This window comes from Carettochelys insculpta, chromosome 3, assembly GCF_033958435.1.
Source record: "Carettochelys insculpta isolate YL-2023 chromosome 3, ASM3395843v1, whole genome shotgun sequence".
In the NCBI taxonomy this organism is placed as follows: domain Eukaryota; kingdom Metazoa; phylum Chordata; order Testudines; family Carettochelyidae; genus Carettochelys; species Carettochelys insculpta.
Window position 1 is genome coordinate 162,672,506 of NC_134139.1, and position 144,179 is coordinate 162,816,684.

General features: G+C 42.9%; 1 protein-coding gene across 1 annotated transcript; it reads left to right on the forward strand.

Annotated features, from left to right (window-relative positions):
• The first annotated feature begins 2,587 nt into the window (after positions 1–2,587).
• BMP5 (bone morphogenetic protein 5) lies at positions 2,588–95,030 on the forward strand. The gene is made up of 7 exons (XM_074991139.1): positions 2,588–3,749; positions 34,005–34,197; positions 46,108–46,256; positions 72,368–72,565; positions 81,134–81,210; positions 84,748–84,858; positions 92,589–95,030. The coding sequence occupies exons 1-7, from the start codon at positions 3,266–3,268 to the stop codon at positions 92,736–92,738; spliced, it is 1,362 nt and encodes a 453-aa protein (XP_074847240.1). The 5' UTR covers positions 2,588–3,265; the 3' UTR covers positions 92,739–95,030.
• Positions 95,031–144,179: the final 49,149 nt, after the last annotated feature.

A 144,179-nucleotide genomic window follows, 5' to 3' on the forward strand; every position in this document is an offset into this window, starting at 1 on the left:
TGGAAGAAGATCAAACTGTGCATCTTTAAATTTCAGTATGTGGATTGTTGGTTTTAGAGAGAGCCAAAACTGGAACCTCAAATTCAAAGTAATCTGAATTTCAGTTTCAAACACACTATTGCAGCTTTGGCTTTGGATCAAAAACCACAAGGGGCCCATGAATGCAAAACCACAAAGGGCCATGAATAAAACTAAAATCTTATGAAAGTAGTTGGTTTCAAACAGTTTCCATTACCTTTTAAACTGAAATCTCATGCAAATAGCTTGCAAGATTATGTTGTCATAAAATCTGAATCCTAGCTCCAATTTGATGTTGAATCTGAGTCCTCACCTAAAGTCAGCCCAGATACAAATATTGCTTCTTGTTTTATCACTAGTCAATAATTGTGTGGTGAGGCAAGGATCAGCATACATGACCCACCTTCCACCCAGGCAAGCTAATGATCCAGCAACGGACCATATTTGCGGATGAATCCTGATTATGTGCCACATTGGACGCATTGCCCATACACTAAGAAGACTTGCCAATAAAAGACACCACTGTACCAGGTTTGTTTGTAATGTCTCCCTTTGCTAGCCAGTGCATCTGCAAAAGGACCTAATCTATCCTCATGTATCTAAACAGCTACAGGAGATCTCCTTTCACTCAACTAGTAGAACCTGTGATTTTTGGAGTTGAAGGGCTTTGACACCCTATGTGTGAGAGATGTGGTAAATGTCTGTTGTCTGTAGCACATGAACTCATTACAGAAGGATGCTATGTTTGTTCTAATACAAATGAATTAAAGGCTTCTTAAAGGTTCTAGTGAAGTGGACTTTGCTCAGAATAGGTAACTTTTCATACCTAGGTCAAGTGTTTGGTTCTGGCTTAGTTTGAGAGTGAGTGAATTTGTCAGCCTCAGCTCTACAGACAGTGATTTGCTTGCTTATTCTGATAGCTGTTTACATAATTAAAAAGCACCTCACCATAGAGAGCATTAGTTGGTACTCTCAGAAGGGGAACCGAACGTTGACTGGCCAGGTTTGTGCTGAGGCATTTTAGCTCTCGTGTCATCCAAGGGACAGCAAGCAGGAACTTTCTGCTTTGCCTCACTGAAGTCTCGAGGGCGATCAGTCCAAGGCCTTAGAGAAAAAAAATGTAGTGATGTACAGACACACTGTTGGGCGTACGTAGAAGAAGAGCTTTAAATGACTGCTGAGGGAAAATAAATGGAAAAAGAAAACACAGTAGGGTACTGATCACTCTTGCATAAAGGAGGAAGAGCATTGCCATCAATTTCGGTGTTAATTACGGCAACCCTACTATGGGATAAATCCTTTCCTTGGCAATACCCATGAACCCTACTGATCTCTTGGGGGTTGACTGGCTGTCATCAGTGTGCCTTGAATGTGTTCTCAATTTAATGGAAAGCATTCAGTATGCTTGAATGAGAGCTGGACTGGGCTCTAAGGGCAGAAATTGTTCACGAGTGGATCCTTAGGATAAGAATATAATTTCTGCAGTGTGCAAATTTCGCTAAGAATTATGGTCAGCTGATGAGGAAATACTGGCCATGTGAGTAAAAGCTGCCTGAAGGCAATTTAGAGGTATTTGTTTTTTTCTTAGATGTCCGGCATTTCAGTATCTTTTTGCCCCATGTTTTCCTATTTCTTTCTCTTTCTGTATCATTCCCTCACCTCACCCCACTGGTGTCTTCCCCAGGGTATATTTCTCTAAGGCTTAAACCATATGTTAAGAAGCAGGTAACTGGCTGCAAAGAATTTTGAGCAATAGTGACACAGAATACTATGTTTTTGTGTAAATTCTACGAAAATCAAAGGTTAATAAAATTGAGAAGAGAACCATACTTTCAAGTAAAGCATTTGTGAGTAGGTGTTTAGCTATCTACCCGTTATACTAAATTGGAGAAATAGTTCATTAATAGTAGGCTATTAGTTTAAATCTCAGTTTTGTACTTCTGCTTGGACATGCAGTATAGTCTTTTAAGACACAAAATGCATTTTAAACAAATGATTATTGCTAACTATAAATTGTAACCTATGTAATGTATAATTATACTATTAACTATATGTGCATTTTGAATATGTTGGTTGCTGATTTCATTTGTTTTCATTTAGATAGCCTGTCTTCTGTTAATTTTCAGCTAGGCAGAGAAGTAAATTGAGCTTTAATTGATAAATTATCCTACAGGGCTTTTTAAATAGCTAATCTTTATTTACTCAAGTGTCTTAAAATATATGAGATCATAGTTTAACATGTCATGTGACTGAGTGTGTCATATTTATTTACTAATTTGCAGACTCAAAGATCCATATTATAAGCATGAACAAATTTAGGACATACAGTTACAGTAAAATTAAATTAAAGAGCTGAGGTTTTCCAGAAGCTGTATGCAAATGTTAAATTCTGTAGCCAATTTACAAATATTAGTGTACATTGGGGTTCTGGGGGGGGGCCTGAAGCTTTGTCTGGCAGCAGAAGGGTTAACAAATTTTTTGCTTTGCCGGGTTCAAATTACAATGAGAAGCCTCTTCTTTCCCAGCAGGGTTGTGCTTACATTAGTCTTTAGATCTCTGCTGAAGAGAGCTGTTATATTTGTGCCTGCTAGAGTTGGAAATAACAGTTAAGAAGCTGACAGGGGTTGAATGGATTTACAGAAGTTTTTTTCAAGTAAATTCAGGAAAACATATGAATTAGATTAGTACATGCTTTAGAATTAGTTTACACTAAGGTGATTCAAAAGATGTTAAAATTATCAGCAGGCTGCTGGACAAATATAAATTATACTACCAAGGTAAAGATCAAGACAAATCTGTGACTCAGGACTTTATCTTGGAAAGAGCGCAAGGTGTGAGAAGAACTCAGAATAATGAGTGAAGATAACTCTGGGAACTACAGTGTATCAGAAGATCAGCTCTTGCTAGCACAACCCTGAACTAAAGACCTGGTTATCTAAGGGTTTTATAGGAATGCCTAGATCAGCTGACAAAATACAGGTCTTCTGCTCCATAAATGCAGAAAAAACGATAACAACAGTGGAAAATTGGAAGTCTGAATTTCAGCTTTCCTAGAAATAACTGCAACCTGACACATTGCATAATATTTAAACGGAGGGCGGGGAAGAATCACCAAAGATGTTATGTTTAGAGATGACATTGACATGAAGAATAGGTAAATTTTGTTTTTTCTGCCACTGTGAAAGCAGAACTCACAGGAGCTCAGAATAAGCAGGAGAAATATTTTTGTTCTTTTTTCTTTTCAAAGATGAACCTAACAGCGCTCAAAGCTTTCCTGGGCTTGCTCTGGAATTGTTGGGTTCTGGCAAGTCATGCACAGGGGGGCATAGGAGACAATCATGTCCATTCAAGTTTTATCTACAGGAGGCTCCGGAACCATGAGAGAAGGGAGATACAGAGAGAGATTCTCTCTATCTTAGGTTTACCTCACAGACCCAGACCATTTTCACCTGGGAAGCAGGCTTCATCTGCACCTCTCTTTATGCTGGACCTCTACAATGCCATGACAAATGAAGAGGATACTGATGAACTGGAGTATTCACTGAGGGAATCAATGGGAGGAGAGAACAGAGGGATAAGAAAAGGATATTCCACATCTCCAAATGCATTCTCCCGGAGAATACAATTATCTCGCACGACTGCCCTGACCACACAAAGTCCTCCCTTGGCCAGCCTGCGTGACACCAACTTTCTGAATGATGCCGACATGGTCATGAGCTTTGTCAATTTAGGTATGTTGAAACATTTTTTTCTTCTTCTCTGTTTTACAAACTATCGCTCTGATCCTGTAGTTAGTACAGAGGTAAATCTCCCAGAAGGAGCTCAGTTTGTGTAAACAAAGCAGGATTGGGCCCTGGAAGTTGTACTACTCATAAAAGAGAGGTTGCACTAATGGTAAAGTAGCTACATAGTAGGTGGTCATGGAAAAAGGTTTCTCACACTGTTTATGTAAAGTCAGTTTCTATAACTCCCCTCTGCAGGCTTCTGTTTTCTTTCTTTCATTGATGTAATGAAAGTGCTAGCCTTAGGCCAGCTCCATTAAAAAGGAAAAAAAAATCAAACACGTATGTGTATTGATGACTTATGTTCCCCACCCTTTTATGTACAGCTCAGACATCAGATGTTAGTATTTTAAAGCCAAGAACGTTAAGAGGGTGGGGGAATCAAGCCGTTTCTGACAGGAGAGGGCTTTTTTGTTATTTATTTTTTTCTGTTGGGAAATGTCAGACTTTTGTTATCTTTTCAGCTGGATGGCTGAATTTTGTGGCATCTGCTGCTGTTTTTTTTGTTGTTTTGATTTCATAATCAAGGTTATATTTTTAGTGTCTTATCAGGATGCCTGGAACCTGGGTTAGGTCTTAACTTGTATGTTTATTTATAACAGAAGTAATAGATGTAATATTTCATACCAGAAACACTCCTGGACTTTTGAAAATGTATGTTAATTAAAGTATATAGTGAAAGCTAGTTATATTGGATTTTGAGTAGCAACCTGTTTACAGGTTATGAAACATTACATAATTCACTGAAAGTATCAGTTGCACATATCTTGACTAGCACAGGCAAAATAAATTTCATTAAGAATGTTGCAAACAATTCATTTAATTTACTCACTATTTTTACAGTGTACAAATGAAAAAGGCATTTTCTGCAAGTCTGACCACACTATTTATAAAAGTTCTTATTTGACTTTAGTAGGAAAAGAGTTTAAATGAAAACCTGAAGGTTTTCTAGGAGTGCTGTAAAAGATGTGATAAACTTTTGCTTTCCAGAGTAATTGCTGTTATGGTAATGTTTTAAATATTAGCCCATATTCTGAAATACGTGTTATCACACACATTTTGGGCTTTTTTAGTTTTCCAGGTGCCTTAAAGTTGCAGCAGGATTAGACAAGTCTCTAATCACTCATCTTCTTAGCTTCCAGAATTTGTAGGAAAATAACATTCTAGAATTTAATTACCATAACAATAAAACTATATTTCACTAATTAGTTGGCAGGTTAGCATGCTTAATTTTCAGACCTATTTTTTTTTACAAAAACAGCAACATGCAACTCCAAATACAATTAATACATTTTATTTTGGGCTCCAGATGTCAAAAAGTTGAACAGAATAAAATGTATTTTTAAAGATAAGTTCATTTTGGAATTTTTTTTCTAAACATTACACTTCTATATTATCTTAAATTAGTTTAAAAATTATTTGATACAACTCACCAAAAGTACAGCATTTGAAGTTAAAACACCAACATGAAAAAAAACCCAACAACATTGTGGTCTCAGAAATGATCAAGTATCAAGTCCTACAAACATTTCCATATGTATATGATCCAGTATGGTCACATCCTCAGCTAGTATAAGTTGCTGCAGTTGTATTAAAGTCAGTGGGCTACAGTTGAAGATCTGCCCATGGAGTAATTTTGATTATTTAATGAGGCTTCTTAAAGAATGAAAATGTTAAACACATACATAAGTCTTTGCAGGACTGGGATCAAGAATGGACTGCTCAGATTCTGCAGCATATACACAAGCAAAACTCCCATTCAGGTGGCTGCAAATCTTGTCTACGTGTCTTAGTGCATTTCTGCCTCTCATTCTAGCCTGAGATCCATGTTCATTTAGCAATACCTTTAAAAGTAACATATGCTTTGTCTTACATTTTAACTGAAAACTTGGAGTGAGAGTTTTCTGGTGGTTACAGTTATTGCACATGATTAAAATCTCAAGAATACTTTATAAATTCCAGGTTTTGTTTGGTATCCATAAGCCATTAATGTGTATTTTAAACATAAATTAGGCTTAATCCTAAATCAGTTTGAATGCCCTTCCACAAAGTTCATTCTGTGTAATTGTGGTTTATAGCATGCTTCTCTATGTAACATTCATAATAAATATTGATGACTAATATAGATTAGCTTTAACATTTTTATTAAATGAGCCTCTGTTTTAGCATAAGAACATATGACTAAGTTTGTCACTGAAGCAGGTAACCATTTGGTATGATTTAAGATCTTGACAGACGAGAGCAAGCTATGTTAACATATAATGGGGAAAATAAGCATTGATAAATTAATACTAGCACTATACCTTAAAATCAATAAAAATGAAGTATTGTTAGTAAAAGAACCTATGTTATTTTAGATTTGAAGCACTGAAATTTTTTATCAAATTAATAATCTTTGTAATCCCAGACTGCATTGATAAAATTCATTTAATTCATTATAGGCCAGTGTTAATATGGTCAATAATGCTTCTAAAGAAGATAAATTGTCCTGGTTAATTTAAACCATTGTTTTGCCAATTATAATTGCTTAAAGAACAGATGATTAAAAAAAGCAAATGTGCCAGTTCTCATGCTGAAGAAACCTTATTAGGAAGGAGCCACAAAAATAAAATCTTCCCTATGGGGAACATTGTAAATTACAAAAGAAACTGTGGGAAATTAAAAATCAGCAAAGGGCAAATCCCTTTCTGCTGAAGAATAAAACTTGCATTTATGTGACAATTTCAATAAGCTGTCAGAATGCAGTTCTAAACTCCTCACTTTTTAAAATACCTTTTGAAAATACAGCCAAAGCTATTGCAATTGTAAGTTTCTTCAGGGAGCCAGGAGCAAAAAATGAATATATTTATCTTGTCAAAAATTGAAACTGTAAGTAAATGTTGCTTATACCAGAATTACGGACCCTTCTTTCTCCAAAGATATTGACAAGGCATGGACCACGTAGTTCCCTAAATTTTGTATAATACTAAGCATATTGGCAGCTCACCATAAATATTGACGTTAATTGAGTTGGTCCAGAAACCAAAGAATAAATCCTCACTAAAATAAACCACAGCATTCTTAATAATCTGATCAAATAACCTACAACTTCAGAGATTCTTTGTTTTGTTCATGGGTATTTTTTTCCTGTTACATTTTGACCCAGACTGTTGCAAGTGAGTGACTGCAGCTCCGAGTTCTGGCATCTTCTTTTTGGCCAATCTCCAAAATTACATCTATGACACTATATTCACCAGGGAAGAGCTAAATCCTATAATAATTATACAATCCTTGTTTATTGTATACAGTGGGAACTATGTTAAAGGAAGGACTCAGGAGAAAAAAGCCTTCTAGGTTTGCCCATCCTGCACCTTAAAAATGAATTAAAGAAAAAAAATTGTTATAAGATTGCCCCCCCAAAAAAGAAAAGAACCAGAAAGAAAGGATTTTAATCGATTTGTTCAAATATTTCCAGCAGAAGGATTAAGTTTTCTATATATCATCACAATGACAACTGCATCCGCTATGCTGAAGGGTTTCTCTGCATTTATATTAATAAACAATATTTATGTATTTTCTTTTATTTACAAGATGTCAGTAAACTTGTTGTAAACAGATATTTGCCTTTAGTACGCAATTCTGTTTTCTGTCTTCCTATATTTGGCTTGAATACATTTGGCCACGGTTACATTATGGAATACAAAAATAATAAAACCTTTGGTTTTCAATTACTTTCTTGCCTCACATGAGAGTGTTTTTAATTTTTGACAATGCAGATGGGAAGGTCATCATTAAATTTGTAAGCTGAAACTTTGCATGTTGTTTAAAAGAAGGAACTGACTGTGATAGTCACTTTAAAAAGCAGCTAATATTCAAAAATAAAAACTATTTTGTTCGTATGGCATTTTGGGCTATATCATGTACTCCTAATTCAGAGTGTTTCCCCAACAGACCTTTTGCAGTCAGCTATTGAATCAACCATTGAAAGGAAAGTGAGTTTGCTTGTTTAAGGCATATTTATTCTTTTCTTCCAAACATGAAATTGTAGTATACATAAATAATAAAATTATGGAAACATTGCAGCCTGTTATTTATGATAGAAAACAACTTAACTTTTCTGAGTCATTTTAAGGTATGCTGTGTTTTAGTCCATACTTCAAATACTTACAAATCCATATATTACTGTTTGAGTTATATAAAAAAGAGGGGCTCCTATCCATGTTTAGTCACTGTGCCTGTTCAGTAGCTAGTTTCCTAAACCAAAATAATTGACTTGTTATAACCTCCCACACTAAAGCAACCAATCATTAGGGAAGGATATGGAGAGCTAGGCTAGGAAATATCAAGAGTAGCAGAAACTAATCTAGTTTTATGTATGAACTCAAAGAACGTGAGAAACTATTATCTTCTATATTCATTTAGCACTTGTGAATGGCCAAATATTTTAATAAAAAATTGTGGGTCAGTTTCTGATCTTGCAGGCTTCACTTTGGATGTCATACAGTTCTTATGTCACAAAAAACATAAGTTTCTAATGGAAACATTGGAAGGTGAAACAACCTTAATGAAAGTGTTGCAAGGGCTCTTGTTATTTTGTGTTAAACGGACAGGCGCTATTATAGAAATCAATGAATAAAGGTAAAATAAAATGCCCCACAGAGCTTAATTAGCTGGGCAAAATACTGCAAGAAAGTGTTCATGAAGATGTTGAATGGAAACTATAAAAATTAGTGTTTTTCTTTGTTGACTGTGAATTTTCATGTAAGAGAAAGTTTTGAAGAAACATTGCAGCAAGTGAGTCTTGCTATTACTATCCAAACAAGAATCACACTGGTAACTTGAAATCTCTTTTTGATTTCCTTTCACAATAAAATTTTGAGTCATCCAGGCAGCCAACAGAAACAATCCAATGTAACTCAGCAATTCAAACAAACATCACAAACCGTGAATACCGAGTGAATAATTTTATATGTTCACATAAAGTGCTAAACCGCTTTGAATAATGAATAATTGTAGAAATGTGTTACAGGAACAGAAAGACAATAAATTAATAGAATAACGTATTCACTACCAATAGTTTACCCATCTCCAACCATTTGTTAGGCAGTGCTAACCAGTTTTTACAATGTTAAAAAGCAGGCTGTTAGGACAACAAAAGAAAAATAGTTGTTCGTTCTTCCATCCAGGAACTCTGTCACTTTATCACTTCACAGTTATATATTTCCCTAAGAAATTTCTCATGTTACCTGAATTTTGTGTTATATGGACATACCTCTAGATAGTTTTGTGTGTTTGCATGAATATCTTCTAACAAAGTAATATTTTGTTAACTGTCAGTTAATTCTTTTGCCAAAGTTAACACTTTAAATTCAAGTAAATTGTTGTAGCAACTCAGCCAAAAATATGTCAAACTCTCCATTAACTGGAGCATAAAACTGTCTGACTTCCTTTGCCCACAGATTTGAAAGAAATTGCAGATAACTGAAAAGAAACTGATTTAGCAGATGGTCAGAAGTGTATGGTGAAGAGATATCTATAATCTCTCTCTATAAAATTATACAGAAACATATATTTAATATATTAATATTTTCCCATTGGAAGGAAGGCTGATCCAGTTATGCTTCTTTTCTTTAATGTGTGTTACTTTGCCAGACTAAATACGGCTTGGAGTGGGGACATAGGGATTGTGTGTGTGGTACAGTACATACTTTTTTCTGAAAACACCAATTTGTAGTCACTATCTACAAAAGAGGAAGCGAGAAGCTGGTGAGGATTCGGTCTCTGAGAAGGATCTTTGGGGAGTAATAAGTCTCCAGTGGGATATGAAGATGCCTTCTTGATTTTTGTGCCCTGGCTCCTCTCCGAACCCCGACCCTTGCTGGAAACTCTCGGATGACAGGCAAACCTTGGTTAATAAGTGTTCTCTTACATTTACTGCTGCTATTATTACCTTCATTGAATGTGATATTCTGAGTTTTACCATTGCCACCTACCTACTGCCTAAGTAACTGGGATATCAGACACGAGCAGCCCTTTTCTAGATATGACATTTCCTTTGGGCTGGATTTCTTGGGCCTACAGGCTAACTAAGTTTTGCATAAAATAGATTATCATATGGTTATTTTAAGGTGAATTCTTGTGTTCCTACATAGCTGAGGAAAAACCATTTATGACATGCCAACTGCAGCCTCCCGGTAAAGAAAGACTTCAGGAAAACTCTGGCTGCTGCTCTCAGACTTGTAATTATTTCCGACATTGTTTCCATCTGCTTTTCCTTCTCCTCCCTATCTGTGAAGGTGGGTCACTTGACAATGAAAGGAGGAGAAGCATTAAGACAGCATTAAAGAACGGATTAAGAAAAATAAATGAGATGATGATGACAAGGGAGAAAATGAAAGAGGGCAGGTCAACAGTGTAGCCCAATGGAATAGCTGAGATGAAACATGATGCATTCCTTTTTTTGATGCTTGTATACCTTGTCATGCCAGTAATGTTCCTGAGATTGGACAAAAAGGTGAGACAGTGGTAGAGAGGAAGAATGTTGTTAAAAGAGAGGCTGGAGAGCGAAAGGGCACAAGATGCTGATGGATGGGGCATAAATAAGAGGGAGTGATGTGCTCTCTGAGTCATTCACATGGTGGTAGAGAATTGAAGTCTTCATCCTCCCATTCCTCCCCGTGGCAAAATAACTTCTCCAGTGTCCCCAAACCACTCATTCCAAATGCAAATCCTTTCTTCCTGGCAAAATAAAATAAGCCCCTCCCCCAGTATGTGTGTGTGTAGGGAACACAGAGGCTGGCTACTGACACTTACAGTCATAAATAACATAAGAGAGAGCTTTTTAAAACCACAGGTTAAAGGATGAGGGCTGCCATGATACATGCAGAGAGTCTGAGATCAGAGGATCCGCTAAAACATATCAGGAGGAACAATGAATCCTCTTGTTCTGAATTTCATTTAAGAGTGCTTCATAGCACCTTAAGTTCATACTTTACTGGCTAGGCCATGGGGTTTCCCCATTTGCTCTTCTCTTAAAATAACACCCCTAGCTAAAATTTCCTATAAAACACACAAGTTCTACAGCAGGCAGAACTTGTCAACCTCTGGAACAACTCATTTAGTTTGGGGGTGGGGTGCATGGGGGAAGGAGTTGGTTTGTATTTGTAGTTTGAGACTTGATTTATCTGCAAAAGTTACTATAAAATGAGTACAGTGGTCCTTTCCATTGGCCAGAAATTATAGTGTCACAACCTGATGCTTCAGTAGTCAAACCGAGCCAATAGTTGCCAAACAGTTGTGTCAGTATAATAGACTATGCTGATGGTATCAACCACACTCTGTACCCTCTTATTTAAAGAAGTGGGTTGTACCTACAGTGACAGAAGTAGAACCTGGAGTGACCCATCCTCTCTTAAAAGTTGGGACATGTACAGCCAGTAGGTAGAAATGGCACAGCAATTCTCCTGCACAAAGGCACATAACTGAAGTAATGAGTGGAAGCCCAAAAACTAGTAAACAAAATCTGAGGTATCAGTCCTAGAACATGGTATGCATCTATTGTTGGCAACAGACAAACCACGAATTCCTCCACTGCTCCCAATGTGGGATTTCTATATCTATGTCTATATCTATCTATCCTTCCTCTCTCTCTCTCTGCATGCAGTACAGTATTGCAGTAGTGTGTAGGAACCCTATTCATGGACTAGGAGCCCATTCTGCTAAGCTGTACAAACACAGAAGAAAAATGTAAGTATTCAGATGTAAAATACTCTTTCTTAAAATTATTTTATATTTCATTTTAAAATAATTTCAGTAACCATTGGTTAGTAATTTACTAATGGTATGATTTGCCTGGGGAGAAGGTTGAGCTGACTTTTATGTTGCAGTTGCATTAATTTTTGTGCTAACAATTTGATAAGGGAAGTCAAGGAACAGAGTGAGAAAATGTTGGCTTTGACAATAAGAGTTTTTAAAATATATTAGGAAAAAAGAATACAGGCAAGATTATTAGTCCATTATGAAATGGAAATAATAGAACAATAATGCAGAAGAGACAGAGGTATGCAGTCTATATTTGTGTCTGTATTTCTGGAGAATCGAATGATTCAATCGCATCGTATGGTAATAACATGCTTTCCATTCTACTAGCATCACTAGAGGATGTTGATCAGAAACTTACTAAAGTTAGACTTTTTAAAATCAGCAGTTCCAGATAACTTGTACGCAAGAGTTTTAGAAGCACTAGCTGGGGAGCTTGCTAGATCATTAATATTAATTTTTAAAAAGTATTGGAGAACTTTGGAAGTTCCAGGAGATTAACATAAGCCTAATGTGTCCACTTTAATATAAGGACAAATAGTACAATCTGGTACTTATAGGCCTGTCAGCTAGACATTGATGCTGGTCAAGAAAATGGAGTGGCTGATACAGGATTTGATTAATAATAAAAGTGGGTAAAGTAATGATTTCAGAACAGGAGTTTATGAACAATAGATCTGGTTACACTAAACTTGATATCATTTTTGATGAGATGACAGGTTCAGTTTATAAAGGTTTTAGCATAACATACTTTGCCCTCTGAAAGGCATTTGATTTGGTGTCACACATCATTTTGATTTAAAAAATTGCCTTATATTAACCTAACATACATTGCATGGATTAAAAATTGGCTTACATATAGGTCTGGAATGGTGACTTTGAACAGTGAGTTGTCATTGAACAGGTCTGTTTCTAGTGAGTCTTGCAGGGACTGATTCTTGGCCCTATACTATTTACAATCTTTACTAATGACCTGGAAGAAAACATAAAATCCTCATCGATAGTTTGCAAATGGCATGAAAACTAGAGGGAGCGGTAAACAGTGAAGAGGCCAGGTCACCAACTCAGAGCAATCTGGATCACTTGATAAACAGGATGTAAGCAAAGAGTGTGCATTTTAATATGGCTATACATTAATCTGTACATCAAGAAACAAAGAATATAGACCATCTACAGGATGAGGGACTTTATCCTGCAAAACAGTGACTTTGAAAACAAAATGGTGGTTGTGAAAACCACTGGAAGACGGATAGTGGTGACTCACATATGATGTAAGATGCCCTGGGATTCTTTGAACTCACTCAACAAAAGAGGCATGAAAGGTGAAAATTGTAGAAATCCTGGTAGCAATGATGCCATAGCAGATCAGGCATGCAGCCCACTAACAGAAAGTGGATTTGCTGTGGATCATGATGGAATATCGGGCTCAGGCAATGACCCATCAGTAAGACAGTTTTGGAGCAGATGTTCCAGAGGTTCTTAAACTCAGGGTATCTCCCAGCTTGCCAGAGAGAACTAGTCCTTCTCTGTTCTAAATGAAAGAGGCTGCCATTCGCCCTCTAACTGGCTACCCTGAGCTGCATGGCACTTGCAGTATGGAATGTGGAAAGCTATATGGATGCTGAACTGCTGGAGAGTCAATCACAGCCACAGTTGCAGCCTCAACTCAAAGGCCAGCAGCATGAGTGGCCCTGGATCTATTCCTGGCACCCTTTGGTGAGACCCCCCCAGGGGAGCATACATATGGTGGGGGGGCATGCTACCGTAGCTGTTGGGATGGACCCACCAGGCACCCATGTCCTGGGCTTGGCACCAGCACCATGCACCCACTGGGGCATCCCACCTGGACCCCACAGGTGGTAGACATGACCACCCACAGATCCAGGACAAGCTGCCTGACTCCCTAGAATCTTGGTGGAGGTAGCCACCCACCCCCACTATGCTTGAGAGCATGCCAGCCACCTGGGTGATGGGCCCTCCCCACACACACCACCTCTGGGTGCGACTCCCCACTATCAGGCATGGCTGCAGGTGTCATTCAGCATTCACCCCTCTGGACAGTGCTAGGGGCTGCAAGCATGTGGGGAAAGGCCCCCGCAAGGCGCTGGCTGCATCCAGCATGCCCTCCAGCCACAAGTGGGGACTGCTACATGGCCGCCTCTCCATGGGACACCTGGGGCTGGCCTGACGCAGGGCAGTGGTCCAGCTGATGTCCATGACACCACAGTGTACCCATCCAACATGGCCCACTGTCCAGGAACGTGGGCACACACACCCTGGATGGACCCATCCCATGGCCTGGGGGGGGCTGCTGCTTAGAGGAATGGGCCACAGGGACTGTGCAGCAGGATAACCCCAGTGTTCCCCCCCTTTCCCACCCTACAGCCGCTCCATCCAGGGGCCAGGTCAGTCCCGCCGCTCAACCAGGCAGCTCCAGTGAGGAGCCTGAGCCAGTGGAAGTGTCACCCAGGGAGGCCACATCACTGCCCCTGGTGTGCAACTGTGGCCCAAGAGTCAAGATGCTGGCTACTGGCTGTTGCCAACTGCAAGCTGGGAGCAGAATGCCATTTACCGGGAATGGTTGCAAGTGGAGTATGAGAGGCTGCAGGCAGAGTGGGAACAGCTGTAGGCCCAGGTGCAGTCCTCGAAAATGTGGCTGGCCTGGGTGGACAGTGCCCTCGACCTTGTAGAGGCATGGGTGGCCCACTGCTGCCCCCTTGCTCCCCACTGCCAAAGTCCCCCCTGCCAACCCTGAGCCCAAGCACCAGGTGCTCCTAGAGGCCTTGCGGTGGGCAGCGGTGGTAGCCCTTGCTCCTCCAGGTCCCCCAAGGACCCACCACCCACTCCCACCGGCTCCCCCACTGAGCCCAACCCCATGTCTGGCCGCCCCCACCTCTCCATACTCCTGGCTCTGACCCAGCCTCCAGACAGGCCAGGACTCAACGTGGACGGAAACCCATGGCCAGTGCAGCTTGAGGTCATCCAGCCCCTCTCTGGGCTAGTGCCCCCTGCCAGTTCAGAGCCTCCCCTCCCAGTTCACAGCCCCCCATAGTTATGTATATAGGTCATAAGTCCATATAGAATATTTTATTAATGTACAATTACTTAGTTTAGGCCTTTCACAGTTATCTATTTTTCGGCAAATGGTTTCAGTCTTTTGGTGTAAAGCTTTGGTTGTTTTAAGCCCATCCCCATGTATTTCCTTTTGGATGCAGTTAGGGGGGTGGTGTGGGGGGACAGGAGGGGCAACTGTGGGGGGTTTGAAGGGCTGTAGGCATGGGGTGGTTCCTGGAGGTGACTTGGGGAGTATTATTGGGGGCCAGGAGTGAGGTGCTCCCACTGTGCCTCCTAGATGTGGACCCCCTCAGCATGTGCCTGATGGTGAGGTGTGGCACCCAGCTGTTTGTAGGGGCCACCACCCCCTGGCTACTACCCGTGCAGGAAGTCCTCCCCTTTCCTCTCCACCAAGTTATGGAGGGTGCATCAGGCGGCCACAACATGGGGAATGTTCTGTTTCCCCATGTCCAGCTGGTTCAGGAGGCTCCGAAACCTTCTGTTTGGGCTCCTAAAGGTGAGCTCAGAGGGTTTCCATGCCCATGCTAGCCTCAGAAAGGAAGCGTTCCTGGGTGGGGTCCAGATGTCCCATGTATGACCTCATTAGCCATGGGAGGAGCGGATAGGAAGCATCCCCGATGAAGCACAGGGGCATCTGTGTGTCCCTGATGGCCAGCTCCCAGGAGAGGACACAGGTGCCTGCCTCCATCTGCCAGAACAGGCTGGAGTTCCAGAACACCCTCGTGTCGTGGCTACAGCTTGACCACCCAACATAGATGTCAAGCAGTTGCCCCTAGTGGTCCACCAAGGCCTGAGTCACCACGGAGTGGTAACCCATCCAATTCAGTTATTGGCTTGCGCTGTGTTCTGGGGCCCGGATGTGGATGTGGGTCCCATCCACTGTCCCAAAACAGCTGAGGAAGCCCATGTGGTTGAAACTGGCAGCAAGGGCTTCCATGCCGGCAAGCCACACCAACCTCTGCAGCAGGACAGCATTTATGGCTTGGACCACCTGTGGGTGGGGGAGACCAGACACCCCCATGAGGATCTGGGGAGATAGGGCCCCTGGGCTACAGTAAGCCCCACTTCTATTTGCCCCCTGTCCCTCTCTGCCCCATCCCCTTTAGCCCCCTGCCCCTATCCCCCTTTGCCCCCTGCCCCTTTCCTCTCTTTCCCTGTCCCTTTCGCCATCCCCCTCTGCCCCAGTCCCTGCTCTTTCCACTGCTCCCTCCCCCTCTTCAGTCCCCCCTCTCACTCTCCCTTGTTCCTTTCCACTTGTTCCCCCTCTCCCCTTGCTTCCATTGCTTTCCTAGTCCTGTCCCCACTCCTGCTCTGCACAGCCTGTGGCCAGATGGTTTCCTTACCTGCATCACAACAGCCCTGAAGGTGGGCCTTCTGATGTCCAATTGGTGACTCATGGAGTAGTAGCTGTTGGGGGTGGCCAGCTTCCAGGGGGTGATGCAACCCTCTTCTCCATGGGGATGGCCAGCAGTAGGTTGGTGTTGTGACATCTCAGGGCAGGGGCAAGCCAGTGGCACAGTTCCAGGAATGTGCCCTCGTGCATCCTGAAATTCCGTGTCCATTTCTGATCATCCCATTGCCCCAGGACCAGCCAGTACCACCAGTCAGAGCTTGTGGGATGCCACCAGATCCTCCTGGTCACCCAAGGGGGTGTCTGCAATGGTGGCACTATGACTTTGGGGGCCTGCTCTGCAGGCTGTCTCTCTGGGTCATCCCCCCATATGTGGCTGTATAGACCTATGATGGCCGGTAACAGGAGCTGGTCTGTGGTCCTGGGCAAGCCTGGGGACTGCTCTGCCATAGTTGCAGTCGGGAAGGGTGAGGGTGGGCAGGAAGGGGTGTTGTGTTCTGCCAACAGAGTGGGTGGTACGTGTAGATGCTCTGTCAACAGATCAGCTTGCTATTGCGTGCCGCTTTGTTGTGCGGACAGAATGTGTTGACAGCAGTATTGCGGTTTCTCTGTCAACAGTGACCTCAGTCGACAGAGGCTGCCTGTGTAGGAACAGCCTTAGTTTCAAATGAAGATACAGTGACTCAGTTTCTCCACCATATTTCTCCAAAATAAGGGTGCTCATCTGAGGTTTATTTGCTTTGTGAGCCCTAATTCCCCAGGACAAGGCTTGTATTCTCTCTCTAAACACAAAGAGCCAAAGATGTTTTGGAACTTGTCTAGCACTGTGTTTGCACCCAGTGGTGGCAGCAGAATTTGGGGAATGAATAAGAAGTCTGGGCCCCTTGTTCACGCTGTGTAGGTAGACACAGGGGATCTGCAAGCCCAGAAGTCCCATGGCCTCTATCTCCTGCATAGGTAGAGCAGCAGCTGTGGAAAGCTGCTGATATTTTTCTCTCTTATTTTTACCCTAGCTGTGCATTTTGGATAGGATTTAGCTCTTAAGAACTTTGTAGCCCCTATCATTTGTACTGTGCATTCTTCCTGGGGATTTCAGGGTATCATTGGTCTAAAAGGAAATGGCAATGGACGGCTGCAAATCATGACCTTTGAGACTTATTTATTGCCTAAGACAAACTGTCCTGTAGTTGAAACAAGGAATTAGTAAAACTACAGCAGTATAACACAGACTGGAGTTCTGGGGAAGCTACCTAACTCACTCTAGTATGGTGAGACTTGCCTCATTTACATCTGTGAGGTATAGAATTGTGCAATCTTGCTATAAAATGTCTCTGTATAATAAAGATAAAACAAAGAAAGCAGCTAAGTCTCTCTAGTTTAATACTTTGGGATTGTTATTTTGCTTTTTAAAAAGTCCTTAAATTATACTATTATTTTCTCCCCAACAGCATATTAACAGCACTGACCTTTCAAGGGTGCCTGTTTGGGCCAGTGTTTATCAGATGACCATTTGACCCCTTTGTTAATTGCTTAATTGCATCCGGTTGTAACATTTTGAAATAAGAATGAGAGAGTTTGTGGATCTGCTCCCAAGAATTGGAGACTAATAACATGTCAGCCTGGTTCTGTGAGAAGCTGAGTAACCTCCAGTTTAGGTCGGTGGGAGTTAAGGATTGCTTCTGTACGTGGCAGGATTAGTCCTTTAATCTCCTAATTTTCACAGGTAGGATCCCAGGTACTTGTAAAAAGAGCACGATCAAGCAGTGCTGATAAGTCTCTGGAGCTTTCCCAAAGACAGGAGGATCTTAGGTCGGTTGTATCAGCAGTGCCTGTAGTCTGAAGAAGACAGCCTGAGTTATGTACTTCTATTCCATGAGAGATTTGACTTTGTCTTTCCAGAATTTTTCCCTTTCACTTCTTTGTGCTTCTGTTTCTCCTGAGCTGATTGCGAATCTCATAGTTTGGTGGTCTTCCTGGAGTCCTGAGATTTATGTGGGAAACTCAGTTTTTGTTTGTTTTTAAATGACGTTGCTAGTCCTATGTTTGCAAAGAGAAATGTGACCCTTACATTTTCAAAAAACACAAGGCAAATAAAAAGGACTGAAACTTTTTTTTTTTAAAAGCATGATTTTCAAGCCAGTCTGATGATTTAGGTGTATCAGGGTGATTTGGCTACTGAATTTTGAACACAAGAGTTGAAGATACTGCTTTTGCACCCACTGGGGCTGGAGGGTGTATTTCCTGTGCCTTTCACTGTGCAGGAAAGATGGGCGATACACCAAACAAATAGTATTGCTGTTGTTTTGTTGTTCAAATCTCACAAGCAGTTCTCAGACTGCATTACAGTGGAAAATAAGGGAAGAAACAAAGCAATAAAATGAGAAACGAGACAGTCAGATCCTCACAGTTTAAAATAATTCACCTCTATTAACTACAGTTGAGCAATGTTAATTAGCACCAGCTGAGAAGCTGGCCCTGAGATTATATAATGATGCAATATGAAAATGGATGTCTTCAAATGATGACTAGAAACAGATAATTAATCACCTAAGTGTTTTCTGAAGAGTTAATGATGACTTTGGAGAATTATAGAAGAAGCCCAGTTACATGTTTGCCACGTAGTAGTTGGAATTTATGAATTGTTTGTTTGACCCTGGATTGTAACAGCCTAGCTGGATCTGGCACCCACTTTTAAACTTGGCTCTGAAAATACGTGTTCTTGAAAGATATTGAAATAAAATATTTAGTTTTAGAAGAAGCCCACGCAAAACCTGCATGTTAGGTTCATATGTTTGCATTTGCTTATGAAAAGGCTATCTTTCTTTCAAGTTGCCTAGTCATGATGCTGTTTGGTTTGAAAAAAATATCCCCAAAGAGCTGAATATGCATTAGTCTAATTAAGAAAAGATAAAGAATGAATGCACTTCTCACTCTTAGCCAAAAAAGGTGTAATTGAAATAATAGCGTGTGATATGCTGACTTGAAGAAAATACTGCCTGTATTCTGGTGAACTTTGTAAAGAATGTTTACTGTTAGACAAGATAGTAATGCTTTATCAGTTTTAAGTGGCTTGTCACAGTATAGCCATTTCCTTTTATAATGCCCAAAGTGAGCCACTTTAGAAATGTCCTAGCATAGATCTTCATGTGTGCTTGTGTTCCCTTAAAACCACATTAAAATCTTCAGCCAATATGTTTTCAATTCCTGTTTTACATTCTATAATTGTGTCCAGTGAGGCTTTCACATACACTGTCATGTGGATTGAGGGTGCTTTTTTTCTTTATTTAATCATACAAAAGCCAGAGTATTTCCTATTTTGCAGATGATAGGGATTTTTTGTTGCTTTTTCATGTCACAGATGGGGCATGTTTCCAAATGTCTGAAAATAATATTTTTCCTCTACCCTTCACCTTAAATTGTGAAGCTGAACACCTGATTTTTCAGATGGATATATACACCAAAGGGCTCGCCCACTTCTGCATGCTTGATACAGATTTGCAAATATCATAACGTGAACCTAAAAGAGGGAGTTGTGCACACATGCTAGACTAGACTGGTGTGTAAGCATTAGGTGATTTAAATTATGGACTCAATAATACAACTTTCTGTTTAAGGGGATTTCCAGCTCTATATATTTGTCCTGTGTTTAGATTGTCACTTGCTGCAGTATGTGAAAGAAGTGTGGTTTTGTTAAGATGAAGTACTTTGGGCTAATGGGATATATTATGGCCTGTTTCAACCATATTGTTCCAGATTGCTTCCAGGAGGAGTATGCTGTAACTAAACTACTTACTTGTTATTTTACAATAATCAATAAAATACACTGTTGCATAAATTACAGCATTAGGACATGGAAGACATAAAATATGTAGGGTGATTTAAATCTGCTATAAATCTGTGTAGCTTCACAGATTTCAGTGGATGTATACAGACTTATAGTAGGTCAAGGTCTGGCCAAAAATATATTAAATTATTTTGTTTTTGCAAGCTTCAATGTATTTACAAAAACTCATTAAGCAAATTTTTAATTTGTCAAAGTACTTTTATAGTAATTGTATGTAATACACTGTTTTTCTATTTTCTCTAAATTGTATATACTGTAAATTTTCAGTGTTATTTATTTATGTATGCAATTATTCATAATTGTTATTACAGCTGGCCTGATTTTGTTTAGTGTTTAATCAAAGTTAAAAGGCAGCGTTCTAAAATGAACGAGTTGCAAGTTCATCATTCAGTCCTGGTATTAGTAAACATAGTATATAGTTGCCTACTCAGTAATTAGTATTTGAAGAGTTAAATTTTAGTTATTGGTTTTCTTAACCTGAAATTGTTTCCCTGCTTTATTTTTTATTTTGTATAAAAAGTGGTTAACTGATAATTGTAGATCAATTCAGTAGCATAGGTAATGTTAAAAGCAGGCAGACTTTGTAACAGAAAAACGACTGATTCCCACCTAATTAAGGCAAGTTGATCCCAGCGTGAGAAGATGTACCTCACATGAAAGTCTCTCATCTGAATTCAGCAGTGACTTTGAAGGATGACATTAAATATTGCATAAAGTTGGTCAGAAAATACATAAGTTGTCAAATAACTTGCTCTGATTCAGTGGAATGGGGCAGTGAGTAAAGAGAAGTAACTAACAAGAGGAGCAAAGATAAAATGTGATTTAGCTTATGCACTCCCGACAGTTGCCTCATGGTTCTACATCTCCTTTCAGCCTTCTCACAAGCTACGCTCCATCTCCAAATTCTTTGACTGCTAAATCAGATATCACTTAAACACGTTTTCTGGCCAGCTTTTCCCCAATGTATAAGTTGAGTTACTGTTCATACTTTGCTGACCCAAAAAACAAGTGATTTGGATGAGATTGCATGAGGTGTCAGCTGGGGCAGAATTTGGTGCTGAAAGTTTTAAGAATAAGGAAAAAGAAATGCGGTGTGTATTCCTTCGATTCCTGCAGGTACTGTAGTCTCAGCTCAGGAATCTGGATTTGAAATATAACCTGACACATTGAATAGCAATAAAAGTTTCAGAGCTTTCATTGTATACAGCTAGTTTTCAAGCCGTTTTTTGCCTCTGTGGTTCACTAATCTGCAGACTGTGCTTGCCTGACATCCTGACCTTTAGGTTTGGAAAGAAACCTGGCTATAATTGTTACCTTTCATTGCCACCATTTTATATGGGAGAAAACTGGAGCTAAATATCATGAAAAATAATAGATTATTGACCGACCATATCAGTATGTACTTGTTAGTTTGTTTTTTCTAAACCATATGTGTTAGAAGGCTTAACTGAAAAAGCAGACAAATCAATATCCTTGCTCACAAGGTGTTAGGATGAATTGTGCTTATATTCCTTCATTAATCAAGGGCTGTAATGTAGAAACTGGTCTTGTAACAAGACATGAAATAAATATGGAAAAACTGACTTCCTGCTTGAAATGGGAGCTCAAATGTATTCTGATCTAGACTTACATGATCCTGTATTTGTTTCTGAATGACTTATTTCCCTAGTGAAATGATAATGCCAGCCCAATATCTAATGGGAATACTATTTTGAGTGAGGTTATTGGTGTCTAGCAAGCCCATGTAATAATAACATTTTTCATATAATTTAAAGTATTAGAGAGAATAAAGGGTCCTTATTTATTTTGCACAAGAAAAACTGTTGGTCCAGATTCTTTCCTCAGCCATGTCACTTTGCCACACATAAGTAGCACAGAGCAATCCTGAAAAAGTCACAATTGCCTAGGGGAGAATGATCCCACCAAAGCTAGAACTGCCACTGGTGGCATAGAGCCAGAGTCACAGATTTCCCCCGACCTCCACTGACTATAAGTGTCATGGCAGGGGAAAGAAAACATAACCTCAAACTTAGTGTGACCATCTGTCCCATATTAGGCAGAATGGTTCCATATTTTGGATGCCAAAAAGGTGCCCCAACTTATTTTTTAAAAGGGACTAATGGTGCCGTATTTGTGTCCTCCCCCCACTGGCTGGAGAGCATGTAAGTCACTTCCCTGAACCTCGGGGAAAGTTGGGGAGTGTGGGTGGCTGTTGTGTTCCTGCCATTTTCCTGGGGCTTGGGAGTGCCAATGGCTGCTGCTTCCTCAGGGCTCCTGGGGAGTGATGGGGGCAGCCACTCCCCCAGGGCTCAGGGAGGGCCAGAAGGTGCCACCTCCTTCCCAACTCCCTGGAGCTTGGTGGAGCTGAGAGGAGCCGCATCTCCCACCCATATCTCCCTGACCTGTGTTTGGGACAGGAAGATATGGTTGCGCTACTCAAACTGCTCTAATTTATGGCAGGGACAGGACAGATACTCAGCTGACCCAGGATTAGCGAAGTGCAAAGTTGGTTGTCATGTGTTACAACCAAATATCAGGGCTGGAGGATTCAGTGGCGGTTTCATCTCTTAAGGACCAAAGGTTCAAGCCCTAAATATAATGGAAACAAAAAAAAATGGAGATTACTTTCAGTTCTTCCTCATTTTTGTTATTGTGATAGTGATACTAATAGTATTTCACAGTACTTTTCGCTTCCAAATCTCTGTCCTGGTAGGAAGTAGACTCTATATTTTTCTAAGTTATCTATCCATACTTTTGCACTGGCAAGATTCATACTAGCATGGAAATGAAGAAGTGTTATTTTCCCACTCACAATGCCACTAATTGAAAACCATTCAGAATGTAATAATTTTGGGGGCAGGTGTAGTGTAATACTTGTTTTGCCTGGTAAAGCACGTGCATTTGTGACTTGGAAGGCATAAATGGAATGAATACCATTATTTTTCACCAAAACAGTTAATAAAGTAAGAATGGTGATTTCTTCAAAACTTATGCTTACTTCAGTGATATTTTAGCCTATATAAATAAAGTAACTGGAAGATGCTGCTGTTAGAATATACTGGTAGCTTACTTTGAATAAGATAAGATCCCATTGTGCCTCATTTCGCTGAAGTATGTTGGGGTCTGTGCAGGACAGGGGCACTGGCAGACACTGTGAGATTGTCCCTGAGAGCTTTTGGAAATACCGCAGAGAGAAGGAACTCTGGCGAAGGCAAGTCTGGGTGAATATTCTGATGACTTTAACTGCTCAGGCTTTGCTTCTGAAAAGAATTTAAAGAAAGAGGAAATAGATTTTTTACAAACCCCTCTATGCCTCACTTTATCTAACACACAATTTTCTTTTTCTCTTGGTTGCAGAATTGGTGTTTGCCATTTATTAAAGTTGATTATGTCACATGGATGTTTTGAGAGGAATGTCACAAAGGCCCAGCTAACCAATAGCTAGAACTTTGCAAATTCATATTTGGCTAACCCATAAAAACCCTTTTGTTCTCAAAATTAAAAAAGCCTCTGTGATATTACAGCAGTTCTTGGCAAAGATTTAAGAGCAAAGAGCTCGGGAGATATCCTTTAATAGTAGGATTTCCTGGCTTTCACAGGATATTGACTACTGCAGTACATTATTTACAAAAATTCTATGAGTGATAAATAATTAAAACCAATTTACCCTTTTAAGGAGTGAACAAAGTGAAGTTTTGTTGTCATACCCTTGATTAATTTAACGACGGTCATTTTCTTCCTCTAAGGTGTCGATCCAGAGTCTATTACTGTGAATGAAAGTCTTTCCATAAGCTCCACCATTGCTTTGGATCCAGACCTACTTTATATATTTTATTATTTCTGAATAATTATGAAAGAGATATTATCAAATGACTGGATTCAATAAACATTAATTACCTATTTTTGAAAAATTGAAACTGCCATGACCTGCACAGCTTTTTCTCAAATGGTTTGTAGAAAGTATCTTGTAGTTCAGTTAAGGACAACTGGGCAGATTCTGCTGAGCTGAGCTGGTAAACAACTAATCTCCTTCACTTCAGTGCAATGATTTTATACGTACATTAGTGCAACTTACAGCAGAATTTGACCCATCAAATTTCATGTTTTATAATTTAATAAAAATGACCATTTTATGTCAAATCTATTTATATTGCACTTTCAAAACCACATCTGGAGACCTACTATTAGCTTAAATGCAACCAGCACAGTAATAATAAATGCAGGATCATTTAAACATGTAGTACTTCAATAAAAGTTGGCTTCAGGGCCAAAAGTGCTGTAATGAAAATTTAGCTTAACGCGGACATACACTTCTTGCTTAAGGAAAATTCTCATTGATTTCACTAGCATTTTTTTCTGAGTAGGGAGTACAGACTTTGGCTCCTAGATTTCTACAGAGTAAACCTTATACAGTAAACTCTTTCATATCTGGCATGCTATTATCTGGAACTCTCAAATAATCAGCATTTTAATCATAAGTAAATTTTGGTTACATTTTTCATAGGTACAGTATAAGGAAAGTAAACACAAATAAGTACAGCAAATACAGTATAAGTTTACAGTGTACAATACTACTCTTGTTGGTAAATAAAGTATCCCACATACATTTTTGTTTGTTTCTTAATAGCCAATCTTGTTTTTCTTTAGTGTTATGTATTGCTAGGTATACTGCTCTTATCCAGAATATTTGAATCTCCAGCACCCTCCTGGTCTTGGGGCTGTTGGATAGAAAAGAGTTTACTGTAGCATCTAAACAGTAACTGTTATGCTGCAGTTTGAGTTCTTTGTTAAAAGATTTTTTTTTTATTATCACTGTAGTTGTTAAAGTATTTTTTTCACTGCAGTTCAATGCATAGATTCTATTAACCTAAAAAAAAGTCTCTGACTCCTCTTCTAGAACAGGGGTCTGCAACATGCAGCTCCAGAGCCACATGCAGCTCTTTAAGGACTTCATTGTGATCCCTGCTGCTATAATTGCAAAGTGGAAAAAAAAAACCCTCCTGATTATTTTCGATAAACAGTGAACGTCCTGTAGTAAACATGTATCACGTTACAAATCATTGTGTGTGTGCTGTTCTTAAATTAGGAGTTACAAAAAGTATGGTTTGACTGTATTTGTTAAGGACCATCTCATATTTATGTGCATTGCAGCTCTTGAATTATTGAGTTTTTACTCATTTAAAAAAAAAAAACGTCTCTACTTGCTATTTTGGTTGCTGACCCCTGTTTTAGAAGATTGCGGCCTTATCCAAAAGCCACAGAGGTCAATGAAAAGACTTTGGATCTGGTCCTGCATTTTTAGGGTTTTCAGAGTACAGAGAGAAGCATGTACTTTTTAAATTAGGCCTATTTCTAGCTTGTGAAATGTGGCTCTTTGCTTTCCACGCTCTGCAAGCCTGTACAAAGATGCACAGCTTTAAAAATGCAGTTTGTAGGTGTTAGCCTGGTCTCCTCACTGCATAACATGAATGGTGATCTGAATATGTTTTTTTTTATTTTTATTTTTCTTCAATGCAGTCTGTTAAAATATTTGCATATAGGAAAACAAAGGCTTTATTTTTCACCCTGGTTTAGATGAGATCACTTCTGCTATCTATGCACCTGCGGGGCGTTTCTTGAGCTTGTCCTTTGTGTGTGTGTGTGTGTGTGTGTGTGTGTGTGTGTGTGTGTGTGTGTGTGTGTGAGAAATATAGTTTTATATGAAGTGTAATAGATTGCAACTGATTGAATTTTTGAAGAGAAGAGTAAGTCTGCTGTAAATACCTGTGTGATGTCTGTCTTTTCACAGTAGCACAATAGCTAATTCCTAGGGCCTCTGACCTTTTAGTGTCCTGTAACAGAGTATTTGCATTAATCTGTTGCTTATCTGTCACCTACCACATTTGATATTTCCAGCCTCTGCTTTCAATTATCAGTCATTAGAGGCAGGACTGAGTAACTTCAGGAGAAAACTCCTGAACCCTTTGGCCTCTTTTCTCAGATAACCACAAATATTTACTGTAGATAAACTATCATTTCATTGTATTCAAGATATAAACGAGGGTAGTTTGTAGTATATGGGCATACTGTAACCTCTCTCACCTTGAGGTAGTTAATACTAGCTAGATTATTTTAATGCTTGCCCAAAGAATTCAAATAGTGAAATTTTATGCGATTGAGCTAAGTGACTTGTTACCATCACATGAGCTATACACCTCCCAAGTTCTGCCCACCCTTTGCAGGTACATTTTAGGAGTGACACAATGGAAATAAGCTAAAGAATGAAATATTACAGCTTTAATGTGTACAAGTATTATGTGTAGGAAGAACCTTTGCAATCATGCAGGACTTCAGTTTCTGTGCTGTATGTTGGAGATCTCATGGTCCCAGTGCTAAATCCCCCTCAGAATTTCTCAACATTATAGATAACAATTTTTTAACTCAAAAAGTGTTGCTGCCAACATGGAGGAATTCTCTGTTGGATCTTGTCTTTTACAGTAAGAAAGGAAGTGATCAGAGAACAAAAAATTAATGACAGCTTAGGCAGAAAGTGATCATGACTTGATCGCTTTTATAATGTGCAGCCAGAGCAAAGTCCCGGCTAACTGCACTCTGTGCTTGGTGATTTGATTGAGCCAGTTTCACAAAGCTAGAAATAATTTTGAGGCAAATGACCTGGGAGGAAGAATTTAATCTGAACAATGTGAATGATAATTACAAACCATTTTAAGACAATCTTATTAAATGTCATAAACCACAATCCCCATTTGAGAGAGGCTGTACTGGTTAAGAAATTAATCTGGTTTATAGGGGAACTGAAGGTAGCTAGTAAAGCTAAGTTAATATGTAAAATAAATGCAAGAAAGGGGAAGCTGACACTAATAAATACAAATCAGAAGTTATAGATTTTCTACAACTCCTAATGGAAGCAAAGGGACAAAAGAAGAAATCTGTGGCCAGCACAGCTAAGGACTATAAAGGGGAGTTTTTTAAAAAAGAGGTTTGGGATCAAAAAGCATCCTGAAAATGGTATTGATCTATTACTAAATGGAAATGGTAGATTTGTTAATAATAAGGCAGAAAAAGCAGAAGTGTACAGTAAACACTTATGTTCCCTATTTGGGGAAGAAACACACAATATAATCAGCTCATATGGTAGTAACAGTCCTTCCATTCCTTTACTATGCCTGGAGGATGTTAAACAGAAGCCACTAAAGTTAGACATTGTTAAATCAGCAGGTCCAGACAGCTTACACACAAGAAGTTTGAAGAGCTACCTTTGGAGCTCACTAGACATTTAATGTGGACATTCAATAAATCTTGGAAGCCTAAAGTTTCAGAAGAGTGGAACAGACTTAATTTGGTGTCAACTTTTTAAAAGAATAAATTTCATGACCTAGGTAGCTATAGGTCTGTGATCCTGACGTAGAACCTGGGCAAGATAATGAAGCAGCTGATATGGGAACCTGATTAATAAAAAATTAAAGGTGGGTAATAAAATGAATGCAAATCAACATGGATTTCTGGAAAATAAATCCTCTCAGACAAAGCTGATATAAAAGTAACATGTGACACATTGAATGCATTAATATCTGGCTAATGGATAGATCTCTAAATGTAATTTGTAAACAGGAAATTGTCATTAAGCAGGTTTGTCTCCAGTGGGGTCCTATAAGGTTTGTTTTTCACTCTGTGTTATTTAACCAACTCATCAATGACCTAAAAGAAAACATAAATTTATCACTAGTTGTTTGTAGATGATACAAAATTTGAGGAAGTGGTAAATAATGCAGAGGACGGGTCATTGATTCGGCGCACTCTAGCTCACTTGGTAAACTGGGCACAAGAAAATAAATGTGGCTAAATATAAATGTGTTCATCTAGAAACAAAGAATGTGGCTGTGCTTACTAGATGGGGGACTTTATTCTGGGACACACCCACAAACAGCAACTGAAAAATATTTGGGAAGGATGGTGGTAGATATATATGAGCTCCCAGTGTAATGGTGTGCACCAAAGAGCTAATGTGGTCCTGGGATATAAATATGGGGGACTCTTGAACAGAGAGGTTTTTCTTATCACAGTATTTGCACTGTTGAGACTGCTGCTAGAATAGTGTGTCCTGTTGTGGTGGCCACAATTCAATAAGGATGTTGACTAGTGGGAGAGGGTTGAGAAAAGAGATTAAAGGGTTTAAAAATTAGGTCTAGACCAAAAATTCAATCAATTTTGCTTAACCAAGAGTAGCATAAGGAGAGACTTGATTAGAGCCTCTAGGTATCTGTAGGGGGCACAAATATTTCATAATAGTTTAATCAGTGTGGCAGAAAAAGATATTACATGAACCAGTTGCTGGAAGTTCAACTAGACAAATTCAGATTGGAAATATGGCACACATTTTTAACAGTGATAGTAATTAGCCACTGGAACATCTTATGGTTTATAGTGGATTGTCCATCACAGACAAGGTTTATATCAAGATCAGATGCCTTTCTAAAAAATCTGCTCTAAGAATTATTTTCTAGAAGTGTGACCTTTCTTATATGGAAAGTCAGACTAGATTGTTATAAAAACAGGTATGTGAGCAGGAAGAAAAATGTGGCCACTTTGGGAGGGGCATGTTCTCTGCCCCTGCCATTACCCATGGGGGAGAAAAAACTGTCAGTTTCTGCTGAGCCTTGGGGTCTCCCCACTGCAGCCCAGGAGTGGAGAAGTTCTGTGCCCCTGCTGATGACTGGGCTGTGGGCATGCCCTTGCTTGTCTTCCTCTTGTACACGCACATCTGGTGGTAATGGTCCCTTCTGGCCTTGGACTCTGTGAAGACAAATGGGTATCTTCTCACAGTTCTGCTTGTCAAATCATCCTATTACAATATGGTTTTATTTTGACTGTGCAATTTGTTTAGAAGGGTTGGGTTTTACAGCCTTGTCACAATTTACCAGCAACAAAGAGAAATGCTTTTAAAGCTTGCAAGACACAAACTCTTCTGTTAAATTAGCAACGAAGGGTCCTGTGGCACCTTATAGACTAACAGAAAAGTTTTGAGCATGAACTTTCGTGAGCACAAACTCACTTCATCAGATGCTGCTCTTAAATTAGTTACCCAATTAAATAACAAGAGCAATATCCCACATTGCACTGGAGAAGACATTGGAAGACTTCTAGGAGTGTCTTGCTTAGCCATGGCATCACTCATGAAACTATGGAAAAACTCAGGCAGCTTCAAGCATATGAAGATTCGATTGGTGAAAATCTGTATTCTCTTGGTAGTCATTAGAGTCATGAATCATTAGGTATTAAGGCTGCTTCCAAGAAGAATACTGAAGCATTTGAGATATGATGCTGACAAAGGCTATTGTGTATATCTAGGCTGGAAAATAAATGAATGCATATGCTAGAAGCAGTTTAGAAGAGAAGGTGACCCAGTTGTCAGAAATTAACAAGTGCAAATGTTTGTTCTTTGCACATCAGGCACAGAAATGAAAATAACCTAGAGAAAAGTATTGTGGAAAGTATGATGATAGGTCATCCTACTAGGGGATGACCAATGAAGAAGTGGAAAAGTGGTATGCGCTAGATTACTGGGAAGTTGGCTTCTGAGTGTACAAAGCTAGCAAAGATCCTGCATGCTTACAAAAACTCTGCTAAGATGTCATTGTACTCAGATATTAATACATTAATTTTACTTACTGTATGTTGTCCCTTCATAATAAAGTTATTGTTAATGGTACTTGGTATATGGAACTTATTCAAACTTATTCTATGCCAGTTTCAAGATCTGTAGTTGAATTGCATGCTATCCTGATAGTTTAAGTCATATTTTGTCTGTCCATGTGTTTTTTCCTTTGGATGAAATTCTCTGCTAGTGAAAATTGTCTATTGATTTCAAGAGAACTGCCTCAGTTTACTCCAGCAGAAAGTTTAACTTAGTATTTTCTCTTGAGATCAATGATGATCCATTTTTAATGCAACTCTTAGAAGTCACTTTTGTTTCTCTTTTTGTAATTTATTTTGGTATGAAAACATTACGACAGAGAATGTTGCATTGGCCATATTGATGTCTGGCAGAAAAAAAAATGCACTTGGCCATCTACTCAATCATTTCTTATAAGCATTCCTCTGGAGCTGGTGATGAGGTTCTATATTTAGGTTGAGACTTAGAATCTAGCTCCTGGCCAATTGTAACAAATGTTCTTTTCTGATCTTTTGTAATAGCATTGGCTCTGATGAGCTAGTTAAATTGCAGTTCAGATAATTTATATTCCATTTACGTAACTTCCCTTGCAATTCAAATGATTTCCTTGCTTCCTGTTATCAACTGTTGCATAGTATTTCTATCTCTGTTAAACTGCTGTTGTAATCCATCCCTGTGACAGCTGCATTTCAGCTGTGAATAGGTGTGTGTGCGTGTGTGGGTGTGTAAAAGACAGAGGGTGGAGCTTGAAGGAGTAAACTCTTTATGGTTGTATTTTTCCTTTGTAAGACTGTTTTTTCAGGGTCTCATAACTTTCAGAAATTGTCACCTATGAATCTATTTTTTTCATGGGACTTGATCCTTGACCTCACCATAGACACCTTTGTGCCACTTCAGCATGCAAAAGGACCTGAAGGTTGCCCAGAATGGACACAATTTCACTGGCAACAAGGAATCACTTACTAGTGTAACTCCAGAGGCACTGAAACCACTGACAAGGAAGAGTGAAGTCTCTGCTCCACAGCCTTGGCTGAGGGACAGCCAGCTTTTAGCTCATGCGGTAGAGCACGTGGCTTTAGCCCCTAAGATCGCACGTTCATTCCTTCCTGCCAGTGACCCGTGTCTGATGACCTTTCACTGGTATCAGCAGTGTAAGTAGGGTGGCATGGTTGGATGCACCATACTGACAAGATATTTTAGCTGGTCCTAACTACTGGAAAGATGCAAGAGTAGCCCAATGTGGGGCTATTTGGTTGCCCCATATCAGCAGCTCCTCTGGCAAAGTGATAGCCCTTAACTCTTCCACACAGAGTCTCCAGCATCTGCACAGCAGCAGTGCTGGGTGTGGGGCTGGGTGGTGCAGCTGTGTTGGAGGAGCTGCTGGTGCAGGGCCACTGGGTGGCCCCCCATTTTTCTTCTTTATCCACTGTGGTTCCTGGGAGAGATCTGAACCACGGGGCTGTTCCAGTAACCACAGCTGGGAAAGAAGCAGAATGCCAGCTGTCCTCTGGCAGGGCTGCATCTGTGTGGAAGGGCTGAGTGATAGAGCCACAGCAGAGCATCTGCCAGTTGCCTGCCAGCCCCACGTTCTGCTCTTTACATCCCTGCAGTTCTGAAATCTCTGGTGCAGCAGGAGGATAACAGAGCCCAGGTAAGACAGGTGGATCATGGGGGAAAAGACATGGAGAGTGTGAGGACAGGGAGAGTGTGAGGACAGGCTGAGGCTGGGGCACAGAGGAGTCACATGATTGGTCATGTAAGGAGGTAACAAGCCCCTGTTAGCTGCTCTCCACACATACTTGCATGAAATGGATTCCACTTGCACTTCTGATTTGTACAGAGCTAATATACAGTGAGTACAGATACTACTGTATTATTTTCTTTGTTAAGAAGTTTTATTTCAGTGGACTATATGGACTCTGTTAGGAATAATATTAATATTACATCACTTATTCAGGATCAGGCTAATATTTCAAGGGCCTGACTATAGATGCTAGCTTGCTGGGTGGGGTGTCCTCCTTCTCTTCGTATGCTAAGACTGATGATAAAACTTCTAAATACTGCTCCTCCTTTTGATGCTTCTCTTGTGTCTGGCATGAAAGCTTTCCTGGTACAAAGATGGGCCATATTTTAAACTGTAAGTCCATTGGAAGAGTCCACTTTTCGAAGAATGAGCAATACAAAGTCTAGCTGCGAACAATAAAGAAGGCATTGATTTGTCATCCTGTTTAAAACACAGATCCTTTACCTGAGCATTAAGTAAGCAAGCCAGAGGATTTCATTTTTTTAAAAACTGAGCTGATCTCAGTATATCTTTTGCTATTTAGCAGCTAGGGATGGAGGTATTAAATAGACTGTATCCTGTTTCTCTTCAACGGCAGCCCATTTATTTTGGCTGCCGAGTGGCCTGTTTATATGATTCGGCTTCTTTTCTGCCTTGCCTTTTTGTCTTAAACAGAACAGAATCTCAGATCCTTGAAGACAAGATGTGCATTTGGGCTAACTCCTCAAGTTTGTTTACAGAAGAGTTTTATGATTCTTTGTCAGTCAAGGGAAATCTCATCTACCCTGAAGTAAAGCTAATCCTGTTTTATAGATAATATAGTCTGAGCAATATGTAATATGTACTGACAGAGCAAAATTTGTCAACAGCTCAGCACATTTAAAGAATTATATATTAATTCAATCTATTTCCAACTATGTTTTGAAAGGGTAAATAATAGGTGCATCCTGAAGGACTGGCCCAGAGAGTTGCCACTCTCATTTTAAATACAATGCTAAATATAATTTCAAAGTTTTGGGAAGGACAACTTTTACAACTGTGTCCTTAACTCTGAAAATGTAGTCCTATTTCCCTTCACTTCTCTTTCCTTTTTAATGCAAAGTGCTTCAGAGCCAAAACTATTACTCACCTAGATACGTAGAATGAAAATAGTAGATATACAAGTCGGAGAATAGGTTGTGTAGGGAGACAGTGCATTGGGACCGACTGAGAACTTATCTATATTCAGCAGGAGATTGATGCTGCTGCAGTCAAGCTTCTGGAGTTTGATTCAGCACTATTTAGGACTGCGCTAAATCGATTTCGGAGAGTGCCCCAGTTGGCACCAGTATGCTTGCTCCTCGTGAGAGTTAAGGGAAACTGACAGGAGCATTCGCTCCCATCAACCTTCCGCATTGAAGACCACGTGGAAGTGTGAATTAAGGTTCACTGACTCCAGCTAAGTAATTAACAAAGCTGGAGTTGTGTGTTTTAATTTGATCTTCACCTTTAGTGCAGACCTGATCTGTGACTCCATTTTCGGGCTCAGGCTCTGAATCCTTTGGACTTTGCTATCACTAGTAGACATGCTAACTGCTGATGTGGTGGATGAATGGATCTGAACTCTTGACCCTGGGCTTGATCCATCTAGTAAGGTAGGGAACATTAATGCACTGGGGGGTCTACTGCCAGATTACCCCAAAAGGGCATAACAATAGCAGGTGATCTTGTTTTTCAGACATGTAAAATCACATTGAATAATTGTGTCGTCTTCTTTGATGTGTAAAAACATGTATTCTGAAAAGATGTCCTCCCATATTATTGGCCCTGAACCTCAGCTAGTGTAAATTAGCATAATTCTGATGGTGTGAATGGAGTTATGCTAATTTACACCATCTGAAGATCTAGCCCTCTGTTCTTAAAATATGGTAGAATCCTGATTAACTTAGTTAAGAGGTTAGATTTGAGCTCCTGGTGGAACTTGGCTATAATAAAAGAAGCATCAGAAACTATACGTAAGTGACATAATTAATATAATGTGTGGAGAGGACATCTTATATTAGGAGTGTTGCTTTATTTTGCAGTTTAGATGCCAGAACCACTTAGCTTTGACTTGTGGTTCACTTGTGCATACCAATGACACTTATACTTATGACAGCATGTGTTAATTTATATGATGTAGCTACTTCTTAAATATGTAGCTATTACAGTGCAGTTAACACTGTTTCAGAATTTATTGCCTCAAACAGAAGTAGTCAGTTTTCCCTGTTTTTTTTCCTGATTATTACCTACAGTTGGGTACGCCACGATCATTTGTGACTCTCAGATAATTTCTGCTCTATGTTTTAAATAAACCCAAATATGAAATACTTCTGCAACTTTCATTTGATCCACATTTCTAGTTGCTTTACACCATAACTTCTTTCAGTTTTCTTGATATTCTTTCCACTCTGACTTCTGGAATTTGTAAAAAACCACAGAGGGTTTTTCCTCTTGAACTGAAGACCATTTGGCTTGTGAAGTTTCCTTTAACTGGAAGCATGTCTGGATTTGTGGCTTTATTATTTGCTGAGTTTCACATCATCTAGTTTGTAGGTTTTTTTTTAAAGCATAGGGAATGCACTGTTAATTATTGGATTGGTATATGTATTTCACTCCTTTAATTTAATTTAATCTAATCTAATCTAATCTTTTTTTCATAGTTGAAAGAGACAAGGACTTTTCTCATCAAAGAAGGCACTACAAAGAGTTTCGATTTGACTTAACTCAAATCCCACATGGAGAAGCAGTGACTGCAGCTGAATTCCGGATTTACAAGGACCGAAGCTACAACCGGTTTGAGAATGAAACCATTAAGATTAGCATATATCAGATCATCAAGGAATACCCAAATAGGTACCATTTAATTTTTTTAAAAAATCCTTATATTAGCGTTCTCTTCAAGTCGAGAAGTGCTAGGTGGACAACTTTCACAAGTGCACCATCTGCAAGATATTGTTACTGTCAGTTAATTTAGCAGGCTATTAATTCCTGTGAAACAATGGAAATTCAACTAAAATAGTCTTGTACACTATGTCTTTAGTGCCAGCAGACTTAAATTTCCCAATCTGATTACATAATCTGTGCACACATACACATACTCCACGTCTCTGTATGCAGATGGGTTAAGTTACATGTTCTAGGGCTGTGTCTATACTACCTCCCTACTTCAAAGGGAGGATGGTAAGTAGGGTGTTGGGAGATTATTACTGAAGTGCTACACTGCATACACAGCACTTCATTAAGCTAATTCTCCCCCAGGGCAACTTCGAAGTGTTAAACTTCAAAGTGCCGGCTCGCATGTAGCGTGTACAGTAGAGGGAATTAGAAGTTGCCCAGGCACTTCGAAGTACTGGTGAGCTAGCCACAGATGCACTCAAACAGGCACTTCGAAGTTTAATGCTTCAAAGTTGCCGCGGGAGAGAATTAACTTGATGAAATGCTGCATGTACACCGCAACACTTCATAAATAATCTGACACCCTACTTAACATCCTCCCTTCGAAGTAGGGAGGTAGTGTAGACACAGCCTAGGTGAGCAAATGTTAAAATCTCATGCCCATTTTAAGTGCTCAGTGTTAAACAATAAACCTTCATTGAAATGTGGATACCAGTGTTCCCTGGAAGCTGAATGCTTGGGCGTCTGCCCAGAAAAGACTCAGGTGTTGCTTAGCTGATTAACAGAGTGTCTGCAGCAACCACAGCTGGAAGCGTATGTTTCTAGTAGTGGTGTATATATTACTCACTAAAGAGAATTGTCGCCATTAATCTGAGTATTGCTTCTGTACCTCTACAGTGCAGGAGCTGATTTCATGGGCCTGCAAGTTGCAAAACAATTGAAAAAAACTGAGATGCCAGGTTCTAAAAATGTACTGTGAGGAAACCTGAGGAGAAATGCATATCTTTAAATAGATATAAATTAAGGTGTGAAGGAAACTGTTTCCCCCAGGGCTTGAGTATTCTAGGATACATTTAATCAAGGAGCTGACTGGGGAGATAGCTGAGCCATTAGCTATTATATTACCTTTGAAAAGACTCCAGGACAGACTCCAGAGGAAAAGGAAAATGGCAAATATAGTGCCCATCTATAAAAAGGGAAATAGGGTCAGCCCAAGGAAATACAGACCAGGCAGTTTAACGTCTGTACCAGGAAAGATAATGGAACAAATAATTAAGGAATCCATTTGCAAACATCTAAAAGATAAGGTGATAAGTATCAGTCAGCAGGGATTTGTCAAGAACAAATCACATCAAAATAATCTGATAGCTTTCTTTGACAGTATAACAAACCCTGTGGATAAGGAAGAAACAGTGGATGTGGTATATCTAGACTTCAGTATGGCATTTGATAGTCTCATATGACCTTTGCATTAATAAACTAGGGAAATACAGTCTAAATGTAGCTCCTGTAAGGTGAACACATAACTGGTTGGATAGCCATTCCCAGAGAGTAGTAAGTTATCATGGCTCATGGTCATATTGGAAGACGATAACAAGTTGGATTCTTCAGGGATTGGTTTTGGGTTCACATCTGTTCAACACCTTCATCAATGTTTTAGATAATGGCACAGAGAGTACACTTATAAAGTCTGTGGCTGATATCAAGCTGGGAGGGGTGGCAAGTGATTTGGAAGACAGGATTATGATTCAAAATATCTGGACAAACTGGAAAAAGGGTCTGAGGTAAATAAGATGAAATTCAATAAGGACAAATATGAAGTACTCCACTTATTCTTTGGGCATGTCTATGGTAATGTCCTAAGTCAACCTATGTTAGGTCAACTAACAGACACTCTTTTGCCCAACACTCTCCCTTCCCCTTCTTAGCCGGCCTCTGCCCCTCCCTCTATCACAGATAAAGGAACCCTGGCCAAACTGCCCCAACCAGCAGCTTGCCTGCCACTTCCTGGCAGCTAGCTGGCCAGCCCCAGATACATTAGCTACCCTGATCCCTGGGCCACTGGCTGGCCCAAGTACTAGCCCAGCCCCCAGGCTGGCCTGAGGCACTTCCAACCAATGGCTGGCCATGCCCTCAGGTGCAGGCCACTGGCTCCAGGTGATCCTCTGCCAGGTTTAGGAGAGAAAGGGAGCAAGGGTGGGGGCACAGCCTGGATTCGGGGAGGCTGGCCTTCCCCGTCCTATTACACCTTCTTTCCACGAGCAGGCTCTTGAAAACAGCTTACCTGCGGAAATGACAAATTAGGACTAGATGCTAACCTGAGTCTGACATATTGACTCCTTGGTGGGGACTGTGCATGAAACTGTGAAGTCTGTTATCGTTGCACAGATTTTTTAAACATTTACTTCAAAATCCTGAGGCTTTTTTACCATTTTTTCTTTTTTGCTGTTCTACGTTATCTTGTTTTAGTATATTTTTAACTAATTTGTTCTTGAAGAGAATAGCACTACATGAAAACACAGCTGGATTTTTAAAATCTCATATCTTTGGCCCAAAATAGAGTTACAGACGTGTTCATTTGTTATTAAGTGATATAAAATATTTATACATAATCATCTTAAAAGGCCATCCAGTTTGCAGCTAGACATTTAACTTTTAAACTTCTGATAAAACTGCTTATTAGAGAAAAATTAGGTATTTAAGACCCCAGAGAATATTTTTTATGAGCTTGGGGCACACTGTTAATGTGTTCAGTGCTTGAGTAGCAGGTTAGGGTCTATTGAATTGTAGGATTGTTTTCATCATAGTTATACCCAGTGGGAGCAGCATGGTTTCTTCTTGTGTGGTCATTAACACGTTTCTGCTATAATCAAATAGATAGGAACACAGCAGAAGAATGTCGTCACTATCTCTATAACTTAACAGAACGAAAGGAGAGCACTGGTAAAATGTGACTGAACCTGTTTTAATAAAAAGCCAATCAGCTCTCCATAGTTCAGGTTTTATTAGCCCTGGTCCAGCAGACTCTTGAAATTTATAGTTACTTATACTGTTGTCTGATTTTAGACATGCTGAACACTTGCCGCTCCCATTGACTTTTATGAGACCTGTATGTGCACAGTATCTCTTAAAATCATGTGTAAAATTACTCATGTATTTTAGTTTGCAGAATCACAGCTTATATCTGTATGTAAAATTGATGATTTAAACATGTCAGTTACCCCCAGCTGCCACCATGATGTCAATTTGTATGGCTGCTGGCTGAAGAATCCATTTCCCAAGGCCACCATAATTGTTAACCAATTCATTTCGTATTTTATAAGCTTATCACTTTGTATTTCTTTGAAATAAAATGTTAGTGTGTGCAGTTATCAGTAGGGTTGTTGATGAATCACAGTTAACTCGTGATTACCTCAAAAACTGATTGCGATTAAACAACATTAATCATAGTTTTGATGGCATGGCACTGCTAAACAATAGAAACCGAATTGAAAATTATTAAATATTTTGGAGGTTTTTCTACATTTTCGGATATATTAACTTCAGTTACAACATAGAACGCAAAGTGTATAGTGCTCACTTCATAATACTATTTTTATTTTAAATATTTGTACTGTAAAAATTAGGAAGTATTTTCAGTTTCACCTCCTAGAAATTACTATAGTGCAATCTTTTTATTTCAGAAGTTCAATTTACAAATGTAGATTTTTTTCTCAGATAACTGCACTTAAAACCAAAACTGTGTAAAATTTTACAAACCTGTAAGTCTACTCAGTCCTATTTCTCATTCAGCTAACAACTAAAGGGCTATGCTTACACTTAGGAAAAACTTCAAAATGGCTGATAGGAAAAGGACCCCCATATAGATGAGCTACGTGCAAGTGAAACATGGTACTTTTGAAGCGCTGCGGCCAGCAGCATGCTAATGAGCTGCTGAATATTCATTTCAGTGCCTCATTAGTACTCTTCAATTTGGCCATTAGCATAGCCATTTCAAAGTTTTTCCTAAGTGTAGACACGGCCAAGATGTTGGTTTACATTTACAAGAGATAATGCTGCCTGCTTCTTAGTTACAATGCCATCTGAACGTGAGACCAGATGTTTGCCCAGCACTGCTGTGGCTGACATCACAAGATATTGACATGCCAGATATGCTAAACATTCATATGCCCCTTCCTGTTTTGGCCACAATTCCAGAGGACATGCATCCATGCAGATGATACTTGTTAAAAAAAGTGTTAATTAAATTTGTGAATGAACTCTTCAGGGGAGAATTATATTCCTCCTGCTCTGTTTTGCTTGAATTCTGCTACATATTTCACGTTGCAGCCATCTCAGATAATGACTCAGCATATATTATCAAGAATATTTTGGCAGCAGATTTGACAAAATTCAAAGAAGGTGCTAAAGTGAAACTTCTGAAGATAGCCACAGCACTCAACCCCATGTTTAAGAACTGGAAGTGTTTTCCAGAGGTGTGGTGCGTACTTTCAGATGTCTTGAAAGAGCAAGAGACAGGAAAGTGAAAAAATAGAGAACCTGAACTGTCACAAAAAAAAAAAGCAACAGAGTGCTGATGACATCTGACTCAGAGGATAAAAGTGAACATACATTGGTCTGCACTGCTTTGGGTCATTATTAAACAGAATCCATCAACAGCATGGACACATGTCCTCTGGAATTATAGTTGAAGCATGAAGGGGCATATTAATCTTTAGTACATCTGGCATGCAAATACCTTCCGACATCAGTTATCACAGTGCCATGTGAATCCCTGTTCTCACTTTGGCTGTGTCTACGCCAGCATGTTCTTCAAAATATTTGTCGAAAAGAGGGGTTCCCTGAAAAGATCCCATGGAGCATCTCACACAAAACACATTCTTTTGAAAGTACTTTAGAAAGAACGCAGCTCCCTTTTTGAAATTGCTCTTCCTTTCCCATTTCCTGAACGGTGTCTCTGACTGGCTGCGTCTACACTACAGTTCTGTTTCGAAAGAACGTCTGTCAAAAGAGAACATTGAAAGCTGCTCTTTCGAAACGGAGCATCTGCACACACCAGTGGGGACCGAAGGTTCGGTCCGTTCTTTTGAAAGGTCCCAGCACAATTTCGAAAGAGAGCATCCACACATGCCAGGGTGCTCTTTCGAAAGAGCAGGGACAGGAAACGCCATGGGCAGGGTCGCATGGAAGACGAGCCCTTCTGGTGCTGCTACCCACTGTCCCCTTAAAGGGCCCTCCACCATACCTCAGCCTGCACACCCCAAGGGCCAGCAACCCTGTCCCCAGGCAGCGCAAGAGACAGAGAGAACGAGCACAAGAGGCATTGGAGGTGGCATCCCGGTCCCCCATGGACCCCGACCAGCACTCCCCCTCCATCACAGCTGTGGCAAGCATGCTGGCTGTGGTCCTGGCCACTGTGCATCAGGAGGGATGCCATCCTCAGGGCAAAATGTCCCCAGCCAGTCCCCCGGGTCATCCGCTGCCTGTGGAGCTTCCCCACAAGCAGTGACTAGTGGGACTGGTTGGTGCTGGAGTACTGGAGTAATGACCGGTGGCTACAGAACTTCAGGATGACCAAGGGGTCATTCCTAGAGCTGTGCCACTGGCTCGCCCCAGTCCTCCAGCACCAGGACACACACCTGAGGCCAGCACTCCCCCTGCACAAAAGGGTGGCCATCATTGCTCTGTGGAAGCTGGCCACCCCAGACAGTTACCGATTCATCGGCCACCAGTTCGGGTTGGGCAAAGCCACCATCGGGGCTGTTCTCATTGAGGTAAGCCATGCCCAGCTCACACCTAGACTGCATGCAGGGGGCAGGGGGCAGCCTGGCAATAGGGACTGTCTGGAGAAGGGCGGGCACCCTGGGGTCAGGGGCAGGGATGGGGAGAGGCAGGGGTGGGCACCCCAGGGCCAGGGGTGGGGATGGGGATGGGCACAGGTGGGCACCCTGGGACCAGGGGCGGGGATGGGGATGGGCACAGGTGGGAAAGCCGCACCCCACCCCACATTCACGAGTGCGCTCCCTATGCCCTGCAGGTCATCTGGGTGATCAACAAGGTGCTCCTGAGGCAGCTGGTGTGAGTTGGGGACCTGGACGATGACATGTGGGGATTCCAGGAGTTGGGCTTCCCCAACTGCTTCGGGGCACTGGATGGCACCCACATCACCATCCGGGCCCTGGAGCACTGCCGTGGGGCCTACATAAACTGCAAGAGTTACCACTCGGTGGTCCTGCAGGGCCTGGTAGATGCCAGCGGTCGAGGACATCTGGTCTGGCTGTGCCCATGATGCAAGGGTCTTCTGGAACTCAGGGCTGGGATGTCGTATGGCTGAGGGGACGTTCATCCCCTGGCGGGAGCTCCTCCTCAGGGACACGACGATGCTGCCCCACATCATGGCGGACGCAGCCTACCCCCTGCATGCCTGGCTGATGCGGCCATACACCGGGCACACACAGCCGAGCCAGGACCTTATTAACAAGCGGCTGAACCGTGCCTGGAACACTTTTGAGCAGACATTTGGCCGCCTCAGGGGGCATTTTAGATGCCTCTACACCAGGCTGGAGGTGGGCATCCACAAAGTCTCAGTGGTGGCTGGGGCCTGCTGCACCCTCCATAACCTGGTGAAGGCAAAACATGAGCGCTACATGCAGAGGTGAGCCGCCGAGGCGGGGCTTGGGTATGAACAGCCATCTGCTGCCTGGTGCCACCAGGCCCAGCAAGATGGGGTAAATGTAAGGGAGGCCTGTGCCAGGCCTTTGAGCGGGAGCCATGGTAACGCCCCCTGCACACTGCCTCCCCACCCACACCCTGCACACACACGCACATCCATCAGCACCCATGCACAGGGGGACACAGGGTAAACCATAAAAATAAATTGTTTATAAGGAAAAACTGTGCCCCTCATTATTCAGGGTAACTATATACACGTGTGGGGAGAGGGTGAATGGGGAGAACTATATACATGTGGGGGGGATCTATTTACATGGGAGGGGGAAGGTGAATGGGGAGAGCTATTTACATGGGAGCGGGGAGGGTGGCTGGGGCCCCGGAGTTGGGGGGCCTCACCCCAGCGGGGCCTGCCCCTTTCTCCCTGGGCCCAGGGGCTCCGCTGGGGCTGGGCCGGGGCAGGTGGCAAAGGGAGGTAGGGGTGTGGCTTGGGCGTGGCCAGGGGGGCAGGGACTAGGAACTCGGCTTCCACCTGGCCAGCCCTGGCCAGCAGGCTGTGGGCCATGTGGATGAGGCTGACCGGGGCAGGTGGGGGAGGCAGCAGGGCCTCTAGGTCGGCCTCCTTGGGGGAGGCATTGTGGGGAGGGCAGGGGACTGTGGGAACTGGGGTGGGGGGAAACTGCTGGGAGGGAGTGGGGGATGCACGGATGAGGGGGCCATGGGGGATGGGGGGGACGAGGGGTGGTGTGTGCGCAGGAGTGACCTGTGATGGAGTGGCAGCAGAGGCTAGATGGCTGACCACGGCCTGGGTGAGGGCGTCCAAGTTGGACCCCACCCAGTCCCATGCCTGCCTCTCCATGGCAAGCCACTGCTGCACAACGCCTGTCAGCGCCCTGAGGGTGGCCATGTGGGCCATATCCCCTGCCTCCTCCTCCCCAGCCTGGTGGCATCGGTGGAGGGACTGACGGCAGCCCTGTGCTGTCCTGGACCGAGGCTTGGGCCACTCCCCATAGCCCTCTGTGGTGAGGCTCCCCGGACTGTCATGGGTCTGGTCTGGCTACTGGCTGCTGGCTGCTGGAGCTGTGGAGACAAAAGGGGAGAGGAATGGGCCATTAGTCCTGGTGAAGGACCCTCTGAACGCACCCCCACATCCTGCCCACTCCATCCTGGCGGTTCTGCAGGGACCTCATCCGGGGTTCCTGGTCTGGGTTGCAGGAGCGCTGGCTCTTCTCTGGCTCCCTCAGTACCTCTGGAGCCCAGGAGCCCATGGTACTGTCCAGCCCACATGGTGCTGGATACCACACATCAGCCATGTGAGGACATGGCAGCAGGGCTCTGCGTGTCCCCTCCCCCTGCCCTGCAGACACCAGTGTGCATGGTACATACCTGTGGGTCCCTCCAGGAACTTGGGTGAGGTGCAGTCGGAGGGGGCCAGGCTGGATGGGCTGGAGGGGAAGTCAATGACAAGGGCCCCCTTGCTTGAACCCTCATCATCACTCATGTCCTGGATCCAGTGGGGGTGCCTGTGGGTGGCCGGTGGTCCGGGCCGGTCCTCCCCCTGGGTCCCCATCTCCATCTCCTCTGGCTTGGTTAGGGGGTCAGCTGTGTCCAGGTACACGGCCGGGGTCCCGCCTCCTTGGGCCCAAGGAGGTGGTCCAATTCTCGATAATAGGGGCAGCTGTGGGTGCTGCCCCGACTGCCCAGCCGTGTCCTGAGCCCGGCAGTATGCTTACCAGAGCTCCTTGACCTTGGACCTCATCTGGTCTGGGGTCTGTGTAGAGTGACCCCAGCTGGTGAGGCCCTTGGCCAGGTGCTCAAAAACAGGCACATTTCGGTGCCAGACCCCCGTCTGCTGTAGCACCTCCTTGTCTTCCCACAGGGCGAGGAGGTCCTGCAGCTAGGCCTCTGTCCAGGAGGGGGCCTGACATTTGGGGGGCTGGCTCCCCTCCTGGGAGGACTCCCCCTGGTCTCTGGATGGCTCCTGGGGTGGGCAGGAGTCCCAGCTGTTGGCTGTGGTGCTGGAGGTGCTGCGGATTCCCCCGGGGTGTCACGGCTGGGAGCTGTGTGGGCGGCAGTGTGGGCTCCATGCTGCCTGCATGCTCTCAGCTTCCTGCCTGAGGGCTTCTGGGAGCCTGTGTGCTAGGAGGGGGCCAGAAGCCGGAGCCATGGAGCTCCACTTGTGCTGTGAGCAGCGCCACTGCCTGCCAGCTGATTGCAGCCAGGGAGGACCTGCTCTTTCAAAAGAGCGGCCCGCGGAGCGTCTGCACTTGCTCTCATTTGAAATGGTCTTTCGAAAGAGGGCACTTTTCCCATCCCGGGAGCGGAAGACCAACTTTGAAAGAACGGGGGGATTCTTTCGAAGTTAATTTTGAAAGGGCGCAGTGTCAGTGTAGATGCTCCACAGCTTCTTTCAAAAGAACTCAGTCTTCCAATCCTAATTTCGAATGGGGAGCTCCTGGAGGGGCATGTAGGTCCCCTCTGCCATCCTGCTCCCGAGCCAGGAGTTCTAGAGGACCCGGACATCATGCGCTTGGCCTGACCAGCCCACGCAGATGTTCATGAAGTATCCATGGGAGTCCACAAGAGCCTGGAGGACCATGGAGTGGTATCCCTTTCAGTTGATATACCCTATGGCACTGTGTTCTGGGGCTCAGATGACGATGTGCATCTTGTCCAACATGGCAAAAAGTGGGGATCTCCAAGGTGACAACCCTGTGAGGGAGGCATCTAGGTCCGTGATGCAGATGACTCTAAGCGGGAGGATGGCGTCGATTGCCTGGATGACCTACACAGGATGGAGAGAGCATACACACCCATGAGTGTATGGTGGGTTGCTCCAGGCTCCCAGGGCCCCGGCCCTGTCCTCTCCCATGTCCCTCCCTTACTGTTCCTGTCCCCTGTCCCTTCAGGGTCCCCATCCCCTGTGCTTGAAGGTCCCCCATTCCCAGGAGCCTCTCCCTATGGGGTATGTGTGACCCAAGCATGCCTTACCTCCATGAGGATAGCCGCAATGGTTGCCTTGCCTACCCTGAACTGGTGCCTGACGGACAGGGGGCTGTCTGGGGTGGCCAGTTTCTACATGGCAATGGTGAGCCGGTTCTCCAGGGAGAGAGAGGGCCACATGCAGGTATTCTGCTGCTGAAGGATGTGGAGAGCCAGTGACATAGCTCCAGAAATGTCCTCATGGTCATGAAGAAGTTCTGGATCCAGTGATCATCATGACAATTTCACATGACAAGCCAGTTCTACCACTCAGAGCTTGTGGGATAGCTTCACAGACGCCAGCTTGTCCAGGCCATGGGGGCGTGGATGTCTCCCAAAGGAGATGGCTGGCAGGACTGTGGCCAGGTGAGTGATGTAACTCCCTGGAGGTGCTGGAGGATGGTGGTGAGCATGGTGGCCAGCAGGCTGACTATGGCCTCAAGGAGTTCCCCATCGGGGAGATTTGGGGATCTATAGGGGTCTCTGCAGTGGCTCTGTTCAGTGCTCAGGGTCTTCTGCGCTGCGAAAATCCTGGCATCCCTCAGTGTGTGCAGTGCAAGGGTGTTGGGGAGGGGCCCTTTAAGGGGGTGGCTGGCTGTGGCTTCCAAGAAGGGCTTGTCAGCCATGCACCTGTTTGCAGCATTTTCTGGCCTGTTCCTTCGAAAGAGTGCCCAGAGATGTGTGGACACTCTCTTTTGAAAGAATGGACTTGTCTTTCAAAATATCAGATTGAAAATGTGATCTGCTTTGGCATGTAGATGCACTGTTTTGACAGGTGATCTTCCTGAAGATACCTTCTGAAAGATCACTTTTTGAAGCAGCACTGTAGAGCAGACATAGCCTTTCAGGTGGCACGTAAACAAGAAGCAAGAAACATTATCGCCTGGAAATGTAAACACGCTTGTTAGTCTGAGTGATTGGTGGAACAAGCAATAGGACTAAGTGGATTCGTAGGCTCTAAAGATTTACATTGTCTTATTTTATAATAATTCTACATGTGTAAATTGCACTTTCACAATGAGGAGATTGCACTACAGTAGTTAGAATGGGGGAATTCACAAATGTTATTATTTTGGGGTTATTTCAGTGTAAATACTTACAATGCAAAATAAATGTGTGTGTATAATTTGTGTTCTGAGTTGTAATAGAATCAATATATTTGAAAATGCAAAAAATCTCCAAAATTTAAATAAATTGCATTCCATAATTTTGAATAGTTTGATTAATTGTGATTAATTTTAATTGCTTGACAGCCATAATATCAATGTTATATTATTTATTTCCATTACAATTGGGCCTAGGATGCCCCAAATCATGGATAAAGACTTCTTGTGCTAGGTACTATATGAACACACAACAAAGAGAAGGTCCATACCAAATGCTTAGGGTATGTCTGAACTATGATCCAGCGTGATTCCCAACTTGTATGGACATATAAATCATTACTGATGTGAAAAAGTGAATAAGGAAAAGTTATTAACTTTTTCCATAAAAAAAGAACTAGGGGGTCACCAAATGGGTAGCAGGCTCAAAACTAACAAAAGGAAGGTTCTTCTTCATACAGTGAATAATAGGCTTGTGGAATTCTTGCCAGAGGAGGTTGTGAAGGCCAAGACTTTAACAGGGTTCAGAAAAGAACTAGACAAATTCATGGAGGTCAGGTCCATTCATGGATATTAGCCAGGATAAGAAGGAATGGCATCCTTAGCCTCTGTTTGTTAGAGGCTGGAAATAGATGACAGGAGAGGGTTCACTTTGGTGATTACCTGGTCTGTTCGCTCCCTCTGGGTCATCTGGCATTGGATAGTGGGCATTGGATACTGGGATAGATGGACCTTTGGTATGACCCAGCATGGCCATTCTTATGTTGTTATTTCTTCTAGCTCTTATTTGAGCTAGCATGCTAAAAATAATAATGCAGCCCTGGTAGCAATGGCACCTGCTTGCTGCCTGAAATCTTATTGCCTGGTATAGATAACTGGCTGTGGGCAGGTTTCCTCCACCCTCTGAGAAAGGAACCACCAAGGATTCTGTTGACAGCAATCTTTTTTAGGGAACATAGCTAGGGTATTTCAGTACTCTGTGACACAGCAAAGGAGGATCAAAGGGTTCTGCCTCATTACTCATGGACTCTGGCAGATCATTCTCAGGAATGCAGACACAATAAATAACAACTTCACTATTGCCCTAACTTTCTGCTGTTTGTTTTTAAAATAGAGATGCAGAACTGTTCCTGTTGGACACAAGGAAAACTCAAGCTTTTAACGTGGGCTGGCTTGTGTTTGATATCACAGTGACCAGCAATCATTGGGTGGTTAATCCACAGAACAATTTAGGCTTGCAACTCTGTGTTGAAACTGGAGATGGTAAGTTACAGTTTATACCTCATATTATGTGCTTGGGTTGTGGTATGCAAGTCCTCTGGATGCAGGACAGATCTGAACTGCAATGGGTAAGAGTTGTATGCACTGTTAGTTTACAGGATCAGATTGTTTACTTGCCCTCTCACCACCAGACTTTTTGCAGTGTTAAAGGGTATGGTTACTTTGCAGTCTGGAGTGAACCTAGTTTTGCCTAATGAATCCTAGGTAAGATTTATTGTATGGGACTGCCACTGATGATTACCCATTAGATGAGAGGGATCAGATGGGTGAAGTAATATTGTTTATTGGAACAATTTCAAAGGGTGAAAAGAGACAATTTTTCTGAGCTACACAGAGCTCTGCTTTGGGTCTGCAACCCTGAGCATACCCATAAGATCTCCATTCGTGAAGTTTAGACTGCACCGTCTTTAAAAAAATCTTGCCCCAGATAGGACACATCTTCATTTTTATCCAAGAGAAATGATCACAACAGTCTTCTGTTGAGAAGAATGACTTTTCAGGGCCTATAGTTCCTACCCACGCTACCTCCAGAGCCTCCTGCAGTACAGAACTGGTTTGGCAGAACTACCCAGAGTCTTCTCCACTAGAACCACCACTAAGCTGCTTCCTCTGGGGAATGATTTGGAGAAAGAAGGAATTAGATAGGATGGTTTTGTTTCCTGTCAGAACTTTTGAGATTTCCAATTTTATTCCTATTCTGAATTGGGACAAAAATGTTAAAAAACTGAGATTTCACAAACTTTAAGTCAGAGGCTTTGTCAGACTGGGCAATTGATATATTTCAACCTTTTAAAATATTATTTATTTTAAAATACAGCTAACTAAGAGGTCAAAACATCTTGTCTTCAAACCAGAATATGAAACTTTTACTTTGAAAATATATGTTTTCAATGTGGAGATTACCGCTGTTCAGGATTTTTCCCGGAAAAGGTTAGTTTCAGCTAAAGTGAATATTTGACCCTGTCCAGTACCTGGGATAAAATTCATACTACTTTCCCGCCATAAGCTTTTGTCGAAGTGTGGGGGAAGGAATAACCCTAATACCCTGGTGAATAAAAAATCTGCTAGCTGAGTGAGGTAGTGACTCATGTCTGCTCCATCAGACATTCAAACCCATTGTTATACTGGCCATTTACAAGTATTTCTTCTAAATTCACTGCATTTAGTTTATGAATTAATGAATGCTCAATTACAAAGAATATTCCAGAGAATTTGGCCAATAATTACACATCATTAAAAAACCAATTAAGATTGAATATACTAGTAAACTGAATTACATTATCTGTGACACAGTTTCACTGGCTATCCTGCTCTACAAAAAAAAATCTTCCAAATTAAACCTCTTGCCTTGGCAGTTTACACTTTGTGTCAGAGGTCAGGTGATCTATGGTGTCAGTTAGTCTGAACATCAGCCTACATAATATTAATAAGTACCAGAAGAAATTCTAGGGGCAGGGTTGAAGTTTCTCTTTTTTTCTATGTCTGGGCAGCATTTTCTCATTGTTAATGATGTGCATTCAGAAACTGCATTTCTCATTCATCTGTCTGTGACCAAACTTGGCTTTAGAAAGTTAGAAAGGGTCCCCAGCTCCTTCTCTGAGAGGTCCCCTCCCAGGCCCCTGACTTATGAAGGTACTGACAATTTGTATTTGCAGATCTAAGGAGAGCCTTTTTGCTTAAGTTATGGTGGGGACTGATGTTTTCAATAAAGGAGACATAATAAATAAAAGATTCAACAATTTTTCTGTAATTTTTAAAATCTGATGCTGCATTTTAGTATATGATTCTTCAGAGCTTGAAAATCTCCTGCAAATATTTGCTACCAAACATAGGCACATTGATGAGAATATTCTTTGTAGTAAGTGTTCACTTGGTAGTAAATGCAAGATTACGGTGCTAGTTAACTAACACCCACTGGGGATAAATCACCATCTTAATTTTTTCAAGAAACTTTAAATTACCCTCTTGTTGCTATGGAGAAGGTGTTTGGGCTCTTAACCCAAGCGCTACTTTGTGTTTTTATGCTATACAAATCTGGAATACGAGTAATGACAGATTTAGCTAGGGTTCAGCTCCCAGGGGGCTGTGTACTTGAGTGCTGGGAAAAGATCACACACTGCACTGCTTGCTGTGTGTGAGTGCGTATGTGTGTGTCTGCAGCCGTGGGGGCGTGATTCTGTCCCTGGGTGCATCTACACTAGCACGTACATTCGAAATTGAGGTCGAAAGACAGTCTTCTTTCGAAATAACCCACGGAGCGTATATGCACGCTCTGTGATCTTTGGAAATTAACTTTGAAAGAACAGGGGAGTTCCTTTGCAGTTGGTCTTCTGTTACCACAATGGGAAAAGCACCCTCCTTTTGAAAGATTATTTTGAAAGAAAGCAAGTGTAGATGCTCCATGGATATCTATTTCGAAAGAGGGGGTCCTCCATGTCAGCGATCAGCAGTGCTCTATGACTCCAATGTCTGGCTGTGTTTAAGGAAGCAGGCTCCCACAAACCCCCAGGCAGGAAGCTGAGAGGTGCATGCAGCAGGGAGCACATGCTGCTCTCGAGCATGCTGCCAGCTTGTAAGGCCCCGGCCAACCCGTTTTGCTCCCTGGCACCATGGCCAGCACCCCAGGCCCCTGCCCATGCCAGGGGCTTCCCAAGGAGACCAGGGAGTCTTCCCAGGAGGGGAGCCAGGCCCCAAAACACTGGTCCCTTCATGGATGGAGGCCGAGCTGCAGGACCTCCTTGTCCTCTGGGTGTCCAGTGCTGGAATAAGGTGACATTTGAGTGCTTCTCCAAGGGCCTCACTGGCCAGGGTCATGCCACCCACACCCTGGACCAGGTGAGGTCCAAGGTGAAAGATCTCCAACAGGGCTATTGTAGGGCCCGGGACATGGCCAGGTGGTAGGGGGCAGCAACCACCAGCTGCCCCTACCTTACAGATCTGGACTGCCTCCTTGGACCCAAGGAGGCAGGACCCCGGGCCGTGGTCCTCGACACAGTGGACCCCGACACCGAGATGGAGCCCTTGATGGGGATGGAAGAAGAGGACTGCCAGGGACTGCTGGCCAGCACCAGGTGCCTGCAGATGGTTGAGCCTCTCCAGACAATCAGCGATGACAAGGGCTCAAGCAAGGGGGCCCTTGTCATTGACATCCAGGCTGGCCTGTCCAGCTGGGCCCCTTCTGACTGCATTTTGCCCAAGTTCCTGGAGCAGGAGCGCAGGCCTTATGTGGGTGTTGTGGTTCTGGAGGGCTGGGGCAAGACAGTGGCAGAGCTCCAGGAATGTCCTTTTAGGTATCCTGAAGTTCCATAACCACCGGTAGTCACCCCAGTCCTCCAGCACCCGCCGATTCCACCAGTCGCTGCTTGTGGGGAAGCTTCACAGGCCACAGGTGACCTGGGGGCCCGGGGGGAGGGGGGGTATCACACCCTGAGAGCAGCCTCCAGGAGGGTGGCTAGCAGCGTGGCCACCTGGAGTCACTGGTGTACAGCAGTAGAGGGAAGAGCTGTTTGGGGTCCTCAGAGATCCGGATTTGTTCTCCTTCTGCTTGCCTAGGGACAGGTAGCTGGCCCTCAGTGTGTGCAGGCTGAGGGTTGGGGTGGGGGCCCTTTAAAGGGACAGCAGGAAGAGGCCGTGGAAGGGTTTGTCCACCATGCAAATCTGCCTGCAGCACTTCCTGCCCCTGTATTTTCAAAAGAGCCCTGGGACATGTGGATGATCTCTTTTGAGAGTGCGGTGGGGGCCATTCAAAAGGGCGGGTCGGACCTATGCTTCCTGTTTGCCTGTGTGGACGCTCCCTTTTGGAAGGCTGTCTTTCAACATTTAGTTTTGAAAGCCATCCTTTCAAAATGGAGCTACAGTGCAGATTCGGCCCCTGTGTCTGGGTTGAAGCAGGCTGGAGAGCAGGGCTCAGCAAGACAAGGTTACAGGTTGCTCAGGCTGTTGCGAAAGCAGGCTGGATGGACTCTTGGCACATCTGGTGACCGTTGCAAGGGGGGTCCTGACTTGTCATATCATGTTCAACAATTTCTAACATGAAGTTATAAATGAGCGTAAATGCTCAAGCCTTGGTTAACAAACTCAGGGGTCTACTACATTGGGTTTACATTGAAGTGCAAATGTGTATTTAATGCTCTTTAAACATTTGTGGGTATAATTCTGGATATAAAACACAGTATTGAATAGAAAGTAGTATTCCTTCTGCATAAGAAATTTTGCCTACTTTTTTCAAAAGCATTGTGGTTGTTCATTTTCTTTTTAAGAATTGAATATTTTTGAATGACTTATGAGAGGAATTCAGTAGGAAAATTTGGGAATGGAGGGTGAAATAATTTTTGGTACTAGCATCAAAATTCAGTAAATAATGGGAAAGATTGTCGAGGTAGAAAGTAACCTTTCAACTTACACATAGAAGAAATTACATGATTTCAGCTCATCTTTGTCTAGCTATTACCCCAATCTTGTTCCCAAGGTCAGACAACAGGTAGGTAATTTTCTGCAGAGGCGCAAATGGCACAGGAAGTTTTAGGTTCTGTTCCTGACGTGTTTGATTTTTTGTGATGTATTTGTTAAATACATTTGTTAAATGAAGGAGTTTCGAAAGGGAGTTTCTGTCTTTCCCCACTCTTTTACCTTTTCAGTTTATCCATGCCAGACGAGTGCCTATCTGCAGCGAGTTAAGATTTTGGTAAAGTTCTGGGAGAGACTGCTGTGCAACTTCTTTAGTGTAGTAATGGGAAAATCATTCTTAGATTTGCTAAGAATTTTGGTCTTAAGGTTTTAATTAGTTTTATTGAATTACTTTTATTTCTGGAATGTATTAGTCTATAAACAGACTGCTGAATGACATGTTAGTTGCACAGATGGAATATGTATTTTTACATAAATCAGTATGTAATAAATTTGGTCCCTGGGTCACAGAACCCCTCTTCCCATATCCCACCTATTTTATATGTGCATATGGAGCTTAATCCACTGCTCATTCAGTTCAACAGAAGGCCTTCCGTTGATTCTACAGGCATTAGGACATACAGCTATGCTGCAGTCCTTGAGCATTTGCTGTAACTTCAGCTGGAGCTCTGAGTGAAGAATGATGGACTGGGCTGTGCACTAGCACAGGGGGGCACAAAGTGGGGTGCAGGCCCCCTTTAAGGGACTTGAAATTTTATAAGGGGGCCACAAAATATCATAAAGGGGGGCAGCATGATCAGTTGCTGGGTCTCAGGCTCATCCATCTCATTAAAAATGATGAAATATATTACTGTTTTTATGTCTGCGTATTCACAAAGTTTTTACATTCTATAGATTTCTTTTCTTACGTACGTCAAAAGGATTTTTCCCCCTTAGGAACACACCCACAATTTCTGTTGGTTTGGCTTACATTAGACATGTTGAATAGTAACAGAGAGAAAGCCGTGTTAGTTTATATACTGTCAAAGCAAAAAAGCAGTCCAGTAGCACTTTAAAAACTAACAGAATAATTAGGACTAACTACCAGAGTAACATGATAGCGGTTTTCAGGTATCTAAAAGGGTGTCATGAGGAGGAGGGAGAAAACTTGTTCTTCTTGGCCTCTGCGGATAGAACAAGAAGCAATGGACTTAAACTGCAGCAAGGGAGGTTTAGGTTGGACATTAGGAAAAAGTTCCTAACTGTCAGGGTGGTCAAACAAGCTGTGTCTACATGTGCACGTTACTTCGAAGTAGCGGCACTAACTTCGAAATAGTGCCCGTCGCGGCTACACGCGGCGGGCGCTATTTCGAAGTTAACTTCGACATTAGGCGACGAGACGTCGAAGTCCCTAACCTCATGAGGGGATCGGAATAGCGCCCTACTTCAACGTTCAACGTCGAAGTAGGGACCGTGTAGACGATCCGCGTCCTGCAACGTCGAAATTGCGGGGTCCTCCATGGCGGCCATCAGCTGGGGGGTTGAGAGATGCTCTCTCTCCAGCCCCTGCGGGGCTCTATGGTCACCGTGGGCAGCAGCCCTTAGCCCAGGGCTTCTGGCTGCTGCTGCGGCAGCTGGGGATCCATGCTGCAGGCACAGGGTCTGCAACCTGTTGTCGGCTCTGTGTATCTTGTGTTGTTTAGTGCAACTGTGTCTGGGAGGGGCCCTTTAAGGGAGCGGCTTGCTGTTGAGTCCGCCCTGTGACCCTGTCTGCAGCTGTGCCTGGCACCCTTATTTCGATGTGTGCTACTTTGGCGTGTAGACGTTCCCTCGCAGCGCCTATTTCGATGTGGTGCCGCGCAACATCGAAGTTGAACATCGACGTTGCTGGCCCTGGAGGACGTGTAGACGTTATTCATCGAAATAGCCTATTTCGATGTTGCTACATCGAAATAAGCTATTTCGATGTAGGCTTCACGTGTAGACGTAGCCACAGTGGAATAAATTGCCAAGGGAGATTGTGCAATCTCCATCGCTGGAGATACTTAAGAACAGGTTAGATAGATGTCTCTCTGGGATGGTTTAGGTAGTACTTGGTCCTGCCATTGGGGCAGGGGGCTGGATTTGATGGCCCCTCGAGGTCCCTTCCAGTCTTAGTATTCTGTGATTCTATGATTAGGTGATGAGCTTTCGTGGGACAGACCCAGTTCTTCAGATCATAGCCATTAGATTAGATTAGATCATTAGATTAAGTCAAGTATGCAAAAGAGACCCTATAATGACCATTACAGAGAACCAAATGAATATAAAAGGAGCTCTTTTGCATACTTGGCTTAATCTAATTCTTGACTCCCCCTCACCCCTGCTTCTGCCCCTCTACTCTCTGATTTGCTCAATTTGATAATGTTTTTCTGATTTGTCAACCTTGATTACTATTTTTGGTTCTCTGTACCTTAAATATTGAGTCTGTTCTGGTATGGCTATGGTCTGAAGAGGTGGGTCTGTCCCACGAAAGCTCATCACCTAATAAATTATTCTGTTAGTCTTTAAAGTGCTACTGGACTGCTTTTTTGTTTTATTAGACAGCTGGTGTGGTGGGGGGATGGGTGGCCCTGCTAATTGCAGGGACAAAAAGTGGGGCCCGACATAAAAAGTTTGCTCACCCCTGCACTAAAAACCATGGAGTGATTTTAGGCCATGATTCTTAGTTAAGATCCATTGGCAAAGAGCAATGCACTCATGTGGAGCCCCATTGTCATAACCAGGATTCTGGTTAGGATTCATGCTAAGGGATTCAGATGCAGGATTGGGACTCAGAATGAGAAGCTCTTTGAAGACAGGATTGTATTTATTTATATGTAATTCTGTGGCACCCGCTCAATAGGTCCCAATCATGATTGAACCTTCCAGATCCTATTGTAAGGCAATATTGATTAGTAATACATGTTGAATCTCTCTCATCTGGCACACTCAAGGATCTGACCAATGCTGAATGACAGAAGTTGCTGGACCACGGGAGGTCAATATTGTCTAGCAGCATTACTAACACTTCCATTGCTTACTGGGCTCTTAGAAGACATTCAAGGGTAAATTATAGCTAAATAACAGCACAGAACACTGAAAGCCAGGACTGGTGGCTGTAAACAAACTTTATCGGACCACTGGAAACTTGGCCATTCCCATGATACGTGGTCATCTTGGTAACTAAAATCATGCCAGATTATGGGTGTTGCTCAGGAGAGTGTCAGACTACAGAGGTTCAACCTGTCATTTTCTGAATGTTATTTGTAGAGGAATTTTCAGGGAATTAGAAAAATAGATATAATCTCTGGCCATCCCCCTGGATGGAGTCTGAAATATGTTTAAATTAAACATCAGAATCATAATGATTTTAAAGTGGTAATGCATTACCAATAAGAAACGTCTTGTTATTGCAGATCAGATGTTTTTCCCCTTGAAAATGCAGAAAACTAGCAAATATCCGTAAGGCATTGAAATGTGTTGTTTTCTTTGAGGTATATTTGGTATCACAGGCATCCTTTGGTATGAAATGTAGCTGGTTTTTTGTTAATGGGACATAATGAATAGTAAAAATGAAGAGTTGCATAACACATATGGAAGCTGTCAACATACAATTTATTGCTTCCCTGGATCTGTGATAAATTAAGCATCATGTTTTTTTAATTTTCTCTCTCTCTCGATCTCTCTCGATCTCTCTCTTGTTGAAGGTCTTCATATATCTCCTCAATATTCTTTTTGTGTATCCTTCTTGCTAAATTCCCTCCTTTTGATGCTGAAAGCCTCTGCCATTTTTAAAATGAGGCGATCACTTTCACACTGAAACAAGTGCAGTGCTAGAAAAATTCCAACATAAAATGTATGCAGAGGCAGAAACAATTTGAAAAACTTCATTCTACTCTTTTCCTGTGCATCAGTCATGCGTTCCACAGGCCTTTAAAATAGGTCACGTGTTCCAGTCCCTCTTGTTTTCATGCTTCACATTTTTTTTTATAATTGCAAGTTAACAGCAGTTGACACATAATTTTTACCACAGGAGGATAAGAACCCACAGGAGAGGGAAAAGCATGTGTATTGTTTTGCTGTCATGTTAGTCACCCTAGAGAGAAATCAACATGTTCTCTCCTAAGTACAAAGGAGAAGGAAGATGTGGGTCTGGGTAACAGCAAAGACCAAAAATCCATAGGGAAAGCAGACTGCAGACACATGGATCTCAGCACAGCTTCAGGGAGGGCTTCTGGACCCTGCAACTCACTGTGCAGCCTTCTATGCAGCTGCTGTTCTTGGCTGTTTTCCCTGTTGCTGCGCATTATGGAGTTAGAATCATAGAGCAACCTTGAAAGGGTAAAAGCAGCATCTAGCAACGTTTATGATTGTGAGGCTTCCCTGGGACCCTCAGTGTTAGAAATGGGCAAACACTGAGCACTGTCCCAAGCCTGTTTCTCTTACCCCTAAACTAAACATGGGCTACTCGATCCAGGGAAGCCCCGCTCTGAGTGGTGTGCACTCTCTCCCCTTCCTGAGATTTGGAGTAATTCCTGCATCAGGTGTTGCCCACAGAGCGGGAGCTTGGCCACTTTCCCTAGGTTTGGGGGATGGTTTTGTGGAGCCTGACCTACCTCTCTCTCTTCCATCCCCATAGCCTCCATTTCTCCTCATCTCAGAGTTGGGGGAGATCCTGCCTCCTACAGCACTTCAAAGGTGGGGCAATAACTAGGCCCTTGGGATCACATGCTTATTGGTGGGTATTTCAGGTTTATGAATATTTGGTAAAGATGTTGTAGTTTTTGGTTTCTGGCAGTTGGATCAGAGCAAATGTGATTGTATCTAAGAGCTTGAGTGTAAACAATGGATCTAGTTATGTGTGCAGGATGGAAGCTAGAAGGGTGTAGGTAAGTATAGCAATCAGTAGGTTTTGGGTACGGTGTGGTTCTGATCAGGCCATCCTTGATTAGTACGGTAATGTCCACGAAATGTATCTCTTGCGTGGAGTAATAGAGGCATAAGTTGATGGTGGGGTATAGATTGTTAAAGTCTCTGTGGAAATCTTCCAGAGTCTCTATACCATGGGTCCAAATCATAAAGATTTCATCAATGTATCTTAAGTAGAGGAGGGGTAATAGGGGACGAGAGCTGAGGAATCGTTGTTCCAGGTCAGCCATAAATATATTAGCATATTGTGGGGGCATGCAGGTGCCCATAGCAGTTCCACTAATCTGGAGGTATAAATTGTCCCCAGATCGGAAATAATTGTGTGTGAGAACAAAGTTACAGAGGTCAGACACCATATTGGCTGTGGTGACATCAGGGGTGGTATTCCTGATTGTTTGTAATCTGTCTTTATGTGGAATATTCGTGTACAGAGCCTCTACATCCATTGTGGCAAGGATGGCATTATCAGGAACTTTTCCGATGTTTTGTAATTTCCTCAGGAAGTCGGTGGTATCTTGGAGATAGCTGGGAGTGTTGGTGGCATAGGGTTTGAGGAGGGAGTCCACATAACTGGATAGTCTGGTGGTAAGGGTGCCAATACTCGAAATGAGAGGGATCCAGGGTTTCCAGGTTTGTGGATTTTGGGAAGTAAATAGGATAATCCAGGCTGGGGCTCAGATGGTGTGTCTGAGTGAATAAGGTCCCAAGTAGCATCAGGGAGTTCCTTAAGTAGCTGTTGTAATTTCCTTTGCAATTCCAAAATGGGAACAGCAGAGAGAGGTCTGTAAAATGTGGTGTTGGAGAGTTGTCTGGCTGCCTCCTGTTCATAGTCTGACTTACTCATGATGACAACAGCACCCCCTTTGTCAGCCGGTTTGATTATGATGTCTGGGTTATTTTTGAGACTGTGGACAGCATGGCATTCAGCATAGTTGAGATTGTGTCTCATTTGGCATTGTTTGTTTATAATGTCAGCACCGTGCTCATGCTTACTGGGACTGACCAGCTGCCATGCAGCATCTGGTGAGGATGGAGGTGATGCTTTCATGGTGGCATGAGCCCAGCCTTGAATGGCCAAAGTTTTCCCTGAGGCTTGCAAGTCAGAGAGAGCTTTATTTGTAACATCTTGTCTCAGCCAAGTTTGAGTGGACTATTATGGGCTCAAAGAAAAGGCATTGCAGAGTGCAGGTGGATCCTCTTGATGGTGAACTGTCAAAGGCTTGCTGCAAACTTTAGGTGTGAAAGGTTCTCAGATGAAAATGGCTGCAAGACTGCTTTATAATAAAAAGTCTCAGCAACCTAAATATATGGATCCTTACACACTCCACCTACAATTATTATTCTGGTAATGCTTGAAGGTTAGAGTCATGACCAGAACTATATTGCATGTACATTGAGAACAGTGGTTCCCAACCTGGGGTCCACGGGCCCCTAAGTGTCTGTGAGGTTATTGCAGGGGGTCCATGAAAAAATTGTAAAAATGATCATCATCATAGAAAATAAGTTTAAAATAAATTGCAAAGTTATAACCAATTATTATTTTTAAATTACAGATCTTCCAACAATTTTGTAAATTGCTGTCTGAAAATCTATGTTGTGGTTTCCTTTTTTATTTAATGAAATGTGTATAACAGCTAGAATTGGCTCGGATGGGAGTCCATGAATGGTATGGGGGGCGATTGGGGGTCTCCAATGGTTTGGGGGGATCACTGGGGATTCATACTTGTAAAAAGGTTGGGAACCACAGATGTAGATCCCCCCTTTCTCCTTGTATATCTATGAATTTCCCTTCCTTTTAATTCCTCTTTTTTCCCCTCCCTGACCCACCAAATAGGGAGCATTTGTGTCATGTATTGCCCCCCCATTATTTATATCTGTATTTGTGGGTAAACTGAGCCACATGAGTCTTATACCTTCAATGGTGCTTCTTTTTGTAGAGAAACTTGTTTATGAGCTCCTTAAAAGAGGGACTATATGTTACAGAACTGAGTACACGTTTGGTGCTTAAATAATAGAATATTAGGTCTGAGTCTGTAGTCACTTATAACAGAGAGCAACTTAGGAGAGATAATATCTTTTACTGGCTCAGCTTTTCTTTGGCTATGTCTAGATTACAGTGATTTGTCAACAGAAGTTTTTATCTTCTGTCGACACACCACAGCCAAACTGCCAAGAGACTTGCAATAGCCACCTGCTCTGTTGACTGCCCAGCCACTCTCTCAACAAAATGGCCAACTGGAATCACAGCAGACAAGGCTGCCTGGTGCCCTGGAAGCCCTGTCTCTCAGCAGAGGGCACCCCAGAATGTCCAGACTGGCTTTCTGTCGACAGATCTCTGTCGACAGAGGCATTATGCCTTGTGGACAGTAGGACAAGGCTGTCAACAACAGTGCTGTGTTCTTTCAATATACTGTGGACAGAATGCCTTGGGAATCTGTACATACCCCAGGTTTTGTTGACAAACTGCCAATTTTGTCAACAAAACCCTCTAGTGTAGACATAGCCTTTGGATAAGAGACAAGCTTTCAAGCTTACATGATGGAGAACGATCACAAGTGGTTTCACAATGTTCAGCTAATTTTCATTGGACTAAAATTACTTTCAGGATCAGGCCAACTGTATCACTTAAATAGTTGCCAGAATTCCAGATGTAGAAATAGGAATTTGATTAGTTTTATTTGGGAGACTCTTTTAAACATTTCCAATAGATGACTGAAGACTCCAATCTTTCCCTATTTTATCCTTGTACTGCAAATACAGTACTGTGCCAAGAAACCTGAAAGACTCACACATACTGTTCACAGTTTAAGTGCATTAAATTTAAAGAATTGGTCAAATACTTAAAGGGCCATATTTTTATATGATTACAAAATTTGTCTTTTCAATAATACATCACACTGTTGTAGAATATGCTGTTCTATGGCTCTTCAGATATTCATAAATTCTGCAGGGAGCGAGCTTTAAAGTGTTTTTTAAATACAACTTTCAACCTGTATAGTTAAACCACAAAAAATATGTGAAATGATTTTGCTGTTCTGACTCCAGACAACAATGAGAAGATTGCTGGAAAGTCCAGCTTAAACTTAGGCTTTGACTTCAGCTATGCATGGTGGGACTCAAATGGCCTGACTTTGTTGGACCTTGGCAGCGTGACACATAAATTCTACTTGACCATGTTTTGTTCTTGGGGGAGAGCAGAAATTGTATGCATGTAGGGAAAGGGGAAAATATTAAAGGATTTCTTTTTGTGCTGTTTAGCTTTATTGGTCTAACACTACTCACATTCTTCTGCTTGATGAGATTGGCAGAAGTATCCTCGCAAGTAGATCTCTCCTCAGAAGCAGATGATCTTTGTATGATACTCCATTCCAGTAAAACTCTCATCATGCTCAGTAGGACCTTTGCTTGAGAAAGAAGATTTTTATTGGGCCTTTCATTATCACAGTTTTACTTGAGAGTTTCCAGTTCTCCTCTTATATGCTGTTTCTACACAGGCCACTTCATTTGGAAGTGGCATGCTAATACACAGAGCAAAAGATGCTAATGAGGCATGGATGCAAATTCCCTGCGCCTCATTAGCATAACGTCACGTGATTTGGAGTCCGGAAGACCGTTCTTCTGGACACCAAAATGCTGTGTAGAAGCGCCCCCCCCCCCCCCCGGGGGCCGCACTTCTACACAGCATTTTGGAGTCCAGAAGAATGGTCTTCTGGACTCCAAATCACGTGACATTATGCTAATGAGGCGTGGGGAATTTGCATCTGCGCCTCATTAGTATCTTTTGCTCCGTGTATTAGCATGTGGCCTGTGTAGAAACGGCCATAGTGTATACCCAAGAAGAAGTAAATAATGGGTATGGCACCAGAATTTTTTAATCATCAAACCAAAAAGTATTTTTCTATCCTCACTAAATTTTCAGGTTAAGCTAAAAATGCATCAAAATATTACATGAATTCCTACTGTCCTCCCAGTCTGCGGTTAATTTGTAAAATGTCTTTTGTGACGTGTTGAACACTGTTGAAAGTAAATAAGTACTTATTGTTTCAAGACAAAATGAGTGGCTTAACACCAGTGGATGACTCATAACAGACTTTGTAACCTTTTTTTGGCCAAGGCTGCACATAGAAATCTGACCAAAACAGAGATGCTGAAAGTTCTTCAAAATCTAATGCCTATCCGTGACTGGCCTAGTCGATAGGGTTAAAGATCTTGAATACAATGTCTCATGAAAAACATCAAAATCACAAAAATAACCACTACAGTTGGCTTCCATGTTGGCTGTCTCAGCTGACAGGCAAAGATTTGAATAGTAAAATAAGCTACCCTCTAAACCCAGAGCAGATCTTTCCAGATCAGGGTTGGGAGACATTTTTATGGAGGAGCTGCTATACATGGCCATGTCTACACTAGCCAAAAACTTCAAAATGGCTATTTCGAAGTTTACTAATGAAGTGCTGAAATACATATTCAGCGCCTCATTAGCATGCGGGCGGCCACGGCACTTCGAAATTGATGCGGCTCGCTGCCGCGTGGCTCGTCCGGATGGTGCTACTTTTTGAAAGGACCCCAGCTGTTTTGAAGTCCCCTTATTCCCATCTGCTCATAGGAATAAGGGGACTGCGAACTAGCTGGGGTCCTTTCGAAAAGGAGCCCCATCTGGACGAGCTGCGTCAATTTCGAAGTGCCGCAGCCGCCCACATGCTAATGAGGCGCTGAATATGTATTTCTGCGCTTCATTAGTAAACTTTGAAATGGCCATTTGCATGGCCATTTCGAAGTTTTTGGCTAGTGTAGACGTAGCCCATGTGTTACATCTGTTGTGTGGAGAGAGAGAGAGAGAGAGGAATGAAATCTTCATTGGTGCCAAGTTAGCATCTTTTTTGGATGCTGAAAATATCTAAATATTGAAAAGAGAATTATTGCTTAATTATAGGCGGTCAGAAAGAAAAGAAAAGAAATGGCCTTTCATTCAAATAATAAAATTTACATTAAAATATTACCTTTCATTGCAGCTGTTGAGGGTGCTTTACTATCAGGTAGAATAAAAGCTAAAGATAAGCTCATATGCTATGCCAAACAATAAGTCTTGCCAGATGTTCAGAACTATCTGAATAACAAGGTACAGGTTAAAGCTCCCATATCTGGCATTCTCTCTTCTGGTAACATCTGTTGTCTGGCAGGGCCATGGCTCTTGCAGGACCAGAGAGTCCTGGGGCTGGGAGGAGGCAGGCCCAGCCAGACCAGCGGCAGGAGTCCAGGGCAGGGGAGCTACGGCTGGTCTAGTGGCAAGGGGTGTGGGGAGAGTCATCAGCAGCCAAAAGGCAGGGCCTGGGCTGGTAAGCTGGCAGCCCAGGCCAGAGAGCAGCGGCTTGTGGCAGCTAATCCCTGGTGCTGGGCGGGAAGCCACAGCCCCAGGAAGCTCTGGCTCGGACCAGGCAGAAAGCCGCAGCCAGGGCTGTGTGGAAAGCTGTGGCCCCGGGAAGCTATGGCTGGGTCCTGGAGCAGGAGGCTGGAGAGCCTGCAGGAGGTGAAGAGGGTGTCGGGAAGATGTAGGCAGGGAGCCCAGGAGTGGGGGCTGAGGCCAGCAGGGTAGGGGCCAGAAATGACCACCCTGGGTTTGGCAAAATCCCTTGTCGGGGACCACTCAGGTCCCAAGGATGCTGGCCCAGGGAGGTTGAACCTGTATGCTGTTCAACAGGCTTTCAGTGTAATGGTTTCAAAGGCTGTAGCCTCAAAATATACGTGTTCGTATAGGCTAGAGACAATAAATTGTTCAAATGTCTTCTGAATTTTACGATTATTAGGGATATGTCAGCCAGGTTCAGCCAGGATGGTTGAATCTTCTCATAACTGTGCCTGTTAAGGCATCCCTTGCATCTCTTCACCACCCTAGTGCTTGAGTATGTTCTGTGGCCATGGAATGGGTGTGCCATCTTTGCTTGTTGTCAAGGGCTTTTTGCCATCTCAGTTCCTTTCAGTTGCCACAGTGGTAGGACCTGAACCTCCAGATCTCTGAGATAAGTGCCTATAAATTCAGCTTGTTAATAGCTTTTCTATAGTTAGGTTAGGACAAGTTAATTTCAAATAGAATGACAGTAACTTGTTATCTAGTTCAGATACTTATTGGTTCTGACCTGGCAGATCTCAACACAAAGAAACTAAACTGTGTCTAGCAGTCTCCCCAAATTCCGATGAACATTTTCTGACACACATACTTGGTCAAGAATCATTAACGTGCTCTGCTACATGCAGCAAATTTACCTCTTGAATCCAAAAGGAGAGACAAAATACAATTCAGGCTCTTCTCTTACAGGCAGCTTTGTCAACCAAGCTGCAGATCTGATCAGCTGAAAAGGTCTGAAAATAAGATCAAGAGACCTAAGTTGGTTGTGACTATTTCCAGATCTAAGGAAACACCACAAAAAATTTGGTTTTGACACCAAGCTACAGTTCTAAGTTAACTGAGCTCCTGATAGGAAGCTCTCAGATGTAGTTCCAATCCTTGTACAGTGTCCATTGGGACCCAGCACTGAACAGGCGTTCTGAAGATCGGCAACATGTACTGAAACAGTCTACCTCGGCTGTGGGGAAGAGAAAAGCTAAATTAAAACTCACATACAGCTCCTCAGATCATTCATGTCAGGTGGATCTGAATTCTAATGATTTCAGACTTTGGAGTGCAGATCTGAAGAAAAGGCCATCAGATCTGGTCATGGCAGACGAACACCATACTGTATGTTCCCAGCACAAGTTCTCCTGGATCCACATCCCTCAGCAGATGCAATGTCTTGCTGCTTGCCTGAAAGGAATCAAGACAAAATACTGAACAGAACCAATCTCCTGAATCAGTATCCTTCTCTCATAATACTTCAATGATCTCACCTAGGAAGATTATTTTGCCACTTTGTTTTGTTTTTAAATCCCTGCTTCAGTGATCCTACCAGTTGTGTTAGGATTAGCTCTGCAGTTGGATGCTGAGATCTGATACTCTTGGCAAAGATCTATGGGTTTTCTAAATTGAGATGTCTTCCTCTAAGTAGCAACGAAGGGTCCTGTGGCACCTTAAAGACTAACAGAAAAGTTTTGAGCATGAGCTTTCGTGAGCACAGACTCACTTCATCAGATGTGTCTGTGCTCTGTGAAAAGTGAGTCTGTGCTCACGAAAGCTCATGCTCAAAACTTTTCTGTTAGTCTATAAGGTGCCACAGGAACCTTCGTTGCTGTTACAGATCCAGACTAACACGGCTACCCCTCCAATACTTTCCTCTAAGTAATATTTCCCAACATCCTATGTATCAAGTAAGTAATGTGATTCCAGACTGGGGACATTGGCAAGACTGGTCTATGCCTCTTTGGATGCCCTGGCCATATAATTGCCAAAATCTGACTGTCCAGTACCAGAATAATGCCAGAACCTATGGATATGAATCATATGGATCTGAGAGGTCCGGATTCAAGAGACCTCTTATTTGCTTCAGTCTCTCAACATACTTTTGGAAAAGTAGTTCCAGGAGGGATCTCCTCAAGATGAGTTCCACTATACCATGAAATTGGAAAGTGACTCATCTCATGATGATAATGACTAGCAACAGCATTGTCTTCTTCAGAGAATGTGGTTCAGGTAACAGAGGCAATATGTGTCACCCCTTTCATCGTTTTCTTACTATAACTGAAGGGCAGACATTATCAGAAACAAGCATCTTTGCAAACCAAGGAGGGGAAGAAATCATACATGTCCCTGAGGATGACCCAGAATTCTTACACCACAGGCTCCGTACGGAATGGCTTCAGGTTTAATTCAATGAATGACATCTTTGAACAAATTTCAGAGGCCCAAACCCACATTTTTGGGAATCATCTATCCTAATTTTATGACTCAGGGACAATTATCACCTCGGACATACAGATTTTAGACACAGTAATGGAAGGTTATTCCATCCAAATCAAATCCCTTCTGGCAAGTAACCTCCCCACTGACCTTCCTTTTCATGAAAGATTGTTAAGAGCAGAAGTAAAAGCTATACTGCATGCAGGGGTTGTAGAAGAAGTGCTTTTAATTTAAAGAAACAAGGGGTTCTATTTTCTAATTGTGAAAACAAATTGAGGCCTCAGCCCAATTATGTATTTCAGAACTCTAAATGGATACATTCGGAAGTTTTAATTCAGAATGCTTTCTCTGGCTCGGATTATTCCCTCCCTGTAAACCCTAGATTGGTTTGTTGCTCTTGACTTCAACGATGCATATTTCCACATCCCTGTAAGACATCTCACCGCAAATATCTACATTTTGTCCTTGGTTTGGACCATTTCCAATACCCTTTGGCCTCTCCAACATGCACAGGGTTTTTATCGACTGGCTGGCTCCAGTAGCAGTACATTTAAAAAAAGACAAGAGATCTTTGTTTTCCCTTACTTAGATGATTAGCTGCTCAAGGCCCTGGCTGAAAAAGATTTAAACAAAGCCATTCAAGTCACTTGTTCGCTAAAACCATAGGTCTTCTCAAAAACAAAGAGAAGTCCCTTCTAATTATATCACAATAGATTCCCTTCATTTGGGGATCCTTGATTTCATAAAGGAGACACTTTTGAAACTAAGAATCACTATGCAAAACTGCTGCTACAACCCTCTCAGAGGATAATGTATTTTCTGGAATTAATGGACTTCATGGTATCCACAACATATGGGTCCTCATACGTAACAGACTCAGAATAAGGCCATTTCAGCCTTGGCTATTAAAGAACTTCAAACTCAGTGTGGGCAGTAGGTTCAAAATATTCACCATTGCGAGAAAGGTTCTCTCTAATATGGTGAATGAAACCACAAAATGTTCCCAAAGGAGCATTGCTCAACCCACTTCTTCTTTTGTGAGTGGCCCCAGATGAGTCCAGAATAGACTGGAGAGCACACCTTCTCAACCTTTACCTTCGAGGTCTTTGGAAGGATAAGGAATCCTTACTACACGTAAATATGTTAGAACTGAGGGCCATTCAGCTGGTTTTCAAGGCATTTTCCCTAGAGATTCAGGATTTGGTAGTCCACATGGCCGCAGATGACATGTGTGCCATATATTCTCTGAACAAAAAACAAAGGAGAAACGTAATGATTTCAGCTATGCAATGAGACAACAAAACTTTGACCTCATGTATTCTATACAACGTTTTAGCAATTGCCTTATGTGTTGCCGGATGGCACAGTGAGCTTGCAGATCATCTGAGCAGAGATTCCTCACACATGGGCACTGAGGGGCTCACTGATTCAGAACTTCTTCAACCTTTGGGGAATTCCCAACCTAGAACAGTTCTCTGCGAGATTCATTATGAAATGTTCTCGTCTTTTGCCTGAGACCAGGCTCAGATAATCAGTCATTGATTCATTTTTCCCAAACAGGAGAATGTGTCTGGTGTAAAGACATTGCTCTGATTTCCACTAACCCTCAATAAAATAAAATAAAATAAAATAAAACTAGTCACCAGGATGATTCTGGTTACTCCAGCATGACCATGAAAACAGCAATGTAAGGAGTTACTCCATCTGTTCAATGGCAAATACATTTAGGAAGATCACGGTCCATTGAAGTGCAGTGAATTCTAATTAATGCTCAAAAGCCACCTACCAGAACAATTACAATTTCAGATGCAAGAGATGTGTTATTTGGGCAACTAGTAGGAGTATTTATCCTGTTTCTGTCCCTATACAATGGGTTTTGGATACTTGTTACACTCAAAGGCAATGGGCTTCTCTGTCTCCTCTATGAAGGTCCATGTAACAGCAACAGCAGCAGTCCGTACTCACATTGATGGTAAATCCGTAATGTTCAGGATGAGATGGCAAAAATCTTTTTAAAAGGTTTATGGAAACTGTATTCCCCAATTTTAGGTGCTGTCCCTCCATGGATTTTGAACATAGCTTTAACATGACTAATGTCTCTGCTGTTTGGACCACTAGCAAGTTTGTTCTTTTTTCCATCTCTCTGTGAAGACAAGCTTGAAAATAGCATTCATTTCTACCAGAAGTATTCATGAGCTACACACACTGATAATACCCATCCCCCATACTGTCTCTCATAAAAATAAGGTGGTTCTTAGATCAAAACCTAAATTCCTTCCAAAGGTGGTTTCAGAATTTCGTAGACATCAAAGTATGTATTTACTTATTTTTTCCAAACACTCTTTCAAGTAAATGGGAATCTAGATTATGTTCCTTGGATGCTGTGGTGGAGCCTCCAGCTCCACACCTTTCCTGAGGACTTTCAACCCTTAGTTGAGCCCTCTAGGGCACAGTGAATATCACCCAGTCTGGCCCCAGTGGCCTAGTCAATAGCACTGTTGGGCCCCAGTGGCCCAGTCAGTCCTCAGCGGCCTAATCAATGTCAGTCAGGCCCACTGGCCCAGTCAATCTGGGCAGGTCAGTGCTCCCCCTCCCTTGGGAATCACAGGCGTGGGGGTAGGGGAGCCCAGGTTCTCCCTCTCCACTGGGCCTCAGCCCAGGTTGTTGGTGGTGGTAAGTGCACCCTCAACCACCAGCTCAGGGGGGAATCCCTCTGCAACATGCCAAGCACATGGGAAGCCTCTGGCTCCCTGCCCTGGCCTACTTCCTACCCCATTTCAGGTGGGATTCACCACTCAGGCTCTGGCTGCTCTTCCTCAGGCTGCTGCTGCTGTTGCCACTCCTTAGGCACATGCTGATGCCCGTTATAGCAGGAGCTCCTTCTCCCTGGTGGCCTGCCCAGCTTCTCTGGCCTTTATACCAGGATTGCAGCTGGAGCATGCCCAGCTGGGCCATGGGGATGGGGCCTTCTCCACCCAATAAGCCTGGCCCTCATCTCCCTGGCTAGTGCAGGGTGGGTACACCCTATCACAGATGCGAAGTGAACGCTCACATTCTACCTGACAGAAGTAAAAGCTTTAATACTTCTCCCAAGGGGTTGTTCAAGGGACCAGGCCACTTCAGCACAATCCCTGTCTAGATGAGTCAGACGGTGTACAGAATAGTGTTATAGAGCAGCTTCCCTCCCTCTTCCTACTCCTCTTACAGTTCATTCCACTACAGCAGCTGTGACATCTGTGGCATTCACTAAACACGTGCCCCTCATTGATACACAGAGGGCTGCTACACGGAGCCGCACACACGCTTTTACAAGACATTATGCACTGGCTATTGCGTCCAGGTGGGATGGACAATTTGGCTGGGCAGTACTTCAGTTGTTTTAAGGTAGGACTGAACTCCCTCATTCCAGTTTACAGTAGTGCTTGCCAAACCAACCTGAGAGTGGGGGTATGCAAAGGATTTTCGAAGAAGAAATGAATGTTACTTACTTGAAACAATAGTTCTTCAAAGTGGGCTGTGCCTATCCACTCTCCCCACCCACTGCCCACCTCTTGCAGAGTCCTAGTTTAGGGTTAGTTTATATTCTGCCCTAGTGATTAGAAGAAACAGAGGTGATAAAGCATGTCAGGCCCCTTCTATGCCATACCCTTAGAACACATAAGTGCTGGTGGTGGGGGATGATGGGGTGGTACTACAACTAGAAGGTTCTGCTATCCCAGCTGGACTTGGTCAGTGCATACCAGAGAGTGTGAATGTTCAGAGTCCATCCCGAAGAACTACCAGTTCTGATCCTCTTGAGACCCAATTCTCCATGACGTGGTACTAGTGTGATATATACCAAAAGCTGTTACATTGCTCCGATTAGATTGCTTATCTGGACCTTCCCTTTCAGAGTCATATCAAATGGCAAAGGGTAATTAGATCACAATTACATTTATCTCAGACCTTTAGTCATGAGAGATTTAAACCACATATCTCCAGTACTGTATGTCTTTACAGAATCACAAAAATACCCTCAAAATTGCCGTGGTGATCAACAGTTCTCAGCTAATGAGCAAGAACAAGGATTAACCCCTGTTCTTGGAAAAAAAAATTGCAGAGCAATCACGAATTACTTTTTAAGATAAGAATCCAGAGAACAACTCTAACCTTCTATTTGCTGATAGGCCAGCATGCACTTTTCAAACCAATGAAAATAAATGATAGTTACTTACTTGTGACCAGAGTTCTCCCAGTGAAGTCAAAAGGGGATTTGCTTGCAGGTGAATTAAGAACTACAGGTTTTAGCTGCAGAGATCTGGTACAATAAGACAGGTTTTTCAAAAATTTGTGAAGTGGAATGTGTGTATCTCTCTCAAACTAATCCATTTAGAGATATTCCATTTTGACTAGTAATTGTCACCATAATAATTTGACACTATAAATTCAAGACTTTTCCAGTGGACACTGTAGACCCAACTGGATGACCTGGACTTTGCTGACAATCTGGCACTTCTGTTCCACAGCCGTTGTCCCTTGTCAACATCTCAGCTACAGTAGGCTTGAACATCCACAAAGGAAAAAGTAAGATCTTGAAAATCAACATCAGCAGCACAGAGCCAGTCACACTTGGCAGAAGGGCACTGGAAGAAGTTGAGGTCTTTACGTACCTTAGCAGCAGCAATAAAGAGGGGGGAACTGATGCTGATGTGAGATCAAGGACTAGAAAGCAAGAACCGCTTTTCTTCTCATGAAAAACATCTGGAATTCTAAGCAGATCAGAGCTCAGACTAAGATCGGATTATTCAACTCCAATGTCAAATCAGTACTACTGTGTGGAGCAGAAACTTGGAGAACAACAGAGATGACTGTAAAAAAAATCTGAATGTTTTTCAATAACTGCCTCCATAAAATTCTCTGGATCCACTGGCCATACACAATCAAGAACCAAGACCTGCAGCAACTGAATCACCAACTTCCTGCTGAAAAAGAAATCAGGAAGAGAAGATGGCGATGGATTGGGCATACCCTCAGAAAACTAACCACCACCATCACAAAGCAAGCCTTAAGTTGGAACCTGTAAGGGGGAAAAAAAAGGGTGCCCAAGAAACATCTGGTATAGAGACCTTAAGGCAGACACTAAAAAGATGGGATACACCTGGTCAGAACTGGAAAAGATCGCCCAGGACAGGGGATGCTGACGAATGTCTATCAATGGCTTGTGCTCGAAATCAAGGAGTGGAAGAGGCTTACCACTACTATTAATGTTGTCAGGCCCTGTTAAGCATTAACTTATTCATGTCTCTGGCCACAGTGTAGAATTCCTTCTGAAATCTGCACTACAGCTGACCATTTAGTACAGTGGTGTGGAAACAATTTTTGGAGTGGTGGTGCTGAGCTACATGCTCCCTTACTCCTGTCCATGCCTCTCACTCCCCCTTAGACCTGGTGCCAGCAGCTGGGACTCTGCATGTGAGACTGGGTAAAGTCCTGCAGGTGAGGCTTGGTGCAGGACCAACAGAAAAGCAGGACCCAGCGCTCACGGAGACTGCAGTCAAGAAGGATCCGGGGCCTGAAGTTGAGCCCACAGACTGAAAGAGAAGCTCCTGGAGAACGGCAAGGCCAGCGCCTGAGCCCCTGTGTGTGGGTCAGCAACCAAATAAAACCTGAGGTCAGCACTGGAGCCCTTGTACATGGGGCCAGCATCAGAGCCCCTAGGGAACAGCAGACCTAGTAGCTGGGACCTGGGTGATGGGGGCTGCTGGCTGGTAAAATGGACAGCAGGTTCATGTAGCTGGGATACCCAGAATCTGGGGGTGCTGCAGCACACTATGCACCTCAATTTCCTGTGCCTATGGTTTACTCTGGGAGCAGTGCCTGACAAGCAAGCCTATGGCATACTGGATGGAGGTAAAGTAGGCACAGAAAACTTCATGAAATTCAGAGGCATTGGGTTTGGGGAATGTATGGGTTGAGGGAGGGGCCAACTTCTATAATCATTGCTGCAAGGGGAATTCCTGTTCTTTTCAACAAGTAGTGTTATGGATGCTCTGAATACACAAATTCTGAGGGTTTTTTTCAGTAATTTGTACAGAAGTTACATACAGGAGGCAATACACCCCAGACTTTGAGTTACAATTAGAAATTACCCTTATCTATCTGATATAAAAGGTAGTTAGTATGACTGGTGAAAAGTTTATATTTAGATGGAATCATCTTCTGAAAGATGCAATTAAATCTAACTCTTTGGCTGTGTCTACACTTGCCCCAAACTTCAAAGGGATATGTTAATCAGGGCGATAGGAGATTACTAATGAAGTGCTGTGGTGAATATGCAGCACTTCATTAGGCTATTTCTCCACATGGCAACTTTGAAGTGTCAAACTACGAAGTGCCGACATGCATGTAGGAATAAAGGCACTTTGAGTGCCCGCGGCTACATGCACGCCGGCGCTTCGATGTTTAACACTTTGAAATTGCCGCAGGGGAGATTTAACTTAATGAAGTGCTGCATATTCACTGCAGCACTTCATGAGTAATCTCCCATTGCCCTGATTAACATGCCCAATTTGAAGAGGGGCAAGTGTAGACCCAGCCTAAGTGTTTAGAAGTAAAAAGTCAGTGGGACTTTTATCATTGACTTGAACGGCAGTAGAATTGTGTCCTTATCCTACAGTAGCTTTGGAAAAAAATCCCTCTTTTCCTAAAAAACTTAGTTTGGCTACTCAGAAGATCAAATAAACAGAGGATACAGAGCCACATAAACTGTTTCTGTGTCTAAAAAGAGTGTGGGTTATGCCTTGTTTTTTTTTTTTATGGTTTATATCTCTATACCTTGAGTAACTAAGTGAACCTTAACTTGTGGAATCTTAATAGTCATCTCACTGCTGAAGTCTAAAGGAAACCAAGAGGAAACTTAATAATATTAAAAGTTATTTTAAAGGGAGTTCACATGGGTTTGAAGAGTATTTTGCTTCTCACACAATATCCACCTTTGTAAATTCAGTGAACCTAGATTTAAATTTAGAGAACCTACACACATCTTCTACAGTCCTCAGTACATAAATCTAATAGGATTCTTAAAATGTCTGCCAGTAAGGTATTAATCTTTTACAGATAAAATTAAAATTCTGAAACTCACTGGAACAAAAAGAATTTCCTCTAGAAAAGTAAAGGAAACTTGGAACTTTGTGGTAAGTAGCTGGTTGGTCCATGTTGTAATGAATAGAGAATAGACTGCACAGTGTTTCATATTTAACCTGCTACATAAGAAGACTTGTGCATTCAGAAATTGTAACGATATTTCATAGTTATTTAAATAGATGAAGAGAAGAATTAGATAAACACAAAACTAAAAAGCCATTTCAAAATGAAATCAGAAGCTTCAACAAATAATTTTTCCTTTCTAGTCAAAAAAGCAATTACCAAATTGTTCAGAACATGTTGCCAGTTACTCTGCTCCATAACTGCTAACTTTCTCAGTTCTTCTTTTGCCTTGCTGGTCTCTCTGTCAGTGGAAACATCTTAAACCAATTTAAAGTGCTACACCTGAATAAACATGTTGTAAAAGTGTTTATGTATTGAAGTGGGTCAGTTCAAGGTATGGTATTTGGCTGGAACTTCTAATTTCTCTTTTTACTGCAAACGGGCTGCCAGAAGGAGGAAGTCTGAGCTGAATTAATACATTTGTTACAGTGGAAGTAGAATGGAAACTGCTTTAACCACAAATCAAACTGCCTCTTTCATTTACGCCAGTGATAGAGTTTTTCTAAGAAATATAGACTCTGGCACAGAGCCACTGTACGTTTGCATTTAAAAGGAAACCTATAGGCTTATTTGTTTAAGGTTTACTCCAGTGGTTATTTGTAAGGTCTTTTTTTCTTGTAAAATTAAGTTTAATAGCATTGTACAGTACATTTTGAGAGGCAGATGCTCCTTTATTGTCCTTGTAGCTATTTAACAGATCTTTCAAATCAGTTAGGACAATAGTTGAATGGCCTGATGCTGCCGCCCACGTGAGTTCCTAGACTTTCTTGATCAATACCTTTGCATTTACAGGACCTTTGTGTCCCCAGCCTTGCACAGCTGCACAGCTTCATGTGACACTCTCATTTTCTGACAGTCGAAGGGCTCTGAATAAAACGTGTATGCACAAAAGTGTTTATTCTGCCAAAATAAATTCTGTTAAGAGCAAGGATTTATTTGTTAAAATGTCACTGATGCCATTTCAGTGACTTGTGCTGAATTTTCTTCTAGGGAGGGTCAGTTCCTCTGATACAGTGAGGTTACCACACAGTCCCGACTGAACAAATATTTTAAAGAAGTATGTACACCCCTTTGGAGCGTGACCTGAGTCAATTGTGTCCATATTTCAAACTCTTTTATATTTCTCTTGAAAGATTATGTTGTAATGACATCACATGTATCTGGAATAATGTTTTACATTGTTTAAAGCGTAAATATATTTATTGCCTATTCTTCTCATTCCTACTGATTTAAATTGGGGAAATAAAATTCCAGATTTAACATAAAATAAGGTGGCTGCCTCATGTTATCCTTTTCCAAGAGTATAGTTGTTAAAAGAGTTTATTTATTTCTTTACAACAGATTGGCATATATACCACTGAGTTAATATATCAGGGTTCTGTGCAGAAGGCATTGCATATGAAGACAATGTTTTCACGAAGTGGTAGACCGTGAAGTTGTTGAAACTTTTGCAAAATGAATCTGTAGAGTTCTCTGCTTTTTAGATTACATTCAATAAAATAAGGTTAAGGTTTCTAATATTGTAAAATCAGGATCATGGCTAAATTCCTTGCCCCAGTGAGGTTAATGGAAAAACTTGATATCATTTGAGCCAGGATTTTACCTATATACTTATCTTGCTAACAGAAATAGCAAAATTTGACAATATTTATAGTATTAATTGTATGTCTCCATTATTTTGTAGGTCGCAGTATCAATGTCAAATCAGCCGGCCTTGTGGGAAGACATGGGCCTCAATCGAAGCAGCCATTCATGGTTGCATTCTTCAAGGCAAGTGAAGTGCTTTTCCGATCTGTCCGAGCAGCTAACAATAAAAGGAAAAATCAAAACCGCAACAAATCCAGTAGCCATCAGGATTCTTCCAGGATGCCCAGTGTTGCAGGTAAAATGAAGCAATAGTACTAGGGAGTGGACGTTTCTGTGAGTAAAACTGCAAGATGACACATTTCAGAAGTTAGATACTGTGAATAAATGTGTGTCTTCTCTTGTTACTTGATCCAGTTGAATAATGCAATGATCATTCAGCAGCCTTAGTCTTCTTGCTGGGAGAATTATTCACTGAGAAATTTGATTGGGAAACATCCAATTCAAATTAAAGAACTGGTCAGTAATCAGACTGAAAGTGTGAAATCAGCCACAGCTACCTGTACACATTGTGCTCGGTTAAATGTGCTGTACTGTATGAACTTTTAATATACTAGAGGGTAATTGGATAACTCAATAATACTTTATCAATGTTTGTGCCTTCAAGGGTGAGCCCTTCAGCTAAAATTCTTTTTTGCGAATATCAGTGTACATGCTACACAGATAATTAAAGGATTGCTTGTTCCCAACGTGGAAACTTTTAATCTTTAGGTAAGTCACTTACATGAGGTTTTATATGACAACTATATTCTGCGTTGCATCTTTCAGAGAAGAAGCAGCTATGTGCTAGGATGAGTGCTATCAGTTTATTGATTTAGATAACTCAGATTTACCTTAGTATTGTAAATCCACAGGGTATGCCTAAATGTTCATATGCCTTGTGCAATTTTGTCTCTTACTTACTTGAAAAGTGTTGGAAAATTCACATAGTCAGACAGTAGTGCATGCAAAGATGCTTGAAGTAGTTTTCCATCAAGTGTCTGGAATTAATTATGGTCAATAAATTATTTCCTGATATGGTTCCAGTTAAAGGAGTATGAAGAACTCGTTTGAAATTCAAGATGTCCCCATTTCGAAGAAATCTTGTTTTCCTTTTTGGGGACTGGATCTGTACATCCAAATATGTACCCTTTTAGAGGATAGTCTAGCAGAGTATAGTATAAGTTGATCAAGAATTTCTCTTGAAAGCTGGTGCTAGTTTTTCAAGCATGCTCTTTATGTGAGTAAATTAGTGCCCTTTGAATGCAGTTATGTGGACAGAATTCAGCCTTAAGGTGATATTCATATATTTGTGGAAACTAGTAGAATGCTTATGCACCATGTACGCCTCATTCAGATCGTCAGAATAGCTGGGTAAGTGGGTCTTATCATTGTTTAAGACTTGTGTTGGCCCTCTGCACAGGGATAGTTTTCCCCTTTCCTGAGCAGAAACTGCTGCTGAGATAGTCACTTGGGATTGGCTGTATTTCTGTCAGAGACCATGGAGATTTACCAGGTGATCTCCTGGATCCAAAACCTACATTTAAGGTATAAATAAATGTTAATGCTCATAAAATGCAACAAAAAGAAAAATAGGCACAGTCAGTAACAGCTGAACAGTAACAGAGAGGAAGCCGTGCTAGTCTATACACTATCAAAACAAAAAGCAGTCAAGTAGCACTTTAAAGACTAGCAAAATGGTTTATTAGGTGAGCTTTCGTGGGACAGACCCACTTCTTCAGACCATAGCCAGACCAGAACAGACTCAATATTAATATTGAGTCTGTGTCTTAAATATTGAGTCTGTTCTGGTCTGGCTATGGTCTGAAGAAGTGGGTCTGTCCCACGAAAGCTCACCTAATAAACCATTTTGCTAGTCTTTAAAGTGCTACCTGACTGCTTTTTGTTTCAGTAACAGCTGTGGTTATTGCATGTCATACTGGCAGTGGGGTTTTACTTGTGGGTAAAATGTAAACAAAATGCTGAGCTGATTGTTAGGCTAAGACTTCTTCCTCTTTGCCCCATTCTAATCTGAGGAATTAGACCTGAAATTATCTTGTGGGTAGGAGCAGAGAGAGCACATGCACTGACAATCTACAGCCCAACCTTTGAAAAGCCTCCTTTGCGTACATTTAAAAGCAGCTGCAAATTGTTAGGACTTAGTGGCTCTTTGCTTATTATTGCTCTCTTGCCTGCCTCTTTTGGGTGTTGTAAAGTTCTCTCTTTTACTGTTAGAATGATCTCAGGAACAACTCACCTGCAAGAGCATTTTATAACCCAAGAAGCGGGCAGGGGAACAATTATAAATAAATAAAACAGACTGGACAGTTTTAAATTATTGCTGGTGGGAAAAATGCTCACTGTTGCTTTACATCAGAAAAACACATTTGGTGGTTTTAAAACATTTACTAAGAAATTACTCTTCATTATGGGTCTAAATGGTTTTAAAATTTCAAAAGGGGCAATCCCCATTGAGGTTTAAAAATCTATTAAGCATATTCTAAACCAGCTGACAATTTCAGATCTCATATTAGCAGATTTGAAGTCCATTGTGTTGTCATTGGAGTTTTGCCTGCTTATCCCAGGCCTGAATCTGTCAAAATCCATTGACTTCAAAAGAAGTTGCACCTGTTTACACTACTTTGTAATTGTTTGTAACTGTGTCCGTAATTGCAAGATGGTCAGGAATGGCTCTAAAGGAACTGTTCCTTCCCGGTAAGTAATATTTGGCATAAAAAGATGCATTTCCTCATGATGTAAAATGGCTGTGAGTTAGGTGACATAAATGGAAGGTTTGAAAAGAACTCTAGTCAGATACATTCAACCGAAATGATTCCAAACATGCGGTCACTGGTTTTTAGAGTGAATAATATTCCATAAATAAATTATGTATAAACACCATTTTTGCATATTTCCCATGACATGTTTACTAGTTCTGATAATGATAATGCAGTCATCTGGCTGGCTTGGTCATGATATTCCTCAGTAACTATGTATTTTATTCCCATGTCGTGCCTCAAGAAACTAATTTTATAATAAGAGGTAGGTAAAGAAGTTTTCAGAATTCTAGTGGTAACAGTCAAAAAGTCATAAAATATGCAAATTGTTTTGAGAGGTTTACCAAAGATTTTTGACTAGCATCATCAAAGTGCATGAATTTGCCATCATTTTGTAATTGTTTTAGTAACTTTGAAAGCTCCTCTAAAAACACACTTTGTAATGATTTGTCAAAATTATTACTCTGTGAACATCAGTATTCCCTTTAAAACAATAATAAAGCCTGGTTGTAGAGGTCACTGTGCTGATATCGGGGTTGTTTGGATAATACATAAAAACAAGTTCCTAAATGCCCTAAAATCCAAAATCTTGTAATTCAAGAACCTCCTGGCACTTTTAGAAAGAACTGTGGTGTTTGCCAAACGTCCTGATCAAATTACAGTTGGAAAATCATATTCCACTGCTACAGTCCACTTACATTTTCCTGACACCTAAATTTAGTATATACTCTTCTTCTTCATTTCGAATGATGTAGTGCACTGTTAAAATGTCATGTTCCACCCTAGAGATGCTTGCATTTCAATGGTTAGTGAAACGATTGCCACATATTAACAATGACTGCATTTATTCAATCTTTGGTTAACCAACGGCCAGTCATATCCCACACCAGCCATAAACGCTGTGGGTTGCTCCCCTGCTTATCCCATGACCCATATTTCCTGAATTTCAGGTCTGTTCAGACCTCTTTTGAAAAACGGAGCTGTAATTATATTTAGGCATCTATATTTCATGTTCACAAAGTGCCTTGGGATTCCTTCAAGATGAAAGGGTCTGTGTGAGCATGAGAGAATTTTCTAAGTCTTAAAGTAGTCTTGGAGTTTATTTGCGTATTTTCACAGTGTAGCTGTAGAGCCCAGTTTGCATCTTGAGGACTTGCTTTCAGGTATTAAATGGAGCAGCTGAAAAAAGACAGGCAAGAAACAGGATCCTGCAATAAAAAACAAAACAAAACAAAACATCCTCTGTTGTGTAAGCCATAATACCTACTTTCACTGTGGCAAATTTGCTCTTACGTTGTCTTTCTTGCCTTTTCCCTGAACAGTTTGCACATCAACCATTGTCGTGTGCCTGCAAACCAGTCCATTTGATTATGGTGTTATTAAGTATGTAAGTTATAAGACTTGGCCAACATCAGCTTTTTCAAGATGTAGAGCTATCATGGCAGTAATTACTATCTGAACATGAAGATACCAGTGGCTGCAGACTTAGGGACAGGATTTGTTCTGCTGTTGTAGGATGTAAAAAGAGGGAGGGGAAAGCAAAATACACAACCTTTTTGTGTCCTTGAACAGTGGCAGAGTCCAAGAGTCACAATCCCTATGCTCTCTGCATTTTGGGACTTCCCATTCATTAGGTACTGGGGCTGGCAGATTCACAAGAGGGAGTATGTTGTATCCCCTGCAGGGTTACAGAAGAAAACATGCTCTATCAGTGAGGCAGGGTGCAGTTTCTGTCAATGACCAATAGCCAAAAGGTTCAGTGACCCCTTCTGTGAACTAAATAGAAAATCTATTAGAAAATCTAATATTTCTGCCCATTATCTTTATCCTTGCTCAAGCACATGCGATGGAGCTGACAGATTATAGTAGCCTAACTCTTGATGCTTATTAGAGAGACAAGTTGGGTGAGATAATGGCTGTGTCTACACGTGCACGCTACTTCGAAGTAGCGGCACTAACTTCGAAATAGCACCCGTCGCGGCTACACGCGTCGGGCGCTATTTCGAAGTTAACTTCGACGTTAGGCGGCGAGACGTCGAAGTCGCTAACCTCATGAGGGGATCGGAATAGTGCCCTACTTCGACGTTCAACGTCGAAGTAGGGACCGTGTAGACGATCCGCGTCCCGCAACGTCGAAATTGTGGGGTCCTCCATGGCAGCCATCAACTGGGGGGTTGAGAGACGCTATCTCTCCAGCCCGTGTGGGGCTCTATGGTCACCGTGTGCAGGAGCCTTTAGCCCAGGGCTTCTGGCTGCTGCTGCTGCAGCGGGGGATTCATGCTGCATGCACAGGGTCTGCAACTCGTTGTCGGCTCTGTGGATCTTGTGCTGTTTAGTGCAAGTGTGTCTGGGAGGGGCCCTTTAAGGGAGCGGCTGGCTGTTGAGTCCGCCCTGTGATCCTGTCTGCAGCTGTGCCTGGCACCCTTATTTCGATGTGTGCTACTGTGGCGTGTAGACGTTCCCTCGCAGCGCCTATTTCGATGTGGTGCTGCGCAACGTCGAAGTTGAACATCGACGTTGCCAGCCCTGGAGGACATGTAGACGTTATTCATCGAAATAGCCTATTTCGATGTCGCCACATCGAAATAGGCTACTTCGATGTAGGCTTCACGTGTAGACGTAGCCAATATGTTTTATTGGGCCAACTTCTGTTGGTGAAAGAGGCAGGCATTTGAGCTATATGAAATATTTCTTCAGGTTTGAGAAGGACCTTGAGAAAGAGCTCTGGGTAACTTAAAATCTCGCCTCTCTACCCACAGCCTACTTCACCAAATCAAGACAGACATTTCCACTTGCCATAGTTCTCTTCCTTTTTTAAACTCCCTGATAACTAATTAAAACTGGGAAACTCGTTTACTTCCACACATGCACGCAAGCAAACAAAATCCAGATAAGAACACAGTCTGCATATAGGGCTACTTATAACAATTTGGCAAAAATTTTCTTCTTTATGTTGAGAGGTCTGTGCTTGAGCTCTCTCCATTAAGTGAAAAGTTTAGGGCACATGGCTTAAAAGCCATGAAAAAACAGCATGCAGAAAGCAGAATGTATTCACCAGGCTGTCCTGATCCTGTTCCACACACAGGAGTGAAAGCTGCAGTATTTTCTTCAGGTGTTACTTCCAAACTGGAGCTCTCTGGCTAATAAGGACTAGAGGGAAAGAATTTTTCTGTGTTTAACTTGTCTTGAAATGGACAAAAGAAACTCTGCAACGCTTTTCTTCACTAAGGGGTTCCAAGAAGATTCGGAAAGAGTAATTTGGCATAAAATGAAATCTATGTTTTAATAATGTAAAAGCACTGATGCAAACTGACATGTTACCAGGAAATTCAAAAGCAAGGCTATAGTACTATTGATTCCTGATGCTAAAGAGATAAGGATGGAAAACATGCTTAACTGCGTATTTCCTGGATTTTATTGGTTGCTGTTACAGTAACTAATTAAACATATGGTACTTTGTGATAGTAAATGCAGGCAGGTTCATATGTCTCCACTTCCATCTTTTCTTTAGTAACCAGAATCCTCTCTGACGGCCAGTGAATATGCATAGGAATAACAAAGCTGATTCTCTTGCCCTTCTCCCACAGTTCCTTCTGCCACATACAGGTTTGGAATCCACCCAACTGGATGGCTTAGGTACAAAATTTACTCAGTCATAATATCCCATGATTTTGATGCCTGACAGAATAAGCATATGGACCTTGAGGCTACAGAATGTGAAACTGGATCCTTGGCACCAGATCCTGTTGTAAATGTCACTGTGGCTACTTTTATGTAATGTTACATTACACACAACATTTGTCTTCTATAAAAGGCTGAATATAGGGAAGGGATATGAATTTGCTTCTGTAGTTTAGCATTCTAAATAGGTGTGTGGTTAGGTAGGTTTCAGAAAGCTATGTGTTGAATGCATGTCTTCATATCAAGTATCCTGGGACCTTTTCACACCCACACAGCATTAATCTATTTTTTTAAAATGTAGTTTTCAGGATTCTCAAGACTGTGAAGAGACTTGAAATGATGCCATACATATTTATCAAGCAGCCTACTTCCCCCTAGCCCCAGGGCCTCCTCCAAGTTATTTTTTGGTGCTGAAAGTTGTGTGTTAAACACGAAAAGTTCACAAAATTAGAAATTGATTCCAGATTTCAAGCCAAAGGAAAACTGGATAAAGAATAATGTATTCACCAGCTTCCAACTGATTTTCTTCTGGTTGTGGATCATATACAGAAGGATTGTGATTTTCTCTTGTGTGTTCCTTTCTGATATGATATGATTCAGTCATATTTTTCACACATTTCATTTATACTGTGGTTTTCTATTCTAAATTTCATACCTTCTATTTAAAATGACACGACATTGTCTTTATTTCCTTGTTGAATGAGTGTAACTCATAGTTCAGTTTCTTGTGTGGATTTTCATGGAACATGAATTTAAAAGTCACTTTGAGAGTATGAGCATGTGTTGTCAAAATTCATCTTCAAGGAGCGTTAAAACCAGAAAAATAGTCATAGAAAGCTATTGAAGAGAGCTTGTTTAAAATTTAGAACTCACATTAGTCATCATTGTATTTACATTATTAACCAAGGACTCAATCCTTGTGGTGAGCATACCATTCCAATCCAGCAAACTTGTATTTAACATTAAGCTGAAGCTAATGAAACGGTAAACATGGTTAAAGCTAAGCACATACTTCAGCATTTTGATGATTTGAACTGGAAAGGATAGTGCAGAATCAATCCCAAATTCAAACCAGAACCTTCACTAGCTGGATCTATCTCACGAACCTGCAGGACATTCCAGAGCTATTCCAGGGAGAAAAAGAGGACAGCCATGTCATTCCACAGTATATTAAAGAGAACAGCCTGGAAAATAAAATTATTTGTCATCAGAAATTTTTAAACCGGTCCCCTGCATTTCCCAAGAAAATGTGTTTAAAAAGACAGACATGCAATCCCAATCCCAGGCTTCCAAGCCTAAATTTTGAAAACCTTTCTCAGTTTAAAAAGCATGGTCTTTGAAAACTGAGATGTTCATGCAACCCCTCTATTACCAAAGTATTTTGGGTTTTCAGTTTTGAGAAGAGGAAGCTTATGAAATTTCTACCAAAATGAAAGTTTTCCACAAAATATTTGTTTCAATCAAAAATCCAATTTTGGCATCTAAAAGTGTTTTTGGTGAACAAATGTAACTGGTCTGCAGTACTGAACATCATCAGAGGACATAATCTCCCAGATACCAGGCACACAAGAGACTCCACTAAACTGCAGCATCCCTTGAGGTGGTACAGACTGTTGTCTTGCATTCCCATGCAACTGCTCAGATGGGTGGTGATGGGATATGACCAGGGCTTCCCAACATCTTAGTACTTCCTCAGTGAGAAGTTGTCTCCAGCTAGGTGCCCAAGGATGTATAGAAGGCTCCATGGATCGTCCCATCCTGGCACACCTATGTCAGCACCAGAGACAATCAGGCATTTAAAGTGCATCAGTTTTTTTTACTTATTTATATTTACATTAACAGCTAAAGGTGATTAGTTAGTGGATGTTGTTTACAACAGCAAAAATGTAGCTGTGCAAAATGTGCTCAGATTTAAATATCTGAAATTATGCTTTGCATGTTTATTATTTGAAACGAGTCCCTCCTGCTTTTCGGCTGGCACTATAGACTTGATCCAAAGCCCAATGCAAAAACTCCAACTGTTTTCACTGAGTTGTAGATCAGGCCCTCAATGTTCTTTTTCCAGCTTTGCAGACTTATGTCTGCCAATATTATCTGGCTTGCTACTTCAGTAGCTGCAGTTAGGCAAAATGAAAAGTTATTTCCCCTAATCCGGAAGGCTTCATTTCTGCTCCGTACACAAACTATGCCAGCCTGAGAGTGGGGATTCTGAACTTCAAAACGTAATATTAGTTTTATGGACAGCCCTAGCCATAGAAATGAAAACATTTCTGATCTTTTGCTTTGTGCAAGTTTGCCAGGGAACTTAAAATAGCTGAATCTTGTCTTCCACAGCAGCATGTCTGAAGAGTGTCTTTTTCTTTCTGTAGATTATAACACAAGTGAACAAAAGCAAGCCTGTAAAAAACATGAACTTTATGTGAGTTTCCGTGACTTGGGATGGCAGGTACGGATACAAACACTCTTTCCTGTCAGTGCTAATTTCTATAATCTCTTTTACACTCTGCCATCTGTTGTAGAGCGATTTTTCCTGGTGGTATTTTGTGCTGCACTGAAGAGGTGACAATTCTCAAAGTGCACTCTGTCATGACTTGTGATCCTGTCTGCAATAATTTCATAACAGTCAAAGAGCTATTTACTCCCCATGTGAGCAAATAGCTGACGAGTCTCTAAGAGAATAACCCAGGCACTGGTAATTGTATTGCCCTGATAAATTAATAGGTTTTACAACTGATGGGTTCTAACCATTTCTCTAGATCCAAACACCTGTGTATATTGGTGGAGTTGGGGTTTGAATCAGCATCAGAACACTGCTTCTCAATGCTCTTGCAGTATCTGATCAAACTAAAATCCCAGCTCTGAACACCCCTGAACTTCATAGGTTCTGAAACTAGGGATGCTGGAGGGTGCTGCCTTGCAATGGTTTTTGTCATATATGGGGTTTACAGTTTGCATCAATGGCTCTGAGCACCCCATTATACAAACTGTTCCAGCAATCCTGGCAAACTCTGGGGTATTTGAAATCCAGGTCCAGTTTTGGCTTGAGTCTGTTTTTAGTTCCTGCACTAATAACAGATAGTAACAGGTGATAACAGATGAGAATTATGCCATCTGGGTTTGGAGCCCTGTGGAAGCAGAACTTTCATCCCCTACAAAGTGTGCTGAATCACCCAACCCCAGTTGTAGTCCTAGTGTAGCAGAAAAGGTTGTTCCTATGAGGCCATGAAGGCAGAAGTAAGGCGTAAAAATGCAGAGAAAACAGAAGTTCCTCTGGGTTCTTCCAGGCTATGTCAAGATTGCAGGCTTCTGTTGGGAGCCTGGAGTTCTCCTGACAGAAGTCTGCCACTCCACGAGCCTTCTACTGACATCCTGGTCATCCTCGTTCCACAAGAAAGAAGGGACGTGTTGGCAGAGGGGGTTTTCCCCACCATTTGGCCCTGTGCAGGTGGGCCAAATGTTGAGAAAACATCTCCCGTCAGAACTGTCAGCAGGGGATACACAAATGTGTTGCGCAATTTGCGTGTCTTTTGCTGACAGATCTCTTCAATCTAGACATAGCCCCAGAGAAGCAAAAGCTGTTTGCAAAGGAAATATTTTATTAAGAAAATAATGGGAAGGCCATCAGCAACTGATTTAGATAACACATTTGCGGTTTCCATGTATACTAAAATTCCCTCTGCAATATCAATTTAATGCAGAATTCATTTTTGCTTCCTAGATGTGTAGAGCTGCTGTGTGCTCTTAAACAGTTGCAACATTATACCCAAGAGGAGGTTTCATTTTACATGGTTGATTTGATTCCCAATAATAATATAGAAAACTAATGTTTAAACTGAAGTGTTCATTGTTAAGGATAGTCAGGATGTAATCCCTAAATATGAGCTGTGGTATATACTTAATTGCCCCTAAGACTCTACTTAATTTTAGCTGTAACACCAAAAGGAATAACTGGCCAAAACTTTCAAATTCGATGACTTCAGTTAGGTTCCTAAGTCCATATTTAAGCACATAAACAGAAGTTGAGTAGGCGAAGTGAATATAGATGTTTAACTGTATGCACCCAAGTTTAAATTTTTGGCCCCTGTTTATAGGGTTATGTCATTTGTCTCCAATGTTAGTCATAAAGGCGATGAAAGTACTGGAAACCCTCCTTTAAAAAAAACTGACAAGGAGGCTTGAACTCAAGCAGAATTAGCTTCTTTTGAGTCAGCAGAGTTCCTTTATGTGGTTAATGGAGAGTCATGCTATGGCATTTCCATCAAAGCCATTAACGTTAATTCCTCAGCTTTTCTGCTCAGTCTGGCAGAGCCCTTGGAGAATACAAAGGCCAGCCTACAACAAAAAAGAACTGATCTCCTGGCTCATGTGGTGGGATTGTGATGAAGATCTGAGTAGTAATGTGGACATAATGGCTCCTGCACACATGCTGTGCTCTGTATGGGATCCCTTTGCTACTTGTATGTAGTTCATAGGATATATATGAGCTGGCTGGATGCTTGACATGTAATTTAAACAAAATTCTTCTAATTACAATAATAATAAACCAAGAGGAAGATGTAGCTCCCTTGCCCCCAACATGCTGATTATGTGACAGTATTATTCCTCAAATATTTGAGGCACAACAATCTCTGGACAGAGTACTGTCAACAGAAGTGAAGCATAGTCACTTCTGTTGGCAGAGAGGGCTTCTGGTTGCCGGGCAGCCCCCTTTGCAGAGCTGCTGTTCCTCTTTCTGGAAGCAGAGGGCAATGCAGTCTGGAAGTTCTCTGTCAACAGAGCAAGTTGTGTGTAGATGCATCTGTTGACAGAAATTCTGTTGAGATTTCCCTGTCGACTGTAACTTCTGTCGACAGATGCTTCTAGCGTAGACGTAGCCAGAGTGATCCGCTTTGTGTGTCCACAATCTGTTGACAGTTATGTTGGAATATCTTCCGACAGCGACTTCTGTTGACAGATAGCTGAAGTGTACACATAGCCACGGTGAACAGTGTAACAATGGAAATTGGGTTAACCCCCAAAATGTATGCTTAATGCTTCTATGCTGAAGACAAGCTATTGAGGGAATTCAGCAAAGAAAAATTCTGTAACTAAATGTTTTCAAAATATTTTTCCTCTATGTGAACAATTCTTTGTTTTCTGATTTGCTGGAGACCCCCAGAATGGATCATTCTGTGACACCACTGATGCTACCAACCCTCATGCAATTCCTGAGACCATAAATACTCTTAATCTCAAAGAAATCATAGGGTTAATGACACTGAATAGGCCAGAAAATGATGCATGTGGCATGTTTTCAGTGATCTTCAAATTGGCCGAGATTTGAAATTGGGAGGAAAAGTATTTTAAAAGATATTTTCAATGTGTTCCTTTGCTAAATTCCTTCACCAGTTGGTTAGTTGTCTGTTCGATATTTATTTCTAGGTTTAACTCAGTTGTCGCCTTCTTTTGTAGCAGTAGAGATTGACTGTTTTTTCTTGCATGTTGTATTTCTGTATATGCCATATTCACTCATAGGCTATGGCCACACTTGGCCAAAACTTCGAAATGGCCATGCAAATGGCTATTTCGAAGATTACTAATGAAGCGCTGAATTGAATATTCAATATTCAATATGAATACTGAATTCAATATTCAATTCCCCTCTCAGCGGAGGGGAATAAGGGGATTTCAAAAGGAGCGGGGTCCTTTCGAAAAGGACCCCTGTGTAGCTGCGCCAAGCCGCGCGCTTTCGAAGGCGGCACTTTCAAAATGCCGCGGCCGGAAGCGTCCTAATGCTAATGAAGCGCTGAATATTCAATTCAGCACTTCATTAGTAATCTTCGAAATAGCCATTTGCATGGCCATTTCGAAGTTTTGGCCAAGTGTGCCCACAGCCATAGCGGATTCAAATGGACAGTGATGCCATTTTGACTGAATTGAGCAGTGAAGGGTTGAGACTGGTTACTGGAGTTTTATTTTGTTTGCTTGTGGATTTGTTTTTCAGGATTGGATAATAGCTCCAGAGGGCTACGCTGCTTTCTACTGTGATGGAGAATGCTCCTTTCCTCTCAATGCCCACATGAATGCTACAAACCACGCCATAGTTCAGACACTGGTATGTCCATTACATTTTTTTAGTAGCACATAATCAGCATGTTGGGGGCAAGGGAGCTACACCTTCCTCTTCGTTTATTATTATTGTAATTGGATGAATTTTGTTTAAATTACACCTGTGTACAAAAATTGTTAATGGCTACTGGAAGAAATGCTCAGAAAGCCTTGTTTGCTATATTTACATCCTGCTTGTGACTCAGTAATGCATGAAAAGATTTGAGCATTGAATGTTTCTGCTGATGCAGAAACAAATTAAGTTTTTGTGGAACCCTGGGCCACCGCAAGTGAGGGACCTCTTCCCTGCCCACATCCCCACTCCATTCTGCTCCTTCCTCCATGACACCATCCTATTTCACCCATGATCTGCGTCATTCTGTACCCTCCCACTGTGGTCCTAAGATGGGAGAAGCTCTGCCCCTGTCTTGCCCTGGCCATGGGCATAGGGCAGCAGTGGCAAGTAAGAGCTCTCTCAGCCCTGAGGCCATGGCAAGGAGCTAGAGCTCCTCCAGTTCCAGGTCCACGGCTGGGATTGGGGCCTGAGGGATTTCCCAACCCATTTGGAATTCCTGCTGGAGAATAGGATTGAGGCACTGGAGTGTCTGTTTTTCCAGATTCCTACCAATTGGCTAGGACTCTAGGGCACAGGCCCCATCAGCCTAGTGGCTAATCTGCTACTGTGCTGACCTGAAGCAAAGAGGGACTCCCTTCCTGCTTCCAAGTGTTTTATCAGCTTTTGAACCCCTTGATCAACATTCCTACTCCAGCTTCCAGGAACTTTGGCCTGTAGCTACATAGTATCTCTCGGTTTTCAACTGTTATCAGAAAAACCTTGGTCATTTGGCTGGACTGAAAAATACCTTTCATTTAAGATGTGTGTGCCGATGCAGTTGCAGACAAGAAGTATGTTGTGTGCAGTCGTGCCTGGCAACCAGTTATAATTAGAAGGATAGTACCATTTAGATTTTATTCTCCACTCAGTGCAGCTGAAGTGGGAAGTGACTTACACCCTCCTTTCCACCTCTCCCTGTCCTGATTCCAGCTGGAGCACAAGCCAGCCTTGAGCACAAGATGGAGTGCCATGGAGTGTTCTGATTTAAATTCTTTGGGACAGTTCTCCTAGGAAAGCTTTGGGGGGGGGGGCGCTACTGGGTGCTCAGCAGTTTAACTTTTTATATGCCTAAATAAGGATGTTGAAGTCTAAAGCTGGGGTCTCATTTTTCATTTACACCAGCTGAGGATCTGGCCCACTGCCCATGCTCTGCACACTGTACACCATTAAAAGACTGGTGAAGGATGGGGGAAAGGGACACTGGGGAAAAGTTGGGTGACTGGGATCATGGCAGGCACTTGTTTTCTTAGTTCCATTTTCAACACATACTAGATGTGCCTCTTCTCCTCCCACCATTCAATCTCCTCAGCCCCATCAGTCCCCAGTTACCGAGCCAATGACTGTATATCCTTCCATCCGGACAGTCAAGCCAACAAGGTGCTACACAGATAGGAAGAAGGGGACAGGAGGAGGAGAGGGAGTCAAAGGGGAAGTAAGCAACAGGCTGTAGGGAGGGGATTCATTTGAAGAGCAAAAGTAGTGCTCTTTGGCAAGAACTAAGCAATGTGCATATGTGATGATGAAGAAAAACATATTTACAATAATAAACTGTTCGTTCTCCTCAGTTATTATGGCACAGATTGCCTAGAAAAGTTGCCAAGGTCAGTGGAATCTTAGATCACAGTTTCTCTCTTGCAATTATGTGTCATGCAAGATAAAACATACCAGAGCAACTTTCATGTGTTCACCTATATTTTACTGAACTCTTGCGCAGTTAGTTTCTCATTGGAAAGGAAGATGGAGTCATTATTGTTTTTAAATTGTTATTGTACTGCACATGCATTCTATTCGTCAGCCCAATGTCCATGGGGCTAATTGAGTTTCAAGTGCACATAAATTAGCTGGGTCAGCAGTAACAAAACATTTCAGCTATGTCTACACGTGAGTGCCCTTTCGAAAGGGCAAAAATTGAAGTTTGGCATTCGAAAAAGCGGCCATTGAAAGAGAGCACCCGCCGCCATTTTTCAGATTGGCGTTCTGATCTGCTGTTTTGAAGTGCCATTGAGGTCTTTTGAAATAGAGCATCCACACGACTCCAAGCCCTCTTTCGAAAGAAGGGAGGCAAGAAACGCCGCAGATGGGGTCCCATGGCCAACAAGCCCTTCTGGGGCCGCAGACAGCCTCCTCCTTGAAAGGGCCCCTCCTTCCACCCTCCCCTCTGCATGAGCTGAGTGCTGCCCAGCCTGTCCCATACTGGCAGAGCCCACTCATGCCCACCATCGAGGTCCAGCGACAGCTCCTGAAGGAGGATGCCCTCATCATGGACGCCCCTGCTGGCAGTGCTGTGCACCATCGCTGCAGCTGCACCCGAGCTCATCAGGTGGCTGCATGGTCCCCCCAGGGACACGGGGCTCCCTCCACCGGGGCACCACTGGGCGCCCCCCTGGTTGCCCCGATGCCTCTGGGCCCACCCTGGCAGCACCAACTGGTGGGAGTGCGTGGTGCTAGGGGAGTGGGGCGAGGAAAGGTGGCTGCGGAACTTCCGCATGTCGAGGCAGACCTTCGACGAGATCTGCCGCTGGCTCGCTCCCGCATTCCAGCACCATGACACCTGCATGCAGCCAGCCCTCACCCAAGAGAAACGATTTGAGATTGCCATTTGGAAGCTGGCCACTCTGGATGCCTATCGCTCCGTGGGACAGCAGTTCGGGGTGGGCAAGGCCACCATCGGGGCTGTACTTATGGAGGTAAGGTGGGACTGGGCGGGTGTGGGGGAGGCTGGGGCAAGGGGAACCCTCACCTGCAAGGGACTGGATGGGGCAGGGGCTAGACAGGAGGAGGCGGGGGCTGCACAGGCCAGGGGCTGGACAGGAGGGGGGCAGAATGGGCCCGAGGCGGGGGGGCAATGGCCACCACACCTGCACTAGAACACGTGTCCCCCTTCCCACTCTGCAGGTCATCAGGGCCATCAACACGATGCTGCTCCATAGGGTCGTCTGCCTGGGGGATGTGGACAACACCGTTGCCGGCTTCCAGGACCCGGGCTTCCCAAACTACATCAGCGCTTTGGACAGCACACACATCCCCATCTGTGCCCCACCACACAGCGCCGGCCAGTACGTGAACTGGAAGGGCTACCATTCAGTGGTGCTCCAGGCCCTGGTGGAAGCGAGGGGCCAGTTAACCGACCACTATGTGGGCTGGGCCGGCCACACCCATGATGCCTGGGTCTTCCAGAACTCCGGCCTTTGCTGCCGCATGGGGGCCAGCACCTTCATCCCCCAGCGGGAGATCCCCGTGGTGGAGGACGTCACCATGTCGCTCTGCATGGTGGCAGAAGTGGCGTACCCCCTGCAGCCTTGGCTCATGAGGCCATACATGGGACACCTCGACCCCACCCAGGAGGCATTCAATGAGCACCTCAACCGTGCCCACAATGTGGTGGAGGGGGCCTTCAGGTGCCTAAAGGGGTGGTGGAGGTGCCTCCTCATGTGGCTGGAGGTTGGGGTCCCCAACATGCCCCAGGTGGTGGGTGCCTGTTGCGCCCTCCACAACATTGTGGAGGGAAAGGGGGACGCCTATGTCCCCGTGAGGGGGGTGGGGGCCCTCCAGCTGACGCTGTCTATGAGCAGCTGGGCGCTGCTCCATCTGCCAGGCCCACCAGCGTGGCCACCACATCTGGGAGGCCCTCAGGCAGTCCTTTGCTGATGGCCACCTCTGACCTGCACGCAAGCCCACATCCCATGCACATCCATCATCTACCTTCCCTGCCACCCCCACCCCCACCAGCACCTCACCCACACATCCACCACCCACCATCCACCAAGGAGCACAGCATGCAGTGGTGAATAATAAAGAAACATTTATATAACTGGGTGTTGGTAAATATGTACAGGGGGGACCTAACTTGGAGTGGGAAACCTAAGTTGGAGGGGGCTGGGGGGAACCTAACTCAGAGGGGGGCAAGGCACTCATTCTGGGGCAGGGGTGGTGAGCCGTGAACACCATTGGCCCCTGGAGCACCTGCCTCCCCCCACCCGGGTGGGGGTCCCCGGTGTGGGGGGAGGGTGCTGGTAGCGCTGGCAAATATTGCCAGCGAGTGGGCCTGGTGGGGGCAGAGGGGCCAGGCTCAGTGGGGGTGGAGGGGGCAGGCATGGTGAGGGTGAAGGAGGCAGGCTCGGTGGGGGTGGAGGGGGCAGGGCCAGCAGGGGAAGATGCCGGTGGGGCCAGGAGGCAGGCCACAGTGGCCGTGTGCTCCTGCACGGCATAGCCAATGCCCTCCAGGGTGGTGAGCAGTCTATCCCAGGCTGCCCTCCGCCACTCCATGTTGGCCTGGGTGAGCTGGAGGTGCTCCTTGGCCACCTCGGCCTGGCGCTGGCTAGCTGGGTCTTCCTCAGCCCGGTGGAGGGCCCTTCAGCCATGGCCCCAATAGCATGCTGCCTGGGGTGGTGTCCGGACACCTCCGACAGCTGCGGATGGGCTCTCCTGGCCCAGGGATGGTGCGGCTGTGTGGAGAGTAGGAGAGCATGTCAGAAGTGTGCCCCGGATGGAGGGATCCCGGCTGTGGCCTACCCAACCAAGACCACTCCATGGGGCCCCCGCCCCCCAAAGGACACTGACCCCCCCAGGGACCACCGACCGGCGCCCCCTGAGACTAGGCCTCCCATCCTGGGTGTGATTCCAGGGGTCTCTCCCTCAGGTGGCCCCTCCTGGCCTGCGGAATGTGGGCCCCGGGCGCCATCCAGCACCGACTGGATGCCACCCCTGTGCGGCTTACGGCGCTGTCTATTGGGGGTGTGTGCTGGGTGTTGCTGGTGTGCCACTGCTGGGTGCCGCATCCCATGTGGAGGCTGGCCTGTGTGCAGCCCGAGACCACTGGTTCCATGTGCGGGCACCTAGCCGTTGCGTCGCCCCCACCCTGTGGAGTAGGTGTGTGCCCCTCCCTTGATGTACCTGAGGGTCCCTCGGCAATGTCTGGAGATATCTGGCCCTCGGTTGCCCGGCTGGAGGAGGGGGAGGGGATCACTATGGTCAGCTCCCCCTCCTCACTGGACCAGTCCGTGGTCCTCTCGCCCTCCTGGGTCCCCGGTCTGAGCTGCTCCTCCTTCTCCTCCAGCTGCAGCTCCTCCCTGGAGGTGTCCAGGAAAGCCACGGGGGCGGGGGTGGTGAACTCTCCTGGGGTCCCAGTATGCTCCGTAGCTCCCTGTAAAAGGGGCATGTGGCTGGTCCTGCCCTAGAGCATCCGGCCTGGTCCCTGGCCTGGGCATATTCCTGGCGCAGCTCTTTTACCTTGGAGCATACCTGCTCCGTGGTATGATCCGGGTGGCCCCTGGTGTGGAGGCCCATTGCCAGGTGGCTGAAGGCTGTGGCATTGTGCCACTTCATGCCCATGTGGCGCAGCACCTCCTTGTCCTGCCAGAGGCCAAGGAGGTCCCACAGCTCCCGCTCTGTCCAGGAGGGGGCCCTTTTTTTTCTCTTCCTGGGAGCCCTGGGAGGCTTGTGGGGCCTTGGAGGGGGAGCCATGGGGCTCGCGGGGGTGGGAGGGGCTGGCTGCTTGCCATGTGGGTGCTGGAGCATCAGGCTGGTGCACGTGTGCAGGCTGCTTCTAGCATGCTCTCAGCTTCCTGCCACGGGTTTCCTGCATGTGTGTGGCTTTAAGGCAGCCGAACACAGGGACCATAGAGCCCCGCTGCTGCTGGCTAGAGCGGCCCTGTGCACCAGCTGGTCAGCGCCATGGCGGACCTGTATTTTAAAAGAGAAGACAGTGGAGCGTCTACACGTGTACTCTTTTGATTTATTATTTCGAAAGGGAGCGATCTTCCTGATCTGGGTTCGGGGTTCGGATTTCAAAGTCTGTGCCCTGTTCTTTTGATTTTCTTTCAAAAGATGGGTTTACACGTGTGGACGCTCCTCCTGCTCTTTTGAAAAAGGAACACTTATTTCAAAGTTTTTTGCACTTGTAGACACAGCTTTTGTTTTCAATCATACAGATGTAAATCTTCTGCCGGGGGAGCCAGTATCAGCCAGTGACAGGTGCAATATCCAGGGGTGCCTTTCCATCCATCCAATACAGAACTGGCTTGAATCCCACGCAGTACCCTGGGAAGTTGACGAACTGCCCAGGATGCCTCTGAGAGGCAGTGCTTTCCCACTCACAAGCACAGAGTCTGAGCATAGAAAAAAAAATTTAATAAAAGGGAGGGAAGTAACTTGGCATTAATTCAGGAAAACACCACAAGCTGGGTTCATAAACCTAAGCCGTGAATAAGGGTCCTATCCCAAGTAGGCTGAGCAGTGTCTTTTTCCTCTCAGGTTTTTAAGTCCAGCAATTTGAATGTCCCCTTCACATACTCAACCATTCTCTGCACCCCTCATAGTTGCTGCCCTTGCTCAAAGCAGACCCAGAGTTCAGAGGTGTATCCACAGAGTTCACTTCCCATACTGAATGGACGGACATAAAGAGGCATCTTAAGGCTTGCAAAGCTTACCGCTGGGTCCACATGCTGGAGGTTGCTCTTCCAGGGTTCAATGTAGCAGGTCAAGTATGACACTGCTAAATTGAATGCTGAGGGCACTCCATCATCCCTCAGTCATGAGGAGTAAGGGAAGTCAATGGGAGAGTTTCTCCCATTGCCCTCCCAACGTGGAGAACCATGGAGAAGTTCAACCTGAGGTTTGTTGATGCCAGCTATGCTATTCTTATAGCTGGAGTTGTGTATCTTAGGTTGACTTTCTTTCCTAGTGTAGACTTGGAAAAATCTCTTCCTGTTGACTTCTCTGTCTGGCAAACATTGTTGGCTTTCATTACTGCTAGAAAGATTTTAAAAGACTCAATGTACAAATGAAACCAATGACTGCTGAAGTCTTCATCCATACCTTAATAGTCTTTTGCCTTCTCTATCACATTGCCCTTCTTTCTGGCCTCTCCAGTCTCTAACTAACCAGCCATGCAAAATATTACTTCCAACCTTCTTTCAAAGACAAAGAAAGTATATTTAACTGCCTACATTTTCAGTTATGCTGATTTTGAGATGTGCTCTAAATGATCTTCCTTTTATTTACCACTGCATCAATGCATGCCAGATTACCTCAGAGAATATCTTCTCTATACCCTTCCCTGCATCTTCCACTCACACTTTGACTGATTCTTTTCTCCCTGACAAAACTCTCATGACCTACGTGAGGTAACAGATACCAAGGCAATAGACACCTTAGCAACAGAGAGATGATAAAAGAGAACCAAGTTTTTAGAATCTTCGTAGACGCCAGACATTCTGCTTGGGAGTCTTTGCCTCCACACTGGCTAAATTCCTTCCCCCCATGCCGCACAGTGGTTGTGATTCAAGAAGACAGTCTAGTTAAGTCAGAGCTGATGCATATAGTCAAATTCTGTTAGTGAGAATATGTTTAAGTGCATTCCTAAATCTGGACCTATCTCCATTTCTTTTTCAAATCTCAAGTGAAAACCAATTTTCTCTTGACTATATAGCCTAATTTATCTTGCGATTACCTATCATTGTATAATTCTATTATTTAAATAAGTAGAGCGTTTGGAAGGCAAGTGTTGTATAAAATACGGTAAATGAAAGCAACTTGTAAATACAGAACTCTGCAAATTGAATGGATGTGTTTTCCATAGTACCTATTTTGATATAAAAGCAATTTCACTCTCTCTCTTTCAGGTTCATTTGATGTTCCCTGATCATGTACCTAAGCCATGCTGTGCACCAACAAAACTGAATGCAATCTCAGTGCTCTACTTTGATGACAGTTCCAATGTTATTTTGAAAAAATACAGAAACATGGTAGTGCGTTCATGTGGCTGCCACTAGAATAAAAACCCAAGAAAATTAAAAAAAAAAATCAAGCCCAGAGCTTATTCAGAATTGTAATCAAGTCAAAATATGATTCTTGCTAGTGAAAAGGATTCCATAAACTTATTTCATTTCATGTCGTCTCTCATTTAATGTACAGTAATGTATATAGTAACTTTTATTTATTTACAGGTATATAGTTTCTTTTGTATGGGTGATATTTCAAAATAGTTTATTTTATGGGCCACATTACTGTGTGAGAAAACCTCCAAGGCTGTTTTTCAATCAATCACATTAAGACCTTTTTCAGTCCATTTCAACATTTTAAAGTAAGACTTTTGTATAGTTGTTTTAAACTTAGAAAGTCCAGATCTCCTGTGACTGTTTTATATTGTTAAAAGAAATTGAATACAGTTGGTTATGTTGTGCAAATGAAATATATACTTGGATATTTATTTAGAAAGGTACTGAAAAAAGAAACTGAAGAAAATGCCTGACTAAACATAATTTTTCTTTTAGAAGTTCTGTTCCATTAGACAAATTGAAATGTTGAACAGTATTTAAATAAACAAACAGTATGTAGAACATAGAAGCTGAAAGACTGCACATAATTGTTATAGATATTTTCTTTAACTGAAGGAGACTATTGTTGGATTTTTTCAAAAGGCTCAAATCTTCAGGAATTCTGTGGATATAAACTTAGGCTCTGCCTATAGTTTTCCAAGTTAACAGTAAAAACTTGTAGTGCAACCTTATTTCCTCAAATAGATTAGGTCATTCTATTGTCTATAACACTACTGCAGCATTTTTTCATGTTTAATAACAACAACAAAACCACACTCACCTAAACCACCTTATCATATGGCAAGAATTAGTAGATGTGTGCAATGTGTAAAAAGAATAAATCTAAACAGAATTTGTTTTCCTTAGCTTTTCTTGCTGGCTTGATAATAGTTGTTCAGTAAGGCACCTAGGAATATATTATTTTGTTAGTCTTTAAAGTGCTAATTGACTGCTTTTTTGTTTTGATAGAATACAGACTAACATGACTATCTCTCTGTCACTAGGAACGTAGGAATTTACATACTTTGTCAGACTTGTGATTAGTCTTCTGCAGTATCCTTCAGTATCTGAGAGAGACCAATGCAGTTGTTAGAATAATCTCTTCATACCATAGGTCTTCTCCTAATCCCTAATTTTACTTTCTCTCCCAAAACTTGTTTGTAATAATGATTGTACTCTGGATATTCTTGGTACCATATAAATGGCCAATGCCTTTTATTATGTTGCTAGGTTTTTTGTTTTGATTGCATTTTATGGCAGTGAGGTCTATATGCTAATTGAATATTGTGTTTAAAAAAACATTTTTTCAGTTTTGAATTTACCATTGTTTAATGTCATTGAATATCCCCATGTTCTCATGGGAGAAAAAAAGCTTTTAGTTTACCATTTCTACAAACAGCTATTATTTTAGAAACTGTGCTTTGGAATTGCTTCAGTAGAAATTTTGCTATATTTGACTGTTATTTAAAATGAATAGAACACACCCTTTTCCATACCTGAGCCAATCTTTTCATTTAAATCCTGGTTTCTAAGGTTATTTAATGCACATTCCACAAAACACAGACTTGTACAGACTTAATATAATCAGGTGTATGCATGTGTGTTTTGCAGAAACTAATTTATTTTATCTCACTGTTGGAATATCATCTTAGATTGCTAAACATACACTTAACTTTTTGAAGAATTAAACAAGTTTTTTCAGTCATAGCATTTTCTCCAAACATTACCTTTCTAGTTGCTATTTTGTACTTTTTATACCTCCATAGCTATGTCTTACTGCAGTTCGTGTACAGTAAGGTATATTAATAAAGTTTCTTCAAAGAATTGCTGTTTGGGGACCACTTAGATGACTAATATTAAACTGCATGGGGATTATTTTCAGAAGTTATGGGTTTGTTTATGAATCAGGTAGATGGTTATGATGTTTGAAATTCAATTTATTCGAAATAAAATGTAATGGAAACTGAAGTGGGTGTACATTAAGTAATATATTTTGATGTACTATTTTGAGAATAAGAAACTGAAAATTATATTATTCTTTAAAAAGTGATGTTGGAATATGTTTCTATATTTTAAGATCTAATAAACCTGTAATACTAATTTGCTCTGCTGTGCTTTTTGATTCTTGCCATGTTATACTGGAAGCTCACATTCATGTTCTTTAATGGACATTCTCTTGTGATCCTGCTTTTACTGTGGATAGTGTTTGCTGAATTTCATGTCTTAATACTGATTTTTGCTGCAAAATGGCTTTCATCTTGTTACTTTAAAAACATTGTTATTATACGAAGCATGTACAGTATTAAACTATTAAAATAGCAACTTAAGTCAAAATATAGCAAAAACAAGGAAGGATTAAAAAAAACCTCTGGAAATACCTTATTAGTCCTTCCTCTGTTTGTCTGAGAGGAGAGACAATTGGCATCATTATTTTCACATGCTCCAAAAAATTCATATATGCATGTTTGCTTTTTAACACATACATGTTCAACCACACCTTTCCCCCACAGTATCTGATGTAACACTTTCCACATTTCTGTCATTTGAAAAATGCTAAGTAAATTACTAAGGTAATTTCCATTCAGGATTCATATGAGTGCTTTCCCATTTTAAACAATTTAACTTTATTCATTGTCTTTAGAGACTGAAAAAACAGTGAGTACCTAATAAACTTAATGAGCTAAAACAAAACAAGAACATATATATATATTTAATGGCATGGCTGGACTTGTGTGTCTGGGATCAACTTAGATCCCTAATGCAGAGCAGGCCAAAGAGTATGAGTAGCAACTGGCTCCACTGAAGTAATTGGAAATAGAGATGAGGAGCTGGCCCTTAAAGTGCACTTAGTTTGAAGTTATATGTGTTATATATATAACTTCATATTAAGTGCACTTTAAGAGCCAGATCCTCAGCTCCATTTCCAATTACTTCAGTGGAGCCAGTTGCTACTTATACTCTTTGGCCTGGTCTGCACTAGGGATCTAAGTTGATCCCAGATACACAAGTCTAGTCATGCCATTAGCATAGCTAGAATCGATGTAGCAGAATCAACTTTGTCACCTGGTGTATATCAGGGATCTTCAGGCTCATGAAGATGTCCTTTACTCCATGTGTCAGCATGGAGTATCAGGGTCACCAGCTGAGCCCAGAGAGATCAATTTTGCCACATCTTAACACAAGCGGCAAACTCAATCCCCAGGAGATCAATCATGGCATGTCGAACCCCTGGCCCATAAGTACAAACCACCCCACCCTGTAAGTATCAACCCACCCCATAAGTATAGACCTATAAGGGTAGGGCTATACTTAAAATGCTGCAACAACTCAGCAACACCAGTGCAGCTATGTCCTTGTGCTGCTTCAGTGAAGACTCTCCTATACCAGTGAGAGAGATTCTCCTGTTGGCATAGTTAATTTGACTCCATCACAGGCAGTTAGCTATGTCAACAACAGGAAAAATCCTCCTGTCAACATAGCACTATCTACATCACAGGTTACTTTGATGTAAATGTGGCAATAGCCCTCAGAATGGTTATGACGCATATTTCACATTTGTATTGTGTTAGCACCTTGAAAACAAAAGTTGGGGCCCACTTCATCAGCTACTTGATCAGATCCACATCTTGGATTCAGGAAACTTCTTTGATGTTGACAATAAGGCTTTTGTCCTTATTTGTAAGTCTCTAAGTTGTCAATCCACATAATGCATTTTTGGCTGCTGTGTAGCCAGCTCTAGCAGTTCAAAATATGGATCCCTTGAAGCCACAGCTTTTATAAATCAAGTTATTTGCCATTAATACCATCTCTCCTGTTCATGCATTGGTCTGAGCATGCTAACCATCTGACATATTGTATCTGAATTAATAATGAGCCCCTGGTAAATTATTGAGTCTTATCTGTGACTGCTGAATTGCATCAGCTATGCAATCTGCGATCTGTAAACAGCAATTTACAATGAGTTATTGAACTTGTACTCAGTATCTTCTTCTTCAGATAATGTCCCTATGGGTGCCTCAGTATAAGTGTGCTCGAGTCCCTGCAAAGCTGACTGGAGAACTGTTTGGCCCCATCTCATACTCTGCCATAAGGCTAACCAGCATGCAGAGGTTCCTTCTCAACCACCCTTGGAGATAGTAACAGAGAGAGAGCCGTGCCAGTCTATATAATATAAAAACAAAAAGCAGTCAAGATTGGTCTGAGGAAGTGGGTCTGTCCCACGAAAGCTCACCTAATAAATAATTTTGCTAGTCTTTAAAGTGCTACTTGACTACTTTTTGTTTTGATACCCTCGGAGATGTTAACAATCTATTCATGTCTCTTTCTTAGCACATCAATAGTAAATTAATCCTTTTTCTCCTAGTTGTAGAGCTTTCTTTGTTTACCTTTTCTTATAAAAAAACAAAACCTTTTTCTTTTCCCCTTTGTTTGGGATTGGCTCAGCCCAGGTTCACTGGGCTTTAAGAGGTGTAACAGTTACCTCTCATTTAAGAAGGCCATTCCTGTAATAGTGAAACATTCCTGCTGTATCCACTGCCTGGGGACAACCAAAAGTGTGGTCTCTGCCAGCAGTTCATGTTCAGATCCCAGAAGGACAGAGAACTGAGTCTAAAACCATTCCTCAGAAAGGCAGCTCTTCAGCCTTCCCTGGCCCTGCACCAGGAATCATCCAGATGGCAAAAATCTTCCACGCAATGCTTGATATCTAAGCGCTGAAGAAAACAGCCACAGAACCCTCACATAAGGGTTCAGAAAAGAGTCCCATGAATCCAGAGAGTGAGCCTGAACTAGCCAAGAGAGATCACTGACACGTTCGGTGTCATCAGTACTTGGCTCACAAGGGTCTGAAGTGGCTGGTACAAGTGATGCATGTAGGGACCTGATTTGTGCAGGCACTGAAACAACACCACTGACAGATAAAGTCAAGGATGGAGACTGCACCACCTCCAAGAACTCACTGCCAGTCCTCGGTGGTGGGTAGAGTGGGGGAGGCTGAGTCTCCTCTCACAGCCAGGCGTCACTCCTCTCCCAAGGCCCTACTCTTCTGCTGTGGCTGGGCGACAGGGACTAGGGCCACGCTGCCTGCCTTTCCAGGACTGGGGAGGCTGCAGTGGCACCACTGCATGTTCTTCCTCTTGGTGCACATTAAAATACACAGCTGCATGCCTGCAAAGGTCAAAAGAAGAAAGACTACACTCATACGTCAAAAAAAAACCAGACTGAAGGCGCTATACAACTGAGCATAAACAAAAGATGTTGACCTTCTGGCCATTACAAGCCAAGGGGAGCAATATACATGATATCACTTGTAGGATGAATTCCACCTTCATGACCTTGTTGTCTCTGACCTCATTTTTCCTGATTTTTTTGTCAGCAGTGAGAGTATTTGTTTAAATAAGTCATGAAGGTATGGTCAGAATTTTACCAGGAGCAGCAGGCCAATGAAGGCTGTCTTATGAGACTGATAGTAGACTTACTACTAACAAATATGCAAATATAATTTTTCTCAACCTTGGTCTCCAACCTGTTGATAATGAACAATTAATGAAGGGTAAGGATGGGATTGAGCAATCTGTGCAGCCAGATGTGTATATTTCTTATCATATTTGAAAGAAAATGTCTATATTTAGAGAGAATCTTTGTTATTCCCATATCACCTTTATTTATCAACTGATTTTGCATTGATTAAGATGGAAAGGCCTGAATTTTAGTCTCAGATATGTTGATGTAAAGCCAAGGAAAACACTATTGAAGTTAGTAGTGTTACTCCATGTTTACTCTGGGCTCAGACTCTACCCAAATCATCATTCTGCTTACTGCTGTTTAACAATGAAGTAATAATATCAGGCATTGCTTATAACAGGGAAAAAAACTCATCTTCTAAGCTCTTGTCCTCCACTGCAAAGCTCTTCACAGCTCTGTTATTCGCTGCTGGGCCAAAGGCCCTACTGCTGTAAATAGTTGCAGCTTCACTGAATTCAGTGGGTTTTATGCATTTAGGCTGTGTCTACACTAGCAAGCATTTTCAAAAGATTTTTTGAAAGAAGGGAGCGCTTTTGAAAGAGCCCATGGAGCATCTACACACAAAAAGCATTTTTTCGAAAGTAAATCAAACGAATGCAGTGCTCCTTTCAAAATCACTCTTCATTTCCCCTTTCAGGAACAGCACCTCCTTTCAAAAGCTTCTTTAGGGAGAAAATGTGTATAGATGTGCCACAGGGCCCTTTTGAAAGAACAGTCTTCATTTTCGATCCCTGGCCTGTTCTTTCAAAGGAGTGGGGGCTGCGTGGATGCTCTCTTTTGAAAGTGCAGATCACTCTTTTGATCCATTTTTTGCATGTGGATGCATTTGTTTGAAAGAAGCTCTCTAGAAAGGCCATTTCTACACATGCCGCTTAAGTGGCATGTCAATAAACGGCCCAAAAATGCTAATGAGATGTGGATGTAAATTTCTGGTGCCTCATTAGTATAGGGTCACATGATTTGAAGTCTGGAAAAAGCTCTTCCAGACCCCAAAACAGCAGGTAGAGGCATGGCCCCGGAGGATCTCCTGGAAGGAAGTCCTCCTTCCAGAAGCCCCTTCTTCCCACAAATTTGCAGAACCCCCCAGCAGCAGCACCTCTACATACTGTTTTGGGGTCTGTAAGGGCTTCTTCCGGACTCCAGATCATGTGAACCTATGCGAATGAGGCCCCAGAAATTTACATCCATGCCTCAGTAGAATTTTTCAGGCTGTTTATTAGCATGCCATTTTCGGAGAAAGTGGCATGTGTAGAAACGGCCATAGAGATCTTTTGGAAGATCTTTTGAAAGATCTCTGTCGTGTAGATGCAGCCTTATATCAGTTGAGAAGTTGGCTCTCTGCCTATGAGGCCAATTGTACTCACCCAAATATCAACCTTTCACATAGCCATGTCCTGACTTTTCCCCATGCTGCCCTCTACACACAATGGAATGATCTTCCTATGCTCATCTGTAAGCCCTTCCTTCCTCATAATTTCTCCTTCTCATGTACCTCTGCTGCTGAGCCGCATACAAGAAAGCAGCCGGTTAAGATGGCTTGTTGAAAGGCAGATGAAAATAGCTGGTAGTTTATTTATAATATTAAAATTTGCAAATACATATAGTATGTGTGTGTATATGTGTGTGAAACAGTTTGTACCTACTGTATTGTTCTCCCATCTGTCACTGGTCAATCCTCTTTGGGGGAGGACCTGTGTCTTTGCATATGTTGTACAGTGCCTATCATAGCCAGAAACCCGAAATGGAAATTTATTCCATAACTCATTTTATTTGTGTTGCATACTTCAGGATACTTAAAGAGATGAGAGGTATTCTATTGAGAGAGAGTACTCTGTCCAGTGATAACACCTTCTTAATCTTGTCCTGTGGTATTTATGTACTTGCTGATTTGGTTCATTCATCTTGTAAGGTGGCACATTTCCTTACTAAGTAGATGTGACTCTATTGTCTATGCCCAGAAGAGACTTGACAGTCATTTCAAAGAAAAAATGCTATTTTAATGGTGATGAAGGTTATAGACAATCCAACAATGGATACTGGAGAAAAAACTTAACCTATTTTCCTGGTTGTCCCCCCAGATAAAAGGGGGATCATTAATAGCCCTTGGATCATATTGTGAATGTAGGAATTTCCAGTCTGGGTCAGGTCCAAGGTCCATCTTGTCCAGTATCCAACCTCAGACAGTGAACAACATCAGATTTTTTTACAAGAAGGTGCAAGAACTTTACAGTAGGCAGATGGTCTCATTCTAATCTGTGATAGAGATTGGTCTAAAACCCTGTACAGGAGGTTAATATTTCCAAAATTTGTTTTCACTAATTATGAAAACTCTGGATATTCTTGTTATTCATAGAAATGCCAAATCCCTTTTTGGATCTTGTTAATTTCATGTCCTTAGTGACTTCCTGTGACACTGAATTTCACAGTTTAATCATATATAGGGGAAAAAAGGATTTCTTTTGATTTGCTTTTTCACTTTTCCACTTTTTAATTTAATTGAATGCCCCCTTCATGCATTATGAGACAGAAAGCATAGCAGTTTTGATTTTCCTTCTCTAGATCATTCACTCTTTTATATACTGTTGTTGTTTTTTCTTACTTGTCTCTTTTCTAAAGTCAACAATACCGATCTTTGGAATCTCTCCCATTGGAAATTTTTCCCAGGAAAAATATTACAAATGTTATGTCTCTTCACCAACACAGAACAACATAATCCAGCTATAATGTGAAGCTTGCATATTTTGACAAATCAGCCGTATTACAGGATTAAAGACATATAGCACCAAAGCAGTGAATTAACATGTATAACTCACAGGGAATTCATATTTTACATAGAAACTTGAAAATTCTGTCTTGCAGCTACTTTCAATAACCAATTATCTATCAAATAGAAATATTCCTTCATTGTTAGGTGCTTTTTTCTTTTATGAACAACATGAGTTTAAAAAGAATAATAAAGGTTAAGCTATATTTCTACCCAATGTAGAGACTGTTATAAACCTGATAAATTTTCTCATTTGCTATTGTTTGTATGTTTGAAAAACAGACAACACTGAAGGTGTCTTTCATTTTAGTGAATTAACTCTCATTTACATCTAGGTTTTTTTCTCTGCCTTTCTGTCTCAACTCTAGTGTCCATATGATGAAAAATTAAAAGATGGCTGTCACAGCTTGGAAAAGAGACAACTAAGGGCTGGGGAGAATGGGGTAGAGGTCTATAAAATCATAGTTGTTGTGGAGATAAATAAATAACAAAGTGTTACTTATCCCTTCACATGCCACAAGAATCAGGGTTTACCCAATTAAATTAACTAGGAACAAGTTTAAAATAAAAAAGAAAAGGACATGGCCTTAAAATAAAAAAGGAAAAGGATTGGCCTATTCTCTTTGGCTATGTCTACTCTTACTAAACACTTCAAAATGGCCATGCTATTGGCCAAATTGAAGAATACTAATGAGGTGCCGAAATGCATACACTGGGGTCCCTTTCAAAAGCTCATAGGGAAAAAGGGATTTCAGTGTTGGTGGGGTCCTTTCAAAAAGGATCCTGGTGTAGATGAGCCACAGGTGAGCAAACTGTGGCACTTTTGAAGTGCTGGGGCCGGTGACATGCTAATGAAGCTCTGAATATGCATTTCAGTGCCTCATTAGCATTCTTTGATTTGGCCATTAGCATTGCCATTTCAAAGTTTTTAGTAAGTGTAGACATGGTCTTCACTTCCTGTGAAGCACCTGACATTGGTCAATGTCAGAAGAAAGGATGTTGGGCTAGATAGACCATTGCCCTGACCCAGTACAGCCATTCTTATGTTACTGACAATTTTCCTTTTCATTTTTACTCACTTGATTTAAAACCCAAGTTTTGTACCTAAGATCACAGTGATTTCTTAATTCAGGGGGTTTGCTCCTGTAGGGGCTGAGCCTGTGATTGTGCCGCCCTCTTCATCCCTGTTGAAATTAAATTTGATTTTTGAGGGGGAAAGGAGCATGTTCTACACTTTGCCTGATGATCTGCTAAAGCTCTTCTAGGTCCCTATACATTCTCTGCTGCCTTTGGAGTCCTGTTGTAACAGTGCCATCTTCTGACTGACTGACTTCTTGTGAATGCTCTTACTTGTTTTTAACTGTGCTTCACTTGGTACCTCCATATCTCTAGTTTGTAGAAAGATGTTGCTTTCCTGCTTCTCTTTTGCTCCTTGAGGAAAGGATTAACGGAGCGAAGTTGTAAAGCAGTACACTCATCTGTGCACAGCTGAGAATTCCTTGACTTGGGCACAATTTACATCTGCATTACAGGAAAAATCAAGTACTAGAGAGTGTAATTAAAAATAAAATCTGTTCTACTGTTGTATTTCTGATGCTGTTTTATTATGTTCTGTGAGATTATAATGCTGGCCTCTCAACCACTGCCAAGGCCAGTTCAGGTCTTAATTTGCCTTCTGTTGCTGTAGAAGTTATTACAGTGAAGCCTGATCATTGCTACAGGAAAGAGTTGATGTTAGCCACATTACATTGACTTTATAAACAAGCAGTCCACACCACTGAACCTCTTCCACCAACTTTAAAGGCTTTTAAAGTCGATTTTTGTACTCATACAAAACAAGATGAGTAACTCTAAATTCACCCTTGCAAGGTCGATTCATGGTCAGTGCAGATGCAGCACTAGTAAAGTCAACGTTATCTGAATTCCAGGAGGTATCCCACAGTGTCCCAGTATGACCGCTCTGGCCAGCTCTTCCTGCTCTGCCTGATACACAGGAAAAGCCCTGGGAAAGTTTGAATTTCCCTTCCTGTCTGTCCTGAATGACATCAGGACAGCACACCTGACCAGCACACCTCATCATGGATACTGAGGGCTGCATCTGCACTAGAAAGTTGTTTTGGAAAATCTGGCCCTTTTCCAAAAGAATACGCGGAGTGTCTACGCACAAAATGCACCCTTTTGATCCAAAATCAAAAGAACACAACTCTTCTTCTGGAAGCCCTCTTCTACTCCTATACCAGGAAGAGCGGCTTCTTTTAAAGCTTCTTTAAAAAAAATGTGTAGGTGCTCCTTGGGCCCTTTTTTCGAAAGAGCAGTCCTTGTGGTGCTGGATTTTTTGATCCCTGGCCTGTTCTTTCGAAAGAGCGGGAGCCGTGTCACTGCTCTCTATCAAAGGAGTGGATTGCTCTCTCGAGCCACTTTTTTGCGTGTGGCTGCGCTCTTTCAAAAGAAGGTTTTTCTGAAAGAGATCATCCTGAAGAACTTGTTTTGAAAGATAGCTGTAGCATAGAAGTAGCCCAGGGCTGCAAATGAGCTTTAGCATGGAATGTCCTAGAGATGCTGGATCTGATCACAGTGTGGGGAGAAGAATCAGTTCAGACAGAACCCAGAAATCGCTGCAGGGATGTGTTGGAAATGGGGTACAGCAGGGAGATACAGCAGTACCAGGTAACATAAAGGAACTGAGACAAGTGTACCAGAAGAAAAGGAGGTAAATGGTCACTCTGGGTCAGAGCCTCTAACTTGCCGCCTTTATGAGCAGCTGCATGGAATTCTTGGTAGGGACCTATAAGTGTCCCAAAATTGTCCATGGATACCTCCCAGCTGACTCTTCCTTGAAGACAAGGGCAACAATGAAGACAACATTGTGATAGGTGAAAAGGAGGAAGAGGAAAATGTTCAGGAGGCAAACATGGAAGCTGATCTCACCACCAGCCAGGACCTTTTCATAACCTTGCAGCCAATACCCACCCAGGACATATTGCTGCCAGACCTTTATGGCAGGACAGCACTTTGTGTGAGTTCACATTTGTAATCACGTTGCAGTGGGTAAATTCAATAGTGTTGGATCTGTTGATACATTGATGGGCACTCTGCCTACACAGAGGGTGATCCCCAGAAAAGTTTGTTCATGTGTTTAGAGATGGAATGGGAATACTCCCTGCTCATCTCCTTTAAGTGCTGAGTGAGGTACTTTTTAATCCTTCTCCCAAGGTTTTCTGGGGGAACCTCCCTTATTCCATCCTCCACAGTAGGACATCTCCCATTCCAAGCCAGCAATAAGTAATCTGGCATCATTGCGGCACAAAGCATAGCAGCATACAGCCCCGGTTTCTGAGCAGATTCCGTCAGCATCTGCTCCCTGCCATGCTCTCTGATTCACAGCAGACTTATGTCATATTTGCAACCTAGATGAAACAGGGTGAGCTGAGTGAAGTGATTATCCTGCAGAAAAGTGACCCTTCCCTGATGCTCTTGCAGCAGTGCTTTGCATGTGGAGGGGTTCTCACGTGTGGGGTGTGGGGAGAGGGGCAGCAGCCAGCACACATGCTGTCCCAAAAGCAGCCCCAGAACATGCCTAGGCTGCGTATTGCTGGGGGGATCCCAGCATGGAAGTTGGGGGAGCAGCCACCTAATAGCAGCAGGCCATGTGGCCGGGGTTTGGAGAGTGCCCTCACTGTGGTGTATGGGCGAAGTGAGGCCGGAGCAACCAGCCTCAGCTCGCACTAGACAACCAAAACCGGTGAGCCTCATCCGTTTAGGGGGAGACTTACTGGTTAACTGGTTAAATGTTAACATCCCTAATGGCCACACATCACACGGGGAGAGATACCTTGGTCCACCCTGCTTCCCACCATTCCCATTGGCTGCAAACAATGATTTGTGGCCAACAAAAACTGTGATGGCCTAATACCTGTGGAGGTGCAGGAAAATATAGAGGTGGGAGCCCTTCGGGGACTAACCCTGGTGCGTTGCTGTTTTTCTTATTTGCCCACGGCCGTGTCTACACGTGCCCCAAACTTCGAAATGGCCATGCAAATGGCCATTTCGAAGTTTACTAATGAAGCACTGAAATGCATATTCAGCGCTTCATTAGCATGCGGGCGGCAGCGGCGCTTCGAAATTGACGCGCCTTGCAGCCGCGCGGCACGTCCAGACGGGGCTCCTTTTCGAAAGGAAGCCACCTACTTCGAAGTCCCCTTATTCCCATCATGGCATGGCTACATTTACTTTTGTGTGATGTACAAACAGGCCTTCTGCCCTTCAGTCAAATCCTCAGCTGGTGTAATAAGGAATATCTGCATTCATTTCAGTCAATAGCAGCTGCAGATCTGGCCCTATGTTTTGTGATGTTAATTTCCACTTTTGCTAAATTAATATCATACAGAATGATGGTGTACATATGGAGATGGAACCTAGTTACAGAATTTATCCAACAAATGACATAAATATCATTGACAAATGATGGAAAAATAAGGGGCTCATGAGTGAATCTTATGGGATTGCACTAGCAGTGGAAAGCAACTTTGAATCTCAATGGCTACGTCTACACGTGAAGCCTACATCGAAGTAGCCTATTTTGATGTGGCGACATCGAAATAGGGTATTTCGATGAATAACGTCTATACATCCTCCAGGGCTGGCAACGTCGATGTTCAACATCGACGTTGCGCAGCACCACATCGAAATAGGCGCTGCGAGGGAACGTCTACACGCCAAAGTAGCACACATCGAAATAAGGGTGCCAGGCACAGCTGCAGACAGGGTCACAGGGCGGACTCAACAGCAAGCCGCTCCCTTAAAGGGCCCCTCCCAGACACAGTTGCACTAAACAACACAAGATCCACAGAGCTGACAACTGGTTGCAGACCCTGTGCATGCAGCATGGATCCCCAGCTGCCGCAGCAGCAGCCAGAAGCCCTGGGCTAAGGGCTGCTGCCCACGGTGACCATAGAGCCCCGCAGGGGCTGGAGAGAGAGCATCTCTCAACCCCTCAGCTGATGGCTGCCATGGCGGACCCTGCTATTTCGAAGTTGCGGGACGCGCAACGACTACACGGTCCCTACTTCGACGTTGAACGTTGAAGTAGGGCGCTATTCCCATCCCCTCATGGGGTTAGTGGCTTCGACGTCTCGCCGCCTAACGTCAATGTTTACATCGAAATAGCACCCAACATGTGTAGCCGTGACGGGCGCTATTTCGAAGTTAGTGCCGCTACTTCGAAGTAGTGTGCACGTGTAGACACGGCTAATAAGGTACAAATTCCTACCCCCACCCTCGTGTGATAAATTGCATTTACAAGAATGCTATTACATGATAGAGATCCTAACCAGTATTCTCTCATCACCACCTACTCTTACCCTGATCTCTGCATGCTTTTCTAGTTTGGCTGCTGTTGAGAACTTTATGGAAATAGCACAAAGGAAAAATATTTTCTTTCTGTTCTTCATCTGCTAAATCAAATCTCTGTGTCCTTTTCCAGACTTCATATCAAGCACGCTATTGTTAACTGATTGATTAGCCCATTACTTTGGGGCATGCTCCTTTATTAGTGTTACTCTTCTGAAAGGGGTGTGTAAGAAAGTGAGGGGAGGGCCTAGCAGTGCAGGGGCTAAACAAGACCTTTTTGCCCAATAAGTCCCACCCCATTTCCCCTGCAGCCAATGCCAGGCCTGGAAGGAGAGTAAAAGGAGGGAATGTGGCTCAGTTCAGGCCTGACCAGTGAAGAGGCAGGAGCTGGTTTGGCCATCCACAGGACCTGAGCCAGAGCTGTCTGCTAGGTTGGCTGCAGGAGGAGGCAAGCCTCCAAACCCTCCCCTGGGCACAACAGGGGAGAACCAGAAGGAAAACCGCACTTAGGAGGGAGGAATTGGACTCTAGCGGCCATGCCCCAAACTGAAGGAACAGACTCTGGTAGGTGGCCAAAAGTCCTACAGCCCAGGCTCTCAGTTAACCCTGGGACCTAAACACTAGGCCACCCTGCTGCTAGGGGACCCAGCCACAGGAGGAAGGTTTGATAATTCTATCAAGGTGCTGTCTGTGTCATTTGTGTTCTAAAATGGAGCTCTGCTTCTCACTGTTTCAAGTTCACTGCCACTGAAGCCGTTTTGCAGGACCTAAGCTCCCCAGTGCTGGGTTCTTCCCTCCCTAGAATCTGATGAACACTCATACACACACATATATTCAGAGAATGTATGACAGGTCCAGGTTAACCAGGACTCCTGAGATGACCCCTCATAAGTCCTTGAACTCAGCAGGCTCAGTCAAGCAGGACTTCCAAGCTGCCATCCTCATATGCCCTATGGTCAGCACATCCCTATTTCCTAGTGTTGCAATTATTTTGGTATTAACCCAACTTATGAATAAGCCCCACAGGACTTTTGGGTGCTGTTGGTTTTTTTAGGTTAGGTACAAGGAATGCTGCTGCAGAATGAATGGGGAAGCCAAAAACACCCTGTGGGGTAAAGGTGAGGGAGAGAGATAGAAGGAGAGAGCAACAACCAGCTTAACTGTGAAAGTTACTCTTTCCAGGTAATACCCATGCAAGGGGAACCAAGCAAACAAAACAGTTATAATATTAAATTTAACTTAAATTTGATTACAAAGGTTAGGTTTAGCAAACCATAAGCGATCACATGAGACAGGGGAAGAAGGTTACACTGAGGCTGTGGCCACACTTGGCCAAAACTTCGAAATGGCCATGCTAATGGCCAAATCAAAGAATTTGAATGAGGTGCTGAATTGAATATTCAGCACCTCATTAGCATTAGCATGCTGCCAGCTGCAGTGCTTTGAAAGTGCCACATTCGACTGTGTGCGGCTACACGGGGGTCCTTTTCAAAAGGACCCTGCACATTTCGAAACCACCCAGCCCACCCATTCCCCTAGCCCTTGCCTGAGCCTACCTCCCTGTTCTGCCAGCTCCCTCCCAGCCACGACGGGGCCCCCATACCTGCCAAGGGTCCCGCCCCTCCAGCCCCATGGAGGACTAGGCCCACCCATGCCTGTGGCCCCATCTACAGGGGCATGCCCCCACCCCTTTGTGTATAGTTCTTCCCCTTCTACCCCATATTTACCTCCCAGTTAAGAAGACCCTCACATCATTATGTTTTCAGGTGCAGTTTATTTATATGTTTATCATTAGCTCCCATTTATTAAACGCTTTTGTTGTGCACCACAGTGCCCCCTGTGTGTCAGGGGGCCATGCTGCAGGGTGCATGTGGGCCAGAGGTTGCCAGGTGGAGGTCAGCGTGGCTCCCGCTCGAAGACCTCCCGGAGCGCCTCCCAGACCCTCACCCCATCATGATGTGCTTGACGGCACGGAGCCATGGGCAGCTGCTCGTAGCCGGGGCCATGGTCCACAGCCCACCCCAGAGTGGAGCACTCGTGGTTGCCCTCCACTATGTTGTGCAGAGCACAGCAGGCCACAACCACCCCAGGAACGCTGGGCAGGCTGGCGTCCAGCTGTGCATTCAGGCATCGGAATAGCCTCTTGAGGCATCCGAAGCCCTGCTCTACAGTATTGCAGGTGTGGTTCAGGAGGTTCTTAGAAGTGTCCTGGCTGGCAGTGGTGTGCCCTGTGTAGGGGTGCATCAGCCACAGCTGCAAAGTTTATGCCCTGTTGGCCACTATACACGGTAGCATCGTTGTCTCTCCCATGGGGAGCTCCCAGGCAGGGATGTAGGTGCCCTCCTCCATGCGCCACCCTAGACCAGCTCACACAAATGTCACTGAACTGGCCCTGGGCATCAATGAATGGTATCCATTGTGATTTATGTAGCGTCCCGTGCTGTGGTGGTCCAGGGCATGGATTGCTACATAGGTGCCATTGAATGCGCCATAGCAGTTTGGGAAACTGATGGCTGCAAATCCCACAATGGCGGCGTCCAAGTTGCAGAGGCAGACAGCCCTCTGCAGGATGGTGTGATTGATGGCCTGGACCACCGGTGGAAGGGGGGAACTGACATGTGGTCCTGCACATCGGGGAGCCCCCTTTCCCTGCAGGGCCCCCACCCGGGGCCTGCCCCCCGCTTCCCGGGCTGGGTGTGGGGCCATGGTCTGATTTACCTCCAGGAAGATGGCACCAATGGTGGCCTTGCCCACACTGAATTGGTACCCCACAGAACAGTGGATGTCCGGGGTGTTGAGCTTCCAGAGGGCGATCCCCACACGCTTCTCAACTGGCAGCGTAAGCCGCATGCGAGTGTCCATGTGCTGCAGGGCGGGTGTGAGCCACTGACACAGCTCCATGAATGTCTTTGTCATTCTAAAGTTCTAGAGCCCCCTTTCTTTGTTCCACTGGCCCAGTACCAGCCTCTCCCACCAGTCCCTGCTGCTGGGGTGGCTCCAGAAGCGCTATGGGGAATAGGGAGCGGCAGTTGCCCCATTGCCAGGCCTGCAGGACCCTGGGGTGTGGGGGGGTGGTGGGTCCCAGGGCTGTCACCACCTGGGTCCCAGTGTGGGTGGGGCATCAGCCTCAGCCAGCTGCTGTTGCTCCATTCTTGCCTACTGGTCTCAGAGCACAATCCCCACAGCCCTATGTGCTGCTCTGCAGTGCTCTGTGTGTGCAGGGTGGGTGTGTTTGGGAGGGGCCCTTTAAGGAAGAAGCTGGCTGTAGAACCAGGAAGGGCTTGTCAGCCCTGTGACCCAGTGTGTGGTATTTCCTGGCTGGTTCTTTTGAAAGGGCTCGCATTCCTGTGTGGATGCTCCCTTTTGAAATAGTGGACCGGTGCAGCGATATGCTTTGTGTATGTAACTGCGCTATTTTGAAATCCCATATTTTGATTTTTATTTTCGATGTTCCCCCTTTCAAAATTTCTTTGCAGTGTAGACACAACCTAGGAATTTGTTTGAAAATGATAGCACATTTGAATGAACATGAACACAAATGTAAAATGGGGTAAACAAATTAAATTTTTGAAGGTAGTAGGTTGGCACATTTGACAATTCAAAACGAAATAAAATATTTCAAGCTTTTCACTCTGAACATTTCACAGACAGAATCAGGGTCACTACTTACTGATAGTTTGACAACTAATTATTCAATGAACTGTAACACATATGTAGACTGAGGTTTGTCTCTGTCTATTAGTTATGGGACTCTGCTTATGTTCACCTTCTCACTGCTTATATTACATTTCTAACTAGGTTTGATAAGGTATTTTGAATCATGGAGGTATAACCAGGGTCAAAAAGCAGGTACAGTAATTTTTAACCCCAGTGGTACTATAATACTCTTCCTATTAATTGCCTTTCAGCAATTCTAATCCAAAATATTACTGCATGCTGCCTAACAACTACCGCAAACTGCATGTGACTCACCCTTCCTTACCTTTTAGACACTTGTCCATACTATATAGTTGGCAAATCTTTTCAATGTTAAAGATGGTGTAACCAATTTCTTGTTTTGGCAGTCATTGGAAACTTAAGTGAACTTAATCATGCTCTTTGAATTTAAAAACATAAATACATAGCATTTTTTATAAATAAAAATTGTTGCAGGAAATATGCCACCTTGTCCAGAAAAAGCATTAGTTTTCTGATGATCATATTTAGCTACCTTCAATAGTTATCCATTAACTAGGTAGAAATTTATTTTGAAGTTACTTATATGGCTGTCACTCTGATGTAATCCTGCTAAATCCATTGGTGCAGCTCCTAATTTAAATGTGGGATAGAGAAAGAAGAATTGGGTGCACTGAGGAGAAACAAGATCCTTTTTTAATCCAAAGCATAGAGTGATATCACCAGCAGTGTTTTTAAATAGAAGGGCTTTTGGGCATTAGTTAAAATTACTGTAAAAATTAGGCTTTCATATCACAATACTTGAGGTAAATATCCCAGCTGAAATTCATATGTTTACATATGGCCCAACCTTTCCTCTCACATGGTTTATTTAGTTTTTTCCTCTTTCCTCAAATAATCGGTATATTTATATGTTACACTGAAAGACCTTTAACAGAGAAATACCATTTGCATATATAAGTCGGCTAAGGAACTGGAAATATGACAAATCCACTTCATGGAATTCTGGCCCAGTATCAGGAAACTGTGGAGAAGTAAACATTACATCTCATCTACTGACCATGAGGTCATAATACACTCAATTATTAAAAGTAATTTATAAACTACTACTGCTGTTCCTTTAGTTTGCATCTATAAATATTACAAACCCTGAGGATCCTACTTTTATCCTGAGGAAGAAGTTCATGAGTAATGCAAGCCCAACACTGGATGTTGTTTTTCAAAGTAGAAGATTCATTAGTAGAAGACTGCATCAGGGCAAGAGGATAAGTTATTTGTATTGTAGCCAGAAACCCTTAAATTAAGCAGCTTCTCTTGGAAGTGTGATATTGGAATGTAACAGCTGTGGAAGATTCAGTTAACTTCTGGGACATTCAAGACCAGTAGATTAATTTGCTTTTCACCAATTATAATTAATCTTATATGGAGTGTTTACATTTCTCCTGTCATCTACATGCATTAGCACCAGGTTAATGTGCAAACCATTGACTAAATTATGCCCAGTATAAATCTTGCCTGCTAAATACCAAAGTCCCTGTCCTTACTTCCTGAGAACAACCTTTGATCTTCACATCATCAACAAAAGTAATTACCATCTCCCCCATCCCAGAACTAGTCATTTCACTTCTAAATAGCTGCACAGCTGGAGACAGATGTGTATTTCTCCCTGGTTAGACCCTGAAGGCTCTTCTACTAGTCTTTATATCATACTTGTCATTCGTTTATCAGTGTCCAAATGTTGTACACTGTAAATGTGTGTAAAACATTCTCAGAATTTGAAACAATAACAAATCAGATTTGGAAAAAAGTCTGAAAAAACAGAAGTCTCCCAGCTGTGCAAACTCAATTAGTTGTTGCATTAGCAGGCAATGAACTCCAAAAGTTAATGTTATTAACATTTTCATCAACAGCAAGTAAGGATGGCCCAATAATGCAAATAGCTTGTTTTAATTGCAGTTGTCCTATACAATTATTAACTGAGAAAGTACTTTTACTACGGAGTCTCTTCCTTTTCTGTAAAGGAAGCAAATTCATTTCCCCTTAAAAGGCATTTTTAGTGTTTGCTTTTTGTGAAAATTATTTTAGTTGCTTTGCTCTGTATTTGGAGAAATACAAAATTTGCTTCCTCCCTTCAGGATATTTCAGAACACAGGTGATAAGAAATTCTTATCACCAGAGTCCATTTTGTTTCTAAATTATATAGGTAACATCAAATATGAAAACTGCAAATTAAAAAAAAAAATCTGTCATGGGTCAAATGCCCTATATTGCTTGATGAGGAATGTTTTCTTTCTGGAATTTTTAAGGGTCAGATTTAGAAACAGTGGGAATGGCCTGCTGGAAGCTTAGAGAAGGAATCTCAATTTCCTGGGCTATCTGGTGCAGAGAAGGGATTGAATTTAGCCTCCGACATGAGAAAAAAGTGCCCTGACGACTAGGGTATGTGATAGACAGAGTTGGGTCCCTGTCATTCTATCCTGTTGATACTGCTTCACTTTTTTTTTTTTTTTTTAATAACACTTAACTGGCCTTTGGAGCACAGAGTTTAAGGTCAGGCTTCCACAATCAAGACAGGTCTGTACCCACTCTGTAACATAATAATTTGTCCTCTTTTTTTCCCCTGGCAATGACTATTCATTAACATTTATAGTGGCAATTCTATCAGCTCAAGCCCTGTAAAAAGATAGGAAAAAGTGTCCTTTTATACCCAAAGGCCTAGTGTGGTTAACACACGCAACGGCAACGTGGTAGAAGAGGTATAACTCTGAACTATGCCTGACCTGGAGAAGGGAATTGAGTCCTGGCCACCTGCATCCCAGAAGAGGGCAACTTAACGGGGATATGGGAGAGGCTGGTTTACCATCTCTCATGTAAATGCTCTCGGCACTGGACTATTTGGGTGTAGAGAGTGGACAAGACAAGCGGACATTTAGCTTGAGGATTCACCTGGGGCATAGGTAGGCACTTGATGTCCAGGATGAGGTGGCTTTATGAATGCCAACAAGCTTAAATATACCAGCACAGAAGTAAGTGGCAGCTCAAAGGATGTTTAGAGAAAACAGAATTTGGATTTAGGAACCTACTTTTTAACATATGGCTTCTGTCTTGAATAATCCGCCATTAGTTCTTCCAATAGCAGTTATACTTACGGTACAATGTGCTGTTACTATTCAGCAAGAGGTTGCATAGAAAACTAATTGCCATAGCTGCTTTTCTTCACAAACTAATTCTGTAAAGCTTGTAGCAGCTACAGACCAGAATCTGTTTCCATACTTAATCAACCTGAGTTATGGTCACAGAAACCTACTCATTCTGTTGTTAAACAATAAACAATATAAAAGGATGTCTGATGTAATGTTTTGCTGCCTGTAGAACTCTTGCGTCAATCTTCAGGCAGATTCCACGCACAAAGATAGACTTTATAGGCTCTTAATCCCCAAGGACCCTTCAACAGTACAAATGGAGGAAGTCATTCCCTACTTCCTACGTATGTCTTCAAACTTTTATAGAAGAAGAGGGGAAAACTACAAGCCTTCAAATCCCTTTACAGCAGCAGGCAAAGCTCTAGCAGAATAACTGGGGAAGGGGAAGGACACTTATTTTTGCCTTCACTGCCTGCATTCTAGAGACAGAAGGTGGGTGAGGCGACATCTTGTATTGTAAAAGAGCCAACGTTTCAAATTACATGGTGTGTTGGAGTGCTGGGGGGTGTTGGGTGAGGGGGGGAAGCCTCCCCCTGGCCTGCACTGGTGATCAGTTAGTGGCCCAGGGCAAGCCAGGCGGTCAGGGAGAGGGTGGGTGGGATAAGGGCAGTGAGTTCACGGGCAGCAGGAGTGGGGACAGGGGTAGCAGGGGAGCAGCAGAGAGGGCGGGCAGGGGGCCAAGATTCCAGAGGGTCACGGCCACCTCGGCCCAGACCTCCATCCACCAGTCCCTGTCCTCCTGCTCCATCTGGAGCCACTCCCATAGTATGGGCCACCGCGGCCTCCTTCGGGTCAATGTGGTGGGCCCTCCGAGGCAGGGGACAGGGGTTCCCCAGCCTCGTCAGATGGTGGGGTTGGCAAGCAGCAGCAGGGATGGAGCTGGTCCAGCTCCTGGAGGATGATGCTGTGGAGACACAAGGGGGAGAGGGGTCACCAGTCAGTGCTGCCACCTGGCCCCAGGGGCCCCGCCTGGCCTCCCCATCCTCCCGACTGCCCCCCAGTGCAGCATCTGTTCACCTGACCACCCTGTGGGTCCCATGTGGCAGCTGGGGCCACATTCATGGGGTGCCTGCTGGCTGCGGTCCAGCCTCCATGTCTCCTCCTGCTTAGGGGGGTCAGGGGGCTGTCCACTTCTGCGCGGTCTGGGTGCTGCTGTGCCTGGGTCTGCAACGTGGCCAGGGGATGCAGCATGGGGTGCCCCCTCCGGGCTGCCCAATCCACCCGTTACCTACCTGGGACTCCAGAGAACAGACTGGGGGACACCATTCTTGAGGGGTCCTGGCTGGAAGCGCCAGAGCTGACGTCAATGACAAGGGGGCCTTCCTCCTCCAAGCCACTCCCTGGCCTCGCTGCTCTGCTTCGGCCTGAAGGTCCCGGCTGGTCATGTGGGTCTACGTCCATGTTGGTCTCGAAGCTGGCCATGTTGATCACTGCTACCGGCTTGGGGGTATCCTTTGGGCTGAGGAGCTGTTCCAGTGTCCGGTAATGTGGGCACCTTAGGGTGGTCCCTGCCCCTGATCACCTGTGGGTGTCTCTGGCCTGGCTATTGGCCTGCGTCAGCTTCTTCAGCTTCAATCGGATCTGATCAGCTGTGTGCTGGGGGTGGCCCCTCTTCCACAGCCTCAGTGAGAGCTGTTCAAAAGCCGATGCATTACGGGGCTGCCTGGTACTGTGCAGCAGCAACTCCTCCTCTGCCCAGAGGCTGAGGAGATCTTTAACCTGTGCCTCTGTTCAGGAGGGGCCTCTCCTCTTCTGGCCCTGGCTTTCCTCTGTGGACCCCTTGGGCTGGGAGGTGGGGGCCTCCTGGGGGTTTCTGGGGCATGGGGGGCTCACCATCCAGCTGGTGGGCCGTGTGGCACCTTTGTCTGAGTTGCTGGAGCATGTGCCAGGCAGAACTCATGCTTCTGCGGCTCTGGGCACACTCTCAGCTTCCTGCATGGGGTTTCTGGGGCTGTGTGGCTTTAAGAGGCTGGCCCCAGGGACCATAGAGCCCTGCCAGGGCTTGCTAGGGTGTTTCCCACGTTCCCTGAGGCCACTGCCATGGCTGACCCACTATTTCAAAATAGTGGCCCTGGAGTGTCTACACATACCGTATTTCGACATTTGATTCAAAAGGGGCTGCTCTTTCTAAAATCAGATAGGAAGAGCGGTTTTGAAATTCGTGCCCCTTTTCACCAAAAACTATTTCGAAAGAGGCCATTGTGCATGTAGACGCTCCATGGCCTCTTTTGAAATTGGACCCCCTTTCGAAATTGGTTCAAATACACAGGGCTAGTGTAGACGCACCCCTATGGTTTTCAAATAAAAATCATCTTGATATCAAAAGAATAAGGAAGATCAATCTGGCAACGGTTATTTCACACTGGTTTCTTGACAGCAAAGAACAAGACAAAACAAAAATCCCACACCATTTCTGACTTACCCTTATGACACTGCTACAAACTTCTCTTACAAACTATTTTTGGGAAACGTTTGTCACCTTTGTGAAGTTCTAATCTCTGGCTTTCACAGAGGTCAGATAGAAGGCAAAGCACAAGCATATTGAACAAATCATTCTGTGTGTGGTTTACCTCCCAAGTGTAAGATGGGCAATTCCCACATACGTCATGTTTTCCAGACTGAGTCTGTGCTGTATGATTTTTCCTATGTTACACATCTTGAGGTAGTAGCTTGTAAAAGTCTATAACAATGTTAGTCATTTAATAAAGACTCAACATTACTTGGCAAGTGCAAGGGAAAATGCAGCCCATACCACCAACAAACAAAACCACACCAGCCTCTAGCGTGTTTAAAAACTGCTTCTTGAACAGCCTCCGATAATAAAATCAAGCTAGTGACAATATGAGAATATAGAAGACTTTGCAAGCTGCTTCTATTGTTTATGCTCACAAGTATTTTGTCACAAACCCAGCACCATAGATACACACTTTGATCCATGATAAGCCCTTGTGTGAAACTGCCTGCTGCAGCTCATTGAAATACCTTTTTTTAAAAAAATGAAAGTGTAGCAACAAGTGCATCATGAAATTCAGCTCATAAAGACATCTTTTTTTCTTGCCCAAGCCACGCAAAATCTTGCTGACCACAGGAAATGCAGCTGTCCCAGACTTTATCTAATTATTTCTACAACAACTGTCAATTAACTCTATTAAATGAAGACTGCCATTAGACAGGAATGTTTATGGCCATCAGCCTTTGGGCAAGGTTCATCAAAGAGGTAATTCACAGTTACTTTTTAAAATTCTTTACAGTTAAATGACATTCCTGTACTTAATTTATCTACATTCAAAATGTCAACTAGTACTACTAGTTATTGTGTGAATTCCATATTTAAAGAAAGCAATCACAGTTGTAGTTGTATAGCTCTGGCAAACTACATATCAGTTTGCCAGAGCTATAGGGGCCTGATTCTGTATAAGATTCTATAGAAAATTTATTTGGCATTCCTAGCCATGCAAAGTAGAGAACAGCACTGTTGTAGTAACATACAGGTTCACCCTATTAACTGGAAAGACTGGCTAACTGATATAGCCCAGGAAAAAGAAAGTGGGGCCATGGCATCAAATCTAACATCTATACAACAATTTTCTTTTATGAAATGCAAAATTAGCCAGTGGAATTTATTTCTATGTGGGCTCACTGATGGTAGGAACTTAGCAGGGTTCATAAAAGAATTTGACATGTATAAGGTTAACAACATGCAGGCTACATCTAGACTTGCCCCCTTCTTTGAAGGGGGCATGGTAATCGGGGCAATGGGAAATTACTAATGAAGTGCTGTGGTGCATATGCAGCACTTCATTAGGCTAATTCTCCCCTGCAGCAACTTCAAAGTGTCCAGCTTTGAAGTGCCAGCTTGCTGTGCGGCCTCAGGCACTTCAAAGTGCTTTTACTCCCAAAATTTTGAGAAGTAAAGGCACTTCAAAGTAGCGTGGGCACTTCGAAGTGCCTCCGGCTACACAGCATACCAGCACTTCAAAGTTTGACACTTCGAAGTTGCCACGGGAGAGAATTAGCCTCATGAAGTGCTGCTTATTCACCACAGCTCTTCATTAGTAATCTCCCTGATTACCACGCCCCCTTCAAAGAAGGGAGCAAATGTGGGCGTAGCCCCAGAATTACAATAATAAGGGTTTCAAAGAAACAGACAAACGTTCTGATAGAGACATAATGCTACAAGAGCAATGAAGGGTCCTGTGGCACCTTATAGACTAACAGAAAAGTTTTGAGCATGAGCTTTCGTGAGCACAGCCTCACTTCATCAGATGCTGGTCATGGAAATCTGCAGGGCCAGGTATAAATGAGCCAGAGCAAGGGTGGGGATAACAAGGTTAGCTCAGTCAGGAAGGATGAAGCTTACAAGCTGAGTGCTTATAATGCTACAAGCTTCAGCATGTAGAACAACTTCTAAATGATGTAATGATGTAAGTTAGAGAGAATTGGCTAACATCATGCAGGACAACCTGGCCATTATATGTAAGCATCTGGGAAATTCTTCTTGGAGGTCACTCAATAAAGAGTAAGATGTCTTCCTGTCACCCTCCTGTTTGTGAGTCCATTTGGGAAAGAGCCATGATGAACCAACAAGGCCTGCATTGATTGTCACGAAGTGGTAGTCTTGCTAATTCACATACTCAGTTATTGGGTTGCATGCTTAAGAACCGTTAATTGTACAGTTTGAGAAGTCCAGATGCTCCAAAGCCCTTACTAAAGTATGTTTTGCCCTTGATTGAATCATCCTAAAGCACCTGATGTATTGTCATGCACATATCTAAACAGCACCCAAAGGCGGACTTTCTAATATAAAATTTATGCCACTCTAATTGGTAAGCATGAAAGCATAGCTTCTGGCTTCCCCAAGACTATCATCTCTTTTTTCTTTACTACAACAGGGGCTCTCATCTTGATGAAAGGAGTTTTGAAAATTTCTGCCTGTCTGATAACAAAGGAAGAAATAATACTTAAATTGCAGGAAAGCTGGTTTAGGTGGGACATTAGGAAAATTTCCTATCTGTCAGGGTAGATAAGCACTGAAATAAATTGCCTAGGAGGGTTGTGAAATCTCTCTCACAGGAGATATTTAACAGCAGGTGAGATAAACATCTGTCAGGGATGATTTAAATGAGGTTTCGTCTTGGTATGAGTACAGGGAACTGGACTCGATGACCTCTTGAGGTCCCTTCCAGTTCTAGGATTCTATATTTGTAAGATGTTTGTGGTAGATATTGTCTGTTTAGTCTATGTTGGTGCAGAGCTGTGGACAATTGGATCTTGGTCTCTGAATGGGGCTCGTAGGCCCCATGATTATACAAATACATAGAAATTATGATCACATATTAGGTACGATGGAATTCATTTGGCATGATTAGTGAAGTTCTCCAACATTGTTCCCAAAAGTCTTCTTTCTGGTAATTTGGCCCAAAGGAGCCAGAGAGCTACACCACTATACACCTGGAATAACTCTACTGAAGTCAACATTTATTCAGTAGCATATGTGAGTGATAAATGAATTATATAGATGCTCACCCCTAATTCCATCTGCTGAATTTTGTTACTTAAGTTAGAATTAAGTTATGTTTTGATTGTATGAGTGATAATAGGAGTTTACTATGGCTGTACTGATGGAAGACCATAAAAATGTGAGATACAGGGGGTCCCCACTAAATGCTACAGATATGTCCCTGTTCCTGGAATGTATAATGAAACAACCTGAAGTGGCAAAATTTTCCCACATAGGAATGAATGTAAATGGTGGGAGGGAGTGCATTCTGTGATGTCCTCTAAGTTGCCTATGAGAGACAGTGGGGAGCATTATCCCCATAGGCAACTATGGAATACGGGAGGGTTAGGTTCCTGGACATCAGAGATACAGCACTACTGTTCTGAACTCATCAAACCGAACAACCAAAACAGCTCACACCCCACACACACATTTTAAAACATTTCATTTGCACTTTTAAAACTGCATTTTTAAAAACACTAACTTTCCCATAATTTTTATTAACATTTTAAATGGCACTTTAAACTAAAAACCCTATTTATTAGTATATCTAAACAGCCTTTTTAAAAAAACAAATTGCTATTTAGTCGGAGGATGAGGATGTCATTTTAACATCACTAGGGCTTTGGGTTCCATCTTTTTCTTTGTAAAGAAAGAGGCCAACATAGTTTGCTTACTGCACAAAAGTTTATCATGGTAATTTTCTTTGTAGCAGAACCATTCACCTTTTTTCCTGTGCTTTACAATGTCCAATTTTATGTCCAGAGTCACACTGCTGGGGCATCACTTACATTCACTAACTCCTCTCATTTTTATATCACTGGGGCTACGTCTACACGTGCACCCAACTTCGAAATAGCTTATTTCGATGTTGCGACATCGAAATAGGCTATTTCGATGAATAACGTCTACACGTCCTCCAGGGCTGGCAACGTCGATGTTCAACTTCGACGTTGCTCAGCCCAACATCGAAATAGGCACAGCGAGGGAACGTCTACACGCCAAAGTAGCACACATCGAAATAAGGGAGCCAGGCACAGCTGCAGACAGGGTCACGGGGCGGACTCAACAGCAAGTCGCTCCCTTAAAGGGCCCCTCCCAGACACACTTTCATTAAACAGTGCAAGATACACAGAGCCAACAACTAGTTGCAGACCCTGTATATGCAGCACGGACCCCCAGCTGCAGCAGCAGCAGCCAGAAGCCCTGGGCTAAGGGCTGCTGCCCACGGTGACCACAGAGCCCCGCAAGGGCTGGAGAGAGAGTATCTCTCAACCCCCCAGCTGATGGCTGCCATGGAGGACCCCGCTATTTTGATGTTGCGGGACGCGGATCGTCTACACGTCCCTACTTCGATGTTGAACGTCGAAGTAGGGCGCTATTCCCATCCGCTCATGGGGTTAGCGACTTCGACGTCTCGCCGCCTAACGTCGATTTCAACTTCGAAATAGCGCCCAACACGTGTAGACGTTACGGGCGCTATTTCGAAGTTACTGCCGCTACTTCGAAGTAGCGTGCACGTGTAGATGCAGCCTGGCACTATACTTAGAACTCACTATTTCCACCCAAGGAGGCTGAGGAAGATGCATCAGAGAAGCACTTCTGCTTGCTTCAGGTCTGCACTGGCATGACATATGAATTAGGCGGGAGTGAGCACAGGGAATGTACGGATGTAATTGGAGGTATGTGAGGACATAAAGGGAAATGGTTCCACTTTTTGGCAGTGATGCAAATACAAAACAGTGTTAAGTGGGAAGAGGCATAACTGGGACTCTCTGCATACCCTGCAGTCAGCGGGTCATCCTGGCTTTCTGGGTACTGAACTTTGTTTCAGTAATGCAATCAAAGCTCAACAAGGGAGTGGAGGAATATGTGCCTATGATTTGGGTTTCATCCTGAGAGGTAGGCATTGTTCAAGTACCTCCTTTGGCTTTGAGTTCCCCCAACCCATGGAGTTTATGCCCTCTGAGGAGTGAATCTGTGAAATTAGTCTAGACTGGCAATGCAGAACTGATTTGGCAGTGTGGCTTGAGCAGGAAAACAAAACTGAAGAGATCTTCACAGAATCCTAGGGCTGGAAGTGAACTCAGGAGGTCATCTACTCCAGTTCCCTGCCTAAAGCAAGATCAACCCCAACTAAATCATCCCAGAGATGACTATGTCAAGCTGGGACTTAAAAACTTCTAGGGTTAGAGATTCTACCACTTCTTTAGGTAATGCATGTCAGTCCTTCACTGCCCTCCTGGTGAAATAGTTTTGTTAATAGCCATCCTACATCTCTCCCTGTGTCACTTTGGACCATTGCTCCTTGTTCTGTCATCTGTCACCATAAAGAACAATATCTCTGCATCCTCTGTAGAGCCCCCTTTCGGGAAGTTGAAGGCTGCTATCAAATCAGTCGTCTTTTTTGCAAACTAAATAAGCCCAAATCTCTCAGTCTCTTCTCATAGGTCATGTACTCCAGCCCCTTAATCATTTTTGTTGTCCTCTGCTGAACCGTCCCCAATGCATCCACATCCTTTCTATACTGGTGGGCCCAGAACTGGACACAATACTCCAGATATGGCCTGACTAGTGCCAAGTAAAGGGGAATAATAACTTTTCTAGCTCTGCTGGATATGGTTCTAATGCACCCTAATATGCCATTAGCCTTCCTGGTTACAATGGCAGAATGTTGATTCATATCCAGCCTCTCACCCACTGTAATCCCCAGGTCCTTTTCTGCAGCACTGCTACTGAGCCAGTCGGTCCCCAGCCTATAACAGTACTTGGGATTCTTCCATCCCAATTGCACGCTTCTGCACTTCTCCTTGTTTGAACCTCATCAAATTTCTTTTGGTCCAATCCTCCAATTTGTCTAGATCACTCTGAACCCTATCCCTACCCTCCAATGTATCTACCTCACCCTCCAGCTTAGTGTCATCTGCAAATTTGCTGAGGTTGAAATCCATCCCCTCATCCAGGTCATTAATAAAGATGTTGAACAGTACTGTCCCTAGAAATGATCCTTGGGGCATTCCATTTGAAACCAACTGCCCATAAGACATGGAGGCATTGAATGCTACCCTTTGGGCTGGTCCATCAAGACAGTTTTCTACCCATCTTATAGTCCATGTATCTAATTCATACTTTAACTTATGGGCAAGTATGTTGTGGGAGACTGTATCAAAAGCTTTGCTGAAGTCAAGGTATATCACATCCACTGACTTCCCCATATCCACAGAGCCAGTTATCTCATCACAGAAACTAATTGGATTGGTCAGGCATGACTTACCCTCTGTGAATCCATGTTGACTACTTTTGATCACTTTCCCCTCTTCCAAGTGCTCCAAAATGGATTCCTTGAGGATCACTCCATGATTTTTCCAGGGACAGAGGTGAGACTTATTGGTCTATAGTTGCCTGGATTGTCCTTCTTTCCCTTTTTAAAGATGGACACTACATTTGCCTTTTTCCCGTCATCCAGGACCTATCTTGATCTCCGCATGTTTTCAAAGATAATAGCCAAAAGCTCTGCAATGACATCTGTCAATGCCCTCTGTACCCTTCGATGCATTAAATCTGGACCCATGGATTTGTGTACATCTAGCTTTTCTAAATAGCTCTTAACCCATTTCTTCCCCACAGGTGGCTGCCCTCCGCCTTCCCATACTGCATTGCTTAGTGCTGTAATTTGGAAGCTGACCTTGTCCATGAAGATTGAGGCAAAAAAAGCATTGAGTACTTCATCCTTTCCCACATCACCTGCCACCAGGTTACCTCCCTCACCCAGTAATGGCCCCACACCCTCCATGATCACCCTCTTATTGTTAACATGCCGGTAGAAACCCTTCTTGTTGCCCTCCACATTCCTTGCTAGCTGCAATTCCAATTGTGCTTTCGCTTTTCAGGTTACTCCTGGCATTCTCCAGCCATATATTTATACTCCTCCTTAGTCATCTGTCCAAGTTTCAACTTCTTATACGCATCCTTTTTGAGTTTAATCTCACCAAGGATTTCCCTTGTAAGCCAAGTTTGTTGCCTATCATATTTGCTTTTCTTTCTGCACAGTGTGATGATTTGTTCCTGTGCCTTCAATAAGAACTCTTTAAAATACTGCCAGTTCTTCTGAATTCCTTCCCCTGCATGTTAACATCTCTGGGGATCCAGCCCATCAGTTCTCTTAGGGAGTTGAAGTCTGTTCTTCTGAAATCAAGTGTCTGTATTTTAATGCTCACCTTTCTTCCTTTTGTCAGAGTCCTGAAATACACAATGTCATGATCGCTGCAGCCCAGGTTGCCACCCATTTCTATTTCTCTTACTGTTTCTTCCCTGTTTGTGCTCAGCAAGTCAAGATGTGCACAGCCCCTGGTTGGTTCCTTCATCTCTTGTACCAGGAAGTTAACCCCAACATTCTCCAAAAAATTCCTAGATTGTCTGCCACACAAAGGTGCACCAGTCTGCCAGAAGAAATCTTATACTTGTACGCTGTGGTACTATCTGGCAGAGCTGTTGTCTCTGAACAGGAGTAAATTGGCAGACCAGAAACACAATGACTATCTAAGACTACCACTGGATCTAACTGCATATGTAAATTGGGGTCATAGATGGGGAAGGTTTATGGTGGGACCATGACTTCTGGATCTCAAGAATCTGGGCAATTACTATTTGAAACTGTGGGACTGACCAAACTCCTGACGTACTAATGCTCCATTTTGCTTCCTTTTTCCTGTGTTTTTAACTTCCCTCCCACTCCCAAAACAATAAACTTGTGGTTTCATATTCCTGGGGCTTCTGTGTACTTGCTAGGAAGGCAGAACCATCTGGAGATAGGAGCAGAGACAGAATAAGTCTCAGAACATGGCTCAAGTCTCCAGCCAGACCCAGTTTCATTTTAAAAAGATAGAAACATTTAAAGTTGATGAAAGATATAAACAATTGAAAACAAAGGATCTTATAACAAAGATTAGGTAATCTAAACTATCATTGCCAGACTGTCTATAATTTCCTTGCCCACGGTACTAACCTTTACCTCATATTATTAAAATGCAAAAGAATTTTTATATCTTATTTACTTTTCACTTTTTTATGCTGCATACTTACTTTTTTGCAATTCTTTCAGCTCAGAAAATGGAAATAAAGCAGTTGTTTTCTATTCTGGTTCTCATGCATTAGAATGATGCTGCAGCGTTTGATTGGGAAGCACTTCAGGCAGGAAATCCTGGGACCAGTGAGTGATATTGGTGTCCAATAAAAAGAAAGTGTTGTTTTTGTTTTGTAAAACCTACATTTGGGGCCAAATTTGACCCAGCACCATCACTTAGGTATGCCAAATTATCAGGCTCAGCATGAACAACATCTCTGTTCACTGGAGATCCTGTGTTTCCCCTCTAATGTTGGAGGTCGGGCGTAGAATGTTATAGTTCATTCAAAGCACATACTTCAATGGCACTAAACAGTAAAAGCTGGGCAACAATGTATGAATAAGAGACACAATGAGAGATTATGTTTGTGTTTAATGGACAGAGAGGTTTATAGAAACAACAAAATGACTGGAAATACTCCAAGAATACAAAGAAACAATATGGAAAATTCCAATGTGCGTACAATGGAGTAGAGGGCTTCTCTTGGCATAGGAATCTTCTATTTTATTTTGATTTTTTGCCATCCCCAAATTGCAAAACCCTACAGAGACTGTAAATTAGAGAAAGGATCACTTTACACTACCCCGAGCGCTCTGAGGAGTTTTTTTGGAGAATGAGAGTTACACATATATTAAGTCAAAGTACAAAATAGACATTCACTGTACTCTAGCAAAAGTAACCATAACCTTTCCAGAATAAGAAATAGATTTAGGTTTCTCCAGTTGCAGTGTTTAAATGGTTTTCCATATATTATATATATTGATATTAATCATAATTTTAAATTGGTTAGATAGCCCTTCAGTATTAATCAACTGACTTGTCTCAAGGAATCATTTTTCATGCCTTCCTTTCTTTGAGTCCTTGAATTTAATAATATTGGGAATTCTGCCTCCAATTCTGGATCTGTTAAATAAATTAAAACAAATGAAAACATTCTAAAAATTAATAAAACGCATGACAAAAATATTCAGACAGAATCAAGCATCTGATTTAATCTACTTCTTTAAAAACACGATGGTTAAAAATTAAGTCTGAAACTCAAGCCTTAAAGATCGTCATTCAATATATCTAGACACTTTAATCCAGAATCCCCAAACTGTGGGGTGTGCCTGCCTATGGGGGCACAGAAGAACACTGAAGAGGGGCACAACAGAGACGGAAGGTGGGGAGGAAGTGCCACTCAGCCCCTCCTCATTCCCAGATCTACTCCAGTCCTGCCCGCAGCCCCAGCCCTAGCCTCAGCGCAGCTCTGTCTCAGTCCCTGGCTGTGACTCTCTCCCTGTCCCCTTCCTCACTGCTGGCTCAAGACCCTCCCCCTGCTCAGTCCTACCCTTGGCCCCCTTACTTCTGTCTGCCCTCTCCCGCAGCCATGGTCCTGCTCTAGGCCTAGGCTCTGGAAACATAGGGAGCATGGACAGGCATAAGGAGGAGCATGACCCTCAAAACTTTGGGGACTACTCATGTAATCCTATGTGCTGCAAATTAGCCCTCAAGATCTGATTCTCTGCTTTGACCAAGCTACCAGGGATGGGGCAATGATGCCTGTTCACCATCTTTGGCAGCTCCTTCAGTTTGTACCTAGATTGGCATTATTTTGGCCCTCAGTAGAAGCTAGAGCAGCCTCAATGCTACTCTAATTTACAGAAGTCTGCCTGTGGTCAAAGGAAACTGTTTGTACAGCTAGAAATAGCCAGAGCATCCCCTTTTACCCCAATACGAGGCAACTTCATGTATGCGTAAGACAGGAAGTTGGCATAGAATTCCACGCCACCCACAGATTTTCCCTACATAAAAGGAAATTTCTGTGATAGCTGCCCTACCCATATACTTCAGCTGCTTCTTTCTGCTGGTAGAGAAATGCAAAGGGGCCTTCTGTAATGGTTAAAGGGCCCTAAGCGTTATTTGTCTTCTGCAACAGTACACTAAAATGCCGGGAGATGAGATTAGAATCATCTAAAAGGAGACACATGCACCAGTGGACTTCACCCTGCAAGGTAAAATATCACCTGGAAAATGAGTGAAATCTTAAAGTTTCAGGATTGTAGGTGTAGTATCACACCTGCCCCTACCAACCGTGGAGTTTTAAAAATTTGATGATGGGATCACTTTGTATCTTGCATTTACTCCATTAGGCTGCAGAAGACCTAGAATTCATTTTAAAAAAGGTAGAAAAGGGACTGAAACAAAGTAACAAGCCTTTTCCAAAGCTGGGGTTAATTGGGAAGGCTTTTATATGTTTGTTTGTTCTCTGCTTAGCCTAAAGGCACCTATCACAGTTCAGGACAACTATAAGAACATAAGAACATAAGAATGGCCATACTGGGTCAGACCAAAGGTCCATCCAGCCCAGCATCCCATCTACCGACGGTGGCCAATGCCAGGTGCCCCAGAGAAGGAGAACAGAAGACAACGATCAAGTGATTTATCTCCTGCCATCCATCTCCTGCCCTTGTTCTGAAGGCTAGGGCACCATACTTCATCCCTGGCTAATAGCCATTTATGGACCTAACCTGCAAAAATTTGTCAAGCTCTTTTTTAAACCCTAATAGAGTCCTGGCCTTCACAGCCTCCTCGGGCAAGGAGTTCCACAGGTTGACTGTGCGCTGTGTGAAGAAAAATTTCCTTTTATTAGTTTTGAACCTACTACCCATCAATTTCATTTGATGTCCCCTAGTTCTTGTATTATGGGAAAAGGTAAATAATTTTTCTATATTCACTTTCTCCACACCATTCATGATTTTATATACCTCTATCATATCGCCCCTCAATCGCCTCTTTTCCAAACTGAAAAGTCCCAGTCTCTCTATCCTCTCCCCATATGGGACCCGTTCCAAGCCCCTAATCATCTTAGTCGCCCTTTTCTGGACCTTTTCTAATGCCAATATATCTTTTTTGAGGTGAGGAGACCACATCTGCACGCAGTACTCAAGATGTGGGCGTACCATAGTTTTATATAGGGGAAGTATGATATCTTTTGTCTTATTATCGATCCCTTTTTTAATAATTCCTAACATCCTATTTGCCTTACTAACTGCCGCTGCACACTACGTGGATGTCTTCAGAGAACTATCCACTATAACTCCAAGATCCCTTTCCTGATCTGTCATAGCTAAATTTGACCCCATCATGTAGTACGTGTAATTTGGGTTATTTTTTCCTACATGCATTACCTTACACTTACCCACATTAAATTTCATTTGCCATTTTGCTGCCCAATCACTCAGTTTGCTGAGATCTTTTTGTAGTTCTTCACAATCTGTTTTGGTTTTGACTGTCCTGAACAACTTGGTGTCATCTGCAAACTTTGCCACCTCACTGCTTACCTCATTTTCTAGCTCATTGATGAACAAGTTGAACAGGATCGGTCCCAGGACTGACCCCTGGGGAACACCACTAGTTACCCTCCTCCATTGTGAAAATTTACCATTTATTCCCACCCTTTGTTTTCTGTCTTTTAACCAATTCCCGATCCATGAAAGGATCTTTCCTCCTATCCCATGACCACCTAGTTTACATAAAAGCCTTTGGTGTGGGACCGTGTCAAAGGCTTTCTGGAAATCTAGGTATATTATGTCCACTGGGTGCCCCTTGTCCACATGTTTATTAACCCCTTCAAAGAATTCTAATAGATTAGTTAGACACGACTTCCCTCTGCAGAAACCATGCTGACTTTTGCCCAACAATTCGTGCTCTTCTACGTGCCTTGCAATTTTATTCTTTACTAGTGTTTCTACTAATTTGCCTGGTACTGATGTTAAACTTATCGGTCTATAATTGCCAGGGTCTCCTCTAGAGCCTTTTTTAAATATTGGCGTTATATTGGCCATCTTCCAGTCATTTGGTACCAAAGTGGATTTAAAGGATAGGTTACAAACCACTGTTAATAACTCCGCAATTTCACATTTGAGTTCTTTCAGAACCCTTGGGTGAATACCGTCTGGTCCTGGAGACTTGTTACTATTCAGCTTATCAATTAACTCCAAAACCTCCTCTAATGTCACTTCAATCTGAGTGAGTTCCTCAGATTTGTCACCTAAAAAGGCTGGCTCAGATTTAGGAACCTCTGTAACATCCTCAGCCGTGAAGACTGAAGCAAAGAAATCATTTAATCGCTCCGCAATGGCACTGTCTTCCTTGATCGCTCCTTTTATATCTTTATCATCCAAGGGCCCCACTGCTTTTTTAGCGGGCTTCCTGCTTCTAATGTATTTAAAAAACATTTTACTATCGTTTTTTGAATTTTTGGCTAGCTGTTCCTCAAAATCTTTTTTGGCTTTTCTTACTACATTATGACATTTAATTTGGGAGTGTTTATGTTCCTTTCTATTTTCCTCACTAGGATTTGACTTCCACTTTTTAAAAGCTGCCCTTTTCTCTCTCACTGCCTTTTTAACATGGCTGTTTAGCCATGGTGGTTCTTTGTTAGGTCTCTTACTGTGTTTTTTTATTTGGGGTATACATTTTAGTTGGGCCTCTAGTATGGTGCCTTTAAACAGTTTCCATGCAGCTTCCAAGGATTTTAGTTTAATTACTCTACCTTTTAGTTTCTGTTTAACTAGCTTCCTCATTTTAGTGTAATTCCCCTTTTTGAAATTAAATATATACCTGTATTTCCCCATCATGATCCACGCACTCTTGGGTCCCACATCACCAACTGTTTCCTTCCTTGAGTGGAGACCTCTCTCTCTTGGTCTCTTGGGTTTTTTCCAGGCTGTACAGTTTCCTACCCAAGTTCTCTCTCAGCTGTGTGGCTGCACAGCTGCCCAATAAGCTTTGTACAGGGGCTCAGGGCAGTGCACAGACCTGTCATGGTCTGAGGAGTATGCTTCTTCCCTGGCTGCTGCAGCCGGCCATGGCAGCTCCTTGATGGGGCCTGAGGAGTGAGCGTCTCCCCTGGCCCAGGCACAGAGCTGCTAGAATGGGGAGAGGCCCATTCCTCTGGCTCCAGCAGGCAGCTACTCTGGGCAGGGCAGAGGCCCCTTCTCAAAGTTCTCTCTCCACAATCCCCAGCAGCATGGACCTACCATGGCCAGGAGAGAGGCATTCTCCCTCAGTCCATCCCAGCCTCGCTGGAGTTACCATAGCCAGCAGAGAGGCACCTCTCATTGGGCCTAGAGCTGCTGTAGTGAGAGAGGACATGGGAGAGCCCTGACTCCCAAACACCTCATCCCAGTCCTTTACCAGATCCTGTACCCCCTGTCAGAGTCAGAGCTCTCCTCTCCCCCCATCTTGGAGCCCCCTCCCACACTCCAAACCTTTCAACCCTGCCCTCACAGGTCATCCATGCACAGAATGGATTTCGTTATGTGCATCTGTATGGAGGTGATGCCTTGTACACCACCTCAATATTGGGGCAGAAAACAAAGTTCTTTTTGCACATGGAGGTAAAAAAATAAGAGGGAACACTGTTTCTTGTCCCTGTTTTGCTATCCCCAAAGTGCATCAAGTGCATTTGCACTTTGCTTTCTCTTTGAAGGCTTACAGACAAGATAATTGCCAGCAGTTATAAGGCATCCCGCAGCCCTTGCTGAGAAAGTACGTTTATTTTTAAGATGAAAGCATTGCAGACAAAAGATACTAAAAACAATAAAACTTCCCTTATGCAGCTTACCAGACGTCACCCATCAGTCTTATGGGGCCTCAGTGGATTCCAGTCTTGTCAACAAATCCAGGCAGAAATCAGGGCTATTTATGTAAGAGGCCTTTTTATGACAGATGGTCTTTGGCAGGGGGCGTGACAGAATTGCTGGGTTCTTGGACAAGGGAGGGGGCTGGTTATGTGCTCCTGGATGGGGTAGGGTTTCGGGAAGAAGGGGTGGGGCTGGTGGGCACACCATCTGGAATTCTAGCAGCAATATAAAGGGCTCTGGAAGGCAGCTGGAAGCCATGGTCCCTTTTGAATCACCATGCTCTGGAGCAGTTATCCCCTTTACTCACACTTCTATCCACTCCCACCGAGCCTGGTCTATGGAAAATCCAGTCTGAATTAGTATACGTGAACTCCTCCAGATGTTGGAGGTGTTACAGCCTGAGTAAATTTATCTAATCAGCTCTCACGGGTCTTAATTCCTGCAGAAACAGTGGTTATATACAATCTCTGGCCCACAATAATATGTGAACTCAAAATCTCTCGATGATGTTGCAGGAAATTGCCATATCTGTCACAGGTCATTTCCTGACCGCCACCGGAAGGTGCTACCAAACTATAAATGTTCAATAGTAAACATATAGATACTTCAACACTCATCTGCTACAAAAGCTGCTTTGCAGATTTCACAGAATTATGTTCCACTTACTCATAAACTATATCTGCTCTAATAAGCAGTTCTTGTGGTGTCAGGCTCAGTATGATTCTGTTATCCTGTAACTGTAAAAGTTATATGGTGCAAGGCAAAATTTAAGATCTTAATTCTGCTATATTACAAATGTGTCAGATAATTTACTATGTGCATTTAAAAGCTGACAAATGAAAAACATTGATGAGTTTCTGTTTTCTTTATACTTGGATGCACCTATGTTTTAAATATGGTCACACAGGTTTTTAAAAATATTTTTAGAAAAATAAAGTGCCCCCAGATGCAATCAGCTGTCAGTTTTGATCTTAGAGACAGCTAATAGACCCATGTGAAAGTGCCCTAGGTGTACATAATGGAAATGCTCACAGACTCTTAACTCTAGCTGTGCTAGCAAGCCAAATATAATGCTGTAGCATTAATTAAGTAGCTGAAAGGGAAAAACAGGGAAAAATTAGTTCAAGTTCAGTGGTTACTTGTTACAGTTTGTAAATGGGCTCTCTAGCATGGAGATACGTAAAATAATGCTCTCGTTAAAAGTTATGTGGAAAATAAAGGTTCTCAGCAAGCTAATTTTACTCAGTTAACAAAGCACAATTTCAAACTATTCTTGTTAACCATCCACCCACTTTCCTTTCCCTCACCACCTCAGATTTACAGATAGGAGGTACAATTACAGTTCTTTGTTTCTGCCTTAGATCTTTTTACATAATAAAGTCTGGTTTCATCCTGTTGAAACCTATGTGCTTTCCTTCATTGTGTAAGGTTAAAGGAACTGAGGTCTTACTTTAAAAGGTTAAAGTCATCCTTTGTGTTCCTCCCATCCCCAACTCTCAACCTTCGCTTTGTGGTAAATGCATTGTAACTATGTGCCTTTCGTTCAATACATTCTCCAGTAAATCAATTGGTTAAAGTAGGCTGAAATCCTAGCCCCACCGAGGTCAATTGCAAAGCTCCCTTTGCCTTCAGTGGGACCAAGACTGAACCAAATGGGCCCATTTTTATTGGTATTGCTTCCTGTAGCCTTGCCACAAGGCCTGCATTCCAATTCCTTTTATAGAGCACTTTGAGAGCCTCATTATGACCTATCAAAAATGTTTGTTTCTTAACGTGTAGTTCTATTAGGTTTTTGGTCAGTAACAAAACGAGTTTGCTTTGACCGCCCTCCAAAACTCATTTGGCTTCTGTGCCCTACATATTTTTGCCTCCATGATCAAGCCATTCTTAAGTGGCTCCTTGGCTGCTAGAAGAGCTGCTGAGTTTCAGAAGTCTAAGTCTACACTGTTGTTGTTTTAGTATTATGTGAATGAATATTAACACAATCATGTCTCTTCACATTAGTATTGCCCTGAATGGTTAGCTGGCTGTTTTGTATATAGTATGAGTTAGTTGGGCTCATACATTAAGCTAGTTTTCTATGCCTCCTATATTACTTCCTTCTCCCTTCCCCTACCCCCCCACCCCCGTCACCTTAATTCCTCCCTTCTCCTGGGGTTAGGCAAAAGGAAGGCCTGGAGAGGGGTGTGGGCTGTGTGTTTGTGCGGGAAAGAAAGTTGCATAGCTCTCAATACATGCTTCCACAGTTTCTCAGATGCTCTCCTAGAAGCTTGAGAAGAAGGATGTTACTTGGAAGCTCCCCTATTTCCACTGTGGTCCTAAAGAAGCCAGCCATGGAAACCGATCATGTTTACAGGACTGATTCTGCTAATACTTCCTCCTGTGCTTAACTTTAAGATGAGTAATCCCCCTGAGGCCATGATCTGCCACTTTTCCTTTGCTGTTTTACTTCCTCAGTTTTTCCCCTATTCTCTTCCTTACTTACAACCTTGGTCCCAAGAAGCCTCTGCTACTAGTATATTGTGCTCTGGTCAGCACCCTGCACTCAGACCGTGGAATTAACTTTCCCACTGACAGAATCATCCTGAAGGTATCTACTAGTCTCCTGAGTCCAGAAAACTCTTTAAGAACCCAAAGGCAAATACCTGGGCTAACTCATTGGCTACGTCTACACGTGCAGCCAACATCGAAATAGCTTATTTCGATGTTGCGACATCGAAATAGTCTATTTCGATGAATAACGTCTACACGTCCTCCAGGGCCGGCAACGTCGATGTTCAACTTCGACGTTGCTCAGCCCAACATCGAAATAGGCGCAGCGAGGGAACGTCTACACGTCAAAGTAGCACACATCGAAATAGGGATGCCAGGCACAGCTGCAGACAGGGTCACAGGGCGGACTCAACAGCAAGCCGCTCCCTTAAAGGGCCCCTCCCAGACACAGTTGCACTAAACAACACAAGATACACAGAGCTGACAACTGATTGCAGACCCTGTGCCTGCAGCATAGATCCCCAGCTGCCGCAGAAGCAGCCAGAAGCCCTGGGCTAAGGGCTGCTGCCCACGGTGACCATAGAGCCCCGCAGGGGCTGGAGAGAGAGCATCTCTCAACCCCCCAGCTGATGGACACCATGGAGGACCCAGCAATTTCGACGTTGCGGGACGCGGATCGTCTACACGGTCCCTACTTCGACGTTGAACATCGAAGTAGGGCGCTATTCCTATCTCCTCATGAGGTTAGCGACTTCGACGTCTCGCCGCCTAACGTCGAAGTTAACTTCGAAATAGCGCCCGACGCGTGTAGACGCGATGGGCGCTATTTCGAAGTTGGTGCCGCTACTTCGAAGTAGCGTGCACGTGTAGACGCAGCTCTTATGTTGTTAGTGATTGTTTATGCCTGTGTAGCCACCATTATGTTAATGACTCTCATGCAAAGAAAACATTCTTCTGGCACCTTTATCTCATGAAGTTAGAGGGATCAAAAATGCAACAGATCTCTGACATTTTCTGAGCACTTTCTGGGGATTTAACCACATCACTGCTATGGTACGGAACTTATGTCTCTGTGTGTGACTTTGAGAACTTATCAAACATAAGAGAAAAAGCAGTAAAAGTTCATCTGATTACTTTAAAATATCATTTTTCATCTTTATTCTTAGAGTTTTGTTAATTCTGTAGGTTATGTGACAGAACCCTTTTGAGATAAGTTCTTCAGGATCAGACTATTCCCCCTTCTAGGCCATCTGGATTTTGGGGGTTAGATCTAGTGAAAGTCAGACTGAGACAATAGAGTATATTCGCTCTGTTTTGGATATATTTTCAGATTTACTACTCTTGTTTAAAAGTTTCCGGAAATGTTTTTGTACCTTATATCCATATCTAGCAAGCTATATCAGGGAAAAAAAAGCAAAATGTGAATTTTGCCCAGTCCCAAACTTTGTGACATCATTGTGTTTGATGTACCTCTGATACCCGCATTATGTGTTCTGCAACCAAAGGTATCCCTCATTTTCCTGAGTGCCAAATTTAACCCAAAATGCTGGTTAACAGTCAGCTGCAGTAGTACTAGCATGGTGTATAGATCACAAGAGAGCTCTAGAGACTTCCTGGTGGTCTACAAAATTAAGAATTTGGCATATTAGACAGTCAGGATTGAGAAGTGCAGTGGGCTCTTGAGAGAATGCCTTTATCACAAAGTGGTCTGAAGAATATAAACAACTGGGAGTCACTGACTGACATCAGTGTGAGATTGTGAGTTTCCACTGAATTTTCCAAATACCATTGCTAAAATGTGAAATAGCTGGGCCCATTAGCATATATCACCTGGGCTAGCACTAAATGTAAATTTGAATTCTTTTCACTATGCTAATTGACAGATTATCTTCAATCTTCTCTCCTGCATTATTAAGTCATTCTTTTCTCAGTGAGTTGGAAGAAGGACACTGTGTACTTCTCTATTGAATGCCAGTCTAATATTCACAATAATGCCATAATAAGTTAGTAGCTTGTGTTTCAGTGATTTCATCTGAATGCAGGCCCAAATGCATATGATAGATTACTGTGATTTGTTTGTGTAGCCTACAAGCACAGGAAATTTTGTGTATGCAACAGCTTCCTTGATACTGTGTATTGGGTTAACAAAACTGCATGAAGTTGTACTTTCGGGGGTTGAATTACTGAAGTGGTTAGTAATTGAATTTAGAGGTGTTCTCCTCTATGTTACTGGTTCAGCTTCAGCCTGGTTTGTTAATGACTGGATGTTTGGATGAGGTGGTTGTTCAGGCAACTATGCTAAAAGAGCGCTGGCCTTAGCTCAGCCCAAGAGCCTGCATTCCCCCCAGGCACCACACCAGGTGAAGTTAATTAGTTTCAGCAAGGACATCTGTGAGTGGATTTGGCTATCCAATACTTTTTGAAAAGTACAATATTTATTTGCTTCTAGTAGGCAGCTGTGTGTTTGACCACAGAAGCTAATCTCCGCTGTGTTTTCAGTCACATTAGCTATAATGGCAGCAAGTAGAACCCTATCCCTATGCAGCAGCATCCAGACCTGTGCTGACTTTGGTAATCTCAGAGGAACGTACGAGGGTATGAAGAAGGCATTAGGACCCACCCAGAACAAGATGGCACCTCTGAAATCCAGATCTGGTGAAGTCATCAATGACAAAGCCAAACAGATGGAGCTCTGGGTTGAGCACTACTCCGAGCTGTACTCACATGAGAACGTTGTGGTTGACATAGCCCTCGAGGCCATCGAGCTTCTACCAGTAATGGACGAACTGGATCAGGAACCAACTGTGAATGAACTGAAGAGAGCCATCGACAGCATTGCAGCAGGAAAGGCCCCTGGCCAGGATGGTATACCACCAGAGGTAATCAAGTGTGCTGTGGACACACTCCTGGAACCCCTACATGAGCTACTGTGCCTGTGCTGGAAAGAGGGTGAGGTTCCATAGCATATGTGCGATGCTAACATTATAACGTTGTATAAGAACAAAGGAGACAGAAGCAACTGCAACAACTACCGTGGAATCTCCCTCCTAAGCGTCACTGGTAAACTGTTCGCTCGTGTCATCCTTGGCAGACTCCAGAAGATTGCTGAGAGGGTGTACCCCGAATCGCAGTGCGGATTCCGTGCAGAGAGGTCTACCGTTGACATGGTCTTCTCTCTAAGGCAGCTGCAGGAGAAGTGCAGTGAGCAGAGGAAGCCTCTCTACATAGCCTTCATCGACCTGACCAAGGCCTTTGACTTGGTCAGCAGGGATGGTCTGTTCAAACTGCTCCACAAGATAGGCTGTCCTCCACGGTTACTCAAGATGATCCAGTTGTTCCACGAAGACAAGAGAGGAACCATCCAATATGACAGCGCATTATCGGATGCTTTCAGAATCAGGAGCGGCGTCAAACAAGGATGCATGCTTGCTCCGACATTGTTCGGGATCTTCTTCACACTCCTCCTGAAGCATGCCTTTGGATCTTCAACAGAGGGCATCTTGCTGCACACAAGATCTGATGGGAAACTGTTTAATCTTGCAAGGCTGAAAGCTAAGTCTAAGGTGCGGGAAGTCCTCATCAGAGACATGCTGTTTGCAGACGATGCTGCTGTAGTGTCTCACACAGAAGACCAGCTTCAAAAACTGCTGGATCAGTTCTCCAAAGCATGCAAGGAATTTGGGCTTACCATCAGCCTAAAGAAGACAAAGGTACTTGGTCAGGATGTTGCTGAATCCCCATCAATCAGCACTGACAACTATATGTTAGAGGTCGTCCACGAGTTTGTTTACCTCGGGTCCACCATCAGTGACACCCTGTCGTTGGACACTGAGCTAAATAGGAGGATCGGAAAAGTGGCCACAGCTCTGTCCAGACTCAGCAAGAGAGTGTGGGATAACAACAAGCTGTACACTCACACCAAAATGCAAGTCTACAGAGCCTGTATCCCCAGCACCCTCCTTTACAGCAGCGAGACTTGGACCCTGTATGCCCACCAGGAAAAGAGGCTGAACGTCTTCCACTTGCGCTGCCTCAGGCTCATCCTTGGAATATCATGGAAGGACAGAGTGGCCAACATCGCCATCCTTGAGCAAGCTGGAATCCCTACCATGCACGCCCTCCTCAGGCAGTGTTGGCTCCGCTGGCTTGGCCACGTCCACAGGATGAATGATGGAAGGATTCCAAAAGACATCCTGTATGGTGAGCTAGCCTCTGGCAAAAGACCGCCTGGACGCCCCCAGTTGCGCTACAAAGATGTCTGCAAGAGAGACCTCAGAGAGGTATCAGAGGGGTAGCCGTGTTAGTCTGGATCTGTAGCAGCAACGAAGGGTCCTGTGGCACCTTATAGACTAACAAAAAAGTTTAGAGCATGAGCTTTCGTGAGTTAACTGAAGCATCTGAAGAAGTGAGTTAACTCACGAAAGCTCATCCTCTAAACTTTTCTGTTAGTCTATAAGGTGCCACAAGACTCAGAGAGGTAGACATCGAGCTGGACAACTGGGAAGAACTAGGAGACATCCGCAGCAGATGGAGGCAGGGGTTACACAAGGGCCTTCAGAAGGGCGAGATGAAGATCAGACAGCTAGCAGAGGAGAAGCGAGCGCACAGAAAGCACACTAAGGACTTGCCAGACACCCACCACATCTGCAAGAGATGCAGCAAGGACTGTCACTCTCGTGTGGGTCTTCATAGTCACAGTAGACGCTGTAAATGAAGTCCTCAATTGAAACTATAAAGGGAGCGATCCATAGTCTATGGAGACTGAAGGATGCCTGCTACTACTAGAACCCTATCCATTCCTACTGATATTTCAGAATTTAAATCCAAGAATCAAAGCTCTGGTCATTTTGTTTTCAAGAAATTATTGAGTCTCAATTGCGAAACTTAGTTGCTTTCTCAGGTGGTGGCTGGTAATCTTGTTCTGTGGAAAACTCAGTGAGGGATTCAATCTTTCCCATGTCACTCCCTGCACAGGGGACTATAGAGACTGCACTCCTATAGACTTATGAACTATTACACTGTGTGTTCTTGGAAAGTGATTTTGAAGGCTTTGTGTTTGAATATTGGTAGAAAGCTCTCTGCAAGCTTTCCTACAGTACAAGTAATTATGCACATAATTCAGTAAAGCACATAAACAGAGGCTTATACACTTTATTGAATTGGGGCTTATCCAGTCAAAAACAGCTCCATGTGATTTACGTGACCAATCATGGTTGAGCCACACGATTTGAATACTAGTTTAAACACAATTTGCACAAAGTTTTATCAAATCCTTTCAAGTAGTACATATTTGCTCATTGGGAACCTCCTGTGACCTGGAAAAAAAAAGATCCAATTTATCGCATAAATTATTCATTATAATTTTTTGTCTTCTGTCAGTCATTAATGAAGAACATGTGAACAAACTTGTGTGTAAATAATTTAGTTCATTCATTTCAACTTCTGTAAGGTGTTTCTTAATTTAAGTGCTTTTATACTTAACACTGCCACAACTAACATGCCACCATATGCCAGAGAAAACTACACCAATGCTTGCCATAGAAAGCCACACCAATACTCGCCTATGCTAATAATAGGCTTCCATAAAGGATGGGACACTTTTTTGGGAGTCAGGACTACCCAGGTGCAATAGTAAGGATTAAAATCCAAACAATTTTGGAAAAAGGATATAAATCTTCATTCTTCAGGGCATAAAACAACTTAAGATATTCAGGGCAGAGATGGTCTATTTTACGTTTGTACGTTGTCACAATGTAGCCAAGTTTTTAGTTGGTTCCTGTGCACTTCCTTATTAAACACAATGAATACATAATAATGAATGGGAGTCAGGAAGCTTACCATATGAGTCAGTTATCATACATCTGTCTACTATAAGGCTTCTTTACAGGCCAAGTGTGAGGTGCTAGCAATTGCTGAAGACAAGGTACTGAATTAGACAGACAACTGGTATAATTCAGCATGGCACTCGCTATACTTCCATCTATAATAAAGCTAATGTCTGACCACCCCATACTTCAGCCTTCTTCTTTACCAATAAAAAGGTCAATTTTCTATCACGTCCTGGAGGTATTTCTGTTGATTACAACCGTACTGTGGAGTCAATAAATCTGAGTTCATTTTGTGAATGCGCATGCATGCTGTGACTGTAATCTCTTGATTCTTCTCAATGGAAAAAAAGATTTGACAACAGTCATTAGCCTGAAATGCACTAAATATTGTTTAGGTATTTGCTACTGATTATTGAACAGACAGCTGTTTAAAATAGCTTCAGTAATGCAATAGATATTAATCCTTTAGCTTTTCCTTTACTTTTGTAAGAAAAACTGTAATCATGTTACTTTGGATGATAGAGAAAGAAAGATATTCTGTTCTATAATTAAAAGCACAAAAAGTGGAAGGATGTCAAAATGGTCACGTCAAAATGGTGATGTGAAAAGGCAGCCACACTTACAGCAGACAACCTACGTCATAATATGATTGTCCCTATTCTTTTGTGCCTTTTTATCATCACTGAAAAAATTCAGGATTTGCAATTTAAATTGGCCATTTCTGTTTTTCAGAGAAATACAGTTGAAGCACTCTAATGCGGAACTCTCTCGTCTGGCAACATCTGTGATCTGGCATCATTTTAGTTAGCTGGATGACAACTTATCATAGGGGTGGCCAAGTTTCCTGTGGTCACATAAAGTTTGTTTACAGCCATCAGTCCTGGCTCTCAGTGTTCTGTGCTGTTATTTAGCTTAATTTACCCTTAAATATCTTCTAAGAACTCAGTAAGCAGTGGAAGAGTTGATAATGTGATAGACAGTATTGATGCCCTGTGGTCCGGCAAATTCTCTTGTTTGGTACTGTTCAAGTCCCGAGGGTTCCAGACGAGAGAGGTTCAACCTGTAGTCCATTGAGGGAAATTCGATACAAGATGGCAGATGCTACGAAAAAAATAGCTGGTCACTGAACCCATGCCAGGCATTTTGTTACAAAGAGGTGCGGGGCGTTGAAAATTTGGTTAATTTCTCTGCTATTGTATTGTACACTCATGCAGTCATCTGTGCATCCACACGAGTGAATGTTAAGGTGTGCTTTTTAACCAATACCCTTAATGGTAGTTATGTTAATACTTTAAGCTGAGTGACCAGAAAGGTGGTATCTGGAATGGAAGTAGAGCACAGTCTTATTTTAGTCATGTGCTACAAAAACAGATTACAAATGAAGTCCTCACTCTACTTTCTATGTTGCCACTGCAGCTTCACCTTTGAAGAGCACTTTGGGAGACTAGGTCCTTATTTATGTTCAGAGTTTATTTTAGGCCCTATTCTCCAGGGATGGTGGCTCCATAGCAGAGATGAAGTGTTTAACTATAAGTGAGGTGTAACTGAAAAGAGATGGGAAGAGTTTCAAAGTGTATGTCAGAGGTTAAAGGGGAGAGAAAGTATCAAAAGTGGCCTGAAAAAATGCACTAACAGATGTATGTTAATAAAACTAGGATGGAAACGGTCTGGTATTTTCTCTTTTTATCTCAATTTTTGTTGCTGTCATACCTCATTTATATCACCAAAGGACATGTTGGCTTGTAACTTGCTTTTTATATTAAAAGAAAACACAACAGAGGCACCATTAAGGGGCTCCCAACATACTTTTTAATAGGGGAAAAAAGAAGTTACAGAAATCTGAAGAGCAGATGAAGGCTGTAGCTGTGACAGTCTTGGTGGGAAAGTCTGGAACAGCAGGGAGGAAAGCGGCAGCCAGGAAACCCCAAAAAAGTATTCCAAACAATATCATAACCTCCACCGCCATTTTAAAAATACATTATGATTGTGTTTGTTTTTAGGGCTATATGCATTAGAAAGCAGCCTCTGCAGCTGTCAGCCTACAGAAACTTCCAAAGACTGCCCTGTCATGCAATCATAGAGGGTTTTCCTATTAATAATTGCCTAATCCCACTTCAGACATTAAATTGGCCACCCACCATTTTCCATTTTCTGCTTTGGCAATTGTGATCTGGGAATGACCTAAGGTGGTGCAATGAGAATAACAGTGAATCTCCTGAAAGTCTGTGGTAGGATGGAATACTTACTTTGATGCTGGGATTCATTCCAACAGACGTGACTATAGTACAGTGATTCAGTACTGAGTAGGATGAAAGTGTGCCACCTACAAAAACCTTTGTAACTGTGGAGGTCTTGAGCCTGCCTATGGCTGACTGTTTAGTCAGATGAGATTATGTGCATGCCTGGCCAACTGGCTTTAATTGTGTGTCACTCTCTGCTTTCTATAATACACACTAGGACTCACTGTGACTTTTAAGCCATGATCCCCTCTGGAAAACCTGAGCTACAGCAGGGCCGCTAGGTGGCTTTCTGGCTGGTTTAGGGATTCCAGAGTCTAAGTCTTAATTCTGCCATCTTTTCAGAGAAGCAGCACATGTGCCCCTCTCTGCCAAGCTATCTGTAGTGCCTAAATACAGAATGGTGGTAGGAGGCATGTCCCCACACTTCCCTCTCTTGGTATATAGCTAGCATTTGTGGAAATTTAGAGGGAGCGGTAAATATATTCAAAAACAGATGATAGCCATGATTGTTCCACTAGACATTTGTAAATCCAATATATTCTCCTCATGAAGGTGCTTATAGACTATCATCAGTCACCTTTCATTCCTCTCTTGATACACTAACAAATTAAGTTCTTTAAGGACTTGTCTACATGTATACTTACGGTGTGGCAAACCAGGATCTGAATCTACAATGCACTAGATGGTCAGGCATTAACTGGTCACATGGACCATGCAATCTGTTTCAGAGAGAAGTAAGGAAAATATTTTGTTTGACTCAGCCCAGCATATCAAGCAATTCCACTCCTGGATCACCCTGTCCTAATCATTTATTTGACACTTTGCCAGTCATTCTGTGATCTCAGATTTGACAAGAAGCCAGGGAAGGAACATGGGCAGAGGGGAGAGGGGCTGGGAGCCAGCAAATAGCAGGAAGATTGGAACTAGATCAGGAGCAAGGGTATTACTGTGGGAATGGACTGGGAATGAGAATCAAACAAGAATGGGGGAAATAGATGAGGGAGTGACAGATCTTGGGGGAAGCTGACATGCAGTGGGAGGAATAGGACTGGCTAGACAAAAAATGGAGAAAAGGAGCTGTGCTCCTTTCTGAGTCTTCAATTATGGGACAAGATACTTCCCCCCCGCCCTGGCACCAGAAGATTCTTGCTTCAACAACACACAGGATGAAGCTGCTCTAGGTATAAATCAGCATTGTATATAAAAGGAGACTGTTCTGTCTGGGACCCCTGCCTCATTTACTGCCACAGTTAGAAGGTGTGCAGTGAATGAGGCAGGGTATTGTAGGGAGTGAAAACATTGTCTCATGGTTAAGGCAGTATAATAACACCCTTGAGAATTAGGGTCTCACTTCAGTTACATACCCACAGCTAGTCTGTGTCAGCTGACTTTGGGCTCCTGGGCTCAAATAGATATTATAGTCAGGAGTGTCATATAAATGATTTTTGCTTTAAATGGAGTGTTTTAGTTGATGGGCATGTAATAAGAAAGGCCTGGATGAATCTGAGTGGAGAAGTGATTAATAATAAGAGAGTAGAATGTTTGTGCATATTTATAGAAAGCCTGGTTGCACTGAAATCTGACAGATCCAAGTTTGGATAATAATTCGTACAAATATGTGTATTTCTTATGCTCTATAGACACACTCTTTCCATTTGAAGTTGAGCTGTTTAAACTGTGGAAAAGGGTAACAGAGAGGGAGCTGTGCTAGTCTATATACTATCAAAACAAAAAAGCAGTCAAGTAGCACTTTAAAGATTAACAAAATAATTTATTAGGTGAGTTTTCATGGGACAGACCCACTTCTTCAGACCATAGCCATACCAGAACAGACTCAATATTTAAGGCATAGAGAACCAAAAACAGTAATCAAGTTGACAAATCAGAAAAAAATGATCAAGGTGAGCAAATCAGAGAGCAGAGGGGAGGGGGGTGGGAGTCAAGAATTAGATTAAGCCAAGTATGCCAAAGAGCCCCTATAATGTCCCAGAAAATTTGCATCCCAGTTCAAACAACATGTTAAGGGTATGTCAGATGGGAGCATTGTTGGTGTGTACATCAGCTGTGACCTTTAGTCAGATAAATTTCTCTGAACTGTCTAAATTCTTTGGAAATGTCTTTTATTTGGCTCAGCTTGACACACACAAGCATTAGCTACTTCTGCTTAACAGAAGAATCCACATGGGTCTCTTTGTTGTTCAGAAATATCCGTATTTCTGTACGGGACAGGAGAGAGAACCCCCCCTAGGTAACCTGCTGGAGATTTGCCTTTCTAAACTGTCTGTACATGCACAAACATTCATTTTTGTATTTTTACTGAATATGGAGACCCCTGTTGTATTTTTTTTCCTGCTAGGATTATAAGGGTTGCTGTACTAGGCATGAAGGATTCCATTCAGGAATTATTACATAACACATTGTAAAGGTTTTTATAGTTAAAAATGTGCTCTTTCAAGAGGATGGAAGGGTAGGAACTTGTTGGGAGATGTGTTTTGGGTTGTCTTGGTAAAGGGACAGCAAGAAGTCTGTTAGAAGTGTTGCATAACAAGAAAATAAACTGATCGTCTTAGAGAAGCTCTATTGTAAATTATGAAAATAATCCCATTTAATTACATTTTTCAGTCTTGTTGGTGCTGTATGTTCATATGCTCACTCTCCATGCATAAGGCCTATACATTTAATATGATAAAGAAAGTTAAACTTTAAACATTTTACATACTCCCAGTTCAAAAACGTGTTCACCTTTTAGGCAGCACTGAAACTGGTGTGTTTCAGTAGGATATTTCCTACTCTGCTTATATGGCTAACATTTTTTTAAAAATCCAAAACTTCATTTTTATTTTCTCATTCGAATTTCTGTAGAAGATACTTCACCTGTTTTGAACATAGTATCTTCAGATAATCCATCGAAGAAATCAGGTTTCCATCAGCAACACTTAGCATGCTAAAGCAAAATTTAACTAACTAATTTAATATTAAAAGACATGATATACGATATCACCAGCATCCACCTAGAGGCATACTATTCAAATACCCAGAGGTGAAAACAAAAATCTTAACTTTTCATTTAAAAAAAATCAACGTTAATTACTAATATTCAGAAAAATGTAAGAATTGCTGTCTCTCAAACTGCAGTCAGAATGGAAAAAGTCAGCTAATCCACCTTCTTCCTGAAAAGTTACCTTTGTTGTTTGTAACATCTAGGGGCTGACCTCATGGAACAAGGCCGACACTCCTGCTAATTTTTTTCCATCAACATACGGAAGAATTTTTTATGTGCACTGAAGCATCTGTGGATGTGTATCACCAATACGAGCACATGCTGCCGGCTGTGGCCACTCTACTAATCAGCTGGGTGACACCTGACTCACTCCTGGGTAGCTGCCCAAGCACACAGCTTACAGGAATGCTGACCAAGACCTGATTGTGCTAGACGCTGCCCCAGAGAGCTACCAGATAAAAGGGTTACTAGTCTAAATCACAGTTATGGGGGAGAAGCTGTAAAGAAGAAGCACATGTGAAAGGCTGCAAGGACTGCATTCTTCTTGTACTCACCCCTGTGCAGGAAATAAGATCAACTGGTAGGCTAGACGTGAAGCAGTGCAGAAGAGGATGCACATACCCTATGTAAGGTTGTCATGAAACTTCCTGTTTAAAAACACTAGCATGGTAAGGAGGGATCCTACTGAAAGACTGTCTAGCTCTTACACTTCCAGCTAATCAGATACAAAATATATTCCTATAGGTCTAATTGAATTCTAAAGGAAGAACTTTGGTATAAAATACACGGGAGCAGTAATTACATTAGAGCAATTAATCTAGCTGAAATCTGTACAAGTGCTTCCAAATTCCCCAGAAGAGTATCATATTTTCAAAAATAGATTTGACAGACATACTATAGACCCTGAAGTATTTAAACAGAGATAGCACCTTGAAACACAATTACACAATGCCATGAATGAGAGAAAGGGCTAGATGCTATAATAAAATAGGATCTGTTTGAAATGCTATACCATTGACTCTAATGCTTAAATAGGCCTGATCTTTCTTCAAAAAAAAGGTGAGCAT

Excerpts from the sequence above, each read along its gene's own strand:
- BMP5 (XM_074991139.1), top strand. The coding sequence starts at position 3,266 with ATGAACCTAACAGCGCTCAAAGCTTTCCTGGGCTTGCTCTGGAATTGT. Across the intron at positions 34,198-46,107 it reads ATCAAGGAATACCCAAATAG|AGATGCAGAACTGTTCCTGT; the intron begins GTACCATTTAAT and ends TTTTTAAAATAG. Across the intron at positions 84,859-92,588 it reads ACGCCATAGTTCAGACACTG|GTTCATTTGATGTTCCCTGA; the intron begins GTATGTCCATTA and ends TCTCTCTTTCAG.